This window comes from Anabas testudineus, chromosome 21, assembly GCF_900324465.2.
Source record: "Anabas testudineus chromosome 21, fAnaTes1.2, whole genome shotgun sequence".
Classification (NCBI taxonomy): Eukaryota; Metazoa; Chordata; class Actinopteri; order Anabantiformes; family Anabantidae; genus Anabas; species Anabas testudineus.
This window is the reverse complement of record NC_046629.1, coordinates 15554967-15699145: the sequence shown is the minus strand read 5'-3', so window position 1 is coordinate 15699145 and position 144179 is coordinate 15554967. Positions and strand designations below refer to the sequence as shown.

The 144179-nt window shown below is 40.7% G+C and overlaps 6 protein-coding genes across 15 annotated transcripts; 5 read left to right on the top strand and 1 right to left on the bottom strand.

The window, feature by feature from the left end:
* Positions 1-2237: 2237 nt before the first annotated feature.
* On the top strand, positions 2238-16547 carry asmt (acetylserotonin O-methyltransferase). Its single transcript, XM_026375854.1, has 10 exons — positions 2238-2321; positions 3262-3436; positions 3654-3783; positions 4507-4575; positions 8403-8521; positions 13528-13668; positions 14320-14442; positions 15261-15474; positions 15929-16035; positions 16483-16547. Exons 1-10 carry the CDS (start codon positions 2238-2240, stop codon positions 16545-16547), a joined length of 1227 nt encoding a protein of 408 aa, XP_026231639.1.
* A 27578-nt stretch (positions 16548-44125) lies between these two features.
* Positions 44126-69859, bottom strand: LOC113172637 (dehydrogenase/reductase SDR family member on chromosome X-like). Of its 4 annotated transcripts, XM_026375614.1 has the most exons (8): positions 69684-69859; positions 68796-68903; positions 61777-61845; positions 52897-52998; positions 52236-52443; positions 51183-51390; positions 48499-48716; positions 44126-47634 (listed from the first exon to the last, which is right to left on the bottom strand). In XM_026375614.1, the coding sequence occupies exons 1-7, from the start codon at positions 69790-69792 to the stop codon at positions 48537-48539; spliced, it is 984 nt and encodes a 327-aa protein (XP_026231399.1). In that variant the 5' UTR covers positions 69793-69859; the 3' UTR covers positions 44126-47634; positions 48499-48536. The 4 variants fall into 4 exon arrangements, with proteins under 4 accessions (XP_026231399.1, XP_026231398.1, XP_026231400.1 ...); XM_026375613.1 differs by having other exon boundaries at positions 44126-48716; XM_026375615.1 differs by having other exon boundaries at positions 44126-48716; positions 52897-52995.
* Positions 69860-83480: 13621 nt separating this feature from the next.
* znf148 (zinc finger protein 148) lies at positions 83481-92436 on the top strand. Of its 4 annotated transcripts, none has more exons than XM_026375611.1 (7): positions 83481-83593; positions 85655-85980; positions 86567-86692; positions 86813-86936; positions 87099-87182; positions 87330-87448; positions 87645-92436. In XM_026375611.1, the coding sequence occupies exons 2-7, from the start codon at positions 85687-85689 to the stop codon at positions 89277-89279; spliced, it is 2382 nt and encodes a 793-aa protein (XP_026231396.1). In that variant the 5' UTR covers positions 83481-83593; positions 85655-85686; the 3' UTR covers positions 89280-92436. The 4 variants fall into 4 exon arrangements, with proteins under 4 accessions (XP_026231396.1, XP_026231392.1, XP_026231395.1 ...); XM_026375607.1 differs by having other exon boundaries at positions 85655-86040; XM_026375610.1 differs by lacking the exon at positions 83481-83593 and adding an exon at positions 83605-84507 and having other exon boundaries at positions 85655-86040.
* Positions 92437-94066: 1630 nt separating this feature from the next.
* Positions 94067-108523, top strand: slc12a8 (solute carrier family 12 member 8). The gene is made up of 14 exons (XM_026375612.1): positions 94067-94470; positions 95255-95433; positions 95630-95776; positions 96520-96711; positions 96830-97061; positions 101455-101568; positions 101767-101854; positions 102358-102445; positions 103460-103606; positions 105252-105879; positions 105985-106082; positions 106206-106323; positions 107606-107666; positions 107884-108523. The coding sequence occupies exons 2-14, from the start codon at positions 95299-95301 to the stop codon at positions 108050-108052; spliced, it is 2217 nt and encodes a 738-aa protein (XP_026231397.1). The 5' UTR covers positions 94067-94470; positions 95255-95298; the 3' UTR covers positions 108053-108523.
* A 1139-nt stretch (positions 108524-109662) lies between these two features.
* Positions 109663-125274, top strand: heg1 (heart development protein with EGF-like domains 1). Of its 2 annotated transcripts, XM_026375603.1 has the most exons (15): positions 109663-110163; positions 114124-115075; positions 115351-115868; positions 116090-116203; positions 116294-116416; positions 116519-116610; positions 116702-116757; positions 117116-117294; positions 117599-117733; positions 117937-117979; positions 118072-118109; positions 118241-118328; positions 118418-118595; positions 118721-118910; positions 125232-125274. In XM_026375603.1, the coding sequence occupies exons 1-14, from the start codon at positions 109884-109886 to the stop codon at positions 118862-118864; spliced, it is 2940 nt and encodes a 979-aa protein (XP_026231388.1). In that variant the 5' UTR covers positions 109663-109883; the 3' UTR covers positions 118865-118910; positions 125232-125274. The 2 variants fall into 2 exon arrangements, with proteins under 2 accessions (XP_026231388.1, XP_026231387.1); XM_026375602.1 differs by lacking the exon at positions 125232-125274 and having other exon boundaries at positions 118721-120038.
* Positions 122540-138992, top strand: kansl1l (KAT8 regulatory NSL complex subunit 1-like). Of its 3 annotated transcripts, none has more exons than XM_026375605.1 (16): positions 122540-122713; positions 123226-124327; positions 127492-127630; positions 128364-128516; positions 129428-129531; positions 129957-130131; positions 131119-131287; positions 131468-131599; positions 133855-134001; positions 134809-134906; positions 135412-135524; positions 135813-135885; positions 135966-136078; positions 136809-136929; positions 137989-138218; positions 138614-138992. In XM_026375605.1, the coding sequence occupies exons 2-16, from the start codon at positions 123264-123266 to the stop codon at positions 138675-138677; spliced, it is 2895 nt and encodes a 964-aa protein (XP_026231390.1). In that variant the 5' UTR covers positions 122540-122713; positions 123226-123263; the 3' UTR covers positions 138678-138992. The 3 variants fall into 3 exon arrangements, with proteins under 3 accessions (XP_026231390.1, XP_026231391.1, XP_026231389.1); XM_026375606.1 differs by having other exon boundaries at positions 127489-127630; positions 137989-138213; XM_026375604.1 differs by having other exon boundaries at positions 127489-127630.
* The last annotated feature ends 5187 nt before the right edge of the window (positions 138993-144179 follow it).

The window sequence follows — 144179 nt, the reverse complement described above, 5'->3', positions numbered from 1 at the left end:
CATTGTGCTTGAAAAGAATAGTGCGCTTCAGAACGTGTACAAGATAGTAATTTGTATTGGTTATTGTGATGTGATCATACGCCTTTAGAGACTGATAGAAATAAAACGCAGCATCCTGTACTGACACGTTATTAGCATGAAGTTTTACACGTCTCCATCGTCTCACAAGCAGCTGAACCACTCATCACGGTTACTATAGCTGTGGAAAAAAACTTTTAAGTGTACTGTAATGTTGAGCTGTGATGAACGGCTGCTGCTCCATTACAAATGTGAAGGTACCACAGACACCTCTGTGTTTAAGCCTACTTGTTAGCTGCCTAAAATCCTTCTTGAAATACTGATTCACTGTTGACTGTGATGTTAAATAGCTCATAAAGACACGAGACGTAGTTGGACAACAGTGGACGTCTCGTCTAATGAACACAAAGTTATAAAACACTCTCTGTGTTTCTTTTACAGACATTTATTTTTGAGGCCTGAAGAAGGGTATTGGGTAGCATATATAGGTCCCAACGATCCCACAATGCAGTGCGCTGAAATGTAAAGATAAAGACAAAAATGATTAATTGTACAACTCAACAACTTTTAGTGTTGCTAGGTTTTTAGCAATTCTGGAACAAAGTGTAATAATCGTTTTAGCAAGGCAGCTTCAGGGATGCAAGTCAAGCCAGCATATTTAGGATGTAACTCCTGCATTCATGCTCATTGTGTAGTGCTGGACGCGCCTCTTCAGCCTTACTAGTTACTGTACAGACTGTACTGTAGTTCAATTTGAGTTTGGGTGACATCAGCTACAGTTTTGTTGACAATTGCTCATGATCTGCTAGAGCATGTCTCATGTAGATGTTAAAATAAAAATAAAGAATCTAAAGTTGATTGTTGAATTGTTGCATTTGTGATTATTTCAAAGTGTTTATGATATTATTCTTCTTTAGATTTTACTTGTGCTACATGTCGGGTTTAAAATAACCACAACACTTTTCATACGCTGAGAGACAAAAACAATAAAGCACAACAAGGACACTCTTTGGCCTTTTTACTTGCAAGGGGAGCCGGCCTGAGATCTTAGCATCATAAATGCTTCACCCAGGAATTTCTACCTCCGACTCCGTCCGTCTCCCCTTTCTACAAGCTTTTTATTAAAGATGAGACACACCCTGAAGTTACAGATGTGGGTGTATGGTGTGGTTAAATGGTGATCATATTACAAGAAAAAGAACCCCATATAAAGATAACACACTTGTAAGAAAAACAACTCCATACAAGGATAAAACACTGCTTATAAGCGTATAGCAACAATAAACTCATCAACTTCAAGGCCGCTGACCTTCTCTGACCTTTCCTGTTTCCCGTCTGTGTTCAAAGTGCAGCTTCAGCACAGTACAACATATTCTTGTTGCTTACAGGATTAAACATCACACACATGTGTCCTTCATAATGACAATAAGTAAAAAACAAGAAATTATCCTTATGAGTGAAGTAACATTGTAATAAGAAAATTATAAATCAGTGAGTAAATAATTTTTACTCTAACACTACACTATGATCAGTTTGCACAGGTTAAATCTCTGTAGATAAACGTAACAGGTTTTTCCACAAAACTTTGTGTGAAAGATCAAGGTGACAACTTCGCCATATCCATCCATCGTCTGTACACCACTGCTTTAATAAATAATTAATACCGATTAGCGTCTGTGTAATCTCATCAAGGCGTGTGACGTGACGGGCTGTATCATTAAAATTGATAGTATCATTTGTCTCTCAGCATAAATGCAGCCACGCCATATGGGTAGAAGGGAGCGCATCTCGGAGGTCCGGTCATCCCACGTTGTTGATCACATTTTGGGGTCACGAAAACTTTGAAAACAGCTCTTGTATGAGAATGTGCTGAATCAACATCTCCAGCTGAGTGCGAGTGGTAATGAACAAGGCGGCAGTGTATTGCTGCAGCATTGTTTCTTTGTCTAACAAAGACTGAGCCCCTGCTCTAATCTGGGTTATCTGGTTGTAATCAGCTTAGCCCACTGCTACCCCTACTGGTGTCGCTGCTGCTGGGTGGGCATTTATTCTGGCTTTAGTCTGCACCTGTCTTCACTGCTATTGGTACATAAACCTGTTGAAGCAGCTCAGGAACCTAAAAGACTTCACAGGTAGAGAGGAGCTTTGAAAACCTCTGTAATCTCCAAGTGTTTTCGAAGTGTGTCGTCTAAATCGTGGCTGCTGCTGAATGTCAAGAGATGGCATCAAGCGTGGGGACGCCAACTGCAGACACATATCCCAGGAAAATACTGGAATATATGGAAGGATTCCTTATCTCAAAGGTAACATGCACTTCAAGTCTATTCACAGGAGGGAATGGGTTATATACAGACATTTAGCCAATCAGTGCTCATTTTAAAGTGACTTTTCTCACAGCAGGCTTTTAACTTACAGTAGGAGAACACAGGTATTAATAGTAATTAGTGAATACTAGTAGTGAATACTCTGTGCTCCACGTCTCTGCTGCTAGTTATGAACTATGCTGTTTCAAATGTTTTTTTTATTTCACTGAAACTGTGAATCTGCACACGGCATCTGAAACATGCACCAACCCAATTCCAAGTTTTTGCAAAGGAGTTCTTGCCTGACATAGGATTCTAACTGCTCAACAGTCCTGGGTCCTCTTTGTTGTGTTTTGCATTTCAAGGTGCACTAAATATTTTCAAATCTATGCTGTTGTCATAGTTGAAGTTGAAGTGATCAGATCTTTTCCAGTTTTTTTGTTGCCTCTGTCCCAACTTTTTTAAATATGTTGCCATCAATTGCAAAATTCCAATAAAAAAAAAAAAAACATTTTACATTTTCTCTGTTCTATTGTAAAAAAAAATGTAGGTAAAACATAGATTTGAATATTATTGCATTATGCTTTCATGTAGATTTTACAGTGTCACAACATTTTTAGAGATAGGGTTGTATTTTGAATCCCTACACTGTCACTTTCACAAACTTTGTATGCATGATTAGCATGTTTTGCTTTATTATTGATTAGATAATATGATTAAGTTAAGTAGATAATGAGAAGCAGCATTATTCCTCTGTTCTAATGAATATAAATACATAGAACTATTCTACTGGTAGATTTTAGTAAGATCAAATAAATAAAAGTACAAGTAGATGAATTGACCAGTGAAGCAGTACATCAGATAGACTAATCTACTCTACTCTACTCTGCTCTGCTCTGCTCTGCTCTGCTCTGCTCTACTCTATGTTACTCTGACTCAGACTGTGTTCACAGCCTGTGAGCTGGGTGTGTTTGACGTGTTGTTGGGTGCAGAGCACCCCCTGTCTGCAGAGGAGATCAGTCAGGCAGTGGGAGCCAGTCTGGATGGCACACAGAGACTGCTGGCGGCCTGCACAGGCCTGCAGCTGCTCAACACACATCAGGATAATGGACAAGGTAAACACACCTCCATCAGTTGAACTCCGATAACATTTTTGCATCGCCTTGCAATGTTGATATGTTTTTGGTTTAATACACGTCAGAAAGTCGTCGCTGCACTTGCTGAACATTTCTCTGTTCTGTCTCCGTCTCTCTGTGGATCACTAAACTCTGCAGCCATTCATTTACATCCACACCCTTCACTCACCTGCCTCTCTTCCTCTCCCTGTTTCAGTGTTTTACAGTAACACAGAACAAGCCAGCGTCTACCTCAGCAGCTCCAGTCCTTTATCTCTCTTCCAGTCCATCCAGTACAGCTCCAGAACTATTTACCTCTGCTGGCATTACCTGACTGATGCTGTCAGGTCAGTAAACAGAGCACGGCCACATCCCTGCCTACTGTTATCTGTATATCTGTAGTTTATTTTTATTTATGGAATTTATGTTACTTCACATTTTCCGCGTAGGTGAGACTGCGAGATTGCATGCATTTTCTACCGATTTCAGTTTATTTGTATAGCAACAATTCAAATTTAAACATTAATAACTTACGTGGATTAAATTTAACTTTTATTTGAGCAAATATTGTGAAATCCAGATGATCTGATCAAATCTGTAACCTGATGTGACGTGTTTACTGTTGCAAAATCATAACAAATTGCTTGAAAAGTCAGGTTGGTTATGTATTTAAGTGAACCACTGGCAGTGATGAGCTGTGGGAACTGCAGGTTTGATTCATAGCCTAAGGATGCACCTTCTGTGCAACCGTTTCTGTTTGAACTGTGTCTCAAGATGGATTTGATTCTCATTTTCATTTCTAAAGGGAGACAGTCAGAAGCTCTTCCACAGACTGGATTCGCTATGACTGACAAGTGATGTCTACCTGTGAGAAAGAGTCATAGAGGCAGCTAATTTACAGATTTGTACAAGGCTGTGTAACAGAAACACAACTAATGCTGATAGGTCCCAGATTTTGCAGCCAGATTTTGCAGCCGAGTCACATATGATATAAATGTATTAATATGTGTGGTTGTCATACATGCACAGTATACATAGTAAATACAGTATATTTTCCTCCTGTGTCATAGAGAGGGAAGAAACCAGTATGAAAAGGCTTTTGGAGTCAGCTCTAAAGTCCTGTTTCAAGCTCTCTACAGGTAACACACACACACACACACACACACACACGCACACATGATGAAACACACATTCAGGCTTATTTACATTCTTTCCCCGTCTCACCATCTTAAGCCTATCTGTCACTCTTTTTTTTTTTTTTTTTTTTGTCTTTATCCCTACAAAAATTGATCTGAGGGATTAATTAGGAAGCAGAGAATGTATGAGGGAAAGAGAGAGAGTGGGTGTGCGTGTGTCTGTGCTCGAGGGCAGCGGTGTGATGAGGCTCGGGGGCAGAGAGAGCGAAAACAGAAGAGCGAATACATCCACCATTGTCCTTGGGACCTCATGTGTTTATGGTATTCGGCTCCCAGAATTTTAATGCTTGGCTGAACTGCTGGTCCAGCATTTTTCTGGAATTACATGCTTTCACACTTTGTTTGCTAATAGATTTTGATTGGCCTGCCTGAGGCCCTGCACTCGAGAACAATGCGGGTCCTTGAGCGAACAGAGCCCCTCAAAACCGAAACACCTTGCCTGCTTGTTAAAACTCCCTCACTTCTTATCTTCACTTAGGCATGATTAAAAAAAAAAAAAAAAAGGGAATAGGACATGAAAAAGATGTGTGTTAAATTCACATATCAATTATTATCTGTGTAGATGAGGTAATTTTCAGTATATCTGAGCATGTGCGCCAACATTAAGAGTGGTGTAATATGTTTTTTTTTTTTTTTTTTTTAGTATTTGGAGGTAGGTGTTGTTGGAGCTTGTGCACATATTTGCCATTTCTGATTCACTTTTGTTCTCGCATGCTTTTTGAAAAGCAGCTGCTGAACCCACAGAAGCCGCCTCATTAAAACAAGACGCTACATTCAACATACGAACCATGCGCACATAATGTAATAGACCCTTGTGCAGATGAATTTGCAATTCAGCTTTAATTGATTGAAATTGAAAATACCCCACAAGAAAAATGTTAACACCTGCGCACAATTCATTTAATGTGGGGGAGCAGTTGTTTGTCCCCGCTGATTTCCCCTGTGAATGCTGTGGGTAAATTAGCAAAGGGGGGAAACAACCACTGAAGTCATTCACTGCGTTCTTGGAGCACTGTGGCAGGAGCAGAATGATTCAAAGCTGGCTGCATGACTCAGACTCCTGTTTAGTCATTGCCATTTAACCAGCCGTGTACTGCACCTGAATAATTAAACAGCCAAGTCCCATCTACAGCTCGAATTCTCACACTCAAAAAAGCAGAAAAGATTTGGGGAGAAAGCTGGCAAGAGAGCGCGGATTTAAAAAAGGGGTTTGCATTTCAAACACGCCAAAGGCACAGTGAAACAGCTGAACCTGAAAAGGAGTGCTCATCTTTTCTTTTAATTTTGTATTTATTTTGTCCTCGTTTCAAAAGCGTTTTGGAGTATGACAAACACCTAGAAGTCACAACATTTTTAGATGTTAAAAGTGGCTGTTAAAGGTTTACTTGATAAAGCATACAGTGAAATTTATGGGCAGCGCATTCAAATACACTGCTCTAAACATTAAAGGAACACTTTAATCAAAATTCATGCTGAATTTTTTATACTAATATGGTCTGGATGATGTGTTAGAAATGAAAGCAAGTCACATTGTTTGATGGAAGTTAAAATGATCAACCTACAGAGGGCTCATTTCAAAGACACTCTGAAAATCAAAGTGGAAAAATGATGCAGCAGGTTAGTCCATTATACTGAAATTCAATTCCAGTAACTCAAAATGGTACTCAGTACTTTGTATGGCCCCCACGTGCTTATATGCATACCTGAAAATGTCAGGAAATGCTCCTAATGAGATGACAGATGATGCCCAGGAGTATCTCCTCCCAGATCTGTTCCAAGGCATCACTGAGCTCCTGGACAGTCTGAGGTGCAACCTGGCGACATTGGATGAACCAAAACATAATGTCCCAGAGGTGTTTTATTGGATTTAGGTCAGGAGAGTGGGGTGGTGGTGGTGGGGTATCAATTCCAGTCCTCCTTGCACAAAGGAGCAGATGCCGGTCCTGTTGATGGTTAAGGAACTTCTACGGCCCCGTCCAGCTCTCAGTAACTGTCTCCTGGAATCTTGTGACAATGGTACTTATTGATCCTGGAGGAATTGAACTGCCTGTTCAACCTCTGTAGTGTCGAGGTATCACCTCACGCTGCCAGTAGTGACACTGACCCTAGCTAAATGCAAAACCTGTGAAAAAACTATCAGAAAAGATGAGGAGGGAAAAACTGGACTCATTGTTGCCCCTTCAGTTCACCTGTTGTTACTTTCATTAACACTAAAGCAGCTGAAACTGATTAACAACCCCCTCTGCTACTTAACTGACCAGATCAACATCCCAGAACTTTAACTGACTTGATGCTTTGCTCTGATTAAAAAGTGCTCCTTTAATTTTTTGGAGCAGTTTAATTAAAACCAGAGCAGGAGATACAGAAGTTAACAATGTGTGAAAAATGAAGGCTGTTGGCAGCTTAAAGCCATGTTATGAAATGTTACGCTGTTATTGAAGTGCGATTACGATATCTTGAAGCCCAAAATGCTGCTCATCATAATATCTAATAGTTTTAGGATAGTTTTAGTATAGTTAACAAATCATCCAACAGCAAGTTTCCTGGCTTTTTTAAAGTACTTTATTTTTAAATAAAGTACTTAATATTTGCTTGTACAATAGGGCGTGGCTAGAGGGGCATCCAGGGGTAAAAGAGGACACCTCAAAATCTGATCTGGCCACATCTGGTGAGTCTCCTGCCAGAGTCAGAAAGTGGTACTTTGCTTATAAATTAATGTAGAACCTTAAGCGCGTGAAGAAATGATTACATATAAGACTAAAATAAATCATTACCATTGTAAATAATTAAAACTAATGATATTTATCATGTAGATTTAGGGTGTGTTCTTATCGTGTTGTATTTTGTGTCAGTCGCAAACAGGCAAGCTATCCCTGCAAGGATGGATATTCATCTTTCCTCTGTTGTTTAGCCTGCGATACAGCACCACTGATAAGGCGGAAAACACACACAAAAATAATGTGCAGTATAATAGTAGAAAGGTCCTAAACCATGATGACGTTACAATGATGTTTACAAGGACTGAGAAGACCTGCGTCTTTCCCCCAATATAAAGACAGGATGAGATGGCGTGCGTGTAAATGTACTTTATTATGGACGAAAAGGGCGGCAGATGTTGTTGTTACCGGGCATTCAATAACTTATGTCCAAAATGTTCTCAAATTAAAGCTGACATTCTGCTGTTTGGCCCTCACAGTCATCTCATCTTTTCACATCCAATGTAATCAGGGTACGGAGCGATAACAATGAGTCACTTTCAAAGTTCCTCTGGAGGTCACTGTGTCATCTGTTGTTGGCTCATCTATCACATGGCTGATCACATTACTACAGTGAAGTTTGGATAAATAAATTCTAGTGTTGCACAAGGGAGAGTGCTCTGTGTGTGTGTGTGTGTGTGTGTGTGTGCACATGTATGAGGGTGAGCCGTCATGGCAGGGCAGATTGCTGGTTGATGAAGTGGAGATTCTTCAGAGCAGCAGCAGTCACCACAGGCTCTTCTATTCTGCTACACCCTGTCTCTCTCTCTCTCGCTCTCTCTCTCTCTCTCTCTCCCACACACGCGTCACCACAGGGAGAAATGTAGTATATGAAGAGAGGCGCTGCGTGGGTGTGTATATGTGTGTTTACAGTGAACGGCCCCTTAGGTGACAGCTTACAGGAAAAGAGAAAGAGACTTTAGCATCGATACAGTGAAACATAAACTGAACGGGGGGGGGGGGGGGGATAAAATGACTTCCTGTTTATGGATGTGTGCATGTCTGTGCGCACAGGTCGGATGAGGAGATGGTGAAATTCATGCAGTTAATGAACTCCATTTGGAACATCTGTGGCAGAGACGTGGTCACGGCCTTTGACCTTTCACCTTTCAAGGTCATCTGCGACCTTGGCGGTAAGTCACTGTGTGTGTGTGTGTGTGTGTATGTGTTTATCGAGGCACTAAATCTAATTTCCATTAGGGTTGTGGGTTCACAGTCATTAACATTTAAAATTGGTGTTGTGTTAACTGAGTGACAGCTGGCTCAGCCACACACACACGTATTTACACTGTATGGTATTTGCACAGAAAAATGCACAACACACACACACACAGTCAACTGTGACCTTTATGAGATTGCCCCTCAGCCTCTCAGAGTTAATGACTCTTGGTAAATCAGTCAACCATCCCAACACACACAACTCAAAGTCACCTCCACCTGGAATTTCCCTTGTTATCCTGTCAGAGATCTGAACGGCCTGCGCAAAACCGATATATATATATAAATTACTAAAGCTTCATGTTGTTGTAATAGAACTGGAAACCTTTCCATACATGGACGTGTACTCCCCCTTTCTGATGTCCTTATCTCACATATTATAGGTTTTGTGAGGTGGTATTTTATTTTAACCTTCAATGATCCTGGAATTATAAGGAGATGTAGTTAACAGGTGACAAATCTAATGACACTAAAAACAAAATAAGGCTGTTAATACAAATAGTTTAATAGTTTGACTACTTCAATTTTCTGCTAATGTAGACTAATTTAGTTTCCATCTATTGTTTAAGACAGGTTGAACTGAACACCTCAGAGTGTAAAATGTATAAAGTGAAGCAGGATATTGCTGTTCAGTCTTCTGTGGGATACATAAAGGTAAAAAGTTAGCTTTTGTCACTGTGTGTTCTGCTTTGTCAAGTCAGGTTTATTTTTAAAAAGTCTTTGAACAGCACTTTCCTTTGCAAATTGAGAGCAAAGAGCACGACGACAAAAATGTAAAAGAAAAAAAGAAAGACTGAACGAACACAATACGATCTCTGTCAAAAACAGAGCAGGATCAAATAGAAGCGGTGGAAAGAAAAATGAAAAAGGTAAAAATTCACAGGAGTTTTTATCTTCTAGTGAAAACTATATGACATGAATAATGGGTGAGAAAAAGTTTTGTTATACTCGGTGATAATTACATTAAAAGGATTTAACACATAATTCAAAATCCAATTTATATGTTTTGGAGAAACCCCACTGACTTAAATAAGGTTGAAGGTTAAGATGTTTTTGTTTTTTTTAAGGTTGGTGCTCTGAACACTATGATGTAGGGGAAGTGGAACGTGTTTCAACATTTATCAAAAAATCTGACAGCTAAGAAACTATGTCTGTTTTATCTGCAGTTATTTTATATAGGGGAACCAGTCTTAATCCATCTCTGTTCTAATCATCTGGTCTCAATCAGGTTAGAAACAACAGGCAGTTCACTGTACCAACACTGGCGGACAGCCACCAGAGGCCACCTCCTGTGTGTGACGCCTCAGCTGACCACACAGGGGAGCTGTGAAGCCACTAAAAAGACGCAAGCGTGGCCCTATACACACATCCAAGATGTGTCCTCCCGTCTTCTCTTCCTTCCTCTCTGTGACTTTCTCAGCATGGGGTTATGTGTTCATGTTTATGCATGAAGATGCGCCACCAAAAAAAAAAAAAAAAAAAAAAGCGTGTGCATGTGGACAGCAGGAGTGTGAAGGGCATGACTGCAGTGTCCCATTAAGACTATGTCTCTCACATAGCATCTGCTGTGTCTGTACACACCTGCTGCTCAGGCGCTCAGTCTGTCTGTCCAAGTTTCTGCCAACTATCTGACTTTAATCCACAGGAGCTACAGTATCAGTCCACATTAAGTTGGCAGCCGATTAGTACACCCAGTTAAAACTAATGCAGTGTGATTCAAGGGTGAGTGTCGTTTATGCTACTGTTGAACTGTACTGCATGATACAGTTAAAGTGATGCACAAAACAGTAGATATAAATGGAAAAAAGTATTGGGCCTCTTAACCAAATATTTTCCCGTACATCCTTTTGAAGCATCACTGCAGTCACATGCTTCTTGCAGCTGTAGAGATGACATATTTCACCTGGTGTAGCCCCAACTCTTACTGAGAAAACCACTTCCAGCTCTTTGCATGAATGTTCATCCGAATTTCAATAACACTCACAGTGTGCACACCAGAACGGTCTAATCCATTGGCCACACTGGGCAGTATCCTTCTCTCCAGATGTTGAAAAATGTTCTGGTATCATTGTGTCCTGTGTCCTACACAGATTCAAGGTGCACTGTGCCACTGTAGCTAATTCGTTCAGTTTTTAATTTTTGTCTCTCAACTTGAATCTGTTTTGAGGCTTTCCTTGGTTCGGTTGTTTGTTTGTTTTTTTTTTTGTCTTAAAAACTTCTTTTCCTCTGGCGGTCACATCCAGGGAGGTGGTTTCGGTTCCATGGACCTCAAACTTTTAATAGTATAACCACAGGAGCATCATGCTGCTTAGAGACGGCCTTGTAGCCTTTACCTTGACCATGCTTGGCAATTATTTTCTTCCTTCTGAAAGACTGATTGGAGATGCCTGTGATAGTAATACTAAGACAATAGTCTGCTTAGAATAATATTTATTGCCACTTCTAGTATGTACAAATAATTTAATTGTAGTTGTGAAAGATCTTTGTCCTATAAGCATGAATTCACCTCTTTTCACAGCTTCTTTAGTTTGCCATGGCAAAAAAAAACAGAGACACACAAATGCATGTCAAAAAAAGCTTCATCACTCATTCCCACTGAAATGCAGTAAAATAAAACTATTCTGTTTCTCAGAATGGAAACACTGAAACACATGACTACAAGCAACTCAGTGAGTCAAACCTGAGGCAGATACAGCTCAGGAGGTAAAGCAGGTCATCCACTATTCGCAGGATCAGCACTTGCACTAGGACGAGGCAGAGCAAGACGTTGAACCCCAAGCTGCCCCTCCGCCTGAAATGACAGCTGCACCGCCATCAGTGTATCTTGAATCAATGACAACCACAGGAATAAATTACAGCTTTTATTTTTAAAAACACTGTGAATCTGTACTCAAGTACAACCAAACTAGTACATTTTACTAAACTCTGTTTTAATACAGACATGACTAATGTAACCCATTCAAAAAACGTTGCTAAGACAGACCAGATTTAGTCCTAATGTTGTAATACGCTGTGCATTTCATATTGGCCTGTATGACAATGAGAGCAGGTGGAAAGGTTACTCCAGTATTTTATATAATATTAACCATTTTCAGGGCAATTTAAGGACAGATGGTGTTGTTGTTGTTGTTGTTTCACAGACTGTGGAGCCAACTGAGGCAAACTGGTGTTTAGTGAAACTGGTTACATAAAACAAGAGGCTGACATTGCACTAGCTGGTTTCACAGGCCACCCCCACGAGTTAATCAGAGTTTCCACACAGCTGAACAAGGTGGATCCATCACCAGATGATGCCAGTGAATACCAATGGAAGTGTTATCAATGCATTTCGTTAACAAAGGGTCTTGCACAGTGAGTTTTGCTCCTCCTCGCTGCTCTTCAGTTCTTCTCCTCTGCTGACCCTGTTAGGTGTGAGAGCCAAAGAGTATCTGTGTGTTTGTTTGTGTGTGTAAAAAAAATAAAAAAAAAAAAACCTCATAAGGACGCAGACTGATACAGCAGCAGCAGGTCATGTCAGGAGGAAAGCACTACAGGGCAGTGCAGTTTGCTGTCTATACATAGGCACACACACGCACATCCGCCTTTGATCCTGTATTCCACTTCACTGCCTCTCTATCACTCCGGCCCATTCATACATTCTTCATCTAGTCCTCTCCTCCCCCTAGTCTATCTCTTTTTCTCTCTATCACTGTCAGTTTCTCTCTCACTCACTCTGTTTTAAATTCACTTTGCTTTATGAAGCATGAATAACGATAATAATGCTGCCAAAGCATCAAGTTGAAAAATTCATATATTCACATTAAATCCTTGTTTCTGCTCTTATTATACTGGCCATACTAGCTGCTATGTGAGGCTTAATGAAATGCAACAGCAGTGGCAGCGTGCTAACATGCACACAATGGTAGTGCTGAAATGTCGATGTTTACCATATTCACCATTTATATCTAGCATTCTGGCATGCTAGCTTTTGTTAAACCTTTTATTAATTTAAGTATAGTCTGCTGAAGCAGATGGGAATGTTATCGATTTTGCAGGTTATAAACCTGAAGAAGTATTGGACAGTACAACATTTTGATGTGATGACAGGTGCTCGAGTTAGATGGTCAGAGGATGCCTGCAATTTATTCTCCGGGGACCATAACTGTCTGCAACGTTTTTCAAAAAATGAATCTGATAGTAGCTGAAATATTTCAATAAAAAAACATTCTCAAAGGATGATGAAGGGCTGGACCAAATTACATTACTGTAGGTGTGAAGATGTTTGTGTCTGGACCAAAGTGTCACACCAATCCACCAATAGGCAGGCTGACAGTACCAGAGCTTGAGCCATGCTGCTACCCTGGCTGAAAACACTGCTTTTCAAATGCACTCAAAATAATCAGCTTTAGCCACCTAGCATTCAAATCAAATTGTGTCTTTTCTGTTCCTTAGATAAGGCTTCTTGGTAGGATTCGGAGACAGCAGCTTTGCTCCGTTTCTATATGGTCTCTGTCAGTCTAAAATCAATTCATTCTGGTTTATTGGCATGAATATTAAATGAATCATATTCCCAGAGATACCACTAAATAACAACGGAATACAAATCATGCAAATAAAAACACCATAAACAACAAAGCGTTGACACTGCTTATTGTTTCTTCACTACCAATGCTCAGGATGTATTATTATTATTATTATTATTATTGTCATTATTTATTTATTTGTTTACCTATTTATTTTATTCTTATAGAGTTCTTGATTTTCTCCTCCTTTACTTTATATAATATTATACTACCTCTTTCGTGTTCCTCATTTTGTTCTTATCCAGTGTGCTGTTTCAATTAAAAATGATAAAGCAATAATAATAATAATAGTTAAATTATAGGTGCATACCTGAAAGCATCTGTTCCATTATTAAAAATAATTCTCTGTCTCTGTCCAGGCTGCAGTGGCGCATTAGCGAGGCAGTGCACATCAGCCTACCCAGAATGCACTGTAACGATCTTTGACCTCCCCAAGGTGGTACATATGTCGATGAAACATTTTGACAGCGAGGCTGACCAGGGGATAAACTTCTGCCAAGGTAACGTCATTATGAGTGGGTGAAACGTCTTGACATTTATCATTGTATATGAACAGTTCAGTTCTCCCCACACACACAGTAACACTGTATACCAAAACAGAAATGCATGCCTCTGTGTGTAAGGTGTAAGGATTTTTGCTTTATTATAGGAAATTACACTACCAATTTTTAGGGTAATTTTATTTACAGGACTTCAAAATGAGCAAATGGACATGAAGTGCCACAGACAGGGTAGTTATGTTGTACAGGACTAAGAGATGATGATATTTTCTGTCTTGTAACAAGGTTTGTTGACAGTGAGAACAATGTAGAATATCTCTAGCTTTATCGTTTCCAAATGTGGCCAAGATTGCATTACATGGAGCTGCAATCACATCACAATGTGAGCCTCCAGATGTGGTCTGGCTGATCTGATCACGTTGCGATTGTGTCTTCTGCTCGCATTTTCTCCTGCAGTAATTCTTTTCTTTTTCTGAATAATATATCAAGATAAAAGTTGTTTATTTATGTTTATTAGCTGTATCTATAGCTAGATCACTACTGAAGGTAGTGTGCAGAATTAGTAAGTACATAAAAAACTGAGTCAAATACAATCTGCAGTGTTTTCAATTTTGTATCTATGTGTGTGTGTGTGTGTGTGTGTGTGTTTAGGGGACTTCTTCAAAGACCCCCTTCCAGAGGCCGACCTCTACATCCTTGCCAGAATCCTCCACGACTGGACAGATGATCGCTGTATAGAGCTACTCCGTCGAGTCTGCAAAGCCTGCAAACCAGGTGTGTGTGTGTGTGTATGTGTGTGTCTCTGAGTACGACGGCGATGAGTACTTTTTTTCTCATGCTTGAAATGAGATGGCAGATTGTATCCCACAATGCAGCTGATCCCAGAAAAATCTGTCCTTACGACTTTGATCAAAGACAGATGCTCATACACAAAAGCAGCAGACACTTGTCTGTGTGTCTGTGTGTGCACGCTGTAGGAAGAAGCAGGAAAAATATAAACAAAATGGCAGTGAATACAACATGATGCTCTGTGAAGTTTTTAGGAGGCTCAGAATTGGCTGTTTTCTAATGCATTAGTTATTCTTGCGTTTGAAAAATCGAAATGTCAGAATAATCCGTAACAGCCTTTATCAGTTTAGTGTAAGTGTAAATATGAACATTACTTGAATAATGATTCCTTTTTCAAGATAACTACATTAAATAATAAACAGTTGTTTGTTAAAATAAACCAATATTAGGGCTACTATGGAGAAAAGTCTCTAAACGCAGTGTTACCTCTGCAACAGCTCTGCAGTAAATCCTTCAATTCATAGAGATTCTAATGTTCAGTGTTGTGTTGCAGTCTCTTCTTTTGGAGAAGAAGAGGTATCTTACTCACGTCTCAAGGGTGACTCCTGTCTTGCTTATTTCATCTGCCACATTTTAGGAAGGTGAAATGAGAATCACAGCTTCGTCTCGTGAGCTGCAGAAGAGCAGAGTTTTTTTTTCCCTCTGAATAGGGATTGTCAGGACATCTGTCTAGTGAGACAGAGAAGGAGAGAAAGAAAGAAACAAACAAACAAACAAAGCTGACCTTTTGGATCTTTCTGTAGGAGGCGCGGTGTTGCTTGTGGAGGCATTGCTCCACGAGGATGGCTCTGGCCCGCTAACAGTGCAGCTGTACTCTCTGAACATGCTGGTGCAGACAGAAGGCCGAGAGAGGACAGCTGCTCAGTACGCTGCCCTGCTGGCTGCTGCCGGTTTCACCGGTATCCAGCACCGCCTCACTGGCAAGATCTATGATGCTGTGCTGGGACACAAAGAGAAGTGAGTCCTATCAATAAGGTTGTTTGTGTACCAGAAGTAAAAGATCACTCCATTTACCTTATCTTTATTCAATTTTTTATTGACCTACTTTAATTTTCAAAATAAAAGCAACACTTTTTCACACTGCATGGCAGTATCACATTGTGTGTCATCTTATTTAAGCTATATGTTGCTAAAACGTGTGTAAAATATTCAAACCAATTGTTGAACCTTAACATTCAGCACTCACTAGCATAGACTTACAGAGTGAGGCTGAGCAGTGTAAAACCCCAATAGTGGGGGCACACCTTCCGGCCCCTTTTTTTAAATATGGGAACCACCACCCTGGGAAATAAGTTAATACAAGCTGAGTCACCTGTTTGCCAGAACGTCCTGGAGGCCAGCTTAAAGTTCTTCTTCATAGCCTCTCTGAACTCCTCCTACACCCACGGTTTTGTGTATGTGGATATTGCAGCTTCAGGTTTTCTGGCCTGCAGGTAACCATGTGGTGTTTCAGTGGACTCCTGGGCCAACATGCCTGCACAGCCTTCACCTTGAGCATCATGGCTTCCTTCACCGCAGGTACTCATCAGAGGGTTCTCAGCTTACCACCACTAAAGGGACCAGTAACCCCCTGAGCACAACTCTGAGGAGCCACTTGCACATTGGAGGATTTAACCTACTTGGATTTCATGTCCCCAGCCTCCCTTAGGACATAAAAAAGTTTGGCACTAAGGTCATGTTCAGTCTAATAACAATGCATCTGTCAGGTATAGATTAGTCAGGCTATTCTTCTTAATTACCCCCTCCAATTACCTCTATCGATGTCCATGTGAGCGTTGAAGCCCCTCCAGCAATTTCCAGGACCCCAAAGTGTCCAAGAGGGCCAGAAAACTATGACTTATTATTCAGTCTAAGCCTTTTTCTTGGTAACTTTAAGCCACATGGAGGCGGCTGTCTTTCTTTTGAGAGAAGTCTAATACAGTAGCTCTCAGCCCAGGGCTGAAATGTGACATCACTTGTCCCTAGAATCAGCCTATGGAGCAAAGGGCCACTTGTACCGAATCCTGAATCCTGTCCTCGCAGGTGGCTAACCCACAGGTTGGCTGTTTGAACTCTCGCTGTTCATCGCCTGGCCACACGAGCCAGCCAATTCCCCTGTTGTTTTTGGCTGCAGTAGGATGACTCATTCTTAAATTAGAATTTCATCAGGGTTTTTTGAGTTGCTCTTAGTCTGATCCATCCCCAGGACCAATATGCCTTGACTCTATCAGGGGCTATGGCCCTTTGACCACATACTGCAGCTCCCAGAATCACTGGGACACACAAAAAAATGAAGGGAGTGTGTTCAAACTCTAGTGTTCACACACACACACAGCACCCTGTGTGAACACGCTAACGTGTTATTATCATTAAAATACTACAGCTTGCATATTTTAGGAATAATTTGTGACCTGACCTGTACCAAATCCAGACAATCATGTAATAGTTCAGTACAGTGTGACTCTGCTGTAAATGATTAGCTATTCACTACGAAGGTCAGCCTCTATAGTGTGAGCCTCCAGTCTTATTACTAAGAAGATGAACTTCCTTTGGCTATCTACTCTCATCACTCAATCCTAAGCTGTGTGTTGGAAGCTCTCCCATCCTAATGTCCTTAAAAGCACAGTAAAACTGTCTTTGTAGTCTCTTCTTTGTAATGATGGACGTGACTCAATAATTTGTCTTCACAATGGATAGGCACATCTTTTATTTCATCCCCATCTTCCTCTGCGTGTAGAATGTATTCAAAATGCGGATATCAGCCTTTTATTAGAAAGTCAGCCTGTCACTGAGCTCCACCTCTGATGTGATGCAGTTTGTTTGGAAATATTATTGAATTGATCAGCGCTACACTTGTCAGTAAGAAACTCGAGCAGAACATCTGACAGATTAGAATTTCACATTTAGGAATATAATTGATATGCCGTTACACTGTCATTTATTTTGGCATAAAAATTGGCTTGCCAAAAGATAATGGCGCAAAATATCAGTTGCTGAGATGAAAAGGATCATAATCAACTTTCAGAAACCAATATTATCTGAATCCTGGTCTGAATTCACAAGGTTCTACCACCACTGTTCATTTCTACATCTCATTCATAGACACCCGCTCATCCCTATCCTCCTTTCTCCTTCTTTTTCTCCCAGCAATTGTGAATTAATGAGACTTCAAAGTGCAACAAATTAGAATTGATATCAAATCCTTGTGGACAGCTTTACATAGAGTCGGCCTAATGAAGGGAAATGAAGTACTGAAGGCTGAAGACAGCTTGACCTGTGCAGAGACAGCACTCGTATCCATTGATGCTGTGCAGTTTTACCAGTGTCACTGTAATTGCGTATCTGGAATCTCTATGTTTTGGAGACCGAGGCCTTTAAGAAATATAACTTTTCTTGAGGATAATTTCTCCTCTTGGCATTCTATTTAAATACATAAGACTGAATTTGAAATAATCCAAAAAATGTAATTATCCGTATAACCTGCTTTAACTTTTTCCATAATTACTAATATTCCCCCTCACACTTAATCCTGTCACATTGAAACCAGATTAGATAAGACCGAGCTTTTTAAGTGTTTCTGCTTGGTGAAAATGATAAAAAAAAATTGAACTACTTGGTATTAAAGTTGAAGATTAAAATTGCTGCTTTTTTTACAAATTTTTTAATCAGAATAGACGTTTTCCTCATATAAAAAGAAAGTAAGTGGAGGACAAATACAGTATATGTATTAAAAGTTGTGTTGTTTGCTGTCTGCATTTGTACAAAGTGATTTTTTTTTAACCGCTATTATAAATCAGCAGTGAATTTCTAAACGTATCTTTTCAGGTACTTTTTCTTTGCTTTTCTGTCAATGAGTTAGACTTGGGTGAATATTTACTACTTGAGCGGAGAAAGGTGCCCACAGTACTGTCTCATCTCTACTTTTCAGTTCCATTTACAGCTCCGAGCACGTGAAGCTATTATTGTGCCGGCTCAAGGTTCAACCTCAGTGGGTTTTATGGATGGTTCTAGAAAGATAGAGCTATAAAAATAGGGAACTGTGACGGAGGAGAGCAGAGATAGGTGAAGTGAGGACACCAAGGTTTCTCTGTTCTCCCTGTTCTGGACATGTGACTAAAGTCTGACCAGAGAAAACACAGAATCCCAAAATAACGCAAAAGCATGGCTAGCCACAATAGCCCCGGTTTGATTTCAGCTGGTAACTTCTTACTCCTTGTGATTTTAACAACATGAAACCTGTTATATGCTGTATGCATATGGTTTTGTGATTTGATTCCTATATGTGTATTATACGTGTGAAAGCACATTCCCCTCCAGGAAATAGATGAAAAGTTGGAAATGATGAAAACAAGAACTCTCCTGAGTACTACTTAATTATTACAAACTAAGTAACATTTATAACTTTGGGGGATGTATGTATATATATTAATATGTGTATATTAATGTGTGATTTTCTGTGCTTGTTTCTACCAGTGTAGATTGGTATGTGGGTTCACTCTGTACTAGACTCTTTGGGGACACACTAAATCTGCTCCACAAGTCACGCACCCTCTCACCCTCAAGCGTCAGGATGCCACTTTAAAATAACAACTTCAGGGCATTTCAGGAAACACACTCCGTTTGTGCCCGGAGTGAGACTGTTTCTGTGTGTGCATGCGAGTGTGTATAGGGGGAGGGCGGGGGGGGGTGGGGAACCAACAGGGACTGGTAATCATGCACTTTGGGAATTTAGTTGTGTTTTTAATTTCTGTGTATCGGGATCTTTTCTTAACGATGAGTATATTGAAAATATTAGTTTTCAGTTTGTAAAGTAATAGTTTGAGTATTTGAGGCTCAACAAATACATGGATGTTATCTGTCAACTCTTCTGAACTGTCTAAAAAATGAACTTAGAAAACCTTTAATACCTTTAGGTTTATTAAAGTTAATGTTACGCTTACACTTACAATTCATATGCATATTTAAAAAGTCAGACTTGTCATGGTGGAAAGTACATTAGCTAGATGCAGACCTCCAGGTTCAGTTCATAACTAATGTTCTGTCTTTAATTAGGAAACCAACATTTCCTGACCTAAAGGTAACACTGGCAACAACCTATTGACATGGGACATTTTTCAAGGTTAATTTAATGTGATGAGCAGGAAAAATAAGATGAATTATTCTTCAGTTATAGAGAAATGTTCCCGTCATGATATTTTTTCCATATCATGTTATCAATATTTGGGAGTTTCTGCTCTGAGTTTCATCCACCTGTGTTGCTATAGAAACCTGATGTGGCATAGTTTCTCTGCAGAAAAGAAACAAACAGACTCCAAAAATGACATGACACAGTTTACCTTATGTGACACGACCTATTTAATTTGTATTTCAGTCACCTGGTCTTGAACAAGCAACGAGACCCAGATGCGCACTTTGGGGGCATGTTTATAATAGATAAGTAGCTACATGGCTGAGAAGAGTACACAAGTTTGCCATCAGTTTAGAGGAGAATTCTCTTGTTGTTGGGGTACAGATGGTGTCACCAGGATGACCGTGGTTACGACTTCTTGTTAGTCACTGAGAAAACCTCATTCAAACTGCGGCTGCTTTGTCTTGGCACAGCTGTGTGTTAGGAAAAGGCAAAAACAGACATGAGGAGGAAGCGTGTGGATGAGGAGAGAGAGGTAACGTGGGTCCTTTCATCAGAACCACAGTGAAGGTTACACACACAGGCACGCACACACACACACACGCACGCACGCCCATCACATCTCACAACTCAATAAAAGTGTCTCTTGGCTGTAAGCCGTGCTTTGTCACTTCCAAACACTTCCATAATTCATGGGCCGGTGACAGCAGTATTGAACGGAGGACAAAGATGCCTGCCCCGTAGGCTGCACACACACCTGAAACACACGCATGCACTCAAAAGGTGGTTGTAGATTTTCACGAGCTACAAATACAGAGGAGCACAGTATGTATGTTAATGGAGACCTCTGGAGATGTGATGAAGCTCTGCTGTATGTGTGTGTGTGTGTGTGTGTGTGTGTGTACAGTATGTACTTGAGCGGCCATACCTTACCATCATACATAAAAATGACTGATGGTTAGAATTAGATTAGGATTAAAGTAAAGGTCACGGTTAGTCATGGATGGGTGATGGCTAAAGCTAGGGTAGAGCAGAATACATGTGTTAATGAGTGTCCTCCCAAAGATGGAAGTGCAAATGTGTGTGTGTGTGTTACACTTCGCCACTTGATAATGACTAATCCCCCAATTTTTGCCCTTCCTCCTCTCTGTCACTTACTGTTGCTTCTGTTTTTTATATCTTTGTCCTGCCCCTTAGCATGACTAAATACAGTCTCTCTCACACACACACACACACACACACACACACACACGACAGGACGTTGTGGCTGTCTGGCAGACATATTTCAGCCACAAGGTTGTCACTTCTGCTCTTGGCATCATGTCCCCCCCCCCACATGCTCCCCTCCTACAAAAGGACCAGAGACAGAAATACATCCTTATCCTGGTTTTGACGTCATTAGATCCTCCCAGCCAGACAGGGATACGCGCACACACACACACACACACACCTTTTCTTTATTAAAGTGATTTTTCACAGCATTGATGCTTATCCTGCCAGAGTGGTGAGTAAGAGTGGACGGCATGACATGTGCAACATCCCCACATTTGTACCAGTGACACTGAAGGTGGCAGCTGAATTTGTTGACTAAGAGTCCTGAAATGGCTCCTGACACGGCAGCATCACGTGGAAGAGGGTTAACATTTTGGTATTGATAAAGAAGAGCCTTAAGGGGTTGAAATATGTGACGTAATATACATGTTTATTTTTAAAGAGATTAATAATTAACTGCAATAGGTGTAAATGTCAATTATATGCAACTATAGTGGATTGAGGTGCTTTCAATCAATATGGTTATAGTGATAAACAAACACCAGCAGAAAGAGTTCATCACAAGTTTGTCACTATCAACTTCTCACGCATGGTACCAAAAGTTCAGCAACCTGTGCAGTTGTTCAGTACAAACAAACATGTCGTATTATAGACGTCTGTCTAAATTCGACTTTTAAAAACAAAGATGTCAAATCTTATGGTGTTTTTCTAGCAGAATAATCTGAACTGAACCGTCTGCTGACCCCGTGACTTTAGATGTTTTTTTCTACTGTGTATTTTTACTTTGTAGACTTTATAGCAGCAGGAAGTCACTGTGACAGTGTGACATATCTGATGTCTCTGCCAGGCCGACACTGAAGTTCTCTGCTACTGTATGTTCAGATCTGGTTCGTCATAAGGGCACTGTTTCAGTAAATGTTCCTATGGGTCATATCAGAAGGAACGAACAAACAACCTGGTGACTTTTATGTTGTGGATTTGCTTTTAAGTTCTAATTTAATTTCGTAAAGACAACCTAAAACTCTCCTGTGGCTACATGAACACACGTCAGAGATCAGTTGACCTTGGGTGAAAAGCAAGCGAAAATATTACTCTCTACATTTTATTGTGCTGTGTTATCTCCCCATACACAGAGCACTGCTGGAGGCTGATTGTTCTTATTGAGTTTGGTGCAGTAACTTTAGTTTTGTCTTTTAAACTACCTCTCACAGAATTGTACCAAGCAATATGTCTCAGATAGAGCAGGCTAGGTTTCTAATCATCCAGCAGAGTTTTTTGTTTTGTATTGTTTTGTTTCTTTGTCTGCTTGAAATGTATTGAACAACTCACTGTGTACGCTTTGGAGAAAAAGACAAATATTCTTAATTGAGCAAGATTTTAAGTTGGTAATGTCAGTTTACTTTCTCATTTTGTTGTAATATATACGTTTGTTTTTGTAAAGCTGTCCTACTTGAACTGAAATAGACTGTTACGTTAACTTAATACAGATTGGACCAGATTTACCTAAGGTTATTTAAGCGAGGAGGAGGCATGGGTGAAATGAAAAACTGTACCAAGAACGCATGTTTACCACAGTCACAGGAGGAAGCCACACAGTACAAACCACGCCAATAACATCTTGCATCTCTGCCTGCCCTGTTGTCCCTCCTCAGTCCTCACATCCTTGTTATGGAGAAGCTGCTACCTACAGTTTCCATGCACTCAGGATGCACTGGATGTGCTTTTATTTAGTTGCTATCTTCCCGAGAGTTATAGGATTGTATATATATGATATTATATTATAGGACTGGCTGTACACATGTGCAACTGGTGAGTCATAATGAGATTTGTATTATCACTAATTGCATTAAAGAGTAGATAAAGTGTATACAATATGTACAGTATCGTCTGTCTTGAAACTCTCTATGGTGGGCACCATTTGAGCAAAATGCACAAATTTTTAAGATTTAGTAGTCACTATTTGGGATTTTTGTATATCAGACCCACAGTCTATATTCTTATTTTTCAAGGGAAACCGGCATATACTAGATTGCTAATTGTTAACTGAGATACAACAATCATTATTAGCATTCTGTCTTGTTGTCTCCACAAGCAAGTGGCAAATGATACTTTTCCCCTTTGGTTGTTAATGAGTATAAGTAATTGAAAATACTGTTTTGAGACATTCATGGATAATCTTAATTAAGTGACCCAGTGGCAGAAAAAAACAAAACTAACATTTAAATAATATTAATCTCTCTAATACACGTATTAAGTATGTCGCATGTTTGAGTCATATACAGAGCCATAATGGTTATGGTTAAATGGATTCAGTTGCCATAGGTGATTAGTCACAGGAGCATCTGGCCTTTTTGAAAGAGCACAGTTTGTTTAGGCCAACCACAGTCGGGCAGATTAACATATTTCTCATGATTGTTTTCATTAGTGTGTAAATGCCAGGGTCATCCCAGTCCCTGTCCCTGAGGGAATCAGAACATGCGAAGCACGCTGCCTTTTTGATGCACAGGAGGGCACAGGGATAGTTAATTAAAATTCATGCTACACAGGTATATGAGCCTAACCACACAGGGAAAAAACATGCAACTACTCTTCTACATGTTAGCTCACTGCAGAGTACCACTTATCTGCATCACACTGTGAAGTTAGACCATCCACAAGGAGGAATTACTCCAATTCATTAAATTCCACGGATGATTAGCTGCTTCCACTCATGTTGATTCAGCGTGTCAGTCCGAGCAGCAGGGATGGAGGTTAGGCTCAGCTCTGTTGCAGTGCTCTTTCAACTTCCTGTCTTGTGGCAAGAAAAAGTATGTGAACCTTTGGGAATTTCATGGTTTTCGGTATTCGTTTGTCATAAAATGTGATCTGATCTTCATCTAAGTCAAGAGTATTAACAAATATGATGTGCCTTAAAGAATAACACAAAGAAATTCTGATCTTTCGTGTCTTTATTGAGAACAACCAAAAAAAAAAATTTTTGCAAAATGTTTTGTGGACTGAAAAAAATAAGATGCATATCATCACGAAAGCATCATCCCAATCCTAAAGTAGGAAGCATCATGATCACGATTCCAAGGGTTCTCTTTTTCAGTTCAGACTTTTTCCACTAGCACAATGAGGTTTTTGTGTTATTATTTTATTCACATTATATTTGTTAATAGTCTTGACTTAGATGAAAATCAGATCACACTTTCTGACATATTAATGCAGAAAAAGGATGCACATACCTTTTCTTGCCACTGTATTTACTTTCCAGGGAGGCATGGGAGGACTGCTAAATACTGAGTCCGTTGAAACCTGCAGCAACAAGCGAGCCTTTGCATTCTGTGTGTAATAGGAGAGATAGCGGCAGTGCTGTATGTCTGACAGTGGCACAGCAGGGGAACTGACATTTTTGGCACAATCCAAACAAAATGGTGGGGTTTTTTTTTTTCAGCTTTTCATTTGAGAGGGAAAACCTCTCTCGCATGCAATCCTACAAGCGCCTGTCAACATGCTAAGACAACCACAAATGTATTCATACGGCAGACTGTGATGCAACCCTGAATGAAACTGAATGTCACTTTCTAGAGCAGCAGTTTGTTGAAAGCTCTTCCATATATTTTATCCCCACAGTAACATCACATATCAACCCTGTCTCCTAATGTCTGATGTAACTATTATATTTATTAATGGAAAGCAAGTTGCATGTAAATGGTTTTGGTGAATAATGATTGTGGAGAGTGCACTACTGTCACACCACAGACCTGAGTTTGACTCCAGACTCCCAAACTGTTGTCGACCAGACGTTCTGTGTAAAAAAAAGAAAAGATGCCATAAGTGACAATATAGGAAATTTGAAGTTGTGACTGTAAAGGTTAACCGCTAATAAAAAACAAACGGCAGCAGCATGCATTGGTGCAATCATAAAGGCACATTGTGGACAGTAGGTATGAACACTAGCACGGTGTGTCCTCATCAAGATGCAGACAAAGGTCACATGAAATTCGGCCTCGCTCCATCTTTTCCATTTCTCGCTTTGCACATCCCCATTCTTATCATCAATCCAAACCTCCGCCATCCTGCAGTTATCCATAGCTGTGGATGTATATAGCCGCATCACCCCCCTCCTCCCATCTCTAACACCAAAATGACCTTCAGCAGCTCAACATGCAGGAAGATGGCAACAACACAAGCAGAGTAGTGTGGAGAGAAAACAGGTGGAAAGACAGGAGCGTGGTAGGAAATGGGGGATAGGTGGTGGGAGAATGATGACAGAAAAAATTGTTTTGGAGCGAAGAAGGAACACAACAGCAGGATGTGTAAGATAGGGAAGAAACAGGAGCAGAAGTGAGATGAAGAATAGGAAGAAGATGAGAGAGATAGTGCGAGGATTGATAGCACACTTACTAAAATAAATCCTCACTCTGCACTTGTGCTGAGAGGTTTGTCAGCTCTGTTGATCTGGGTTCAGTGAGATAGCATCATCTCAATTTAACCCACATAAAGCATTTGAAAGTAAAACCTCACCTGTCCACGCAGGAATATCAAGCTGTGATGCAGGAGAGAGTACTCAGTAGCATAGTTAGTTCTGCAAACAAAGATAATCAAGACTCTCCTGGAAAAGCTATGTCTCATACGGCTGAGGTGACAAGAGGGAAACAAAATGAGTCCATGTGTGTTTGACCTTCTGTTTAACCTTGTTTAGCTCTTTTGCTGCACTGGGGATGAACACAGGCAGGACTACATGAGAGAGAGCGTGTGGAGAATAAAAGTAAGAAGAGAAGAGCGTTCTCACAGTGCTGCAGGCTTTGCTGCCTAAACTCTCCCCCTTTCTCTCTTTTCCTTCTCTGACTCATTGCAAAGTCATGAAATACTAAAGCGGGTAAAGAGAGATTATTTAAAAACTATCTTACACATTGAGGAGGAAACCGTGACTGTCAGCTCCGGCAAAAGACCCGCCGAGATGTGGAGAATCTCTCCCTCTGTCTTACTGTCTCTATCTCACTCTTCCTTGCTCTATCTCGCTCTTCCACTCTGTATAATCTTCACCTCATTAGCATTTCAAAAAATCATATCTTTATGAGTCATGCTTTGCAGGCACTCTGGTGAGTTTGTCATTACTTGGTTATGAAACCGGGGCAACTCAGCCTCCCCATGCAAGAGCCAGTTCAGGGTTGTCGGAAGACATTTCACATACCACAAATTCACAAAACATACTCTGTCACAGTCGTGCGGAGGAATGAATGAAGCAGGATGTATGCAAGGACATAAAGGATCAGATGAAGGTTTACTGATTTCTGTAGAGAAACTGGGTCATTGCAGCAGGAGTTAATACGACCCCCACCCACCCAAAAAAAGTAATAAGAATAGAACAGATAGGATATTTTAAAGTGACAAGCGACATGTCAACATGTCACGGAGATGTCACACAAACAGGTCACAAAGATGTCTGTGCAGAATGAGACACAAACAAACAAAAGATTATTTGAAAGGAGAATTTCTAAGGTTTTATTTAGACTTTTTAAAAGTAAGATATGTAAAAATATACACTTTCTATGTTTTCAAATAGACACAATCCAACAGAAAGCTGTAAAACAAGACTTTTCTGAACCTACCAAACATCACAGTTCGAAGCCAGCCTGTGTTATGTATCCTGTTAACCCACAAAATAAAACACAGTCACTGAAATGTCTACTTACATCTCCTAGATTCAACAAAGTGTGTTTGACCTTTTGCAGCCTTTATGAATTCTGTTTTGGTTCCTCTCCCTGTATTAAAAATATTTCCGCTTTATCATCTTATGCCATCGGTGTCACATCACCAAACCACACTATACTAATTTCCAGATAGGTTTCAGCTACTGTCTTTTGCATATTATAAACATTTTTCAGGGTTAGTGTATCACTGACGTGTACAACGTGAACCGCTAACAATAGCTCTGAAAGTGAGCTAACACAAATTTCACTTTATCCTGACGCACCCAGTACTACAATGATATCTTTGAACTTAATCAATGAACTTATTGTAACATGGTTAAATGAAATATGATGGTTGAAATAACCAGGGATGGCTAGGATGGTGAATCAGTAGCAGCGATTCTACAAAAGAGAGCCAGGTGAGCGATGTTGCCAAGGATGAGTGAATGATTATTTGAATGAACTTACTCACAATTGGTGTCAAGAAGAAGGTGTCAGGGGAAACCAGAGGATTCTGGGAGTTGGGATGTAGGACAAGATCGCGGGTTGCAAGTCGGCGTTCTCGGTTTGGAGTTGGGCAGGTTGCAGAGTGAAAGACAACATGTACAATATACACAATAAACAAGGTAACAAATAAAATCACACTATGTAGGGTTTTAGTTCAAAAGGTGAGTAACAAAAAACGAGGTGATAAACGGATAACAAACAACAAAAAATCACTGCAAGTGAGGCAGAAAAAAGGTTCCATAAAACTCACGAGATCGACACACAGGGTCCAAAGTCCAAATCAATGGAGCAAAACTCATGGTCTTTCAATGAGGGCAAGGCAGAGGCGAGGTCCAGATCAGTCAGAACACAGGGCATGAGTCACAATGAATAGGGCTGGAAATTAACATGAAAGTGGGATACATCTGTTCTGTCAGAGACATTAAGGATGAGATGGTGATTTTAAAGGAGAGAGCAGGTCCAAGATGAAAACAATTAAGGTAATTAGTTAACCTGGATGAAGGCGGTGAAGACAGGGAAGAAAACAGAAAAGGAAAAAATAAAAAGCAAGAAACTGGAAGTCAGAGTGAACCTATTAGTCGACTGGTGAGGACCCGTTTAGTCTGGATATGTGGAATGTGTGGTGTATTTGCAGTGGCCTGCAAAGACGTAAATGGATTGCCACAGGGTTGATCACCTTGGAGACAGGGAAGGCCCCGTGAATCACAGGGCCAACTTGCGACTCAGTGTTTTCAGGGAGATCCCGAGTGGAGAGCCAGACTTTTTGGCTGGGTTGATACACTCGGGCAGCAAAGCATCAGAGTTTAGACCACCGGCAACAGCCCCCAACTGACCCGAGTAGGGTGCACTCCCTATGGCACCTTCAAACTAAGTGGGCAGAAAGGACATTGACTTCTAGATCGAGGCTGGGAAACAGGTGAGGCAGGTAACCACGAGTTGGTTGACAACGTCGTGGGGCAGAGCACGCAGCCTTTATTATTATTAACAAAGAAAAACCATGTCCCTGCAAGGAAAGATTGACCAGACCTACTCTGAGGGCCTCTTGAGGTCAATCCCACAGTCAGAGGGACAGTGTGGGGGTAAAGGAAGTGACTTTCTTGTTATTAAAGATTTCCTATAGATCAAGGCAGACTGCAGGCACCTTAGAGAGGTCTGGGAATACTTCAGGGTCGCACGTCTTATTGTTCTTGGCGGGTGGAACTGATTTTAAGCACTCAGTCCTGGAGAGTTCAGCACTGAAAACCTTGAAACTGGAACAGCACTCTGCTCGGCTGTGGGCCAGTTAACAGGGAGATTACATAGGCAACCTGAGGAAAGACAGGAAAAAATAAAAGCACAAAACAAGGCCAGACATTCAGTGCAGCTAGTAAATGTTTTTAGCATCTTTGTTGTTGTTGTTTGTGGATAGATAGCAGATAGAGAACTGTAAGCCAAATATGATCTGTTTTCCCTCTATTCTATTATTTAGAAATGTAGTTTTTATACTCACAATTAATTAAATTTACATAAGTAAAATCTGGAGAAAAATGTTTGATATTGCACACACACACACGCACACACACACACACGGAAACAGGAACAAGGTGCCACCAAGGGTTAAACCACTGAACAACTGCCTGCATTAATGATCGGATTAACTGTCAACATTCAGACGATTAAATTCCCGGTGGAGTATGTGCTCACACAAAAATACATAGTTCAACATTAGCTCACAGTTCGTCTCCATCATAGCAAAACTAACAGTGCGGAGAACATGCAGCACACAGCATTGACAGAGTGCACTGGGTGCTGTGTATAATTACACCGAAGAAGGTGAAGGTGAAGCAGCTTTCAGTTCTATGAAAGAAGAAACTAGAAAACTCTTGTCATATGCATCTTTGGTGGAAACATATTCATCCCTCACACATGAAAACCGCCCAAAAAACAGAACATGGAAATAAGCAGAGCAGTTCATCAACAAAATACAGAAATGGAATCTGTTGCTGAGAGAGCAGAATCAGACAGATATCAGACATTTGCACAGACAATAAAATGAAAAGCATTATTTTGCATTCAGCTTCGTTTCAAGTTCTTTGTTAGTGCATCCTGAATAATGACCAATAGATAATGTGATGTAAAAGTAATGCATTTCCAGTGCAACATATGTAGTGTTTTACAGCAGTAATCATATTGCAACATCAACATCAATGTTGCATGTAAGATGTCAAAAATAACAATAATAATAATAATAATAATAATAAAAAGAGTTGAAAGGTTTAGTTCGAAAAACAAAACCTGCTCATGTCCCCTCTTGTGCACAATATGTCCCAGGATATCAGGTCAACGCTTTGTTCCTGTGCTCATTAGCTGATTCGGCGCATAAAGAGAGAGGCCAAATCAAGCGTGACAAACGCGAAGTTCAATTAGTGAGTGTAAACTGGAATGGAACATTTCAGGACGCGGCGCAGTAGCAATATTTTAACTATCCACTTAATGTGCTGCTGTGCGCCGGACAGAATAGGACTTTTAAACAGATCACTGTGACACGGAAAGACACAGCAGATAAGGCACAATTACTGGATTCAATAATTAATTGGACACTTTAAGAGAGCTATGAGTCTGGTCGTCTTATGGTCATCTTATACAGTAACTAATTGGGATGAACAGCCAACAGAGAGGACGTGAACTGCACAACCTCTTCTCCATCATAGAGACTATGATACTAATACGAGCAAGATTGTGACTCCTGGAGGATCAAACTCCAGATTCAAACCACCTGGAAACAGGCAATGAAAGACAGAACAGGGATAAAGGTCTCAGGATGGACGGTTGTCCAGCATGTGGCTGACAAAAGCACCAAGAGGAACAGAGACAGATGCAGGATTAGAGGTTTGCAGGACAACATGAACATGAGATGTGTGCAGATCCTTCCACAGACACACAGACAGGTAAGCTGCAGGCTCTCGTGTGCACATCTTGTTTTTCAGGAGTTGAAAAATAATACAAGAAGGAGATTTTGCTCATCATTTAAGCCCAAACTCCTGAACTGTGTCGCCAAAAACTCAAGCGGCAATCTGAGGTGAAACTTGCACACGTGTCATGTTCCTCACTGTAACACCACAGCTAATTCAGTTCTTGGCAGAAATGTGTCTCTCTACACAACATAAATCATCATGGTTATGTCCTCCTCCACAACACCTCAGCAAGGTTTTCTTGGTAAAAAAAATAAAATAACAAGGTAATCTAATAGAGCGGCAAATCACCCTCCTCCTCATGTACACTTATAGCTGCTATCACAGCATGTGCCTCGAGGCTTCTTCGCAAAAATGAAGAAGGAGGTTTTAAACCTGCAGAATCTCACACTGAAAGTGCATATTCAAGCCCGTCTCCTAAAAATACGTTAAATTGACTTTGAAGTGTTTCCAGAGATGTTGTCCTTTTGTACACATTTCCCTGTAATTTACCATGACACCTTTCTGATGTGTGGAAACCTTGAGATATTGAGTTAAATTTAAAATGCACTTTTTATGGTGATGAAGAAAGGCATCTATGCAGGACAATTTTGGACTGATGGTATGTAGAAAAAGAGGTTTAGCAGGGATGAATATGTCCATTTTTTTTCTCCTGTGTACTGCTTCTTTCGTCACACTGTAATTCTTTTCACCTACATAGCCCACATTTTGTGGGGTTAAATCAATATTCTTGTTTAACTAATAATGTTTGTTATTGTCTCTCTGTGTTCTGCATAGTTCATTTGCAATGTGCCTTTATAGGAAACATATAGAAACATACTTACTGTACTTTTTCTTTCTTTTTGACGTTGCATTTTCATCTTTTTATCTCCTATTTATTATCCATAATATTTTTTCTCAGAATGAGTAAGTGGGTGTAAATAAACAAACACACAAGGGGACGTCAATGAAGCATGTTGAGAATAAATCAAGGAATGTTTTCAGTATCACAGCTGTGATTATCTCGGAGAGGATTTTTTTTTTTTTTTTTAAAGCATATTGTGTGGAAAGTGTTTGATATGACTAGAATGAAAACAAATGCTTTGGCTTATTAAAACTGACAATCACACATGAATTATGAATGCAAAGTGGTCTATTACATTAAATGTAAAAGAGAAGCTCAATGAACTCATAATGAGAACACTGCATTGTCTCTGCCTTAGGGAGTTGCAGCAGATACTAACCTTAATCATATTGTTCTTGGTTTATTGAAATCACTCAGTGGAATATTATAAAATAACATCACCCGGGCATTATTTCTTCTTACCCTTGAAATGAGTGTCACTCTATAGACACGCTGGCATTCTGTATATAGTTGTAGATTCTCGTAAAATGTTTATTACTTTTGTATTTTTGCACACCCTCTCATTCTTTTTGCACATTGCTGTTGTTCTTTTTGCACTGACCTGCTGTAGCAATTGAATTTCCCCAATGTGGGATCAATAAAGAATATCTTATCTTATCTTATCTTATCTTCTTCCTGCACGGTTCAAGCTGGTTTTTGAAGAGCAGTGAGTTCGTGGATTTCAGGGTAAACAAAGGTAAAGCCTTGAGATTTGCAGAAAATCGTCAAGAGGATTCGGAAGCCTCGAGTCCTGCATCCAAACGAGCCTGGATCCTGCAGCCCACAGGCTGCAAAAGCATGGACACCAGCATGTGGACATTTATAAAAAGGTAAGCGAATGTAACACTATCAAGATGGATCAGTGACAGACAGGTATTAATGTTGTAAGTGGACCATCCTCTGGTCACTTTATCGCTAGATGTCTTAATAAGTATTAATGTGTTGTTGATACGTGACGTTTTGTAGACTATACTTAAAGTAAAGAACAACCATCTGTTAGGCAGTGAAAACAGTTTTGACTAAGAGTGAACGTACAGAACACGTGCACACAAATCTAATTTAACAATACGCTTCCTAAAATTGGCCTTAATGTCATTTTAATCGCTGAGAATTTAAACACACTTGATGAGTGACATTACACAGAGAGGCTGAGGAGATTAAACAGGAGCGAGATGAAGCGAATGACCTTGGAAACATGGCCGTTATCTCATCCGTCTCCTGTGACCGATTTCTGTCACAAGCCCTGACACCCTTTAACAATTCGGGAATTTATGTCCGACGTGTTGAAGGGAACGTGTTTTTGACGGGCGGAGAAGAGCAGTTTGCTATACATTTCATCCATAAAGGCTTAATTCAGCCAGGGAAGGTGACAAAACTCAATTCTGCACATGGACAAACTCTCCATGCTGCTTTGTGCTGCCGTCTCTCTTTTCTCCCCAAACACACACACACACACACACACACACTCACACACAGAGCGATGTATGTGAAAAATGAAAAGCTTATTCCAGGGAAACCCATCTGATATCTGTTTCAGTCATTACCATAATAATTGGCACTCCACTGCACAGAGAAAGAGCCTGGCGGACTGGGATAGAATAATAACCAGGGACGGGAGAGGAGGGGACACACTGCAAAAAATATCAGACGTGGCAAGTCTCATATTCAGATTCAGCCTTTTCCCTCGTAGAACAGGGAAATAGTTTCAGAGAAGGGGTGATTTAAGATCTTTATATTACTTGCAGTGTGACAGAGAGATGAACAGGTGATACCAGGAAGCATCTGTTGAGCACAGCCCATGATGCTCAGTTTCACGCTGTACGTGCTCCTGCTTCTCTGGCTGACAGCCACACGAATCTCTGCTCCTCAGAGTTTTTCAGCTGCCGTGTTTTATGACACATGGCGCTGCTGAATTTTCATGTGAGGATATGTATGCTGCATATTCAATAGGCACAAACACACACACACACACACACACACACACACACACGTTTAAATTCTGATTTGCTTTAAAAGAGATCAAATGTTGGTCTCGTGTCCATGTTTTGTTAATCCACTTTAGTTTTAATGGGGAAAAAAACAATTAAAACATTATTACCCATGAAGTATCCTCATTTTCTACAGCTGCACGTTGCTGTTTTGTGTTAAGTCGCATAATTGTTTTACCTGCTCTCACACAATTATCTCCTAATCTCATTGTTAAAGGAACAAAGGTGAACACTTGGCTGGGCCACAGGGAGTTTGGTTTGCATTAATCACCCCCCGCCCGGCAGCACAGATCCTCTTGTTCTTTTACAACCAACTGCCCTCAACGGGGACTTGAGTTGTGGATTTACCAGGCTGCCGAGCGACAGCTGCGGTATGTGCCGTCGATTCAGCAGCTGTAAAGAGACTTACAGTATCATGCTGCCGTGGTTGTCTTGCAAATAATTTCATCATGTCCGGAGAAATCCCCACAGATGGAATTCCAGTCGCACAGCGAGGGAACTTCAAAGGTGATGCATGTTGAAACGAACGTCTACACAGACCAGGCCTTTCCCAACCAGCCAGACATTTGTGTTTGTGTTATTTTAAGTCTTACGCTTATTTACATCATTTCATAAATCCATACAGTCATGGAGCAGTTGGAGCGTCAAGAACCACACTGCTTCAAGGTTGAAGAAGAGGCCTCACTCATTCTGGACTCCAAGATCAGAGCGGAGGTGGTGTGTGACTCGTAGAATCAGTTCATAAATCACTGAGTGGATGAAGAGATAAAAAACCAATACCTGGAAACAGGTTTACGGCTGTCCACACACTGCACAGGCAACAAATGCATTTGTAAACAACTAAATTGCTTTGCTAGATAGAGCTCTGAGGAAACATAATTGCGGCGTTGATTACTTGCACAGTCGTAGGGAGGAGACGGTGGAGGTGGAGTGATGGAGATCAGGGTTCGCGTTCTGCATCTGCTGTTAGATTTAGGTTACCAAAAAGCTTAATTTAGAATGGGGAGTGATTTAAATACATTTATCTAAACTAGTGTCTGCAGCTGAAGAGGACTATTAAGCCCTGCTGTGACTTCATCGCTTTACTAGGGTAGTGATGCTACACTCCGGTGCCCTAGATTTACATGTACGTAGAGCACTGAGTCCCACATCTTGTCTTTCACAACACGTTTGACTTAAATTAAACCAAGAACACAATATTTCCTTAATATTTAACGTTTGAGATTCAAGCTTCCGGTCTAATGAGATTTAAAATCAATGCACCGTGCCTCGTCCCTCTGCCTGCTCTGCTACACTCTGCCCAATGCTTATGAATTACACTTAACAAGCATATTACAAGAATGTAATCCGGGCAGCATTTGATTTGCTTGAACATATTTGTTAATATGTTTTTGTTTGTTTGTTTTTGTCATGGGTTTTGTTATTTTTAGGCGACAGAAATGTCACACACAAGACTGTCAGTCCAGTCCGTGAAGGATTTAGGCCAGAAGGTCCTGGAAAACTGCCAGTGCGCCATTTATTCACTCATTATTCAAATTCATCTGACAGCTGAATCATGATTTGTGTCATCACATTCACGTTAGCTCAAAAAAACAAAAACAAAACTTTACAGAACAGTACTTCTGGTTTCCTTCATTACCAACTATCCCAGTCTGGAGAAACAGATGCTAGAGGTGTTTATGACAGATTCAATTGTGTTATCTTTTTCTGTCTTCTAATGGGTTTTCTCTTATATTCACTCCATCTTTGTCTCGTCTCTCCTCCTCGGGTCATTACAGGATGATTTTCGCCTGCTAATTTAGCGCAGGTTTATTCTGATTCGTCATTAGTCACACCTTCCCTTCTTCCTCCTCAATGCCTCAATTTAGCATGACCTTCCCAAAGCTCTGTCTAGCCAGCATGTCTCATTACTACATCACGGGGGGGCTGAGACACACACACACACACCCAGTGAAATGTATGCACACAAAAATCCCAGATAATTAAAGAAAACAGAGGAATACTGGCAGGCAAAGAGACAAACAAACAGCAAATCAAATTCACACACACATGCACACACACACACACACAGTAACAGCAGAGCATCAATGACTGACAGAGAAACTCCAGAGAGGAAAAAGAAATAGGTCTTAGAAGTGAGGCGGCAGGAAGGTTTGACAGACACACATGCACATTTGCTTGCACACACACTCACACACACACACATGCAGGACAGGAAACCTGCAGCAAAACTAAAGTAACAGAAGACAGTGGAATAAACAGAGTGTTACTGAGATGTGAGATGAGGGTGTTTATGTGTGTGTGTGTGTGTGTGTGTGTGTGTGTGTGTGTGTGTGGCCATAAACCTCTTTATCATGTCTCCATTTCTGCAGGTGTCACGAGATGAAATAACTTCAGAGGCTCTTTTTCAGCGCAGGCTCACAGGTACATGGAGGGATTTTTCAAATCACAGGATGCTTTTATTTTTTTCTATTCAGCTTTTTTAGTTTACCAGCGAAACAGCTCGTGTATTTACATAAACACTGAAATGAAAGATTATTTCTATTTTCTTGTAATCCAACTATTATTATTGAGTGTTTGTACTGTATATTATGGAAGTAACCAGAAGAAAAAGTTTAAGACTTGCAGACTAAGACTAAGACTTGTAAGACTCGTCAAACATATCTGTTAAACAACCCAACAAGAGGCTCTGCTCTATATTACAGTGTTTATCTGGCATCCTGCAGGAAATTAGACCAGGACCTTTTGTCACAGCAACAATCTCCAGTTGGTTGGGCAACACATATTTTTCCCTCAATGCAGAATGGAAAATCTTTTTTCTTACTTATGAGGAGAAATACTCATATGACACTAGAAATATTAGATAAAAAAGTAGTCACACAGCAATGTGGCTCTTTGATGGTTGTACATTATCATTCGAGTATTATTATATAATTAGTAGGATTGCTGATTTTCATTAAGGATCAATGAGATGATTACTTTCCTATTTAATCAATTTATTGTTTGGTTGGTCAAAATTCAATACATTTAGATTTTTGTAAGTTTTATCCAAGCAACAGTCTTTTGTAGGAGCTCAACTTCAATAAATTCTCAACCCATTCAATATATAACAAAGTATCACAGTTTATAAGACTTTCATATCTTATCTAGTCGTATACTGTAGAACAGAAAATTGAAATGCTCCTTCAAATAGGTTACACCCTGGACGTGAAGGCCCCAGCTGACTGGTGGGGTTGAACCCCAAACCTATGACTTCCTTTCTTTCTCACAGATGTTTCGCTGATAAATGTGTTAAACTTCTCTCTCTCACTCGCTCAGTGACTCAAGTTAATTGAACCAGTGAGGCCCGTCCTTTAATTGCTTTGTTCCAATGAAGAATAGTGTATGTCACTGAACTTGGCGACTATTAATTCATAAAATGTAGAATAAGAACTAGAATAGGATATTTTCACAACTAGGAAAATAGAGACTGAGTGTGTGTGTGTGTGTGTGTGTGTGTGTGTGTGTGTGTGTGTGTGTGTGTGTGTGTGTGTGTGTGTGTGTGTGTGTGTGTGCGTGTCTGTCAGAGGTAGAGCTCAGGTTCACATGATGACAAATTGTCTCTGTAGTAGGCTGCGTGTTCATGCGGTGTCACTCATTTGTCACCTGAACACAGCCTACGCTCAGTTAGGTCTCTGGACAGCCTTGAAAGAGAGAGAGGGAGAGAGAGCATGTGTCATGAGAGGGAGGGAGAGAACATGTGTGATTATAATGTAATGGTTTTATTGACCCGAGGTATCAAGGACACCGCAGCGCTCTTTAATTAAACCAGATTGCTTAGTGGACCCCTCCTCCTCCTGCTTATTTCATCCAGAGTTTTCATTTCTCTCCTTTTGTGAGGTTTGACCATCAGAAACAGATGTCACTTTTTAATAGTTTCTGAACTTAGGATATGATGTTTTCCTTTGAAATAAGTGTCAGAATGGACCACCTCTGCGAGCCACAAGCTCCATCTACAGCACAGGAGTTCGCTGGAGATACAGTAGCTTCATAAGCATATTCTCTTGCAGAAATAGCACGATGGCTAAAGCTACTGTAGGATTGGTACCCATGTCTTCCAAAAAACCCTTTTCTGTTACTATGAACATCGCTTTGCTTTTTTTCATCCAAATTATGCCACAGAAAATTATTTGGGGCACCGGGAACCCAATTTTAAACTGCTGTAAGCTGCATTTCATAGAGCCTTTAAATATCAGAAACTCTCATTTCTAAATGTTGATCGGAGTCCAACTATGTCAGGTTCAAGTTCACACTGCATATAAGGACAAAAATAAGTCCAGGGGCATCTCTGTAGACCTCTGTATTGTGACAAGGTGCAGGTCAGGGCAGGCTTACAAAACAATCTCTATTCCTTGAATGTACTTGAGTGGCTCAATCAAAGTCAGACTGAAACCCCATTAAACATCTGTGGAGCGATGACAGAGACGGCAGTTCAGACACTTCACACCCAATCTAATGGATCTTGAGAGGATCTGCAAAAGAAATGGGATAAACTGACTGAATCCAGGTGTGAGAGGCCCGTGGAGACTTACCTAAGATTCCAAGCTGTGAGTTCTGCAGTATTGAATTAAAAGTCTGTTTTAGTTTCACAAATTAGCCAGAATTTACAAAACTATGTTTTCACATTGTCCTTATGGATTATTGTGTGTGAATTGATTTTGCCAGGTGTGAGTGTGTGCACATTTTCCACGTACTGCGTTGCAGCTGTGAATGTGCTGTACCACATAAGGTAGCTACGTCACCAGGGGAAAAACGATCATCTGCTGTCTTCACAGGCTGTTAATTAATTTCACAACAGGGTCTAATCTCTAAAGTCTCTAATTTGAATTCTTTACTCTATTGCAATTTTTGTCACACAGTCAAAACTTTAAAGGGTGACACCTTTCTGGAGCTTTAGTGCCAAAAAAAACAAAAAACACACGGGTTTACCCTCTCTGCTATATCCAGTGTAACTCGTCGATACACGTTGGGACGCACCGATCAATGAGTGCTGAAATTTTAATCATGTTTTTTGCGACACTGTGAGAAATGTGGGCGATTGCGGTGATTTACAAAGTGACAGTCCGGAGCAGTAACAGTGAAGCGGAAAATGTCTTTGTTCTGATAAATAACCTTTAGGCAATAACCTACAAGGAGCTTACACAATTGTTCTGTCAAAAATCAATGACATACAAGCAGAAGCAGAATTGTTGGAATGGATTTCACTTAACAAGCTCCTTTTATGAGCAGACTGCAAATCCAGCAAGAGGAACCACCTGAGCGCCTTAAACACCGACTCCTGTCCACAAGTTTCACAAGACGTCACTGCAAGAGCGTCGCGTCATCGCCCGCTCTGGTTAATTAACAGTGATGAGCCTCAAATAAACGTGGCCGCGTGCAAGCCCAGACGCAGGGCATGACAGCTATGGAAATGAAGAGGAGGCTGCGCTGTCAACATTGCAGACGGTGTTGGTAATAAAACTTCAGCTCCTTGAACTGTTTTCAATGAAGTTGCTGTTTGGCAGTCAGCTGAGCTTCCACTCTTTCTCCAGGTTTTCTACTTAATGTGCTCCTCCGCAGCTCTCCTTGAGAATTTGTCAGACGTCTGGCATGTTGATTGAAACAGTCTGGAGCGAGGTGGAGAACAAGCGACCCAACGGGACTAATGCTAATAGTTGCTACGTTGCTCATGCACAGTATTTATATGAAGGTTAACGTCTAGGTCAGGAGGTGTGACTTGTTATCTTTGGATGCATGTATCACATCTGTGGCATCAGCATACTGTCGTGCGTGTCAGCACTAACATTCACCATCCTTAGGGGTCTTTATGTTTTATTTCTCATTGCAGATGCTCCTCAACTTTTTTTGCACTCAGTCAGTATAATGAACAGAACACTTGTGCATGATCTCGCTTTCTTTCAGCGTGCTCTCTGAAAACACAAACTTCGAAAACCACACCGGGGAAAAAGACAGAAAAGAGAGCGAGTGAGGGGAAACACAAACGGTAACACAAAGAGCAGGGGATAAGCACAGAAATGGAACCCAAACGGATCTTTTTCTGCACTTGTTAAATGGACTGAATACTGTAAAACAGCCGACTCAGAATGCGATGAAGGAACAGTGCAGCACAGATACCTCTTAGCTCAAGGTAAAAAAAAAAAAAAAAAAAAAACAGCCTGTAAGAACACATATCAAGCTGTTTGGCTTTATATGTGCACGTGAACACAGGAGTAAAGTGACTAAATGTTTGCATTAGCACATGTATGACACATGTCACATTCAAAATGTCAACTTAGACATCTTCTATCTAGTCACTTATCAGTGAGTGTGTATCTGCTGCTGCCTCTTTCTTTCTTTCTTATTTTTATTGTTGACTAACTATTCCCCCCCCCCCCCCCCCTCCCCCCCCCCCAGCATCCAATCTCAGCGGTAAAGGCTAAACACATCCTGGACCAAATAGAGTTTTAATTGATATTGATTTTCTCACCAGACTGGTGGACTGACGTCGAACAAGCGTTTTTATTTTCCAACGTGTCACACTCTTGCTTTAATGACACCTGTCATCCCGTTACTATCAATTAATGCCTATTTACCCAACGATGCCTATTTACAGCTGCACGTACAGCTTGTTGGGAAGCTCTACACAAATGCACTCACATAGCGGCGGCCATAACCTGTTACTTCAACACCTGATGCCTGCAAACGACGCCACGTGGACCATGACTGTATTCAACTCTTGTTTCACTCTGAGCATTGATTCGTCTGTAATAGTTTATTGACCAGCGATGATGTGGTATTGTCTTGGCGCACCAGCTCCAGGAGCTCACAACGCCCTCCGAATAGATGGATTGCCAGGTGTGAAATCGCCCCGGCAGTGTAAAAGCAGTGCATCGCAAGTTTCAAGGACATTGTGGGGCGAGGGAGGTAAAGTGGTTTTCTTCTCAAGAAAGAGAGAAAAGCAAAGCAAAGGGAGGACAAAGCAGCCACCTGAGAGAGCGGAGGAGATTGTCATTCAGCGGGCGTCTGATGGCTGTCAGACAGTTCTCCTCCACTGCAGATGTGACGCAAACATCCACTCCTCTTCCTCCTATCTCTCTCTCTCTCTGCTGTGCCATCCCTCCTCGCCCTCTTCCCTCCTCTCCTGTCCACTTTCCTATCCCTCATCTTCCATTTCTCCTCTTCTCCTCTCGTCTTTCCTGCTGTTTCCTCTCTCCGTGTGCCTCTCTGTTCTCTTTTTCTCCACTTTCTCCTTCTCATTCCTCTTTTTTTTCTCTCTCTCTCTCTCTCTTCTTTTAGCTCTCTGTCCTCCCACTTCTCTGGTTTTTCCACCCCCCCCCCATCTTTCTTTCATTCTTTCTTCTTCCCTCTATCCTCTCAGCGGAGATGAGTGGGTGGAGTGAAGCATTGTGCCCTGGAGATTGTTGAGCCATCCGCTTTTTCAGACGGGCTAGATCTTGTGTGCGTGCCGTGTCTGTTCATGCATGTGTGTGTGTATGTGTGTGTGTCTGTGTGCACTTGCAGACCCCTAACACAACAAGAAAAATGGACATCGCCTTTTACTTGGGCTTAAATAAATGATCTGAGTTATTGGTTCACTGTCGTCGTCCTACAAATATATAAATCTTACTCAGTACATGACAGCTTATTTTCTGTTTCTCCAGCTTTTTTCACATTTATCACACAGCTGTTTTTCTTCCTCTTTTGTTTTTTTATGTATTTTTTTTTTTTTAGATTAAGTTTCTGTTTCCTCGTTTCGCTCTTCCTCCTGACTTGTCCTATTCTCCAGTTATTCCTTTCCAGCTCAGGGAGAGCTATATTTTTCTCTTCTCCTCTACATTTTCCTCGTATCTTCTCACATATTCTGTCTTCGTCTCCTCCCCTCCTCCTCTTCCTCCTCCTCTCTGGCCATTTTTAGACAGTAAATCCCATCCTCTCCTACAGTACATCTCTGTGAGTGCCTGAATGTCTGCGTAAGTGTGTGCGTGCTTTAAGAGAGAGTATGGGATGAACACACACACACACACACACACACACACACACATGCTGAGCCACAAGAGCTGAGCAATATGCCACCACTCAGCATCTCAATGGTCATATTATAAATTCCAGAGACAGTTCTCCACCACATGAATGGTTTTTATAGAGTGACGGCTCTTGACTAATATTAACAAACCATTTTAATTGTTTAATTAATTGTTACTGCTCTTTTGTTTTTGTGTTCAAACGGTCAACAATGATACTATTGATCTACTAACTCATCTCAACCAATAATATTACGTGTCTGTATCAGTCAACAGTTTCATAAATCACTGAGATGCTGAGTCATGTTTTCCATCAACAAATCTTTGGAGTTCACTGCCTCAGGTACTAAAAGTCAGTAAAATGCAATAAGATGATGATATAAAACTTTAGAGGATGGTTTCACATTTTTGTGAGACTGTCTTTACTAACATAAGTACATTAACAGAGTTAGTAGAGTCACTCTAAGAACTGTAAGTTTTGGGTAAAAAGTATGAAGTATATACAGTATATGCAGTATTGTTGTTGAGAGTAATGTCATATTTGAGTAATTAGCTTCGCCCAGTTTTATATGGATAGAAAATATCTAATTTTGTATTATTGTCATCAAGCCAATAAAACATCAGCAAATCATACACACATTTGCAATGAGACGCGTGTCAATATACAGTGTGAACACGGAACAAGCAAACACCCCCCCCAAAAAAAAGAACCCGCTAATGCAAACAAATGGGATTTCATTTGAAATATAGAGCAAAGATCACCATCAGTATTTCAGCTGGCCTCACTCCAGCCTCTGCCAACACGCAGACAGAGTCCAAACTCTATCTGGCCGCACAATTAGAGAGCCCAGGCTGGTCCATAATTAGAAATAGATTAACTGAGATGCATGGCAAACAAAGTGGGACTGCACCGAACGAAAAAATGTGAGCTCTATGTCCTACGACGTGATACGTGTTTAAGGAATTGCAGAAAATAATAGTGTTTAACTTCACATGCTTAAAATGACTGATATAAAATCTTCAAACCTGCAGAAATCAGTGTTTTAATATTTGTAACTATTTCCATGCACACCTTAATGGCCAAGCAAGGTGGGCTTGTGTGTGTATGTACTGTATATATCCTTTCACTCACACATCCATCCCTCCATCAGGAGTCTTGACAGGGTCCATGTATCACTTAGCCCTGGTTGTCAGGCCCTTCCCATAAGCCACGGCAGCCCGGAAGATTAATGGTTGTCTTAAACGCACACTTAGCGAGTGCTAATAGGTGGACCTACAGACCTCTCTCCCACTGCAGAGGCAAAGAAATTCTTTGTTCATTTGTTAACTGTCTGGAAAGCAGCACGTAGAGTTTCTGGGTTTCTTCTCACCTGTTCATTTCATCACAGCAGATTTAGTCATTTTCATTTTCTTTAGATTAAACATGATCTAAATAGAAATGAAGTCCACATTCAACACCACAAAACACATTGTAACACACAATAATAGTAGCTATACCTGCTAAAAACAATTTAAAAAGAAGCTTTAGTGTTTTCTCCTCTTCTGTATATCAGGTTATTAATCAGTTCTACATAAACTATAATAAACTCTCATGTCCTCATCCAACTTTTCAGCGTTGCTAGCGGTTACTGTGGTCACTTTGGTGATGCCTTTTCTGAAGCATCTGGACATTTTACATGGACTGTGTTAAAAATAGTTGGTGCTACCATCAACCCAAAACTTTGGCTTATTACTAAATGAACCAACAGGAAAACAGATAAAAAAATAAATAAAAAGATGAGTGGCTGTGTGCAGCTTTAAAAGTGCTATGAATAATCATTTGGCAGTGATTACGTAAATGAATGCTTATTAGCCACTTCCTACTTCAGAAGTGTTTGTGATATAAGTTCATTAAAATGTCCATAAGGAATTTACTGAGGGAAAACTGCCACTTAATGGTTGAATTAGGACCCATTAGGCGCGTTTATGCTTTATAACAATGAATATAATCCACAGAGCAGTATAATCTGCCGCGAGTATATGAGCACCAATTAGCTATACATAAATGAGGATGATCATTTTGTCATTTCAGGTGACTCTCTCTCTCTCTCTGTGTGTGTTTTCTGCCTGAACGAGCTGAGGCGACAGTCAATTAAAGTGCAGACACATATTGAGTGTGTGTGTGTGTGTGTGCACAATCATGCAACAAAGAGCTGATGAGACAGCGCTTCATTCTCATTGTGTCACATACTTAGTCTAACGAGAAGGTCTATACATGATACAGCTCAAACGCAAACGCACCTTGATGAGTCGTCTTACCAGCATTTTGATTTTCCATTGTGATTCCTCGTGGCTTTGGAGCGCCCCTCCGTCGTGTTGGCTCAGCTGCCTAATCAGCTGTCTCAGTAGCTCTTTTCTTTAAGACGCGACGACAGCTCTTTTCTGCCTCTTCTAATACTAACTCTATTGTGACATTTTTCTGGGCGCAGTGTTATGAATATATTTACCGAGAAGCAGAGCAGGGGAATTTGTTTTATGATTGTGTATTTTCATTTCCCCACATTCAATCATACTTCCTGCAGTTAAAAGTATGTAACCCTCCACCCTCTATTAATCACCATGAATGCAAACAGTGAGAAGCAAAAGAGAAACATATCCTCAGTACTATCCTCAGGTTTAGTGCACGAACTGCAGTACATTTAGCACAATACTGACTTGATATCTGTGACATCTGTGGAAAGTTGGTAGTCAAATAAAGCCAAAGTAGAAAACTGCTGATCGACTATCATCCCCATGTCGCTCATTGACGACATGGGGATGACTTTGGCTGCCCATCTAACATCTCGTCTAAATGATCAGTTACACGGTGGAAACATCCACGACCAACTTACTGCACAAAAACTAATAATGTTTAGCATTTCCCCAGCATGAGGATGTCTCCAATGTTTATGCTCACACAGCTGTTCTGTTCTCACAGTTGCAGATTAGACCTCGGCCTTTGTCTGAAATCAAGAACACACTGAATCAATTTAATCCTAGAGACCCAGTCAACGCGCGTTTCTTTGTATGTGTGCGCATTTCACTGATGGATCTGAGAAATACCTCAAAAGTTCAGACTGTGCCAGAGGCTTACTGTCTCATGCGCAGCGTCATCAGCCCGACACTTACTCACTCAAACAGTGTAAAGGACGGAGAGCAAGAGTGGCACAATGATATGTTTATTGAGAGGCTTTGGATAATATAAAAGGTGGTGGCTGCTGGAATGTCACAACCATCGACAAAAAACATGGAATTGAACTTCGTTATCTAGACACACACGCACTTAAACGCACTCAGTCACACACACCCACACACACACACACACACACACTCCTCAACTTCACTTTCATCAATCCAAAGAAGAAGAAGAAAAACCTCACAACAACTCACGGGACAAGACAGTATCACAGTTTGTACAAGCTTATTTCTACATGAAAAATTCACAGTAACACATATATGAAGGAGATTTTCTTTGTAGGCACAGCAAAAGCAATAACATGTGTATCTCAACAACAACAAAATAATGGTAAAAAATAAAGCATTCTGCACATTTCAATAATCCTCAGGGGCCAGATGGACTGAATGTTTACACTGGATTTGAGGTTGGAACAACTTTTACTTGCAACCTGCAGGGACCGAGTGAAAGGTCGTAGTCACGTTGAAGGAGAAAATGGTATATCGGTATATGTATTAAAGGTGAGGACAGAAAATGTCATGGCATTTGTTTTCTCTTTACTGCCACCGGAGTAAGGACTCAGTTCATCTGGCTGCCCCCCCATTTACATCTTTATATTATCTCTTCCTATACATATACACAGTTAGGATTTGCAAAAGTTGGGACCGGAACATTTAATATAAATGCAATCCCAGGTCAATCAGAAGAATGGCTATTAGAGCATTTTCATGTCTACATAGAGCTTCCACTGGTCTATGTCCAGCGGTAACAACGCTTTGAAATGACCATATACGAGTAAGTCACATACAGACACTATCACGCACAGTAACTTGAGCCATTTTCTCTCTTTTTCTATATTTGCAATTCAAGTTGCTAAAATTCACTGTGTTGTCATGTCTGTGTGGTCCACTTCAAGAGTAAGCTAAATATATAACAAGGTAATCATTGATAATTTAGCAGCCCTCTCTGCACGCCGACACTTCAAGAACACCGAGACAGACCCTCACACTGCTCCTGTCACCTTGTCTTTGGAAAACCTTGTGCTCCAATAAAGTGAAGTCAGTGATGTTCTTCCTCTTAGGTTTTAATACATCTACTGCCGCATCCGCACTATGAAAAACACAACTTCTTTGACAGAGTGTAGCTCACCCCGTAGCCTTTTAAACGAGCGCTGCCGAGCTGGTGTTTTCATTTGTGGGAAGGGGAAACGAGTGCATTTGTTTCACCGGGACTGGGTTTGGTTATTTGTTATTTTGTTATGTAGTCGGTACCTTACAGCAGCCTCAGGGAACCACACAGTCAAATAAAGAAGTACCGAGGCAATAAACAGTTTGTTTCTAAGCAGCTTGAAAACACTGAAAAGGAAAACTGAGAAAAAAAAAACTTCAAAAACGAGGAGTATTGCTGGCATTTAGAGTCAAATCCACACACAACTGCTACGCTGGAAAAAATCACACTAAAGAGATGTTTGTGTTGAGTTGGACATTTAAATTTCTTTCAGTTTTCTAATATGAATTCAATTTGTTTAACTGAATTAGGTAAACCTGCTGGTGAAGTTCAAGAACTGAAACTTGACCTGATTAAACAGATTTTAGCCTATCAGGATCACATGAGTCTTTGATAAATTATCTTGGACTTATGGTGCATTCACATCATTTCAGAGTTATTGTAATTATCAGGTTCCAACTTGAGGAGAATGACATCTAATAAATTCAGCATGTACCTGATTCAGACTAATTCAACACAATTTTAGTGGCTATAACTAACAACTAATTCTATTTCACAGTATTCGTAAAACACATAGGATCAGATGGTGCTGCGTTGTCAAGCACTCACAAGCTCCCATCCATCCCATACAGTATGAAATGAATGCAGCATTAGTTTAAAATGTGACCACCAGTGTCTGCATTTCATCATAATGAGGCAGCAAGGCCTGTCCCGATTCAAAGCCTCCCCCACGTACGGCTTAGAACCCTACATACCCACCATGTGGATCCCACAGTGCATTATGTCCCGGCTGGTTGTTTCATGGAACGTTCAGGCAATCTTTGTAACTCATACATCACATGATTACGTCATATTCACCAGTTCCATGTGCTACGCTGAACTCACTATCAACGATCTTATTAAATGGACCGAACCATCAACAGATTGTAAATAAAATATCAACTTCACGATCTGCACCATGGACATATTAATCACAGGTTATTACAAATAAATAGAAGCAATATGGATATATTTACCAATACCCTGCTCCAGTTATTCGCCTGCTGTTCACTGCGTTTCTAAGCGTCACTTTACACTGCAAGATGAGATGACTGTTCGATGACACCATGTTGTCACAGACTTCCACATATTTGACAGTCAGACAGTGAATTCAATTAGTTCCTAACAATGTACATGGACATTGTCTTCATTTTAGGTTGTAAACTGATGTGAGGGTCACCGGAAGATGATACTGTTTTCCCATTTTGACACTCTTGGGCTTTTTTCCTAATGTCTGGCTCTGTGCTACTGTCTCAATTAGCTACTACAGTGATACTATTGCTTCACATACATATAGATAATAACAAATGCTGAATGCTCAGTGGCAGTAGTCAAAGGAACAATAGAGAGATATAGCAGTGGGATGGCATATTGGGAAGGATTGTTATTCAAAACCTGTTAATTTAAGATAAAACTTTTCAGCTTCACAGCAAAAATGGTTAATCACAGTGAAGGTGGTATTATGGTGCACTGTGTATGTGTGTGAGAGAGTTTTTTTTCCTGCATGAGAGCCAGACGTGTTTGTTTGTTGTGTGCTTGTTTAGATAAGCCTGTGCCTGGATGCACTGCTTCCAATGTTTCTGAGTGAATGTGTGTGTGTGTGTGTGTGTGTGTGTCAGCTCAGCAGATGGAGTTTGATTCCTACCACTGGGAAATCTCAATCCCACAATGCACTGGGATCAACGCCAAATGAGGAAGAAGCAGCAGCGGCAACAATGAGGAACCAATCACAGCTTGAATACTGAAACAAAAAAAAGTGCTTTCCCTCTCATTCCTGTCGCGGCTCCTCCAGGACCTGCCATTATTGTGCTATCCATCAACATGAATTGGGTCTATAGCATGAGTTAATTTCCAACTCACGGGGCAGAAAACACGCACGTTATCACAGGCACAGTAAAAACAATACAGATCACAAAAGGAAAATCGGAACAGACTGATAAGGAGGGTTTGGGTCCCGATCCAATGTTTCTGAGCAGACAAAAGCAAACGGAAATGTCTGGAAATCCTGGCATCAAAAAATGACAAAAGCAAGGAAACGCCTCAGAACAAAACCAAATGTCTGACTCATCTACTGCAGGAATAAATCCAAATGTAGGCTCACTTTGACATGGATTTGCTTCCTCTTCTCAGTGTCTTCCCTAACCTCCTCCTGTTCATAGAAATGTTGCTGAGTAGTGGAGAGAAAGAGGAGCTGATGTTCTCCCAGCACCTTCGTTTAAACAGCAAAACTGACCTTTACAAAAAAAAAAAGAAACACAGCTCATCATACATCTACAACAAGCAGTCAACACAACTATTCAGCAGTAACCAGTAAAAGCACAAGAAGGTACCAAAACAATAAAGTGCTCCCAGTAAAACTGGCGGGACGGCAAGATGATCTGAGAAATCATTGTGACGTGTCAGAGCACATGGATGACATCACATTCTCCTGCCACAGCAAGGCAGGTTCGAATCGGAAAAATCTGATCTTCGCCATGTGTGTACGTGCGCACGTGTGTGTTTGCCAGGGTTGGACCAATGTGATTTTGCAGTCAATATGCTACGGCGAGATTCAGCTTCTGAACTGAACTATGTTTGTGCCCAAAAAACATTTTGGTGTTTGCCAACAATTGTACTTTAGTGCGGATAAGCTTCAGAAACAGCACTGAGTTTGTTGCACAATGAAACTCTGAAAGCCAGACTACTGACATTAAGGCAGAGCGGAGCACGTGTCATAGCAAGTTTTTTTTAACACAACACTATGTAACAATTTGTTTCACCAGACAGCTATGATTGGGAAATTAACTAGATTTGATTTCAGTAACTCTAGATTCAGTAAAATCCTTTTTCGACATAACCCTAGAGTGTGTTTGTATGCGTGTATATTTTTGCTTGCTCACAGTGGGAAAACAAATGAACACACAAAAAAATTGTCTTCCATCCCATTTCTTTGGCGGGTCCAGAACAAAAAGGTCTTCACTTTCCAAATAACCGATCACAGTCCAGCGGTGAATTGCGAGATTGTCAACATAAATCGCTACAAAATATAAGGTACGGACGAAGGAAAAAAATGAGTAGATGGAGAAGTTGGCTGGTTGGCCGAGTTAAGGGTCTGCACCTGATCTTTACGTAAGGATTTAGTCCTTTAGTCACATGCTACGGCAGGCCCAGTAACTGCAGGCTGCTCTCCCATAGGCTCAGCTTCAGCGTGGGGTCAAAGGTTGGTGGTGTTGTCATCTCCCTGCACCCATTGGCCCAGTAGCCTCCTTCAGACTGCCCCTCCAGTGCCGGTGACAGAGCAGTGTAGAGCACAGTGGCAGCGCCCTCTGCAGGAGTCTGGAGAAAACGTAAAAACACGCAAACACCGACAGTATGTCTAGATCTAATATGCACAGCAGATCCATATAAAAATTAAAAAAAAAGAATTGGAGGGACAGCATGACAGCAAGTTAAACAACAAGTTATCAGTGCAAAGACAAAGGACGTGTGTGTGTGTGTGTGTGTGTGTGTGTGTTAAATGTGTGTGTGAATGCCAGAGGAGGGCTGATGTCATTGTGTGTTAGTATCAGTGAAAAGAGGGCTCAGGGTACATGTTTGTGTGTGTGTGTGTGTGTGTGTGTCTGCATGCGCGAGTGTTAGTGTTAATGCATTTTAACAATGATCTTAGTGTCAGCTGAAAGACCAGGAGCAGGTTTCAGAGCAGAGAGGGGATGGCATCCTGTGAGCATCAACGGTACACTTGTATACTCTCTGTGAAATAATACATGTATTTATTGTGTGCGTTTGGCAGGTTGTGCCGTAGTAGTGTTCCCAAACATGAATTTTAATTGTGCTTCTGAATGAATTACTGTTTTACTTACAGGGCTAAATTTTTCAGTATGTGCAACAATACAGGCGAAAACAAGTACAACTTGTTTTCGCCTGTATCTCCATTTGTCAGCTGCTGTACATTATTCATTTTGCTTTCATTGCTGCACATAAATGGGGGAGTTACAGCTCAGAAAAACACTTCCTCAAATGCTCTTTGTGAAGACAAAAAGAAAAATTGTTTCTATAACAACAGGTGCTTATTGAGCTTACCTGTTGCTCTGTGGTATCTCAAGATTGTCTCCATGTTTTTCTCTTGTGGATGCAACTTTTTAAACACTATTCACCAATAACATAGACTATTTCCTCTGAGTAATAATCATGGCACACCTCCAAAAGGTGCTGCTGGTTGGATTCATCATAATAGTCAGTGGCAAGTATTTTTGTCTAAAACCACTGTTAATGTGTGATCAGACAAAACACATTTAGATAAAATGAAATGAAAGATTTTCTTCAACACGAAACGTGAAGTCTGCAGAATCATGTTTTGATGATTAACTTTTGGTTGATTTATTTGTCAGAACAGAAATTATTCTGACCCCTTCACTTCTTGCTCACCTTCTTACATTATATATTAAACATTTGTAATGGATACTACTTCACAGTACTTTGCAGCAGCAAATAACAAATTCGAGTCTTCTTGGCTAAGTATCTACATACCTGGGTTTCTGCGGGGTTTCAAATTCATCCCGACAGATTCTCTCAAGCTCCATCAGATTGGATGGGAATTGTCTGTGAGCTGCTATCCTGAGGGCTCTCCACAGATGTTCTATTTATGGGGTTTATGCCTGAGTGTTGGCTAGGCACATCAAGGACAGTCAGAGACTGCTGACAGGTGAATCATCAACACAGTTGCAGGTCTCATTACTGCGGAGCAGGTTTTCTTCGAGGATCTCTCTGCATTTGGTTGCTTTGATCCTTCTCTCAACTGACCAGTCTCTCTGCCTGAGGCTGAGAAGCACTACCACAGCATGATACTGCTGTTACCATGCTATACTATAGGGACGGTATTAACCAGGTGTTACCGGACATAATGCTTGGACTTCTGCCCAAAGTTCAAGTTTTTGTCGGTTATCAGTTCAAAGTCTATTTTCCCTCATGCTCTCAGCTTCCCAAATGTTGTTTGGCAAACCCTAAGCACATATGCCTGCACAGTACGTATGTCATTTTATTTGTACTATTTGTATATGTTCATACATACAGTCCATACAGTCTCATCCTAATTTTGGTTTAGTTCCGTTTCTAATAAGATTTTTATTCATTTTTATTTGTCCTATTTTAAATTTGGTTTCTTTGTTCTGTGATGAAATAAAGTGCTTCCCACTTCTTTTCATCTTCTAGCCTTTGGCTCAGCGCACATTTACATACAGTATAACGGCCTGAGTGAAAAAGGTGTTGGAACAGTTTGTATATTTGTGTGTGGGGGCGTGCTTGTTAATGACTCTGAGACAAAATCATCCCAAAGGTTGTGCTCAAAGGCAAATGCCCGTGACAACTGCAGTTTGGGCTTTATACACATACACACGTCTTCTTCCATTAAATCCCAGGGACATTAACAGCAGCCTGCGGCCAGCACCTTAAGCTATGCAAGAAATGTTTTAAAATATAACGCAGAGTGATGTCTTGAATTTTAGCAGCACTTCCATTTTTTAGCCATGGACAGACTTTATATACTGTATGCATGCTTGACTGTCCGTGTTTAATTTTGTATAATAAAATCTTGAGCAATATTTGCAGTTCAGTGTGTTGTTTCAGGCCATAGTGTAGAAGCAATTCATTTCCAGGAAAGCAGATCACGTAGGCAGCAAGCTTACTGACAATGTTTATATAAAAGTGAATCAGACTTATTTGATCATCCGGATACGTCGATAGAGTAGATCAAAATCAGAATAGTTTTATTTAATAATAATAATGAAAAGTGAATAATAGTTTTACCTTGAAAAGCAGGCGAGCAATGGTGCTCTGCAGCAGATGAAAGGGCATCCAAAGGTGACGGTACAGAGCAGTATCCACCATCCCAGGATCCACAGCACATGAACTCACTGGGAAACCTCTGCGTTGTAGCTCCTGGTCGAGGTGGGAGCTGAATAACAGCTGGGCCAGCTTACTGTTGCAATAAGCAGCATGGGCTGAATAACACTTGCTGATGAGGGAGAAAGCAAAAACGAATGTCAATTGTACTTGACATTGAAACTTAACAAGACCTCACTGAAGTCAGTTCAACAGGCAAACAAGTCAATGATATTAACATCAAGGCCCAGACAAGATCATTTGATGGCAGGCCTGCAGTGCTAACAAATTACTAAAATATGCAGCTTACGACCTTCTCTGGTAAAAGCAAACTTCTCATCTTGTTCAAATGTAGACAGCCTTTGAAAAATTGTGCTCAGACAGGGTTCAAGTGGCAGCTATGGCAATGTTTGGCTACAAACATCAGTCTAAAATAGCAGGTGATGTCTTCCTTCCACCATGTCTGTCAAATCCTGCTTAATTTCCTTTCATGCTAGTCGTGCCGTCTTGTCTCGTCATAATTTAGTCAATTCTGTCCTCATTCAGCTACATTTTGGCAATTCTGGAGAATCAGTGCAGCCATGGGAGTATTTGGAGCTGGAAGAATTTATATGAAGTGGGATAATAAAGACTACTTAAGACTTTATATGAGAGTCCAAGCACACTACAAGAAAACACTAGAAATAAAAAAAAACACAGTGGAGATGTGAAGGACATCTAACAGTTAAGCTACTGAGCCAACTGGAACCAACATTTACTGGCTAATGCCAGCAGAAGCTGAGACTCTTGTGTTGGTGATGCCAGAACAGCGAGTGTGCAGGTGAGTGTGACAAATTTGGTTCTACGATGTTCTTCCAAATGAAGCTACATAGTAAATTACTGAATAAGCATTTACCATATTTTTGTTCTGTAAATGATCAGATATGTGACACATATTAGATTTTGTTGTGACTGCTCAATAAAACTAGAAAAACTTACCAGCTATTTAAAGCATTTATGCTTATTTTGCCGATGCGGTGGGCAGAGGAGGAGATGTTGACCACGCGGGAGAAGTGACCACATTTCCCAGAATTCTTCAGCGTATCTAGGAGAAGCCAGGTCAATAAGAAGTGGCCCAGGTAATTTACTCCAAAGTGCTGCTCAAATCCATCTTCAGTACGGCCCTCAGGAACCAGCATGACACCAGCTTGATGCACAAACACACACAGAAACATTTCATGCACACAAAAGTATATTTAAGCATTTGATGTGTGAGTGTATTACAAACACTGTGCAGAATGACTCCCTGGCCGGCCTAATATACCTTAATATGATATCATAAAAAGATAATGATTTGTTAAAAAACAAAAAACAGAACAATATATCAGTACTATAGGTGTCACTACTGCATTTGAGCTGTTGAAATGACATCCATTTCAAAATTTAATTCAGATTTGAAACATGGGTTGTGTGAGTGGAAAGGTACTTTACTTTTCAATATACTAGGATTGGATATAGAACATGCAAAACACAATGCATGCAATTCAGATCTTTTTAGATTTATTCAGAGGACAGTATCTACAGTAAATTGCAGTTCTGTATAGAAGATTTTTTACTTTTCTCACTGGATGCTTGATAGATTATTTTACACATCACTCACCATTATTGACCAGGATGTTTAGAGGCAGGCCCCGCTGCTTGAAGCTCTGGACAAAGTGACGGACAGACTGCGAAGAGGCTAGGTCCAGTTTCATGAACTCTACTAGAATGGACACACGCACACATACACACAGACACAAAAAAGAGCACACACACACCAGAGTCATTGTAAGCAGATTATTACTGCGAGCCATTTTAGCGGTGAGACATCAAAGAGTGTATTAATCATCTCTGAGGGTTCTCATACTACAACACTAGCAGCAATATGCTTCTGTTGTTCCAGCATATTATATCAAACCCAATACATCTTCCTCCATCAAAGCTTAACACACCGTTATATCAGGTCTAATGTATGATAAGACACAGTTGGAAAAGCAAAGCCCAGCAGCTGTATCGTCAGAGCGTGAAAGTGACTCTGTGTGCTTAAGCCTGTGTAGACACATGCAGAAAATTTCTTTAGATATGCTAAACACTAACCATACTTTTAAAAGCTTGACAGATTTCTTGTGATGACATCTAGTAAGCACACTATATAGTGTTAACATCAAACCTACCCGCTGACAGGTGCAGAACTCTCAATGAGAGAAAAACTGCTTGTTTGCAAAGATTATCTCTGAAGGTTGTGCAGTTAAGGGTACCAACATTTTTGTCCATGCTATTTTTATTTGTTGTATTATTTATAATATTCAGTTGAGTCATAAGCAAAAGTCTGATTTTTATTATAAGTACTGTGAGCCAAGGAGCGCAGCAGAATGAGAAAAACATCCTGCCGCTCTGCAATACAATGTTTAATCATTTTTACACCATCTACATGGATCATTAACTGGCTAGTTTGCTGACTTTTTCCTTAAGACATGCAGCATTAACCCCTGCTCTACACTATCATGACTGGTACCAGAGGCGACTTCAAACATTCCAAATAGATGGATACTGCATTTTCAACCCCCTCATGAGGCTGTTGTTAACTTACAATAGTTTTTAAAATAAGCTTGGGACAAACTCATTACAACTGTATCTGATTGACAGCAGAATTGTGACATTCAAATTCTCTCCATGTTCCCGATGGTTCTAGCCTTGTGCTTCGTCTAGTTTTTACTCTTTCCTTGTTTTGCTTTGCCTTCTCCTTTATTTATGGTTGTGATAAATAGCAGCAAGAATCCTAATTTCTTTTTTCTTTATTGGCTCTCCGTTGATGGAACGACCTTCCCAATCCACACAGGACTGCAGAGTCACTTCTAATCTTAAGCAGTAAATTGAAATCTCATCTCTTGAAGAAATGTTTTAAATTGAACCTCCACCTTCCTTGGTATGCACATTGAGGGCTATAATTTCAATCCACTGACTTCTAGACAGAAAATATTCTAGGAAAATAAAAGTACCAATTATATTATTAATTATAATTGTAATTGTATAATTGTTTAGGTTATGTCAAAATGTTAAAACTAAATCACTTTGTTCCATACCGTATTGTTATTTCTCTGCTGTTTTAGAATGTTTTTCTATGGTCGACAGAGATATATCACCAAAGAGTGCTGGTATGATTTTCTCCTGCAGTAATACATGCTACAGGAACACGGGTATATCCTGAGCACTAAGCCTGAGATCAGAAGGTTAGCCAGCAAGAATGTAAATGATGGCAATGTTAAATAAGAACTGGGAGGTTCTTTATTAGAGCTGACACAAATGCTTCAAGCTAGATGCAGCCTTAAGATCATATAAGACACACCTGTTTTTCAGCAGCTTGACAAATAAGTACCCAACGCTGCTTTACTTGAAAGCTGTTAATTACATGAAGTCTTAAACTACTTTATTTGAAAATTACTTGCATGAAATATCAAACTCTTTAAGCAAAGCAACTGAACTAGCAACAGGCAGTCATGTACTCCGTCTATCAATTGTCAACAGCACATTTCTATTTGAAATGTTCAAATGTTGCTATTGTTTACATTATTTACAGTAATTAGGTTCAACTAACTTAATGCAGAACAGAATCAAATTAATAGCAGAAACACATTTGGGTGTTCAAAGTCAGTTTCTCCTTCAAGAAAATATTGTAATATATTGTTCTACCCTAGAACCCAAGTAACTCTGTAGAGGGTCAAATATAGTGGACAAAGACAGGGAAAGGACTGAGAGCTGGAGAAAAAGCCAGCTGTGACAGGTGAGAGTGCAGCCGTCTGCGATGAAGGTCTGATAACAGTTTTATCTCCAAGCCATGCCACTGCTCCTGCTGACTGAGTGCGTGCGGGCAAATGTCTTTATTACACTGAATGCACCAATCCCAGTTCAACACTATCATTGTGAGGACATTTTGGTCATTCTTCACAAACTCAAAGGACTATTTGAAGGTTGGAGCATTTAGTTGTGATGGTGAAAGGTAGGGAAAACATTTAATGTCCACATGACTACAGAAAGACACTGTGTGTGAGTGTGTCAAAGACTCATGGAGGAATGAAAAGACAGAAGCAAAGAGATTAGGTGTATGCATTTAAATGACCACAACCGCAAGTGTGCGTAGGTCTCAGTGTGTCTATGTGCATTCAGACTCTATATGTACCAGTAAGCAAGCGTGTGTGCACATGTGCATTAGCCTGAAAAGAGGTCCTGCTGTGTATGTCATGCATGTCAGTCGTCTCCTGTCCTCTTAAGTGGACTCCCCTGAGGCAGAGCCTTTTCAGACAGGCCCCTGGTATCGCCACTCATATCAAGAAATCCCACTGATAATGAAATACCAATGACTTGGCCTGGGCCTACTGCTGCCCAACTTCAATTAAGACCCCAGGATATTCTGTAAAGCTCTGCTTCTCTGACTCAATATCAAAACATACCGACTGTGTTTTTGTCACAGAGAAACATTTTGAAACTGATGGTAGAAAAATGTCTTTGGAGACACACGCACACACCCTGTTTAAGATCCACAGGATCCGTTCATTGGCTCTGAAGAACAGCGAATTAAATTAAATTAAATACTTAAAATAACAGTTTTGACTTAATGTACTGAAATAGTAAAGTGGATGTGTGTCTTTTTTTCGAATGAGTAGGAAAAGGTAATCACACAAAGGTGGTGGTTTTCTAAGACACTTACTGGGAAACTAGAACAAAACACTGTTCATGTCTTTTAGTAACATCTGTGTTTTCCCACTATGACAACTAAAAAGGCCTAGTTCATGTGAAAGGTTACAGTGCCATATTTGTTTGCCCATACTACTTTACTAATGCGAACAAAACAAAACATTTTTGGTACAGTGTGCTTTTTGCTATTACTTCCAAACAAAACACTCGAATGCACCATGTCACATTTATGACTTGTGAATTCTTGAAGAGGGCAAAAGTCAAAAGATGGTTTCATGGAAGAGTAGAGATTTCTAACTGTGCTTCAGAGCTTGCACACCATCACCTTTCTTTTCCCTTTTCCATTTCCTCTGTTACAAAAACAGCTCCGTCTTCGCATCTCAACTGGCTGCTCTTTTTATCCCATGCGAACGGAAAAGCAAACACAAGCACAAGAGTGTTACACAACTGCATCTGTAATTTTGAACACTAAGTGAAATTACAAATGGTTTCCGCAATGTCTAGTGCACATCCAGCATAGTGCCAAAAGAGCCCTAAAAATCACAAAATACTCAAAATCCATTAGTAACTCTCTATACTGGGCTCTTGTAGAGTTTGTCTACTAGACATAATTTCACCAAACTTCATTATAAAACTCAAGCTCAGAAAATAAGTAAGAAATTGAAGATATTTTAGTATATACAGCATTTACAATTACAAATTAAAGTATAGAAACAAGCAGAATCTGTATCCTAAACAAAAGGCAAATAGCATGTAGGTATGCTGATGCCCATCCCTTCTCTCAACTAATAAAACAAGAGTTCAGTTTCTTGTCTTTATGCTGGAGTATCTGCTGCTCTTTGCAGTCTCTCTTTCTAATAACAAATTTAAACAAAGCAATATAAAACTATAAGGATAATTAAAGGATACCATAGATGTGCTTTTGCCACCTGACTATAAAATGCACCTTGCATCGTGGTTGTGACTAGAGCAGATATGATAAGGATATCATACTTAAATTTGTTATTAAAATGCATCACTGGTAGATGCACTGATGTTTTTGCATCAGGCCACAGATCTTTTATTAAACTTCATATACAACCCTAATTTAAACAAGTTGTGATGCTGAATAACATCTATATAAAACTAAATACAATGATTTGCAAATTTCAGATTACTACAGTGTAGCATCCCTACTTCTGGTTGGGTTCAGTCTGCAAATGTCTGGGACCTGAGGACACCAGTTGCTGGAGAGTAATGTCCCATTATTGCCTAAGACTGTAACTGCACAACAGTCCTGGGTTTTTTTTTTTTGATGTACTTTGCATTTCAAGACAGACAGGGCTTTCAGGCAGACTGTGTCCAAATGGAGAACACTTCCCCTCTTAGCCCCTGACCTTAATCATACAGAATGTTGTGGAAGGATCTTAAGCAGGCAGTTCATGCAGGGATGCCAACCAACCAACATCTCTAAGCTGAAGCTGTTCTGTAAGGAATGTGCTAAAATAACTAGCTAATGTGCAGGACTGATAAACAGTTATTAAGTTGTAATGTAATGAGACAACAACAACTATCTGAACTAGAAAAAAGTGTTTTTACTGTGATTAAGCCATTTTAGTAAAGGGTGTTAAGTTTAATTATTTTTAAGTTTATTTTGAATTCCTCTTACATCTTGCACCACATCCAACTACAGTGTCTCAGGTCCCGTCTCTCCACCTCAACCTCAACAACACTTTCTGAATAAAGAGTAAAAATATGAAAGGATGAATGGACTGTCTTCTCTGAAACCACCTTTTATGAGACCCAGACAGGACAGTATAAATAGTTTCACTTTCAGCTGTCTGATAAACAACACAGTGATATCCAAGAATATTAGGTCTGGGCATCATGCCAGCATGAGCTCTTCCACAGCCGTCTTTTTTTTTTTTTTTTTCCCATCTGATGTGGGAGAGAGGAGGTTGGCTGGTGACCCAGTCAACTCCAGCTTGTAGTGTCAATGGGATGATACTCTCTCAAGTCAAGACAGCTCCAAATCTGCGTATAATGTAGGGCTCCCTTAGACAAATAATACAGCACAAACAAACACTCGCATCCACACAAGAACATGCTTGTAGTTGCTTGTTTACTCAAACAAGGCCAATTTATGGCAGTTTTCAACTTTGAAGTGGCTGGTGTGATTACTTTCGTGACGGATTTAAATGAAAACAAATGGGACCAAAAAATTATGTTAATTGGAGTGAAAGTACATTAGTAAAACAGCAGCAGTCATTGTGAGAGGGGAGCAGCTGGGTTACCTAAACTGAAAAATTCCAGTGTGTGTGTTAAGCAGACAAACACAAACACACACTCACAGGTTCGCTTGCTTCACACTGTTAATCTAGGCCTATGGTTTGAGGCAGAAAATGTTACTTTCAAGTGCACCATGACTAAAGTTAGTAGACAGACAGCAGTGCCTGTGGCAGAAATACAGAAATATCCTGTATCTGCTTGTGTGTATTTATAATTTAAAGTAAAATTCTGTAAGCCTCATTTACTAAAGCCCACTTGCAGTCTAAAGTCATTAGCATATTTCCACTGGATTGTATTTAGGGTTTTCTGGGGACAGTACTTTTTTAATACTGGGAAATAGGTTGTTGCATGATACCAAATGGGATTAAACACAGCTTTACATATAAGATGTATTTATATAGGCATGCATATCAAATGTCCTCCGAGTCTTCCTAAATACACACCAATTAAGTCTTGGGCACTCACCTCACAGGTTATGGAGTTTGAACTTGAGCTGGGCACCGAACTCAATACTTTTTTGGTATCAGATGGTCTGTCTGTAGAGCATAGACAATGGAAAATACCCGAAGTTGGCACAGAGAGGACAGATTTATAATCTCATTCAGTTAATCTTTGGATGGAAGAATAACTGAATGAGAACTAAATTCACTGTCCTAAAGGACCTCTACTAAAGTCCCCAGTACAACAACCATTATGAACTGTCTTCCTCAGAGAAGACAAATGTACAAACACTAGGAAGGATGCCAAAGGGCGTTTGGACAGAGATGTTTAAAGCTCCTGCCTTACATGCTAATGAGAATCCATTAGCGTTTTGTTTCATTCAAACACGCTCAAACACACACATCAACACATTCACATTCAGTGCATAAGCATCTGGCTACAGACAGCCCTGTTGTCGCCTATGCCTCAGTGCCTGCCAATTACAAAAGAAGTAATCAATTCCGCCATGGCCCCGTCCAGGGAAATCGACTTCAATGACACCAGCTACATGGCCGATGTCTTTGTACCTGACAGCCACTTACACACAGGCAGAGACCGAGCCAGCTGGCTTTCTCCTGCTCTCCACTGCAAGGCCAAGCAACACAAAGCGCAGCCTGTTTCCCAATTGGCAATGCAACATTTAATATCATACAAAACCAGAATTTGAAGTATTAACAAACAAATTCAGGGTTTAGCTAATGAAAAACCAACACTTTCTTCTAGCAACAATCTAATATCATAATTAATATTCTACCATAACTATTATATTATTTGTACTTTTCAGCTGTTTAAAGTAATAATTGCTAATGATATAATTAATTACAGTGGCAGGAAAAGTATGTGAACCTTTTAGAATTTTATGGTTTTCTGCATTAGTAAGTCAAGAGTATTAACAATTCTGATTTTCCTAACATAATAACACAAAAGCAATCAGCTCTTTCATTTCTTTATTGAGAACAACCATTTAGTTTGGAAGTGTGGACTAGAGCTACTTCGACTGACAAAAACAAGTGAAATGTTTTGAGTTTGCTCCGCAAAAGAAGAATACACCTATGTGAGCCGTGCTTCGCCAAAAGGAGTTTTCATAGGATCTATGAGCAAGAATTGTTAATTTGCATAAAGCTGGAAAGGGTTACAAAGTGATGTCAAAGACTTTAGAAATTCAGTCTACAGTCAGGCAAACAATCTATAAATGGAGACACTTTGAGACTGTGGCTACTCTACCAAGAAGTGGGCAGCCAGTCAAAATGACCCAAAGAGCACAACAAACACTCATTACCACACATTAATGAGGTAAGGAAACAACCCAGAGTGATAGCCAAAGATCTGAAGGGATCATTAGAACTGGCTAACGTGTGTTGAACAAGCAGGGAGCTATATAGCTAAAAAGAACATTGCTGCATGCCTGGTATAATGCTTTGTGGACTGATTAAACTATATGGAACTATTTGGAAAAAGCACACACCACATCTGCCATACAAAGGGCACTGCATATTATCATGACAACATCATGCAATTCGTATGTAAGTATGGTGGAGGAAACATCATGATTTGGGTCTGCTTTGCTGCATCAGGACCTGGCCAGTTTGCAGTGATTGAGGGAAAGATCAGTATAATCAGTATAATGTGAGAATGTCTGTACGTCAGCTGAAACTTTGTCAAAGCCGGGTGATGCTACAGGACAATGACCCAAAACACAGGCCACAACAAGTCCACAACAGAATGGCTATATGATATATGAATATAACAGATCTAAAGCTGTTTTTATCCACAGCTACAGGAAGGCCCTAGTTGAGTTTTTTGCTGCCAAGGGGCAATTTTCCACTAGCACTATGATATTTTTATGGTTGTTCTCAATACAGACATGAATAATCAATTTTTTGTGTGTTTTTTTAGGCACATTTTATTTGATAAGATCAGATCACATTTAATTACAAATTAATGCAGAAAACCATCAAATTCCAAAGGGTTCACATACTTTCTGGATAAGTCAAATGCATTATATATAAAAATACATTTGCCATTTAAAATTGAATGAATTGAATTATTATGAATTACATTATGTTAACTGGCTAAAATTGTCAATTGCCCTTTATAAGTCAATGAGCATCATAGCCAATGTAGCAGACGTTGTATTGCTTCCCAAAGGTCTGATGGTGCTGACTGAAAGGTCTCTCATCTCGTCCCCACAACCTGCAATTCATAACTAGTTTAATAACTAATTAGTTTCCAAAGTAGGCATGATAAAATATTACATGACTTTTGACTACTAACACCATCAGATACCCTGTGTAATCTCTATTTTCATAGAGTCATTAAAGTCTGATTCACCAATTATTAAATTAACATTAATTTTTGCAATAGTACAAATTCCTGAACATCCTTTGAAGTAAACAGCTACTGACGCAACAAGGTGTTTAAGTCTCAAGGCCAGTGAGAACAGAAAGGATAACTTATGAGGCTTCTTAGTCATGAGTCTATGGTGGAATTTATGTTTCTGTGAAGGTCAGCCGAAACTATTTCTCAACATGGGAGTTGTAAGCTTTAGTCAATGGCTTAATAAATCTCTTTGCTATTATCATTTATCTCCTCTCATCTTCATCAACTCCTCTGCACCTACACTTTCTTTTTCCTTTATTATGTTTTATTTTTCTATAGTTGCCCATTCGTCATGTTTGCCTAGCTCCTCTGCTTCCTTTATATAGCCCCCCAACGACACCCCCGCATTTTAGTTGACTCATCTCCCCTCGTCGACTTCTCATAGTCCTTTCCCTTGTATCCTCCTCTTCCCCATTGCGCTTCAACAACTCTCCCAACATTGTATAACCAGCATGGAAGCTCTGTCTGTGTTTGTGTGTATACCTGCAAGTGTGCGATTACGTGTGTGTGCCTGGTAAAGACTGTAAAAACAATCCTGAGGGAACCGCGCTGCTGCAGCTCTGCTCTTTATCTTCAAATATTGGCATGCTGACACAAGTGCATGCGTGCACTCAACCCTTTGTATGCTTGTATGTGTGTGTGTGGTTGTGCATGTGTGCATAGACATGTTTTGCAAAGTTACCTTTGGCCTCTTTGTACTCTTCACAGATCCTCCTGACGGCCGCCAGACCCTCCTGTTCATCCCTCCCACCTCAAGCAGAAGGAGACACACACATACAGATTAACACAATGTCTGACAAGGCCTTAGAGGCTTGTATAAAATAAGACTGTTTCTCTGTTGTTGTCAGTCCTTTATTGTTTCATCTTATAAAAACATATTTACAAGGAGTGTGCTTCGAATGAAGAGTTCCTCAGACAAACATTTAGTCTTTGATGAACATTCATAAATATTTACAAAGATTTTAATTTAGGTTTACATAAGAGTAAATATATCTACTTCAGTGAAGAGCTTGTTCACATTTTAAATTATTTCAAGTACTTTTAAAATGCAATTAATTATACTATATATCACATGTAAGTGCACAGTTTTGGTATAAATTAACTAGTGGTCATAGACAAGCAAGTAAATCAACCTCACAATGGCTGACTTGTATTGATAAAACACGTCTTCCAAAATGAATTGCTAATCTGTGCTCACTTTATACTCAGATGCATTATGAACATTACATATTTTAATATTTTTAACGTGCACAGACACCCTGAAGAAACATACAGTCATTGACTCTCTGACTCAGGAAGGACGTTTTGTTTACAAAAGTGTCTGCATACCAATGAACTCTGCTTCAATGAAAGAGAGATTACACTAAAAACATTCACATAAAAAGGAAAAAGAGCTAGTGTCTACTTTATAGATCGTTGTGCATGCATACACATACACAGGAGAAAGACAGTTAAGAGATACAGTAGAGTGGCACACATCAGCTGGTCCTCACTTCCCAAATGTGAGGATTTCCTGCACATACACTGAATAAATATACACACACACACACACACACACACACCTATACTACCTTTTTAAACTCTCACACACAAATAGCCTCCACCAGCCACACTCATATTCCCTCCACACACACACACACACACACAGACACACTAATCTTGGATTATCATACAGGCCTTTTCAAGGGCACAGCATCATTTACCCTGATGCACTGTGGTTCAGGCTGGGCAGAAGGATACAGCACTACAGCATAATGTGTCAGAATGGTTACACAAACACACACTTGGAGGGCAGACACACACTAATCCCACACAAACATCATTTCCTTTGTACAAACAGATGCTCTTCAACAGGCTTCTGCTGTATACTTCCAAGTGCAGCCACTGAGAACGCTGCATATCATTAAATACACATTTCTTCCAACCACTTGTGGTCAAAGCTCTGTATTAAAATAGTCGCAGATTAAAAATATGGCCTGAGGAAATAATTTGCCTACTAAATATTTTGGGCTAGGGGTGGAAAATGTAACCTAATTAATTCATTAAAATAATCTTGCTGCAGCTGAACAAATGAAGAAACCGACGGTGATACGGAGTCAGAAAGTTCCAAGATGCATACATTAGCAAAATGATGCTTATTTTACCATGCTCTTTGCAAGAGTGAGCTGAGATAAGACCAACCAAACCTGGCATCTTTACTGTGACAACATGATATGATGTGCACAGTCACCGCGTTTGCCTGTAACTGGAGGAATCCTTCGCCAAGCTCTGTGCTTTGCTAAACAGCAAGTGTATGATCAGGCTAAGAAGATAATCTGTATGCAACGTAAGGCTGACGGCTACTTACAATTCAGGTGTGCTCAACCAGACTGGATGTAAAATATAATATTTTGTTCCGATGGATGTGTAGCACAGACTTATAGTGTTCTGTAATGTCTAACCACCAATCACACCTAATTGTACTGATTAAATCATCAGCCTGATGAGGGTCTTGATGTCTAGTTTTATTAGATTTTGTACCTGACATGTATCTTGTGGCACCAAATACTGGGGATTCATATTACTTTGGTCTCTACAGTCAGTGGCCTGCTGCCCATTCTTAGTGTTGGTTAGTGTATGAAGAATGCAATTCCTCACCACTTACAAGAGCTGGCTGATTTGTGCAAATGGATAAGAACATGTCCCATGGTACATCTGGTAAACTCTAACACCATTTTGGTTAAGGAGAACAGAAAACAATCATCACAGCAGCATGACTGAGAATTTTCCGTCCGCTGTAGCCAATAAAATAATGCAGGACAAAGATGATTTCTTTTTTGGCATTTGATTGATCAATTCCCCGAATTACAACGTGTTATTTAACAGGTACCTAATTTAATAACACTTTTCAGAATAAAATAATGAAGCAATGTATTCAGCTATTTTTTGCATATTTGAAGAGACAATAAACTGTTGTTGTCATTGACATCTGCTTCCATTCATGTTTAATTACATGCAGTAGGTTGGTACTGATTAGAAAGTAGAATGGGGACGCCTATCTGATTTCTTTCTGCAATCTCTGGTAATCTGAATAACACAGACACATATGTACACATCCTCTCTTGCATTGAGGGAATTACACATGGCTTTACTTTAAGAGACGCAGATGAAACCGCTTAAAAACTGTGAATGATACGTCGCTTGTAGCTTAATCGATCATCTCAGGTCCTATAAGTCTTTGTTTAATATTTGGGTAAGCCTTTTTTTAAATAATAGAAAAGATGATGTATTAAGATTCCTTCACGGTCATGTTCTTCATGATACCTCAGGCATATTAAAAGTCACAATGACTGCTATGCCTATGTCAAAAATAAAATAAAAACTAAAGTATTAAATCAATTTATTCAAGAAAGAAGCCACTAATAGTACATATGTTTGCTATTTGAGTACACATATTTTATTCATTGTTATGTTTCCTTCCCAGCCATTCCAGTCAAATTAATGCATGTTACCATTTAGCACCAATAATAATAATAATTTTTTTGTGAACAGGCTGCCCTCTTGAGGTGCCATGGGTTTGGCGTTTAGTGTCTCTTCTCTCGACAAGACAAGACTTGACACTTCGACATGTGGCCACGACCGCGACTTGTCTTTTTAAATTTGACTTTAAGTCTAAAATATAATTGCATCTGCAAAGTCTACATTTTCCAGCAAAGACTAATTTAAGTTTCACCATCATATCTTAAAAATATACTTCAACACTCCGAAAGTCATCATTTTAAATCCAAACCTGCTCACAAACACTTCAATAGCAATTCCACACTGGTTAATATTCAACTCTTGTATTAGACGGTGCAGCGGCTCAAACCATAAACTCTTCTCACACAAGCACTATGCTACCACTCCACCTGAAATATGTATCCACTCCAATGCCAGAGACGAATCCACTTTACTATAAATATTCTCACTTCAGGAATTATCTCAAGCGATGGGGATATGTGAAATTGAGACACATTGAGAGTCCTGTGGAATCAGCTCCAATACACATAGGATTATCTGGGTGTACAAATGACACTTAAAAGTTCTTCGTGTATTGATCTTGTGTGTGTAATCATACGTGGTGTGTTCAAGACTCATTTATGTTATGCTGAAATCATCGCCAAGAATACTCCAACACTCTGGCTTTGCGTGATGCGCACTGAATGTATAAAGCAGAGTGCTCTTCAAAGTATTGATGTTCGTGAACTGAATGGAAAATGCAGTCTTGCCCTGGGAGCCAGGCACATGAAAATACATATACTGCTGTTCTGTGCAACTTAGAGCTATAAGCACATGAAGTGCGGTTTTATGAAAAAACAATTGTACTAAAAATATTCACTATTGCCACTAAATGGTTTATTCATTATATAAAACTAGTTCAATTTTGTGGTCAAAATCTTAATAATGTGAATACAGAAAAATAATGAAAATGACGCTTAAGTGTACAAGAACGTGAGGAGGGAACACATCAATTATCACATCCAGTTCACATTCAGTTCTCTCTATGTCTTCTACAGTAACTTATCAACATTTACTGTCATTTACAAACTGCTTGACAAAAAAAATGTGATGAGACATTGGTATAAAAAGGTTTCTCCTCACTACAGAAAACTGCGTGTTAGTAGGTGGGTGGGACCATGCTCTCTCCATGGTGCTTAATCTAGAGATCAAACCGCTGACAGAATTTTTGTACATGTATATAAACTCTGTCATTTCTTTCCCCCTCATCTGACATCAGTCTGAAGGATTTAATTGCTTAAGTCGGTCTTTTCACATACGGAAATCAGCAGCAGCTAATTTTGCAATAGTGTTTTTATTACATACCATGAAATCAATTTCTTTGAAGGTAAGTGAGAATAATGTGAAGGAAGAAATTGTTTTAAACTAGAATAACACTAAGTGAGTTTCCTACTTTCCACGGATGTCTTGAATTTAATTTGAAATGATTGGTTTTCTGCAACTATTTGTCCAAGATGCACTAATTTTCTGTGAAGGTGTTGCATGAATTTGATTTAGGTTATTCATGCAGTATTCTCCTCCTCCTATGTTAATAATTCACGTCCAAACAACTGCTGCTTTGTTCTTGGAAAAGAGAAAATACAATAAAGAGCTAGAGTTTATTTCACACGAACAATATAATAATGAAAAATATGTTTATTTGACCAATTAGGAGCTGCAGCAACAGCAAATATACTTTAGACTTTGATGTTTCACCTGCACATCTTAACCTACAACTTTTTTCAGCTGAATGTTTCATTTCTGAGGAACATGTACAATGAAAAACATCTTTACTTTAAATTGAATTTGCAAGTAATTTGTGTAAATACATCAACCATTTCAGGTGTATTTATACTGAATATAAATGGCAAAAAATCTCTCTATAGCCATTTTACGCAGTCAACAGGTGAAACACTACTCGTGGCAGACACCACAAACCATTTAAGAGGTGTGTGGTTTATTCAGATGACCTTGTAACTCAGTTCAAATGAAATCCATTAACAGTGGACTACAAATAGAGAGTCAAGAGTTAAACTTGATCCAGTTAGTTTAATGGGAAATGCACAACCCCCCCACGGGAGTGTACATATGAGAAGATGCTAATGGCAGTTAGCTCAGCTGCCAGTTTTTGACTGTCGCTGGGAGAAATGCTGGATAAAAAAGAAAATGCAGATCCTCAAAAATACAAATCCCAAACAGACCCCTCCAGACAAAAGAACAAAGCTCAACAATACAAACAATGAAACAGGATGCTATTTCACCACTCCTGTGTCTCCACCACAGGAAAAAACACTGATGCAATGGGAGAGGATTTAAACAGTATTTCTGATATAGCTGGCAAGAATTAGAATTAGCAGACCAATTGAATTGTTGTTTTGATGTTTTTCCAAGCCTTGTTTGACAAATAACAGCGACAGAGTTAATTCATAGGGAGAAAAATTTAGGTATCTGTAGGTTAAGCAGGATTGAAAATATACATATGCCAAGCGGTCATGATATGTGTCAAACGAGCTGACTGGTTCACTCAGTTCCTGTCAAGAGACAGCTTCAAGATACAGGAAGCAAAAACGTGAATGTATATGTACAATTATATTTAAATAGTTTATATTTGTCTTTAGTCATTTGGCAGACACTTTTATCCAAAGCGACTTGCAATACGTTACTCATAGTTAGTCAGGCAGTGTAAGTGTAAAGAGGTTCTGTCTACGGACCCCTACTGAAGATAGAGCACAGCCGGGATTTAAACCTCGGTCTCCCACTTAGAGGGCAGGAATTTAACCACTACATCATCCAGTATGAAGAAAAAAACACACTCTGTCTCTCGCTGTCTGTGTAAAAGGGAAATATACAGTACCTGACCACTTCATTAGGTACACCTGTACAACCTAATGCAATCCAATACAGCAGCTCTGTCATTAATTCTACCCTTAGTAGCTGATAATTTTAGGAAGGTTATAATTGTACTATATGTTTTTTATTGCATCATTAGTTCATTGTTTTAATTTCTTATGTTTTGTTTAAACATAAGAAATTAATAAAACTCAGTGGTAAAAAGCGTTTTACATGTGTCATACAGTAGTAAATATTGTAAAATAATCCCTGAAAAAATGTGAGACTTTGTTTTACACAAAAAGTCTCTTGTGATCTAAGATTTGCTTTTAACACATTGTTTGATAACAGCCTTTTAATTCAAACACAGTCCTTTACATCATCTCACAGTAGAGCAATGATGGAAACTGTTGTGATGTTATTCCGGATCAACGGGGTGTCAAGAGGCATCTGAACGCGCTGTTGACCGGTTGATACTAGCAAAGGATCTCTGACAGCGACGGGCTTTCAAGTAGGCACACACAGAGGATGCCTTCAGTTTGATTGGCAGTGCTGCTACACATTTTTGTTCACTGTACAATACAAATCACTTCATCATTAGAAGATGTATCTGTAGCATCCTATTTTCTCCGTATCCCAACCAAGAAACCCCCTCATATCCTTTCACCCACTCCCAGTGCTTTAACACTTAGTAGTGTAATTGGTGAAAGAGATATACACACAGATTTGTCTGTCAATAACAAGGTTATCTTGTAATATGCAAATGTATAGTAATGGAGTTTAACCATCCTCAAGAGACAAGGTGGCATCCGTTTTTGTATATGCTTGAATTTTGTTGTAAGTTTGATGCTTTGGGCACATGGCTCTGACACATACACAAAACTAACTTGTTATGGCGATAAGTCAAAATTATCTGATGAGCATATTCTGACAGCAGGGAAAGAAGCTCTCTCAACAGATAATGACAGGACTGAATCAAATGCAGCATGGCATAAATCTGTTAAGCTTTTGTAATTCTGTAACACAATGTTCATCTTGCCAGTGAGTGCAATGCAATAAAAACAGAGAAGATAAGGAGAAAAGGCTATTCAAGATGATTAGAATCAAACAACAACAGAGAAAGAGAGCACAAAGTTTCAAAAAGGCTCGATGAGTCAGAAAGCTAAATGGGTCTGTAGTCTGAAAAACAATTCTCACCACCTACAGAGGCTAACTTGTCTTCTAAATCTTTAATATTAAACTAACATTTATACTTGCTTTTAACTTTGAGAATCGCACCAATAAATCTGAGACAACCTCTGTGCACATGTGGATTGGTGCTGCTGCGTGTCAGCTGTGTGGTGCTTGATACTGTACCTATGATAACATGCACCCCGAGTCTGGCCATGTGGAGGACTACCTCATAGCCAATTCCCCTGCCTCCTCCTGTCACTATGGCAACCTTGCCATCTTGTCTGGGCATCACTGGCAGAGGCAGAAGAGGGCAGATATCAGGACGGATGTCATTTGATAAGGAAGCTGCTTTAAGACTGCCACTTTTTGTAAGACAGACGTCCTTGTAGCTGGAGCAGTAGGTGAAACTTAACACGGCTTTATTCAAGTTTATAAATTCCTGCGTTGTCCTTCACAGATGTCCTTTTATTAACGTGGTGTTTAGGATAATTAATGGTATCATGCATTTTGTTATACACCGCTTTGTTTTGCATGTGTGTACCGTTATTTGCTATCCACAAATGCTCATTTGAAATCCATACGTTAACAAATTAATCAAACTTTTATCTGGTTGGTTTGTATTTTTACTGTCACTCTTAAATGACCTGTTGCCTACAGTTCACATAGTACTGCGATATGAAAAGTGGACATTTAATATTTAACGTTATCCACGTCGCTCGGCATAAACAGGGGATAACACATTTTCAGTATCAAGGAACCTTTAAAGTCTTCTGATGAATTCGGCAAATATAAGGCATTAGGCAGCACTTTATTTCAGTCATGTTTCAACTTTTACTCTCAAACTAGCTACCGAACAGCTAACATTAGCTTAGCTACTGTGCCGCGGTGACAGCCCACACAGAGATGAATAGATAATAACAATAGCTCATATGTATAGGGTACTAATTAACGTTAAATCAAACAACACTGTAGCGTTTATTGCTCACAACACGAACAGACAGGTAAACAACCGCTGACTAACATGCAACTTGTCATTGCGGATACGGTAATGTCTCAGGGTGCTGAACTGACCTGGCAACCTGAAGGGTCTGCTGAACAGCTGAGCCAGGAGCACCTTAAACCCGAGCAGGTACAGCTGGAACACCGGTTGGAGAAAACGACACCGAACAGTGGACAACATCTCTGTGAGGCTGTGTTTAGCTGCAGTACACTGATCAGTCGGTAGCACTAAGAAAGGAGCGAGCAACTCCGGGTAAAAGGTGAAGTTCCGTTTATGGGTCAAGTTCCAATATGAAGTCGTCCAACCTCACTTGCTTCCTAGTCGTAGCTACCGTTTGATTAATCTTTAACGTGTTAGTCGAAATACAGGGTGGAGAGTCGTATTAAAGTCTGATTTAAACGCGATCTTTTCTTGAAATGACCAAACTAGCTACTTTCTTTCTGAAAACGGACCATTTAGCTGGGTGATCGCTCGCAGCCATCCATCACTTGGCTGTAGAGGTGGATTTACAGTAGTGGGTTATGAAGGCGTCCAGCATATCGCTCCCTTCAGCTCACTGACTGTCTCCTTAACCGCTGCCACAGAGGTCACACACACAACAGAAGCTACAGAGGGATGACACTGGTTTGATCCATAGTTCCCCAGGATAGGCGGTGTGTTTCTGGACCAGTACAGCTTCTGTCTGCAGCATTAAGCTGCTCCTACTTCCTCCTAGGAGAAACTGAGTTCTGCCTGACTGCTGTTAGATATTCCTCCCCTGAGATCACTTGAGTCCAGCACTCCCTGTCTACTCACATTAGGGGTTAGTCATGCTGCTGTGATAATTAGTCAAATAGGACCTCTGCTGTGACCACGGTGACTTTTTTCTGCCATCTAAACACTCATTAAATCAGCACAAAGTTTTTAAATTGTGTATTTCACACAGGTTAAAGTCAAAATTAGATGACAAAATAAATATTAATTAATTGTTACACATCTACTGGTAGACATCTATTTAGATTTAGTATATAGCATCATTTTAAATATAAATATTTAACAAATCATGACATGGCAGATCATAACTAAACTAATGGTGAAATAATTTTCATCACGACATTCAATGTGCCCTGAGTACAATAGACACCGAACGTCTTCCACCATTTCACTTGGCTTAAAGAATCAAATATCAAGATGATTTTAGCATCTAGGGTTTATCCCATTCACTGCAACAGAGTTCATCACTGCCTTCAAACAGCGAATGTCAAATTATTCAGCGTTTGAGTGAGAAAGTTTTGACAAGATGGTGACAGACTTCGTAAAAATGAAATTCTTTGACCTATTGTTGAGAAAGTCGTGTCCCACAAAAGCCCAGCTGGAACATGCTGCCGATGATGATGATGATGATGTCTAACTAATGACTGTGAGGCTATGAGGGGGTTTCATACAAATGCAAAGACACAGACATCTGCATGTTTTTGTCATTGACATGATGTCAAAATGAATGAAAGTTAATGTTTATGATGGTTAATAAAATAAAGGGTAGGACCAGTGTCAAAGTATAGAAATCACCAAATAATAACCACCGGTGTTTAGTATAATAAACCAATTCAGCAACAAGAAAGCTGATTAAAGTGGATGTGCACAGCCAAACAACAAACATCCAATTGTGTACATAGATCTCAAAATGCTGCAGAAAATCCAAGGGGGGGAAAAAAAACATCACATGAAAGCGCGCAAACTTTGATTGACGGGTGATATGACATGCACAAACAAACAAACAAACAAAGAAAAAGTTTTAAGAAAAACGTGGACTCTGTGTTCCAGTCTGCACGGCACAAATCTGACCCGACAGCCCGCTGCAGCAATGGATTGAGTTTGGCTACAGCTGCATCCAGCTGGATCATCAATGGCACTCAAAGTAGGCCAGTCAAACTCTTCAAGTCATTCATTTCAACAAAATTACAATCATTTCTGTTAAAGACAGGTTTGGGGCATTCACAATAACTCTGCCCTTTTTCTCTTGGCAGGGAAATCATTAGTATTAGTCTGTGTCTTCCCGACTATCCAACAGTTAAGGTCGAGAGAGAACAGCAGCACTGACAAGCAGTTGGCCCTGGTTATTAAAGTCTGTTTAAGAGGCAGTTAAATAAGCAGCAACATAAAGAGACTGTGTCACTGCCACTGCCCTGATGGAGGCTGAGCTGCAGAGGCTGTATGTGTATTTAAATGCGCATGTGTTGCTATTAATGTGAACTGAGAATGTGTGTGTGTGTGTGTGTGTGTGTGTGTGTGTGTGTGTGTTTGTAGGGGTCAGCGAGGCGAACTGGCCCGCTATTGTTTAAAGGAAATCACATCTCACGGAGGATTTTTGGATGATTATTTGGGATGATGGAACATCAGGGAGACAGACGCACGTATAAACACACAGCCAGGCACGCGCGCACAAATGAAAACATATGTACGTGTGCACGTCTGACATACTGGGAACGTGACATGGCAGCAGGGTTTGTGATGTAAATAATATGTGAACGGCATCAAAATAGCTTCAACAAACAATCACCTAGCCTTATATGACAGTCACTGGATGGCTGCAAAGCCCTACTAGTCTTGCTCTATAAATCCAGGTGATGTGTGTATGTGTATGTGTGTGTGTGTGTAAAAGCTAATGTTTATTTTATGTCACACGTAGAAATATTCCTAGAGGAGGAGAATGATATTAGATATTTTTAGCAATGAGCAGCACTAAGAGTTTTCAGAAAGTACAGGCTGTACCTTAACACTTTACCCCAGTTTGTTTTTGTTACTGATCAACTACCACCCAGGGGAGGTGACAGGAGAATGTGTCATGTTGTGAAGAAAGGGAATTTTCCGTGTGTGTCATGGGTAATTTGGCAAAGTGCAACGGCTCGTGTGAATTGATGTCGTTTTTCTTTTCTTTCTTTCTAGGTTTAAGCTGCATCGTTCGGAGCTTCAGAGGCAGACAATCAAGGATGGACTCAAAGTTCAGAGGCAGAGCCCGAGCTGCAGGCTACACAGTGTTCAGCCAAAAGGAGGGAAACAAACACTGTACATGCTCAAAAGCAAGTGTTCCAAGCAAGCCATATTGCTGGTGTTATATGAGTACCCTGTGTGCCTTGTTTGAAAGAAAGGAGGAAATCAGCTACAACAAATATAACTTTAGGTTAAGGACAACTTTTTATACATATACTTTATTAATTAATACTTTTACTAAAGTTGATATCAGCGGGAAATATAAGAGTTTCACTTCTACATGTGTGTGACAGCTGTCAGCACTGGCTCTTATATTGGAAGGTTTTATATTTAAAACCTTCCAATGTGTTGGTAACTTATCATTCTGCACAGGACCATACGCAGGATGAGTTCTTTTTTTTAAAAGACCTCGTATACTTCTTTGGTCCCACAACGGCACATTTCCAACCCCAAGAGACGGGGGGAAAAAAACTACTCTGAAAACAATCATTAACACCTAAATTGTGAGTGTAAAAAGAAAAAAAAATGGAAGAAACCCCAGGAGAGGCAATTCAGAGAGATCCCCCTCCTCCAGGGATGGCCGGATGTGCACTAAGAGCTGTGTGTGGGTAAAACCAGTGAACTGTACGTGGGCAGATTTAGTAATTGTTGTGTCGCCTCAGCTGCAGCCCCCACAGGCTTTCCATGGGGAAAGAAGCCAAAGGCCAGCTTGTAAACATGAAAGCGAAACCTGAGATTTTTGCATGTGTTTACAGTAGGTGACTGCACACACTATATAACCGCATCCTGGATAAACCATTCAGCCTGAGTCACAAATGCCCCTAAAGTAATAATCTACACTTTTAATTTTGGGGCTGTGTAAAAGACACTAAGAAAGTAACCACGGAGCTATGATGTCGTAATTATCCCCTGATTGATTGTTGTTTATTAACCCTTGAGGTCGGTGAGACCCATTATTAATGTGTTTATTAAAATTTAAAAGGGGTAAATGAATCCTTTCTTCAGCTTGAGACTCATTGTGCTTGGTTGATTTTACTTGAAGAAAATGTAAAACATATTAGGTTTAAGTGCATGTGTACCTCCCTACACAGACCCAAAGCCGAGAGCAGCGGGAAAAACAGCAAAACTTGGTAAAAAGAGGTGTTAAATGCATAAATAAATGAATATGTGAATAAATTAAGGGATTATAGTGTTTGCACAATAGACAGGGAACGAGTTGCAACAATGTTCCTGTACTTTTTGTTTGTTGTTGTTTCGTCTCTGTGTCCCGCAGGAACCTGTACAATATGGTTTCTCACTGTAGATTAAATGAGGAACACTACAGATTATTACGGTTGGCCGAATGGCTCCTCATCACAATTGATGATTAAGGTAACAGGAATGTTAAAAAGATTTTATGTTTAAGAGACCATAGAACTGAATGTGCACAACAAGCTGTTTTTATCAAGGGAACAAAATATTTTGTTTAATACAGATATGTCAGTTGCATCTTAATTGTGTGTGTTTGAAACGCACACACAAAGTCAAAGTCCGTCACTCATGTAGGCTGTAGAGGGACATAGTGTTTATTCTGTGGGGTGGAGTCATACAGCGCATCCAGAAAGTATTAACTTTGTTCACATTTTGTTATGTTACAGCCTTCTCCAAAAATAGATTAAATCATTATTTGTCCTCAGAATTCTGCAAACAATTCCCCATATTGACAACATGAAAGACGCTTGTTTGAAATCTTTGCAAATTTCTTAAAAATAAAAAGTGAAAACACATCAATACCTTCTGAATGCATGTATTAGCAGCACATCTTTCCATTTTCTGATAAAGGTTCAAGAACAAAAATATAACATATATCTTTCTTTAACAAATATTACATTTTCTTCCAAAAAACAAATGGAACTTCTGTTTCAGTACATGTGACCTAGAGAAGGTAAATGTCAAACCTTATCCCCACATGTTCTCTGCATTACACCCACAACATTATGGGTGTATCTGCAACCTAAGTAAGAACATGACACAACTGTTAAGAATAAATAAATAAATGTAACACACAACTCAACAATAATTACATCCATCTACATGCCTACTGTATGTGGACCAATGGTGCCCCCAAGGCAGGACCATCATACTCATTTCATACAAACCATGCAGTCTCCAACCAAGACATTAATGCAAAACCTAATAAATAAATAACACAATCATGGGTAAACAGATAAATCACGAGTAAACTAAATATCCACCCCTGGTGTCCACTAATTTAAACTGGCCGAGGCGCTCGTTCACAACGAGGAACGGCAATTCCAACCTCCACCGGTGGGAGCAATAATGTGCCAAAAAAAAAAAGTGAGCCGAAACGTAGGAAGAAGACGCAGAAGAAGAAAAAAATGCGGACATAAGTTTAATTAAATTGACAGAAGCCACTTTTTGTAAGCTTTAATCATTAACTCAGTCACAGTTTGGCTTTAATTTACCCTCCGGCTTCTCTGTTGCCGTCTCTGTCTCTTTCTCTGTCAGCTTGATAGCCTGTAGAACATAGGTTCTGTCCTTTGCGTCACCTCGGCCGCCATGTTGGATCGGGGAATCCGCGCCTCTTAATTCCTAAATGGGTTCATCCACAATTCAAGTTGAAATTATTAAAGTTATTAAAGTCGATTTTACAGCAGTTGAGCTTGTTACATATATGCCACAAATATATTTATGACACGGGATAGTTCGTTAAATGTTTTCGTATTATTTAACCAAAACATGAATCTTTACTATGTGTGACACTAATATACTGTCATATTTAAGGTGAACTCCGCGTATATAATTCAGATTTTAGTGTAATGTTAAAAGATAAGATGAGAAAAGACTTTTATTAATCCAACAGTAAGGGAAAAATAAATATTTACATTTGTACTGTGATTTTGAGTATTGAATATTGCACCTCCCATGACTATTGTATGGATTTGAATACTGCATATTGCGTAACACCTTTAGTTACACTTAATTGTATTATTATTATTATTGTTGGTATTGTTATTTTCTGACTGTATTGATCTCTTCCTTCCTTTACACACGTTGTCTGTTCAGTTCTGTCTACTAACGATTTCCTGCGCCACCCTTAGATTTTCACTGGCCCCATCCGTTCACCCCTATGAAGATTTTCTGGGGGTGCCACTGACTTGAACACACACCTTTCCCTGAAATGTAATTGGTCTAGCTTCCAATTTGAAGAACAGAAAAGACATGACACCCGCTCTGGAAATGCCAGGTATGTCCAAAACTGTGGAACTCAGTTATACTTAAGGCAAGGACTAGACCATGCAAATGCAAAGCTCTGCTTCATTAATAACAGCCCGTTTAAAGGCAGAACAAGGGAGTGTGTCACACCATCATTTAAATACTATGTACGTATGCAACGTATGCATTCACAGGATATGTATGTAATGCATAATGTGCATTTCTGCATGTCTGAGTCTGCATGTACTCTGGAGTTGCTTAGCATAACATGTTTTTAATGATTGTGCAGTGCGTACAGCATGCATGTGTAGCGGTATTAAACATGCAAGTCGTGTGTGTCCAAATGTGAGCATGAGCGAGCATTTGTGCATGCACGCTCGTGTTCATCAAATACATCCCAACACAGTTTCTCCAAATTGTCTTCAGGGAGTGGATGCCTTTCCATTAGTGGGAGAATGAGAAGCAGTGGGAGGGATATTTGCTTGCACCAATTAAGACTGTCATTAACTCTGTGCAATACACTCACGCATAAAGAGACAAACATACACACACAGTATTTAACACATTTAATTCAACAGCCAGTGAATCAGTGCATGTGTGTGTGTGTGTGTGTGTGTGTTTCTGTGAGCTGAAACCTGGACAGTCAGGACTGTGAGGAGAGTCTTTCATCTCTTGCTCTCTCACATTCTGTCTCTCACTCCAGGGCTGCATGAACACAGCGAGCCTGTGTGAGAAGTGGTGCGTGTGTGTGTGTGTGTTTGTGTGTGTTTTCTTCTTTGGCTTCAAGCCCTTCACCTACCCCTCTGTTTAACCCAACAACACAGATGTCTCAGCACAGTCATGAAGTCGCATAAACACCCACACAATCGCACACTTGGATATGCGATTGTGTCAAAGAGAATTAAATCGTGGTGTATACCACCCATCTGAATATGATGCCAGCTCTGATTATTTGTGGCATGACAACAACATTGTTACAGCTCCACTAATATTTTCTTTATTCACCTCAAACCACACTGGCTGAGGGTTTTTTTTTACCAGTCTGCACATTAGAGTTTCCTCATGAGTTTCACTCAGACCACCATGAGACAATAAAAGCCTTGATTTAAACTCAGGTTAATAAGGAAGAAATGCATATTTGCATCAAGAATGATTAAAGTGCCTCATTAGGTTAAGGATGCAGGTTAAGGTTTTCCCATAGGAAACCAGTACAGCTGATAAATATATAATCAAACACCCTGCATCACATCTGTTAGTGGGAAGTGAATGATACAGACACAAGCCGAACTGGTTTTTAATAAAAACATCAGCAAGCTAATTTATTGGTCCTGCTCTAGATTCAAGTTACTCATGTTTACCAGTATTGATTGACCTGTGCACCTACAGTCATAGGGATGGCAACTGTCATTCATGTCTAATGTGGTGTGTCTGTCCTAGTCTACACAGACATTCTAATAATGTACACTTTGTGGGCTGGAAGGAGTCCATTACGTTGACAGTATCAAGCGTTGTCCATCGGGGGACACCCACTTGGGAATGTAGACTTAAAAAAGAAGGAAGAGGGACAGAGGCTCACATGCATATTCTGGAAGTGTGTGTGTGTGTGTGTGTGTGTGTGTGTGTGTGTTTGTGTGTGCGTGCGTGTGTCTCTATATTGAAGCTCGGACACAGCAGACACGTGTCACCTCAGCTCCAGTGCCGTCAAGCTAAACTGACATAAACAGCCCCAGGCGGCCCTATCAGAGATGGACTTTACATAACGGCTGAGTCACTCACAATCTATTTTTATGGCTTTGAGGTGTGTGTATGTGTTTGTGTGTGTGTGTGTGTGTGGGGGGGGGGGTGTGTGCGCGCGCGTGTGTGTGCATGGGTGTGTGTTCCTGTGCTTCTATCATTCTGAGAGCCAATATGAGTTTCAGACTTTTAGAATGAGGACATGATGTCGGGTCATCCTGACCGGGCTTCACTGCTTTAAGGAACAGTTTGAGGGCCAGGGCTTTGTTTTCAGGTTAGGAATTGAACAGGCACTAGGTTATGGGAGGCTAGGGATGTAGTACTTTTTAACTATTTTGGGGCACTAGATTGTCTCTACTCAGAGAGAACAGCAGAGGACCGATAGGGAAGGAAGAGAGATGACGGGGATTGTGTGCAATAGGATGCTCAGAAATGATGCTGCTGATGGCAGTGGATGAGTTTAGATGAATAAACCCAAGGACACAATGTGTTTGTTCTAGAAAACCTGGATGTTCAAACTCTAAAATAATGTAATGGGTTTCTATCATGCTGCTATGGAAGGTAAATTTTAATCTGCTTCTTGATCTGCATTGAAATATTAATTTTTAATGCAAAAACCCTGCAAAAGGGTAAAACTAATGAAACATGCCAAATGGCTAAATAAAAAAATTAAAAAAGCCTAATATGTACCAATAAATAAACAAACAAAGGGGATTCATGTTTTCTCTAAGGAAGCAAAGCTAAAAACACGTACATATCCTTGTGGCAAAACATCAACCACCAAAAGTTGGATATTTCAGGATTACGTACGAGCCATTTTTGAGCCTCTGCTCCGCCACGTATGAACTCCCACTGAAGTGTCCTTGAGCAAATCACTGATCAGCCAGTCCCACTCTGCTGTAGCTGACCCTAACATCTGACGCACAGCAAGTAGAGAGCTTAGACACTGTAATAAGATATTGTAAGAAAAAGAAACTATGTTTCACTGCTGTTCCTATTGCACTGAGTAAAATTACTGAAGTTTGGACTGAACCCATCAATTGATTTATAGGCATATTTGAGTGTCCTTGTCAATCAGAGTCAGTGCTTTTGTTTAATACATCAATGAACAGAAGGACATTTTTATCTGATATGCAATTAATATTTGATCTATTTTAACTGGTAGAATCTGTATTTTTATTCTTGTCGTTGACAGAGTAAGGACCGAGGTCATAATTACATCGTTTGTAGCCATATTAATCAACAGTTAAATCAGCAGCTAAACAGTATCTGCCGCTGTTCAACGCTAAAACGGCAAATATTGAAAAAGGGACTTTCCAAAAGTTTGAATTATTCACTAAAGCCTTATTAAATGTCCTTCTTATATCATCAGTCCTTGATGCAGCAACTGTGCTCTGTTCTGTGTCCTTAAACGCCACATATCAGCAACCCAAATAGAAAAATCCTGACCTTTACAGTTGCATTTATAGTTTGATGATGGAAACCTCCCCGATCACTGCTACATTTATAAAGAAACTATTATGTAGAACTTCAGCATTAATCAGCACGGGGGTCCGGCGTGCTGTAAGTTACTGTATGTGAGCAACACACATCCATATCCACTGCGCTCTATACAGTAGTTGCACCTTCTGATGCCAGAATAGGTTAACAAATCCCCTCACAACAGCTATCAGCTTCAATAATTTACATTTATCCCTACATATTTTATGACTTCAGTCTCAACTGAACTTGATTTATCAAGGTGTATTAACATTCAAGCAATTCTGAAAGACAACCTTCTGTCCGTCACAGCATCAAACCGAGTTTTAATCTCCTTTGTTAGTGGGATAATTTCACCGTTATCACACTTCTACGTAAATCATAACCATAAATATAACATAAAAACCAGTAGCAACGGTTGGAGACAGCAAGATAAAATACATTTGCCTTCATTTTGATGCACTCACTCTTCAGTGAGTGTACGATCAGGACTGTTGTTGAAATTTTTTTTTTTAGGTCGCACACTACACAACCCTGCGCTCGTGCCGTTACACAGTTAGTACACTGCAGACCTACAGTTTACATGTTTAATATGGAAAACATTTGCAATAAACTTGAGTGTCATGCTGATGTATACACGCACCGGTGCACACACACACCTGTCTCCCATGCTGCGCCCTGCTGAGCCTTCCCTGCTCCACTTTTTTTTTTTTTTTTTTTTTTTCATCTGTCATTCTGGAGCATGTCAGTGTTTAACCCCCTCCCACGCTGGCACACACACACACACACACACACACACACACACACACACACACACACACACACAAACTGCTTTTCGCTTTTAGTTTTGTTATTGCAAATTGAGCAAACATTCAGAGTCGCTCAAACAGATTTTTTTTTTAGCCTTCTTTCCATCTTAACACACACACTTGTGCGCAGACACACACACACATAGACAATCCAGGGCACAGGTTTAAACACACAGACACCAACAGTTGGAGCAGCTGTCATGTAGCCTACCTTTTTGCTCTCTCTCGCTCTTATTACTGGGGCTAATAAAGTCGGACCTTTATCATTTACAGCCCAGTGTTTATGTGTGTCTCTGTGTTTTAAGCGGTGACACGGGCAGTGTTGCATATCTCCTCATGGCTGACAGGAATCATTTAGTTGTCTGGACAAAGAGGGCATCTGCCATCCCACCAGACTCCCTCTCGCTCTCCTTTCCTCTGCAGGAGTACTCAGAACAGTTTAGGAGGCTGCAGGGTTTTAGGCTGCTTATGGAATTTTTAAATACTGGAGCGCGGCGCCTGTAGCGCAATATAAGTTTAACCTTTTTTTAAGCTTAAATTTGCACTTTGGTGGCGAGTTAGGGTCGGTGTGTGTTGTTGTTTGAATCCCTGCATTTGTGTTTGGAGGAAAATAATGGATGTGGTGTTCCATGAAAAGATATGAGCAGCACTCATTGGTCAACCAGGTAGCTTACATTACAGTATATGAGGGGAACTGAGTCTCCAGTCCCCTGTAAAAAATCCATTCTCATGTTCCATCAAAACAGCTTTGTTGTATATATAAATATAAATCCTAAAATATGAATAAACTCTATTCTGAAATATAGAAATAAATTATGCATTCACCTCACTACATTCTTACTTAAAAGTCCCATAAAAGCAACATGTCCTTGGTGTGTCCTTCACGTTCTCCACTTTAGAACCTGCACACTTATTTTCCCGGTTATGGGTTGCTGGAGATTAGAACAAAATGTATTGGAGCCAGATGAAAATGGCAATCATATTTCACATGTTTAATAGCTTTATAGGCCATGTGACAGCATTGGGGGCCAACGTGTCTGCAATATTGAGAAGTCCTTCATTAAGCGTGCCCAATATGCTCTCTCTCTCTCTCTCTCTCTCTCTCTCTCTCTCTCTCTCTCTCTCTCACACACACACACACACACACCCACACGCACACATAGTCTGTGTGTAAAAGTAGGAACATCCTCCTGTACTGAGATGGGGCATAGCATGTTCAAACAAGCTCACAAATGTCAAGGGGAATAGAAATGCGCTATGCGTAAAATCATTAGTGAACTATTGCTGATAAGCGGTCAAACATGGCACAAGACAGATTAGGAATAAGACGCGCTGGAGCCAGTGGAGGTAATCCTGTTATCTCTCTGGATGTTAAATTCCGATGTGAAAGCATCCTAGGAGAGCAAGATGAACTGAACATGAACTAACGCTGCAGATATCAGGGAGGAGGAGGAGGATGCGGGGAGGACAAGACAATATTGGCAACCACGAGTAAACAGTGTTGTTCTTGACCTTAAGGGACACCCACGCCGTTTACCGCAATGTCACTGGCGGTACTATTAATTGAGAGCCCACACACGCGCCCGCGCTGTTTCCCTTTTGACAGCAGTTCGATATCCTCCTGATGACATTGGATCACCTTTGAGAAATCGCTGTCAGCGGCAACGTCGGGATTTTAATAAAAAAAAAAAGCCAGAACTGATACACGAACGCTGTTAAATGAAGCAGGTAGGAATGTGGGGCTCTGCTCGTGAACCGTTTTTGGGATACCGGGACGCCGGTGGAGACGCACGCTGGTCATCACCTTGTAACCAGAGCGCATTAAACATTACGCACGACCAGAGTGCGCGCGTGTACACATACACAGAGACACACTGTCACAAAATAACCCCAGAAACACGCACGTAGAACAAATAAGACAAGACAAAAAGAAGACATGCAGACTTACGGGATGACCCTGGTCTCTGCGGGGGCCCCCCCCCCCCACCACCACTTCTATGTGCCCCGCTGTGAAATTCCCGTTATTCCCGTTTCTAACCGAATCTTCAGATGCCGTGGTCGCAGTCAACGTCTCTGCAAATGTACCAAAGGATCACATAGAGAATGAGGAGGATGGCGAAAATGAAGAGCGCTACTAGGATGGCCTTGGTCACCGGAGAGATGAGCGACTGCATGTCAGGAGCAGAGCCGGGCAGAGCGGCGTGGGGCTCCGCGTCCGTCCGTCCTCAGTCTGCTATCTCTCTCGCTCTCCTCCTCTCCTCTCCTCCGCTCCGGTGGCAACTGTTGAGGACGGAGCCCGGGGCTTTGTCGTGCGTGGACACACACATTTAGAGCCTGACGCACATGCACACGCACTCCGAGACTCCAATATATATATATATATATATATATATATATATATATATATATATATTAACCGGCGATCCAGGCGCGCAAAAGCGTGGGGGCTTCCCCTTGCTAGAAGCGGCTCAGGAGTGGGCTGCCTGTCCCCAGTTTCACTCTCTCTGGCTGCCAGACGCACGCCAGAGGAGACGGAGACGGTGAAGACAGAGAGTGATAACCGCAGCTCATTCACGGGTGACTGTGCCACGAAAAACTATGAAATTCAGCAGGTGGATGTTCGGAGTGGATCCGGCAGAGACGATCCAAGACACAGGATGGAGAAAGTCCTAAGTTGCGTGTCGAGCTGATGCACTTGTCGGCAAACAGGTTGATTAGTATTCCTCACGGCGGTGTGCGTGGATGTGTGTGTCATGACAGGCTATCGTCTTATCACGACCCTCAGCGTCGCTTTTCTTCTGGCACACCTGTCAGTCTGAGCACCAACACATGCCCGCATGATGATTCAAACCCAGACGACCAAACCGGATTCCACTTGATGCGCTTTTTTATTGGCATTATATTCAAAGGCAGCCTGGCGGTCTTCACAGACCCTAGTGTTGCCTCAACGGATCCATTAAAAGAGAAATCACCCCATAACAAATGACAGACGCTCTAATAAGAATGGCAAACTATTCAGTCACAGCAACACTGCAGCTGGAGATGCAGGAGATACGCAGTAGCCTCATAAACATCACAAGGTCATAACTGGAAAGGCAGTTAGAGGGCTTTTTGTTTGTTTTTGGGAAGGAGGGGTGTTTTTCACATGCCAAACCTGCCCTGGCTCTGTTTTTTATTTATTTATTTATTTTTTTAACTGGAACAGTGCCAGCAAAATTAGGAAGTCACCTTTGTTTTAGTAGTTTCACTTAGGCAAGAAAATATGTCACATGTGCTGCTGCAGCCCACTTGATTGCAAACGACATCGGACATTACTGCACGAAACTGATTTTTCTTCATGTGGCTTCTAACCCAGTTACCCAGAGTCGTCCTTAATTTCCGCACGGATTCAATCAGATGACAAATCAGATTTAACCACAGTGAAGGGCGCTATTAATAGAAATAAAGCACAGGATGGATCAAACCTGAATTTACAAAATGACTAACTTAAAAAGGGTCACAAAATACACACAAATAGTAAAAAAAAAAAAATCACAACTAATAGGACATTATTAAGGCCGATTTCTAGAAGTAGGTCGTATTAGGACATTTATCAGCAGCAGGGATCGGGAGCCCTCTGTTCCCCACTTACCCAAGCGAACCACTAGGTGGCGACAGATTAATAACTTCATGCCTCGGTGAAGTGTGATGGTGTGATTATTCCGCACACCATCATTACACTGTAGTCTTGCATAACAATCATGACAGCTAAACGGATTTAAGACGCGCAGCAGGTAAGGAGAAAAACAATGCAGCTTTAATGGTTGACATGTGATTCGTGTGCGACTGAGACGTTTGATACCGTTGGTCCTAACAGCGAGCAGGCTAGTTAGCGTCACTAGCAGCCAATTACACTGTGGCCTATTGGGCAAAGCGGCTGAGGAAGCTTGAGGTGCTAGCGCCGAAGCGAACTACCTCTGCTAACAAGTTTGGGGAAACGGGCTAAACAAAGTTGTGTTCTGTGCCATGTTTGGCAGCTGCGATTCATTTTTGGAAAAGCGCACGCGAGAAGACACGCCTGTGCCTTTGAATATGCGGTGTCAAGAGACGACTGCAGCGACAGAGACTGGTCAGGGTTTGCAGTGACCTGCTAGCAGAGAGCTAACTACAAACAGGCCGGAGACGTCTGTCAAGCGCGCGTAGCTAAGGGACAGCTTCCGGTCGCTGCCGCCAAAGTAAAGCTACTGACAAGCGCTTGTAATGGGTTAAGAGGTAGGTCGTAATGTAGCGTTAGATCTGAGGTGACTGGTTGGCGTTGGCTCGAGTTAAACTAATTTTGTTTTTTGCTTTTTGAAAATATATGCTTCTGAGATGGTCTGAAACTGACTTACAATGCAACCGAAATATTGCCAGAGGGAGTGGTAAGTGCATACGAGTCAGTGGTGTGACGACAGTAGCACTGTCCAAATATTGGCTTTTAAGATGCAATTTGTGTTATTAATAGTGAAGGTTGGAGTTTGACGTTGATGTCATTGACCCTACAGCGTCCCAATTGACGTAATGGACGTGCTTTCATTTTGAAGGTCTAGTGGCCTCTATTTCCGCACTTCCTCGGCGGTTGTGGTTAATATGATGTAGTTTAACGTTAGCAGCTGCGACCAGCTAACTGGCTAGCAAGAGACTTAACCCAGTGCGTCTAAATGGCACAGTGAGTGGGTTTGTGAGTGGGTGGTTGTTCGTGTGTGTGTGCGTGTGTGTTCAAACCGTAACCTTTCCTTGCTGTCTCTCGGGTCAGTCTAACGTCATAGTGGCTGATTCAGGACAAACTCCTCTGACCACAAGTGCTAACTTCAGGTTAGCTTGTTCAGATCAAGCGCAGGCTAAGTAACGTGACGGTAACTGATTAACGTTGGTGCTGTGAAGTGTAACGTCAGTGATAACTCCAGTGTAAAGTGTCGGTCTGTTACGTGGGGCCGAAAATATCCTGATGTCAGTGTAGACTGACATTTAGCCGCCCGTGAAAGAAATATTTGTTTAAAGATCTGTGTTACAGTGTAACTTTGTTTTGTCAGGACATAAAAGCACCGAATAATTTCTATACGTTGATTAACAATCACTGCGGCTTTACACTCTGTAATACGTTTTTAAGATAAGATCACAGAAAGAACAGCTGACCCAGTTAAATGAAGGGTTGTTTGGGAGAAACATGTCAAACTAAGTGGAAGAACAACTTGTGTAAGTCATTTGTAAAACTATTCCTAACTAGTGAATACATTAATGAATCCCACTGGGGGCTGGACCATGACACATATGACATATTATATTGTCCATTGGGAAATATCCCACTCTGTTATTTTTGATGAGTGATGCTGTTTACTTCACTTTTAAGAATGTGTAGTGATATGACTTGGGGTTAAAACAGTGTTATTGAAGTGTACTCTTGTATTAACACATGTGTCATTACTGCACAAGTAAATACTATGATGCAGTTTTAAATCTATATCACCCACCCTTAGGGATTCATAATATTTATAGCAAAAGACCTGTGTCTGCCATGCAAGCTAGGCTTGTACTGTACTTCCCATCGTTAACAGCACAGGTGTCTGAACGTGTTCTTTACATGCAGGACCTACAGTAAACATCACAGTTTTAAGAGGAAAATAATGCAGTCAGTTGTAGAATGATGCTGTCCCCAGTCACCCGGGGTGCTGTTTGAAAAAAATGTTTGTAGTTGTGTTTGCTCTTCTTTCTGATTGTTTTCAATCTCGGTAACAAATACTCAAAACCTAAAAAGAAACCTATATAGTTTGAGATGTAGCCTGCAAACCCTGTCTACTCATCTCTCTCACTGTTAGTTTTTACAGATTTAAGAATTACTCTATGTAAGATGAACACTGAGGACAAGTTGGAGGGCATGCTGCTGAAATGCAGCAGTGGAGGAATGGATGGAGGAGGGAGAGTCAGGCTGGGCAGTGGAGGAGGACTGGTGGTGATGACCCTGGCGGAACGATCATTGGCGAGCCACCCTCTGTTGGCTGAGGACGATGATGATGAGGACGACGATGAGGACTTGACTGGGAGCTCGCTGGTTACTCATGATTTGGTCCCTCCAGAGCAGCTGATGATGCAGGAAGAAGCGACAAAGAATGGTGCAGGAGGAGAAGAAGAGGGAGGAGGCGAGGTGGGAGTGCATTCCCCCCTAAAACTCACCAATAAGTTGCCCTTCTTGCTTCATATGCCAGTAAGACGTAGTCCATGTATTGGTGAGATTATTTGTGTGGATACTTATACATACGGTCTCCATGTAGAGTGATTTTCCATTGTCATTACATGGAGTCTCTGTTACAGGTAATGAACAGTTTAACAGTGAAAACGCACGTGGGTTTTGACCCACACAAAACACATACTTGAGCCAGTTGGCAGTCATGAGTATTTTTGAAATGCAGTCTTAAATCTGAGACCATGCTTAACATTTTAGTTGATGTTATTGTTTCTAAAATTTCAGAAAGGTGAAAACTTAATAACATGATCACAAAGTTGCCAGATGTAATCTCTCAGCAAGTCATAGGTTTACTAGGGGTGAGAGTTAAAGGATGAACCACATCAACTGGCTTCTTAAATGTTAGAGGAGTAGCTACCTCCCACATTGGTTGATTGTCCTCCGTTTGCCCTGTTGCCCTTTCTTGACCTGGATAAACCGCTGGATGGGTGGGGTTTAAAGTAGGTCATGTGATGTATTAAATGTCTTTATGGTTCTTGTTTCACAGTTGAGCATCAAGCAGGAACTAAAGCTGTCTGAGCCAGCAATGCAGATAAAGAAGGACAAAAAAGCAGTTAAGGACCTGATGGTGTGTCCCAAAAAGAAGAAAAGGAAGCAGCGTTCACCAGCAAAGGTCTGAAAAAGTCAACAAAGACATTTTATTGTGCCGCAGAATAGAGGAAGTTGTTTTATAGGAAACAATTGAAACAAATACTATTTAAATATGTTGTCTTTGTTCTCTTTGCTGTTGTAGATACTCAGCGTCAATGATGATGGATCACTGGGGATACAAAACCCCAAGTGTCACGTCTGTGCTCACTGTAATGCTGCATTCAGAACCAACTATCATCTGCAGAGACATGTCTTCATTCACACTGGTATGAATTGCTATACGATATACAATTTCATTTTATTATTATTTTATTTGTTGTTATCTTTCACTCATGACCTGTCTTAAGTAAGGAGCAGCAATGCTAAAAAAATATTTAGCAGTGTATCCTTCATTTTACTGTGTTTCTGTGTATTTATGTTTACTTCAGGTGAGAAACCATTTCAGTGCAGCCAGTGTGACATGCGCTTTATTCAGAAGTATCTTCTCCAGAGGCATGAGAAGATCCATACCGGTGAGAACGCCATCACTCTATCACCACGATATCACTGTGATTTTCTTTTAGTTTTCGTGAGTGAGTGAGTGAGTGAGTGAGTAGAAGTGTTAGTGAGTCATCATGTGTTTTTCCTTTTTTCTTTTATTATTTTTTGTCTGTGTTTAGGTGAAAAACCTTTTCGCTGTGATGAGTGTGGAATGAGGTTCATTCAGAAGTATCACATGGAACGACACAAGAGGACTCACAGTGGAGAGAAGCCCTACCAATGTGACTACTGTCATCAGGTATGCTGTTGTATGTCTGTTTGTTTGTAAATTTTCTGGATCTGGGAGCGTCAAGACTGAACGTGGTGGTAAATCAGATTGAAAACAGCATAAAATCTGAGCTGGTTCTTTGTACAGGACAGGATAACAGTATTACACAGATATACACTGTGTGTGTTTACTATAAAATAAAATGTATTTTGTCTTCTATCCACAGTACTTCTCCAGAACAGACCGCGTTTTAAAGCACAGACGAATGTGTCATGAGAACAGAGAGAGAAAGACCAACAAGGGTGCTGGTAAAGTTGGACCTTTATGCGAAGCGGACTCCTTAAGCCTCCCTTTTCTTGCCAAAGAGTGCTCACTGCCCAAGAAAAAGCGCCAGAAGTGTGTGGACAAGAGTTCAGGCACGTTCACAGCTGCCCAGACAGAGGGGCACGCCGTCACCGTTGTGGAAAAGAAGGAGAAGGAGGAACAGAAACAGAACAAAATAGAAGGTCTACCTCTCTATGCCATGACCTCCAAAGTCAAACATGAATATGTGATCACTGACTACTCTGTGGAACTTCCTGAAGAAACAACCGGCCAACACCAAGAAGGCGAAGTGTCGCCAGAGGAGACAACTCCTCCCAAGCTAGTCCTGAAGAAGGTCCCCAAAAGGAGTCTCAAACAGTCGAGTGAACAGACTCCTCCCTGCCTGTCCACTCTGTCTTCCTTTGAGGAAAATAGTAAAGTCACACAGTACACTTTTGAAATTGTGGACAAACAAGGCCTGTTAGACGTAGAAAGCAACACTGAACTCGAGTCTGTTGAAACTCTTCAAGGAGGGCCAACAAAGCCAGCAGCCAGCAGCACAAACTATGATGACGCCATGCAGTTTCTCAAGAAGAAACGCTACCTTCATGCCGCGGTGACCAACAATAGTCGGGATTATGGCCTGAACACAAGTAACATCTCTTCTCAGCCGCCTGTTACACAAACTGTGGTGTCAGCCGTCATTGATGAAACTGTCCCAGCCACCATTCTGGAGCCCCAGCCAATCAGCACAGAGATTAAGGCAACTCACGACAAGAGTGTGCTGCCAGATGAGGTTCTTCAGACACTGTTGGACCACTACTCCAATAAAGCCAACGGGCAATCAGACATTTCTTTCAGCGTGGCCGACACCGAGGTGACATCAAGCATATCCATTAATTCCTCGGATGTTTCAGACAGCAGCCCCGTGGAGAGTCTCGGAGCCGGAAGTGCCCAGGCTCAGCCAGCGGCTGAGAAGGTCAGCCTTTTGCAGGAGTACTCCAAGTTCCTCCAGCAAGCTCTGGAGAGGACCAGCCAGAACGACAGCTACCTGACCAGCCAGAGCCTCAGCTTGGTGTCCGAAAACCCAACGTTAGCTGGACAGCCTCTGTTCTCCACGGAGAAACAGTTTCCTTCCCCCAGCAGGTTCAAATCAGGGATGAGCTCTCCGCTAAGATCCACTTTAGAGAAACCTCACTTTGGATTGCTGGTCGGGGACTCCCAGCACTCGTTTTCATTTTCAGGTGATGAGACCACCCCTCCCTCTGCAGTGTCCCCAGCTGAGGACTTTCTGGAGCAGGTCTCACCCTCCAAAAAGACAGACTCTACACAGGGAATACTGCAGACTTTTCAAATAAGCTCCTTTGATCAGAACTTCAAATCTCATTTCCAGACAACAAGATCTGGATCCTCGTCACAGTTTACTGTTGCCAACGGACAAGTAAGTCTTCGAGGACACAGCACAGACTTCTCAGAGTTCCCCCTAGTGAGAGTAACTGAGACTAGGTCTCAACTGAACTCCTCCCCGGACGTTTCATCAAGTGAAACCTTTGGCTGAAGGGAAGGGAGGAGGGGGGGGGGATCATTTCTGTTAATAATTTCAGCTGCACTTTATCTCATGTCTCCTGTTTTGCCAAAATAAGCCCCGTTACGTACTATGTACTGTTTCTGAAAGCATTTTGTTAGAAAACATAAGTCGTGTTTTGTTTAGTTTTTCCAGCCTCACATTGTAGGTATACTGAAAATGGATAAATCACATTAGCATTTCCCCCTTTTAAAAAAAACAAAAACAAAAAACAATTTGCATTATTATTGTTGTTATTACGTGTATATTTGTTGCTCCAGAATGTACATCAAGAGATTACGTGACCAAAGTGTAAAGCAAGAGACATTGAACTACATAGTCACATACCATTGCCATAGAGCTTATTGTGAATGTTTCTGTCAATCAGTTTGCCTTGCACAAACAGCGTCTCAGCTCTTGCTGCTCAATGCAATATTTCCACCTAGTAAACTGTAGGCTCTATTTATGTATGCTTTTCTCGCTCTTACTCTAGCTACCTCCCCTTAACTCGATCTGGTTAAATTTAAGTTCACTCCTAGACCCTTTTGTATTTCTGACAGGTACCTCCTGTGAAATTACCTACTGAAACGAAACCATGGTTCGATCACGACTAATTCTTCGCTCTACGTCGTAGTCGCTTTAATCTCAGCTGAAGTGGGTGTTGGGACAAGATATATGTGTAATGGATGCCACAGGAAAGATTGAACTGATTGCGCTTGTCTCATCTGGAATCTAGTTCATTTTTCCAAGCACTGATTTTTACAAATGTGATATTATGGCAGGATGAGCTGTAGATTTCAAAGTTGTAAAGGTTTCGTCCCCTACCCTCCCCTAAAATAGGATTTGGGTATCAAATAGCTGCACACATGTGATGACTGCAGGATAATTTTTAATTTTCTTTGGTAGCATGAGAGACATGTAATGAAATCACTTAACAGGATTGTGCTTAACGTTTGCACAATTTGCACAATCTTCACTACAGGAACTGTAGTACTTACTTTCACAGTGGAGGAATTGCGCAGCACCTTCACTTAAAAAGACAACAGTTTTGTTTAATGAGATTTCTGACACTGACCACTTAGTGGAAACTGTCAGATTTGAGTTACCGACGATGCTCTTCGCTTTAGACGCCTGCGATGAGGTGGCTCTCGTGGCTGCGGTTTTACAGTACCTTGTTGTTGGTCTTGGAGAAATGCGCAGGCTCTGAGGGAACGACGACGCGACAAGGACACCACGGTTTTATTATAAGGCTATATTGTAAAATATACAGCACACGTGGAAATGCTCAGTTCCCCAGTTTCATTTATTGTTTTGCGCCTGTGCCTTTCTTTCTTTTCTTTCCTTTTTCTTTTTAATATTCCAGCCTTTCCTATACTCATTCCTTGACACACGTCTCTTTTCACACAGTCAATGCTCTAAGGCTACTAATTCAACTTGCACAGTAAGAACAAACACATAAGCTATCAACCTATTCGATCTGTAATACGTTGACATCTGGGAGCTTCATTTGATTTTTTTTTTTTTTTTTGCCCATTATGTTTTATTATTTTAGAACTTTAGCAAGAAATAACTGTTATGAAGTTGGAAGAAGGAAATGACATTGTCGTGTACTGTGCTGCAGTATGTCTAGATGAGTACAGAATCATGCGTTAGATATCTGTAGTTTCGATACTTGATTACCGCCTTGTTTGCTAGAATTCAGTAGGACACCGTGCTGTTTTATCACACTGTTGATTGTTTTTCCACGTGTCCATGTATGTATGTCCTCTTATCTCGTTGTTTTTGTATTAAACACTGTTTTTTTTTTTTGTTTGTTTGTTTGTTTGTTTTGTCGCCGCCATCAAATTAAGATTTGCATGCATAAAGCTCCCTCTTGTTAAACTTCTACCGACAATCAGGGACAGCACAGCACTCACGGTAATCATCAGATACTTTATTTTTCCTCATTGAACATTCCCTCTAGAATGTATAGACAGTACCCTGCTGTAAATACTTGTGTATATTTTTCATGTTCTGAGAAGTACTGTTAGATCTTTGTGTCAATAGAGAGACGAGGCCTGTGCAAGAGACACTTTTTTTGTCAACAGACAGCACATGGATTAGATTCCCAGCATTTATTAGATTCAGCAGCGAATGCTTTTCAATTGCCGCCAAGATGTGAGGTTTGTATATATATCTCACTGCTGTTGTCGGAACAAAATGGACATGTTTTATACCGTTTTATTACCGATTGGTAAAAGGACATTTTTTGTAAGTAAGTGCAGATTGTGCATTATGATGGGTTTTACTATATAACAATTGTTGGTAATGAAAAGCCTCCAGACAACATTAATTTGGGTTTAAAGTAATACTCTGATATCAACGTTTTTTGTATTTCACAGCTTTGAGCAGGTTCACGTAGATTGTGGATGGCAGAAATATTACTCATTTCATTGTAAGCATTTTTTTTTAAAAGCACAGTGTGTATGAATAATTCTGCTTTGGAAAATTGTATCCCATGAATTGTCCACAGAGAGTTTTGAACTCAGTTGAGCATTTTAAAATGCATTACTGTTGATGGGAATTTGTTAGTTATATGAGCAGTACTATGGTATTTTTTCCTTTTTTTTTTTTTAATTAAACTGTCACCATTAACCTGGCCATAAGTGTCCTTGTGTAAGCTAGAGAGAAAAAAAATATTTGTTTTGTGTAAAAAGACCAGAATTATGAATTTTTTGATAAAACTATTTTTGAAACATGTCATTTAAGGCACTGATATGTACAGTATATCATATGCAGTTGCTATCGCTACCTTCATTTATCTCTGTATAAGTTGTTTGTGTCAAGATCTCTCAAATACAAATAGAAATCTCGTGCTCCAGAGTGAACTTTGGCATTTTCCTACTTTTAATGAACTTGACAAGGAAGCCTTAGGGCTTCACCCTATGGTTGATCTTAAGTTAGATGGTAAGGTGTATTTGCATGGTCTCTAACTTGTTGGGTCGAGTGAACGTGTTATAAGAATAATGTGCAGCTTTAATTGTAGCTGATTAATTTCGGTCAAGTAACCCTTATGATTAGATTTTTGCAATATGTTATGATTTGTACAATCGGATTAAATTGTTTTGATTGTTGTGTGTCACGTCCTTATAAATAAACAACATTCACAGTATGTGACCTTGAATTCTTTTTGATATGCTTATGTTATCTAACTGCTGGTGCCACTCGCTGTATAGTAGGATTTACTGAGGAAAGCAAACACTGAATTTCCATATGATATCTTAATTACATCTGGAATTAAAGAGGATCTGTTGGAAAAATTGGTTAAACACTAAAAAAAAAAGCTGCTTTCTGGATCTTCTTTAAAAGGCTGTAACAGCTAACAGGTGAGCTGCTCTCGCTGCTTTGTGTGTAGTGCCCATAGAACAATGCTCTGCTGTACATCCTGTTGTAAAATAGCTGAAAGGACAATGACAGAGCAAATGACGAAAGTATAACAATTAGGTTTGTATGTGTAAGGTCAATATGATCATAATATTCACTTTAGGCAATTTAGAGTTTGACGTTATGGTCACCTGAGTTTCACAGAGAACTTCGTTGTTGAAAAAGCCACACAGAGACTGCACCGTATTTTTGAGGAGATTATTTTATTTTAATAATTTAATAGAAATGCTGGAACAGATTTTTAAATACATAAGTATGCCTGTAGTAAATATTACTGATTAAAAACTGCAGTGTGGAAGTTGCAGATAGAATCAAGTGAGTAGATATTCAACACAAACTCTTCAATCCACTTTCCCCTGAATCATCTCCAAGAATGACTTCTTACGTCTTCCACCTACAGCCTCCTCCGGCCACTTTCCGATGCCCCTGCCCTCCATCAGCGAACCCAGCATCCACCCACAGATCTGACAGACACCAACAGACACAAAACCTTGAGCCTCTGTGCAACCCTGCTCTGTGAGCTGATTAAAGTGCGCCCGTTTCCAGCTAATACCTCCCCCCAGCCACCATCAGATCTCAATTCTAGCCTCCACCTGCACACACCTCTAAACACATGCTCCAACCACAAGTGATTGCAGCTACAATCTGAAGCCACCATCACGCACCGACAGCTCTGTATTGTATCATGCAGCCTGAGCCTCCACCCTCCTTCCAGCAACCTGCAGTTTTCTCCAACTGCAGATTCATGGCAGGGGGTTCTTCTGTGTGGTCGTCATGTGAAGATGTCCATACAAAGTAAAAAAAACAAAGGGGGGTTCAGTAGAAATTTGATTTATTTTTATTGTGCTGTGATAACTGAGGGTCACAACGAATCCAAGTGCAAACAATGAGTGAAACTGTCAAATGAAGTTTCCAAACTGAATGTAAAAATAAATAAAATACATAACAATACATAGATTTAAATTATTAAATCTCAGGAAATAAAAATATATTAAAAAACAGCATGATAAATAGCTGAATAGCTTTTCACTGTGCAGCACTTTAAGGGAGGCTTCACTGAGAATGGGTCTTTAAGCATGGACAGGTCACAATTTAGTACAAGCCATTTATTTAGCAGTTGTTTTATAGGAGTTTGTTTTAGTTTTGCATTTTCTTTTTTTTTTTTTACCTGAGTCCCACTGAGTCACAGCAGCAGCACAGATGGGCCACCTACTGGTAAATGTAGCACTGAGAGAGGGATCAGGCTCAGGTTTTATTAGGAGTTCTATAAATTAGTTTTCCTCCAAAATCTGAATCAACCTAAATCACCTGAGGTGTCAACCAAATATTACCTGCCCACCTGGAGGGAGGGGGTCCGGTCACCCACTCCCACATCCTCAGCACGTGTGTGCCTTCATCATGTAGCCCTGCAGAAATAAAACCCAGTCATCCTCTGCTATAATAAACGTCCCGATGGTCCAACAGCTGGTTTCCCCATGGCCTTGATGTTTGGGAAAGAAGTGCACTAATAAAAGATAAGGATGTTGGGCACTTTTGCTGTAATCATTAGTCAGACTTACCTTCTGCGGGGCTTTGCCAAAACCAACACCTGGATCCTTGAGCAAACGAGCAGCAACACACCCTGGAAGATAACCAACGAAGTAACAAGCCGGGGACAGCAGCAGGAGCTGGACTCACCTCTGAAGATCTGGAATAATGAACTGAGGGATTTTTATTTTATTTTTATTTTTTTTGGACAGTTTTACGCATGGATTAAGTTGAGGTAAGATTTAGCTAGCGCTCCGAGGCAACCTCACACCAGACGCCGTTCAAAAATCTGTTCATTTAACTATTTTCCTGCTTAAAGACAAAACAAACCAAAAACAGAAGAAGCATCCACACATACACGTGTTTGTCCTTAAATCTGCGCAATATGGCGAAGACTCCAACGAGACAGCACTATGCTATGATTGTGTTTTAATAGCATTGCTACACGTATTTGTTGAAATTCATTCAGAAAAAAAAAAAAACGAGGTTAATATGTGAATACAGTTCTATTCAATGAAGTTTTACTTATTTAAAAAGTTACCGTGTTGGCTATTGTCTAGAAGAAGACAGAGAAATAGTCGATAATAGAAAGCTGCATGTTTTACATAGAGACCTTAAATTGACACTTTTGTCGATGAGGTTTTGTATTGACCCAGCGTGACCTTCGGAGTTTAGTTAGTGAGCTGGACTTTAGGTATTCACAGAGATACGGAAGCCCGTTAGTACGGCTAAATAATCCTAATTTATAGCTAAACAGTAAAGTTTGCCCCTGTTTGGTGTCTGATTTCTGTCAGTGTGCTCCCACCGCCCTTTTGTTGACGTGTGTTCAGCTGCACACATCCTGCTGCACCTGTTTCTGTTGAACCTGCATAGGCTGGACCAGTTTCAAGGCAAACTCAAGTCAACTTCCTGCACAGGACAAACTCAAGCGGGCACTTGATTAATGGATTCGATTCCCTCAGCTGTTTCTTTTGTCCCTGTGTGAGAAATATGAGTAACTTTTGGCAAAAACCAAACAGGGAAACCTGATCCGGAGGCCGGCTGTTCACACCTGTGCGGTGAGATGGAGACTCTTCCAGCAGGCTGGACTGTGCACAGAGGTGACAAGGAAGGTGATGGGACGGGACTGTTGAAGGAGGAGGTTACCGATGCCAACACAAACACACACGTCCATGATCTGTTTCATGAAGACGCACAGGTGAGATGCGTGACGTGTGTGTGTGTGTGTGTGTGTGGTCTTAGTTCTGGTTTGGATGTTAAATGTTGAGGCTGTGTTGTTTGTCTTTGTGCTGTCATTGCTTCTCTACTAAATGTAAAATGTGAAGCACTTGGGGTCTGCTAAAATAAATCACTTTAAAACAACCCAGCGCTGGATTAGTTGTTTCTTTCTGCAGGGCTTGCAGCACTCCAGCCGACCGTGGTGGAGGATCAAACTGTTCGTGTGGGAGCCCGTGCTCTTCGGCACCTGGGATGGAGTTTTCACCACCTGCATGATCAACATTTTCGGTGTGGTTCTGTTCCTGCGTACCGGCTACCTGGTGGTAAGTCACACAGTGTTTTGCATAAAACAAATTGGTGAAAATAAATCCTACAGCTCTGTCAGAAACACATGTTTGAGGTTAAGTGTAGACCAGGAGCAGAATCCACATGGTCACAATCCTTTTTATATCTGCAAACATCGATTTAACTGTGATTGCAGGGGTAAGAAAATGTGTGCAACTGATAAAAGGATTGCACTTTGAAGCATTTTCACTTCTACACAATATTAAGCCTCATGTTTAGGAGCAGCGTGCCCTTTTCGCATCTCTGTTCGGCGCTGTTCAAGCTTCAGATCTGTATTTTTAGCAGCAACCATCATTAAGCATGTGTCACCCTGTCAGTGAAAACAAAACACTGTAATGTGCATGTGTCATCGCAGAACATAGGCCACCATACAAAGACGCTGTGATCCTAATTACTACATCCTAACTAAAACCCTGTGTGGGTTTAGTTTGACAAATAAAAGAAAAACTAGTTTGCCATGTGGGGAACATGCTGCAAAGAACAGTGGGATTGAGTTGAATCTTTTAAATATTGGTTTCAATGCAGTGTGTGTACAGACTAACAGCAGGATAAGATTCAAAGAAAGAATACATAGAAAAAAGCTGTTCCATGTATAAAGTGCAATATGTGCAAAGCTAATTCAGCTACATTATTATAAATCAACCCATGGAGGGATGTATACAAAATCACACTCCGCTGGATTTATATCAGTGACTATTATCTGTCCCCTGACATCATGCAGGGAAACACGGGCGTGCTGCTTGGGATGCTCCTGGTCTCCATGGTGGTACTGGTTGCTTTAGTGACGGTAATGTCTGGGATCGGCTTGTGTGAGCACTGTGGTGCTGGAAGTGGAGGAATCTACTCCATGATATCCACTGTCTTGGGTGGCAGGGTTGGAGGTACAGTGGGCCTCCTTTATGTGTTTGGACAAGTGAGTAACAGTTTGGACTGAGATTAAATATTTAAATGTAATAGATTTTATGGAGGGCCATATTTTTCATTAAAGTACCCCTGTATTGTCTCTGGTGCCATGTTCACTCCCCCTGCAGTGCGTAGCTGGGGCCATGTACATCACAGGTTTCTCTGAGTCGGTGGCGGAGCTGCTGAGTCTGCAGAGTCAGTGGGCGGTGCGCGGCATGTCGGCGGCCGTGCTGCTGGCCCTGCTTGGAATCAACCTGGCCGGGGTCAAGTGGATTGTCCGACTTCAACTGCTGCTGCTGGCTGTGCTGGCAGTCTCCACACTAGACTTTGTCATTGGCACCTTCACTCACCTTGACCCAGGTATGGTTGCATTGGGATAGTGTGCATCTGCTAAGCCGAGATGGGATTGGGTTAAGGTGGAAAGGATTGAGGTTATCATGGATGTTTTGTGTCAGCTGTCAGTGTCTACTGATGCTATGTTATGCTATATGTTTTTTCAATTGTAAATAATCCTCAAATTCAGGTTTCTCTTCACGTATAATCCTGTTGATGCAATAATATTCACTGCTCATGGTGTTTATATTGAGTGTGTGTGTGAGATTTTAGTGGACAGGTGCAGGTCGGGGGGAGAGTTCGGTGTGGAAAATTACAGCATACATTATGACATGTCAAACAAAGTTAATTGCTACATGGCATTACAGTGACTGCTAGGATCCGTGTTAATGTTATTAGCGCCCCCTGTGCTTTCTCTGCTACAACTGTCTAAAGCAACACAAACAACAGGACTGTGGTGATAACCGAGCTGTGAACACCGAGGTTACCCAAGATTTATTCACAAGGTCAAACGTTGTGTCTGTGTAAAAACTCTGAGCAAAGTGAAAGTGCTTCATATCAGTAACGAAACATCAACCTGTGAAGAAAAATATGATGCATGATGCAAGTTTCCACAGTCTTGTTGTCAAATGACTGTGTTCTGTATGTGATTCACTGATCTCAGCCCCCTCCCATTCTCGTGTCTCTGGGAGGGGGCTGAGATTTTGTTGTTCCATGTCAGAAAACTATTTAGCATGGACGAGAATGGTGAATGTCTGTGACCCGATGAGACCAGTAGGTGGCGCTGTGGGGTCACATTTCACTTCTTCTGTTTGACACCTTCAGATTCAACACATGGTTTTGTTAGACAGTTGTGTAAAGTGCAGTTACTCCGATGTTGAAGGTGTTTTTTCTATTTTTAATGTTTTGTTTTTTTCCCTCTTGTTATTTTGTGCTTGTGTGTGCGATGGGGATTTTTTTTTTTTCGAGTAGGTGGTATTCTTTTGCCCGCCTTCAGGAAGTCCTTCACCACATTTCCTGTCCTCACTGATTATCGACATCCTGTCAGTGGGAAGAGAAAAGTGTTCCAGAGGTCAAGCCAGTCTTTGTGTGACACTCACTTCACTCTCTTTTTAGAACCTGTTGTGTACACACACAATAAAACATGCATATAAAGTCTCTGGATGCTTGATCAGGAATGTGTTTGTCGCTGAGGTTAGGGTGAGGTTCTTCTCAAATTATAACAGTGTAAAAGTAGAATTCATAGAGCTGCTTCTGGTTGCATTAGATTGTACAGGTGTGCCTAATAAAGTGGTCAGTGAGAATAGCTACATATATCTCGATTCCTGTGCAGTGGTTAGTTTTTGCAACATTTAGCTTTACTCCTACCACACTCCCCTGTGCCACTAAGACCAGGCTCATAACCTGCACGGCCCCACCCGCTCCCAGCCTCCAGCTATCTTTAAAGCGCAGCCGGACGAGGCAAGTTTGCCGTCGACGAGCTGCGGGCTTCTCCAGGTTTTTCCAGTTAAGAGCTGCTGTGTGTTTGATGGTGACCTAATGGTTGGCAGTCGACCAGCAGGTCCCCTCGCTATCTGACACAGCCCTGATTAGCACTGCATTGCACATCCTGAAGGGGAAAAAGAGCCACCACCAAAATCAAGTGGTCGTGGTTTGATTTGATTACATGTTCCCTGTGTGTATTTGGCGAGACTATCTCCATGACAGGTTTCAGACACCAAAAGTATGTCATGTCTGTGGTGTATTATTATGTATTATAAAAACGTAATTGATATATCGACTCGTGTGTGTGTGTGTGTGTGTGTGTGTGTGTTGTATTAACTCTCACTTGTAGACTAACCTGGCGTCCTCTTTTCTCCAGCCAGAAGAATCTGTTGAATGACTTAAGATGACAAGTCTGGAACAGTTCTTCAGAACAGGTGCATTTACATAAAGTTCAATGTGTGAGACGGCTCGGAGTGGTGCTTTATCATCCCAGACAGGAGGAACCTTAAATTCCCACTTGATTTCCACAAGTGTAGTAAATTATCCCGTCGAGTCAGTAACACTGCCAACGTATTGTCTGTGCCCAAACAGTTCAGCCACAAACCCTTCTGATAGTGGTACTTAGATGAAATACAATCTGACATGCCTTCCCCTGTCCCTGTAGTTGAAGTCTATTCCCCACACAACAGGAAGCCACAATGTTCTCCTTGGGCCTGGGGTTTAGGGTGTTAACCAGTCTCACCCACATATTTGGAAAATGACAAAGAGAAAAGGCCGGAACTGAGATCTGAGGCCTGCTGCTACTCCAGACGCCACCACATCATTTCCCCACTGTGATCCTGCTTTAATATATAGTTGTCATTCATCCCAGTGGGACCCGGCTCCACCTCTGGAACACCACAGCCTTACCCTGTTTCCCCCATGCACGAGCCTTTATACTGGTTAGTGTGGGAAAATGGAGGTCTGTCAGACAGAGGGAGAGGCCTCAGATGCTCATGTAATCTGACTACACATTCCTGCCTGTATCAGGAATGCTGAGTTCAGAAAAGGAGCCCCTCTCTGCCTATACACTTGCTTTACAGACAACATGCGTTCTCACCACAACATGCTCTCAGCACAGCTTAGTCCTGAAACCTGCTTGGTCGCCATGTCTGTGAAGCAACATTTAGTTTGTTGTTGTTGTTGTTGTTGTTATTGTTGTTGTTGTTGTTGTGAGCTTCTCGTGCTTTATTGCACTATATAATATACACATCGCGAGATACAAAATGCTGAAAAAAATCAGCTAAATAAACTGGAAGTCTGTATGATGGCTGGTTTTTGCTCATTACGACATTAAGAATCGAAGGTTGGATCAGCATCTCTGTGAGGCTGCGCAGATCTTCGTCCAATTCATCAGTGAATTCTTAGAAAATTCCAAACTTGAAACTACTTAAAAGCTCATTTAATTTCTGTTCACACAGTAGACACAGTTAGTCTTATTAATATGTGAACGCCCCAACTGAGAGTTAGGTATGATGTTGTAATATGGGTGGGGAGCCCGTTCTGCAGACATAGACACTGACTGGCCTGGATTTGTTAGATTTGGATTGTTTGGACAGTGGGCAGTCGCACCGGGTCACAGAGTGAACATGACTTTGCTCTCACGCTCTTATTTGATGTCAGTTTTTACAGACTCCTTGAATTCTTAGCCTTGAAAATGTGCCAATTTGGAATAGCTACTATGTCCAACCTTTTCTGGCTTTTGGCTTTTGTCTAAAACAAAAGAGTAAAAAAAAAAAAAAAAAAAAGGGGGGGAGCATGCGCATTCAGACTTTTCTCTCTCTCTCGCTCTCATTCTTTCTCTCAAACTTGGAAGCCGCTAAGCTTCTGTAAAGGGTGGTGACTTCCTCTTGGATAAACATGTCATTAATCTGAGAGAACACATTCTTTCCCATCGCAAGATAACCAAGGGGGAAATGTCCTGTGTTGTAACGTAGGAAGGCCGTCCAGATTGTGGAGTTCAAATGGCCCCCATCGAGGCAGAACAGTCTCCACTCACACATGAGACTGGTGTTACCTGTGCTGTCTTCTTTTGCATATTTTATATATATTTGGCATTTATTAGATTGCAATGTATGTATCAATACATTTCTCTGAGGGGTTTCCTATTGCTGTATTTTGATATAACTGGCAAATATCAGTAGTACTATGCATGATATGTTTTTGGATTTCTGGTTAAAGCCGAACACGGATAATGCTGTGAATTGTTTTTAATCTGCATGTGGACTGTAATAGTAGCTATAAAATCACTGGATGTACCTTTTTTAACTTTAGGGCTAAAAAATGGCGCCCTGCAGGGCCTTATGCCCCTCTTTTGGGCCACAGGATGGGTCAAAACATCATTTGACATGAATATTAAGCTTCCGTAGGCCTGTTCACCCATGTTAACTGTTAACTGAGCATCATATTTACAGCATACTGTACATATGAAGATGTAAAACTATGCAGAATAATTTTTGAACCAGTAACATTCTGGTAGTCAGCCACAGCTGTTGGCCTTCAATAAGAATTTAAGTTTCCACATGTTTCCGGTTACCCCTAGTGGTGTATTTTATTACAAAGGTTGTATTTATTGTTGTATTTATTTAGGGCTCAAAACATAATAGAATAGTTTGTCGTGGACTTAAGAGTGCTGAGTAACATTGAAACTGTTTTCCGAGCGTTTGTAAATAATGTTGTGGATTGAGCTTTATCATCAAGACCTCACAGTATGAGATGGACCTTGCAGCGAGATTATTCCTGCAGTTATTTAAAATATTGGTGCAAGTCATTCAATGTGACATTGCGTATCATATTCTGTCGGATAACAGGTTGATATTGTGCGTGGTGAAGACGCGTAAGGAATCCTGACCCAAGGTTCGGTGCTGATGAGCTTTGTCGCCTCCTTTTTTTTCAGAACACGGTTTCATCGGTTATTCAGCTGAGCTGCTCAGAAGCAACACGATGCCAGATTACAGCGCAGGAGAAACATTCTTCACAGTGTTCGGGGTCTTCTTCCCTGCTGCCACAGGTTTCTCCTTTTGCTGTCACATTACATAAAAAAAAAAAAAACCTAATCGCTCAAGCCCTGCTTTCATTTGTCGCAGCTGCATATGCAGTGTAAAAATAGGTTTCGTATTGTACAACATGTTGTGAACATTTTTGTGGTTTTTGTTTGTTTGTGTGTGTGTGCGTGCGTGTGTGTGTGTGTGTGTGTTTGTGTGTCTAGGGGTAATGGCAGGCTTCAACATGAGCTCAGATCTTCAGCGGCCTGAACACAACATCCCTGTGGGAACTCTGGCAGCTGTCTTCACCTCGTACGACAACACCCCAAACACACACAACTGCACAACTGTTTTAGAAAAATACTAAAGCGCCACAGCGAAACACCACACAATCCACTACACAGGGCTGCGTTCACGGTGAAAGTGCACAGACAGACCTATGTACATGTAGTTCCACAGTAAGACACTGACTTATGATCTTATCTCAAAAGCGCCTTTTATCTGTTTAACTGCGTGTCCTTGTACGAGGACTGTTTTCAGATACAATATCCTGGAGTTCCTCCCTCAAGGTATGATTCATCCAAGAGGGTACTTTCCAGAGTTTAGATCTTACTTTTGTGGTGGTGCACAGACTACTTTGAGGTATTTTTGAAAAGGGCGACCTTTTCCACTTTGATTGGAGAAACCAAACAAACCTGCATTTCCATCTTGGCCCAATTAGTCACTTGTAGAACTGTTGAAACTCTTTTTCTATTAATAGCAAGAAAGGAGCGGTTCATAATAAATCTGTGTGGTGTACTGTTGGTGACCTGCAGGTGGTTCCTGTATCTGGTCTTTGTCTTCCTTCTGGGAGCCATCTGCACCAGAGAAGCTCTGCGCTATGACTTCTTGATAGCAGAAAAGGTAACTCCTCTCTGTTTCCATCCTAGCTTGTAAGACAGGAGTTGACTTGATGTCCCCACTATGGCTCACTTTTTCTGACTGTAGGTACAGTTTAAATGTTTTGAGATGATGGACCCCTCCCCTGGTCTTTTTTACTCATATGGAAATTTACACCAGTCAGGCACATTATTAAATCCACACCTTGTTTTTAGTGTTGTGGTGAACATGTGTCAGATCTAAATGTAATGCTGCAACTGTGTCGCACCTTGGTGCATATGGAACCGCACAGCTGCAGACTTGTCGGAGTGCCCATGCTGACCCCTGCTGACCCCCCAACAACTAAAAGATCACCAGGTGGCTTTAATGTAGTGCCTGATTGGTGTACCACAGGTTCAAGTAGATGTGAATACTCTGCGTGCATGCAGTTTAGTAAATATTTATCATACTTTGGTGGGGAATTCTTGGCTTCATTGACCTTGGATTTGGTGCCATTTGGGAAGTCCAGGCATGTTAACTTTAGCCAGACCAGAGTTGAGCTAAGGGGAGATTCATGCACATGCAATAATTCCCTTTCACAGTGTAGTTATGTGCCGTAACACGTGGGAGTGCTGTAACGGATCAGACTGTGGTGAAGCGCAGATCAGTGAGACTGCTGAAGTATTTGCCAGTTTGTGTGTTAGTTGATCTGTGTCATGGCTTAAACTGGAGATGAATTAGTGATTGTTCTTGCGTCGATTAATTTAACGACCAGCAATAGAGCAGCAATAATGTCCAGGTCCAAGTTACTGACCAATGTCACCATATGATCTACTAATACTAACCCATTATACTAGCACTCATTGAAAACAAAATATTGGATTTAGCTTTAATCAGTCACTGAATGATTTCAGTCGCTGACTGCTCCATCAGTGGGTAGTTCTCATTGTTTTCATAATGGGTTGGCTGCAGCGGAACTGAACTGGGTGTTGCTGTTGTGAGCTCCCCAGCCCCACCCCATCCTCTTCCACCCTCTGTTTGTTTTCCTTCTTCCTCCAGGTCTCCTTGGTGGGTTTCCTCTTTCTGCTGGGCCTCTACATCTCCTCCCTGGCTTCCTGCATGGGTGGCTTGTATGGAGCACCCAGGATCCTCCAATGCATCGCCGAGGAGAGGGTCATCCCCGCTCTGGCCTTCCTGGGAAAAGGGGTGGGTGGGTGAATGGATGGATGGATGGATTCAAGGCATGGGAGGGACATCTGGACTTGCGCTGACAGCATGCAGAAAAAAATATTAGCTATTCACTGTGATGTAAAATGTAGATGATTTAGTAAGGGTGTGTGTTAATGCAGCAGTGAGTTCACTTTCATGCACAGTCATTACTGGCTCTTAAATTGTCACATTAACAGAACCGGGCAGTTAACCCCTTTAGACACTGACAATTTGTTGCTCCTGTTAACACGTCAGCGCTCATAAGACTTACTCTTTGTGGCCAGTATAAACACGAGGAATGATTACATCAAGTAACACCTCTTTCAGTGTTCACGTGAGCATCTGACCATCGACTTAAGACAGACCTGAAAAATTGTGAACCTATATTTTAGAACTAATTTATCGATGTCTTTTAAATGGTTCCTAAGATTAGCTCAGTTATTGAGTTGCGGTCAGCAAGTGTAGGGATCTTGATTTTTTTGGCTGAGCCTTAAAAGAAAATCGGTAAACCAGAAGTGAAATAATTTACTTCCCTGCTTTAGAGAGTAGCTGCTAATTGATCACATTAATAATTGATTGCTCTCATAATTCAGCAGACCTTCAAACTAAACATACTCTTAGGCATTTTAGGATTTGTCTGACTGTTTACTGTTTTATTTTAGGTGAATCATATTAGCATGATTAGATAAAGTTTGTGCTGGTAATGTTTTCACTGATTACCAGCAGTAGACATCATGTTTTAACTGAATGTATAAGGGTTTGTGATGTGTGGTCTGTACAGGAAACAGTTCAAGGCAGCCTAATTATAGTGTGTGGACTCCAGTCTGTGGAACCGAGTGGACTGACAGCAAAGCGGCTCACTGCTGCTACAAACACACACACACGTTGTCACATTGACGTCCTGACCCTGTCCAACTTAGTTTTCCTCAGACTTCCCTGGATGGCAGCAGTTGCTGACCTCTCTCAGTGGGTTGGAATGAGGCTCTAGACATCTTGGCCCAAATCAAAGCTTCAGAACAAACGCAGGAAGGGCGACGGGCAGGACTCTGCTCCGCTGTGTGCTCTGGAGGCCTGCCAGGCACACAGCAGTGCTCCTTAAACTGTGTGACATGGGACCTGGGAAGTGAAAGCAAAGTTACCCAACTATGTGTTTAAAGCTATTTTTTCCATTTTGAGAAAGATGTTGGGGCATCATTTTGTCCTACATGATTTTTCAGAAACATCAATGTCATTCAATTCTTAAACTCACCTAGTTATGTAAACCCTGTAGTAGAACATACATGCCAAAATTTACTAGATGTAATAAGAACAAACACTTTTAATTGGGGGGAAAAAGGCATACTGGAAAGAGGACTTAGTTTCTCATGAGCCATGCAGATGTCCAGTGACAGGCTGTGAGGAATGACTGAGCGTGGCTCCTGACCAACGAAAGGCCTGATGAAGTCATGGGAAGATTCTGCGGAATGGTTTATCTAGCAGAATTGTAGTGGAAAAAATATGAGCTTTGGGATGTATTGAACTTTTGATAGCCATGGTGACAACTGCATAGTAAGACCCAAATTGTAACTGTTCCTGTTTTTCATCAAGAGACATCATAGTCATGTGAGAAATCTAACTGTGCTGCTCTGTCCTTCGGTAACAGAAAGGCCCAAACAGGACGCCGGTGGCTGCTATCTGTCTCACCAGCCTGCTGACGATGGCCTTCATTTTCATTGGCCAGGTTAATGTACTAGCTCCCATCGTTACCATTAACTTCATGCTCACCTACAGCTTCATCGACTACTCCTACTTCAGTGTAGCCATGACCTTCCAGTTGCAGAGTAAAGAGAAGGACACCCCCATCCTGGCCAAAGGAAACCAACGGAGATCCACCAGGCAGAGCTCCAGGCCACTCATTGAAACGGCTCTCCAGAACTATGGGAGTGGAGGCGAGAGTTTGCAGAGTAAAGGCACCTTACTGGAGTTCACCAAGGACATGGATCAGATCTTTCCACCTCTCTCAAATGTTGATGCTGGGGCTGAGAAGACCTCTTCCATGCAAGAGCTGAGTAGCAGACGCAAGAGCCAAAAGGCCACCGCTAAGCAGAAGCTGATGAACAGCTTCGGTTTGGACTTGAACAGCAACATGTTTTCAGAACAGAAAGGAGAGGAGATAAGTTCAGAACCACTATATGAGGAAGCTGACATGCAGTGTGGAAGCGGAGAGCTAGAGGCTAGAGAAACGAACGCGTGCCATGTTGAACAGGACTCGCCTGCAGAGCCTCGCACAGGTGATGACCTTTACCCTTGAAACCTTAGAGTAGAAGACTAGAACAGGAGTAGAGCTCGTTGAATTTAGTTGTACATGTTTTTAGTAAACTCATTTAATCTGTCAGGTGCTGACGGTAAAGCAGAACACCAGACCTTCGAAATCCAACCCATGCAGGATTCATGCTATGCAAAGTTCTGCAACCACTGGATTGCTCTTATTGGAGTAGGTTCCACAAGCTGGACGTCGTTTCTTTTTGTTGTCACTGATTATTTTCAGGAAATATTTACTAAATTCAATAAATAATGCTAATCTATCAATTTCTTCTTTCTTTTTTTTTTTTTTCAGGCTTTGTGCTCCATAGTGATCATGTTTGTTATTCAGTGGCTTTATGCCTCAGCAAACATACTTGTTGCCTTGCTGCTCTTCTTCTACATTGGGAAAACAAGTCCTGGGCTTCCTCTAGGTGATTGCCTCACTTATTTTTTACTGTTGAGTTAACCCAAACACCGCAAGAAGTAAGAAATGAGAAGCTCCTCACTGCATCTGTTAGTGTTAAATAACTTGTTGCCAGCTGAAACAAAATTATCCATGCAGTAATAATTGGCTCTTACCTATTTGCTTAAATCCAGGTGGTGACTTTGTATCAATTAATTTTTTTTAGGATGGGCTCTGAAGTATTTGGACAGACTAACACACTGATGGTGTGTGTGTTAGTGGTGGCTGTGACTGTAAGTGTTTGAGGTCTGTCTGGAACCCACGGACATCACCAGATGCTAGGTTTCTTACCCAGTGACGCTCTGCCAGGTCCTTTACTGTAGTCCTCTTCGGCCCCTGCTTCCCTTTGGTGCGTTTTGCATTCAGCAAGTAAAAAATGCACGCTCAGCTGGATTCAGGTCAGATTTGGCCCCTTTAGTGCAGTCAACGTCTTTGCCTTAAAACATCTCTGCTGAATCTCAGCAGATAATAAAACAACTCAGAATACATGCTGATGTTTTTGTTAGCAGTCACAACATGAGTAAATGCATACAGGGGAACGTCTGGCAGCTGTACATGCCCACGCCACAATAACACTTCCACCATGCTTTAGATCATGAGCTGATCTGTCTCCTCGCCAGACCTTTCGCTTTCTACCATTGTGATGCAAGTCCATCTCTCTCGTGTCTCCATATTGTGTTGTCTCAGAACTGTACAGTATTTCTACATGTGTTTTTGCTAACTCTTATCTGATCTTCCTGATTTTGAAATGTGTCTGTTGCGTACGTCTTGTGGTAAATCTGTATTTAACAGCTGAGCATTAAATCATCCCATTACTTTTAGACTGGTGCATTATGTCTAACTAAAAACATCCTCATGAACAGTTCCTAATTGAACATTTGGGCCACATGCTGTTGTTATGTGACCTAGTGACATATTTGGTCACATTTCTTGGACTTTAACTTGCGGTTTCTGTTCCTGGCAGGCTGGCAGCTGTTGTGGCTTTGGATTTCTAGAATAGCTCACTGGGACAGCATCTGTGCGCGCTGCTTTAGCCTTCAAGGTCTTAGCATTTCAGAGCTTAAGCTCTGCACCACTTGTCCAACAGGTGACAAGAGGCACACAGAAGAGATGCTGTGCGCCTCTCTCACTGTTGCCAAGGTTTCAGTTAAAAATACTGACTCACTGACAAACGGATTTGAATCTTTTGGGTGCTGAATTCATTAAAATCATAAGCTAAAATTACAATTTGGATTTGGCTTTATCTGCAGGTATGGCAGCTCGTTTCAACTTTTTCACATGGCTCAAATCAACAGTGAATAGCATGTGCAGGTACAGTATTTGTGTTTGTTTGTTATTTTGTGAAATGGTCGGTCTGCAGTCAGTTTGTGAGAATGAGTAACACATAAATTACATCTTTAAATGTCATTACTTGTCCAGATGTACTGGAATATTAGAAATATTACCTGTATTTTTTGAAAATGTTTTACTTATGTGCCAGTTTCCTGTGTCATACTGTCATCTTTTTTTTATTCATATTATCTTTCAGAAGCAAGAGGTCGCCGCGGGATGAGATCGTAGTGACACCCTCTCTGTCCGGGGTCGGTCTGAAAACCAAACAGCTGACGGAAGAAAATGCTGACTTCGCCTCTCGTCACCGCTATCACCAGTCCTCCTTTATCGGGACCGACAAGATGGTGCAGCCGCCTCTCCACTGACTGAACTTAAACACTGCCTCAGCCACGTCTTAACACAGAGCCTGAAACCACACTTTCTGCCTCATGCTGTGTCTCATGTTGCCCTGTGAGCCACGTTCTGCACAAATATCCTTTTTAACAGAAACTTTAAGCAATGAGATGATTTTTTTTTTTCTTGTGGTGAGGAAATCTGAATGTTTTCTGAAGTTGCACAAAGTGCGTGTGTTTGTGACAGAATGAGAGAAATAGTAATGAAATGAATGTAACTATGTCATTTCAATAATCTAAAGTAAAAGTAAAGATAATTTATTTTGTGTAAAAAGTCTTTGTGGCTTAATCTGTGAAAACTCCACATTTAGAAGTTGTCAGATTATTGTACTGCTGTGTCACTTTAAAGAGCTCCATCCACCATGGTGCCTACATGGTAGAAATACTGTATCCTGTGCACATGTGACACAAGGTTTAAATAAAAAATTTGAAATGCCTCTTTGCCTGGAGATGAGTGCTTCCATGTTTCATCCAAGACGGGGTGATAGCAAATGATTTTTAAATGCTTAAGTGCTGGATTTATGTTAGGGGTGTCTCTTGACCATTCCAAACAAATTGCAATAATAATAATTATTATTATTTGTTTTAAATAAAAGAACATCTCATTATTTTTGTACCTTGAAGATGGTTAATATCTCTCAGTTTTATCAGGCAGAATTAGATTTGTGCAATTAGTGACACCAATTTGTTTTGAAACGGCCAGTTTGCATCAAGGTTAAAACTGATGGGCTGTGACTGATTTGCACATTTCAGTACTACAGATAAGCAAGAGTGTGATGTTATTTGGGCGAACTACATTTTTCACACCGTTTGGAGGAGTTACAGTTCCTGCAGCATAACAGCAAAGCAGTGAAAACCACATCCTTTAGCTCACCCCAGTTTAGGGTTTTGTTGTCGGATCAGCAAACCAACTAAAAGACGCGTGATAAGATGATGATGATGATGATTTGAGTATCAGATGGTTCTCGGGAGTGAAGCTGTTAATATGTGCATTTCTTTCTATTGTTCCCTCTGACACAAGCTTGGGCTCAGGGAACTCGGCAGCTTCTCTGTATAGAGTGGATGTCTGGCTTTCTCCTTGCATAATTTTTTGTATTCCTCAGCTCATGTCGTTATATTCATCGACGCTGCCTGCAGGTCCAGCATATTCAGCAGTGATTTCCACCATTGGCCTTCATGAGATTTCTGTAGAGGCCTTGAATCTTTTGAAAATATTTTGCACTCTAATGACAATCCAAAAACATATTTCTGTATAAAGGTTTGGTGCATCATTTTTTTTTTTTTTTTTAGCAAATAAGTTCTGCATTGTGGTATTGATCTGAGTACATACTCAATGTGAAATAACTCATTTAGCCTATACTAATTTGATCTTTGACATGTTGACGTCATTCAATTAATTAATAGTAATTAAATAATTAATAGTCCTCTGAAGCAGCTTCAAGTCAAAAGCAGAAAAAAAGGAAAAGGTAGCAGTAGGTATTTGGTTGAATAACGGGACTGCGTGTGTGTGTGTGTGTGTGTGTGTGTGCAGGAGCAGGAGGAGGAGCCCGGACTCCTCCACTGTGATAACAGGCTGCCGCCTCGCCTGCGTAATCTTCCGTTCCCCGCCGTCCGAGCAGCAGCAGCGGCGGCGGATCTCCTCCGGACCCGCTCCAGGGATTTATCCAACTCTTCCGAAACTTCCCCGAGAGCTGAAGAAGCGCTCGACCCATGGTGTCCCCCGGGAGACTCCCCGGCACATTCTCTCGACTTCACGGAAACGATCGGCGACCGTTTTGTGTGTGTGGGGGGTGTCTTGGAAATCATGGAAACGTGGGTTTTGAATCACGTTGTCGGGCTGTCTCTGTCCGTCCTCCTGCTGGGTCTGCCGGGGCCCCTCGGAGCAGGGACCCCTAGGAACAACAGCACGGATCCCGCGACGGCGGGATTTGATTACAAAGCTGCTGATGAACTCGGCATAACTGAAAGAAGTGCAACTTCATCTGCATACTCCAGCGAGAGTTTGTCCCCATCACAGAGGAACCTCCTGCTCACACACACTGCTGCTGCTGCTGAAACACAGACTGCAACTGCTGGGAACTTGGGTAAGATCAGGCTGTAGAGAAGAAGAGGTAGTTTAATCTGAGAGTCCCTTTATCAGTACCTTGTGAAATAAAGGCTGTAAAAACGTCCCCCCAAAGGGGTGTAGGTAAATACAGAGTTACAATTAAAAAGGAAGGATGAGGAACACCTGTAGATGTTACACGTTTCCTAATTAAACATGTATTTAGTCTGTGCAGATTTCACCACACAGTCTGGCATTTTATTCAGTATGATTTTCTCTCTCGCCTCTTCTGATTTAGCAGTGTGCACTTTGAAAATGATTTTAAAGAATAACCACTTATCAAAAATAGTTGATTTAATGATAATCAAGCAGCTGTCCAGGTCCACTCTTGAAATGCAACATTCCCACTGCTTTAGACGGACAGAAGGTAGTTACACATGTAGTTGTGTCGTCGTTATCTCGCTCCATAAATATAATTCACCAGAGTAACAATAGACCACTTCCACAATTCACCATTACACTATAAACCAGCCACATATCACTCCTATCACATCCAGTCACTCGCCTCTTCATTACACACACGTTGCAAGTCCCCGGTGGGACCCTCAGAACTGCACTCATCCTTCATATCATAGATTGAACAAGGTGCTAGAAACATTCCTTTGAGGTTGTGGTCTATGTTGGCACGTTGACATCACACAGATATGTCTATTGCATACCCATGATGCAACTCTCCCGTTTCACCTCAACCTGGCGGTGCTCTATTGCATTGAGATCTAGTGACTGTGCAGATCATTTGAAGTACAAGAGGTACACCCACATCACTACACTACTTGCATCAGCCTTAACCAACAAGTGGATCCGCACATTTCAGGTTGTTTACACCAAATTCTGTCCATTCTGTTGGTGCAGGAAAGACCAGGCACGGTTTTTCCAGTCTCCTATTATTCAAATTGGAAGTGAAGCGTCAGTTTCCTGTTCTTAGCCCGGTGTGTTCTTAAATCAACATAGTATTTTTTGCTTAGACAACTGCTCCTCACCGGATGTCTTCTCTCTTTCAGACCGTTCTCTGTAAACTGTAGAGGTGGTTGTGTGTGTAAATACCAGTAGAACAGCAGTTTCCGAAATACAACCGCCGTGTTCGAAGTCACATAAATCACCTTTGTTCCCCATTCTGATGCTCAGTTCGAACTCCAGCACATTGTCCTGAACGCGTCAATGCACTGAGCTGCTGCCGTGTGACTGGCTGATGAGACATTTGTAAAGTCTTAAGATGTTTTAAGCGGCATAGAGCTGTTGTATCCTTCTGGTTAAACCTTTAGAGCGTCTTTCTTAATGGGCAGCACATGGGACAACAGAGTTCTAATTTTACCATGTACTACATTACATTCAAATAAACTGCAGCTAAACTACAGCGTACGAGAAAGATGGAAATCCCATTTACACACCTGCACACCAGGCTCTGTGCAGCGTGGAGACCAAAGACATCTGCAGGAGGGGTTGCATTTCACATTTCGAGTCTGTGCATGAAGAACTTTCTCAACATTTATTTTCAGCATCAGGATGCATTATGCAATCGTTGGCAAGCGTAACACTATAAAAGTACCATAAAACGTCTAACAATAGCCGAAATGTTTAAGTCATCAACACAGAGCAAGACTGTGATTTAATCCAGCAGGTCCACATGTACACGTTTCTGAGACACTTTATTTTTAGAGGCTCAAAACTGTGATTGTTATCAGTTTCTCCTCTTATTGTAAACAAGAGGCTAGAGCCTCTTCTGTATGCTTCACCACAGAATTAAACTTATTGACATTGAGTTAACTTGTTGTCCATCAGATAAAATATTTTTTACTTTTGTTTACTCTATTTCCTTATTTCACTCCTAAACTGAATTCACCTTGCTCCACGAACACCTGCTGTTTTTCAATGTGGTCTGAAAATAAATTTGGTTTAAAAAGCTCAGCAAGTACAGTAGATCTGTAATTAAACATTTTGGATGTTACTTGTCTCCAAGGCAACGCAATAAGCTCAGTACATGTGCTGCTGTATCTAATTTATTTGAAGGATATTTTAGACGCAGTACATTTTGTATTTGTTTGAAGAATCTAGTACCTGTTGCATCTGTGTTTTCTAACCGTAATCTCAGTTGCAACTTGTCTTCTTTGTAGCAGGCTTGTGGACATTATGCAGATGTCTTTTTACATCTTATTTCACCTCTGGAGGTTTTGACTCGATTCCAGACAGCTTCAATCAAACAGTCATACACAGTCATACTGAGAGCTGCTCAACACATTTCCACTGAAACAATCTCTGTATACATAAAACTAAATCTATATAAACCTCTGACAACACAGATGCTGCTGAGAAATACGTGTAAATGATAAACTTTCCTCATTCAGATCTCACCTTATTCCCCTTTCCTCTCCTGAGGCAAGTCACAGTCATCCGGTGACAAACTTTCAAACAATGCTGTGACTCTCAAACACAGCTCAACGTTTTGTATGTGACCACACTAAAAGTAACCCCTAACAAACTACCTATTTGGCCTATTCTCACTAAAATATAAAGTACTTTGTGTATGACCATGCTCAGTGATAATCTGAACACTGAAGTACTGCATTTCTGAAGTATAGTAATGGTGAAAAGACGTCAGTGACGACTGTGGTCACAGAGATAAACAGCAGATAATCTGGGAGCGTCCCTCACTTGTTGCCAACATCACATTCCAATCTGAGTTTTGTTGCTTGTATTGGATCCAGAGTGACAAAATGAAATGAAGCGAGACGCACATGCAGAGGAAGCGGGCCCAGTGGCCCCATTCTGCCTATAGACTCCCAGCGGACAGGCTGCTCTGCCGCTGACCTCTCCCCTGCACTGGTTTTGGATGGTACCTGCTGGTCACTGTGTTGGCTGTCAGGATGCTGTTCAGCACCAACGCTCTCCCTCAGGGTGCAGTTGTTCCAGTCCTGGACTGCTGGAGAAAGGCCAGATAGCAGGCTGTCAGACAGCACGGTGTCAGGGACAGGCTGAGAACCGCCTTTAGGTCAGAGAGAGACCTCGTACACACAACTGGCACATGCGTGACTTTCTTTTCTCGTCGTCTCTGTCAGCTCAATGTTTTGTTTTACGACAAAATCTTTACTGTTCAAGACGCAGCATTGCAGCTATCAGCAACAAAAAGTTAGATAAACCCTATATACTGCAAACAGACAACGTTGGGAGCAAGGTTATAAACATAGTGCAGCAATTATCAGCCTGAAAAGACAAGCAAAGCGAAAAGGAGAGTAAATATTGGACTTAAATTAATCATATAGCCATAAACACAGCTTCACTGAACCTGAATGCACGCCCTGATCCATGGCAACAGTTTTCTGCCAGTGCCTTGTGCTCACTCAGCTTTAGGAAGGAAGTGGCTGATTCCCAGCAGAGACAGTCACAGCCATATTTAGGCTTAAAGCCTTTGTTAGAGCAGGCATGCCTGACTGCCAGTCGTTCTCCACCTAAAATCGTCGCCCCTGCAGCAAGCTACAGCACCCCTGACAGTATCTTCCCAGTTTCTGCAGGTTGAACAGAGCCGAACTCCACCTGCTGAGCACCCTCTGGTGGTCAGAGCGTAGTGGAAGTGAAGTACAGTGCAGCGTGCTGAAGATTCAACTAAGCTGGGAAAGAAAGAAACACTTAAGAGATTTTGAATGTTGGTATAAATGTGTGTTTTGGGAGAGCTGTATGCCAACATAGACGCTGAGGTATTGATATGATGTCCGGGTTTATTATCACCCATCATATAAAGCAAGCAAAGCAAACAGGGCCCATCAGCTCATGTCAAATCAGTGAGGGACATTTTTACCTGATATATAGCAGATATAAAGAGAATAGTTCCACAATTTACCGGGCTAATCACTTTATCATTTCAGCTCTACCGGTGTCACACAGAAATAACAGCGGCTCGCCTGAAGCAAGGGATTAAAATGTTGCCTGTTGCTTTGTTCTTCCACAGATACCGAGCAGACGCAAACCTTCACAGAAACAAGCAGCACATCATTAGAGACCACAAGTCTATCTACTGAACCTCTCGCCTCCACCCTTATTATTGTAGCCACCACTGAGGCCAGCAGCACCAGCAGCAGCAGTAGCAGTAGCAGTAGCAGTCTGCCCCAGGACAGCCCAGGCACCACCCTGCGATTGGAAGATGCTTCATCCTTGGCGTCACAGACAGCTGTCCTCAGTGACAGCACCTATGCTTCCACCACCATCAGCCGGGCTGGGGAGAGGACCCTGCTGTCTGTCACATCCTCTTCCAACAACAGCACTTCTTCTGCTTTTACAGAAGACTCTAATTCCCAGCAGCCCCCCTCCACCTTGAATAGTTCTGCTAGGGCAACGGAGACTGAGCATTACACGCACAGTGCCCCATCAACCATTACTGACAGCAGGCAAACAACAAACCAGCAAACAACCTATTCCTTGAAGGGGACGTCTCGTGAGACTGGGAGCCCAGGGTGGTCCCAGGGAACCCAGAGTTTAACTGGACCACCTAATTCCACCGAGCCTCAACACACCTCAACATCCGAGGAGCCCTCTGACTCCACACCATCTCTGAAAGTGACAGAGCCCAGTACTGAACAATCCGAAGTGTCGGCTTCCTCCACACCTCCCGTCACCTCACCTGCAGGAGGTGCTACCAACACCTCGGGGACAGATCAGGATTGGGACTCTAATGTTGGGACCTCTACTGAGTCCTCTACAGCAGGCCACAGATCCAGCACTCAAAACCAAGATGGAACAGAGGGGCTTTCATTTCAAACCAGAGGAGAAAATGTGAGCTTGGGTCTGACCACAGTGTCCCCTATAGTCAGCAGCAGCACATCTGAGATGAGCCCCTTGACAGACGTGCCAGTGCTGGTTACCGAGGTCTTCCTCACCACCGCACCTGTTACGGTTACAGAAAGGTACATCAACTAATTAACTAACTAACAATCAATGAGGAAATAAAATGAATAAATAATATAATGTTATAATAATAATAATAATAATAATAATAATAATAATAATAATAATAATAATAATAATAATAATAATAATAATAATAATAATAATAACATAATTCAAGAAATGTTCCATATAAAAACAAACTGTGTCGCTGTCTCCAGTGCCCCCTGCTGACTTTAGCTGTCACTACGTTGTCAGGAGTCTGTTGGAGACTTTTTTTTATTTTCTCTTTAAGGTCACAGACTACAGAGGAAGACACTATCTCCACCACCAGCGCCACCACCAGCACCACTACCACCACCACCACCAGCACCAGTACCACTATTCCTCCTTTACCTGCATCCTTGTCCCCAAAGTTCAGCAGCACGACTAGCAACTCTACTTCAGAGTCACATACTGAGGCCTCAGTCATCCCAACCACTACACCGTCCACCACAGCGTCCACCGTGACCCTACAGACCCCTACAGTGTACTCAACTGACACCGTCCCACCCAGCCCAACCCAGGGGCCGACAACTAGAGTTGCTGAGCCCACGGTTGTTACCACCCTGCAGACGGAAAAAAGTACAGGCAGTCTGGGAGTAACCACATCTCAGAGCCACTACATCACCACCACCTACACCCACAGCCCTACGACCAGGAGTACGGAGGCTGTGCGCACAACTGGGAAACTGACAGACAGAGGAACCACAGAGGAGGTGGTGACAACATCATCTACTGAGATCCAAACTCCCAAAGCTCCACCACTACCAAGTGAGATCACACTCTTTTTGCACTATAATGGAGAACTCAACCTGTCACAAAAACAGAAAAACACTTGGGCACAAATGGGCGTGAAAAACAATACACATTTTAAGATTGTTCAAATATAACTAAAGTTAAAAGGTCGCACAATTTTTAATGAGTTATTTTTTGGACAGTTCAGTTCCATCTATTTTTATTGTAAAATGTCTGCTCCCCTCTCTGAAATCTAGCAAACCCCTGTGTGTCGAACCCTTGTATGAACGGCGGCGTGTGCGCGAGCTATGACGGACGGGAATTCACCTGTAAATGCGAGCAGGCATGGACGGGGCCAACCTGCAACAATGGTGAGCTTCTTTTCTCTTATGCCTGACAGGTGAACAACATGCGTGCTATGTCAAGTCAACTGTCAATTAATGCATGTTCTGTGTTTCCAGATATAAATGAATGTGAAAAGAATCCCTGCCCGGCTGGCTCCAAATGTGTGAACACACACGGTTCCTTCAGCTGTGAATGTCCGCTTGGTTTCGACCTTGAGGATGGACGCACCTGCACTTTAGGTAAGAGCCTCTATATATATAAAGATTTTATTATTATTAGCCAAATCCAAGTTATTGCCCAAATTAAATTCACTCAAAGTGATTTATTATTTCCCTCTTTAGCAAAGACTTTTCTAGGAACCTTTAGTGTCACCAGGCTGCCACATGACCTTGTAACGTTCAAGACCGAGAGTCAGAGAGAGATTATGCAGCTGGTAAGAGTCAGTCCACATCACTGCATTGTGCACGTCTGGGTTTATGTGTACTATATTTGATATACGCCCTCTCTTCTTGTCCTCGTTGCAGCTCAATGCGTCGTTGTCAGCCCTCCCAGGTTACAGACGCTCCACCCTGAGCAGGACGTAAGTTGCTCCAATCACTGAACATTCGATCGCTGTAACTTTAAGCAATTTATCGATATATTTTATATTGACAAAAGGAAAAAATAGGTACATTTGTCTTTAGTATATTTGGCTGTTTTATCAAATAAATCTAGTCCTTTCTGAAATGCACATATGCTAACTAGTAGTTTCATAGAAACAAGCTACAGTGTCACATTGTCTAATGTAGAGTGTAAAAGTCTTTGCTCCTGTTTTTTTAAGATACTGACAGCATATACTGCTGAAACTAAAACAGCAGTATGTTGCAGTATAAATTATGAAATATGGACAACTTGGTCACTGTAGACCTCTGTACTAACCTCTGATCTCCTCCCCACAGAGAGGAAGATGGGGTCCGTATCTTAGCTGTCAACATGTTTTCCATGTCCACTAATGTGACGAGTGATGAAGTCCACAACAGCATCAAGATGTCTCTCAGCAACTGCAGCTCGTCGCCCCGCTGCCATAAAGCCTTCCATGGTTCTGCACCTATTTACCTTGATAAGCTCAGTTATCAAGGTAAATATAATAACCATGGACACATCCTTGTGGTTATTATTTAAACCAAATCTTAATACTGTTTTCCACTAAAGTTACTGTGAACATGAGAGCCCACTAGTGAAGGTAATTACATGTTTATAGCCACTAGAGGGTAGATTGCAACTGTGAAAGTGTCCTGTGAAAAATACACAAGGTATTTGGGAGAAGACGATACCGTTAATAACTTCAAACAGCAGTGCTTTTGGACTTCATAGACTTCTCCTGTTGTATCCTGATGATCAGATTCCCATTTTGTTACAATAATACCAACTTTCCGTCCTAGTGGAGAGTCTGTGTGCGGCCAGGAAGACTCAGTGTGATAAAGATCGCTCCAACTGTACAGACACCAGCGGCACAGCCTACTGCCAGTGTCATGAAGGATACTACAAACACAACCCTAGTGACTTGACCTGTCTAGGTAAGTTCTTTCTCTATCTTGAAGTTATGAATAACTAAATATAGCACTGCTCAAAGGTATTCAAATAGCAGTCTACCTTGATTCAAACCTTAAAACTAAATGATAAATAAGATTTTCCCTGCTAAAAACAATATGTGATACTTCTGAGGACACTAAATATAAATACATAGATTTTGTTTGTTAAATAAAATGTCTTGCTTCAGAATGCGGGGATGGCTACAAGCTGGAAAACGGAACCTGTGTCCCGTACGTTCAATTTCATTTTTGTTCTTACATTATTTATGATATAGTATATGGTTATATTGTAAGATTTCTCACTGTAGATGTTGACTCTTCAGGTGCATGTTTGGATTCGGAGGATTCAACTGTGGAAATTGTAAGTGGCAATAAAAAAGCCTCTTAACAGGCCAGTATGAATCAGCTTTAACATAAGATTCAGCATTTTCCTGTTGTGATATTTAAATGCATTAGTGGAGTATTCATTTATTTTGTTATGTTATGTTGCAGTTTACAAGCTCATTGCAGTTGTAGTGTCCAGTGCTGGGGGTGCCCTGCTGCTCATCCTCATCATTGCTCTTGTTGTCACCTGCTGCAAGTAAGACTGCTTATATTATTAGCATAAATACCAGAGCTGAGTAAGGTAACATGACAAGAAAATAATTAAAATAATAAAATCCATCCCAGGAAAGATAAGAATGACATCAACAAGATTATCTTCAAGAGCGGAGACCTGCAGATGTCCCCATATGCAGACTTCCCCAAAAATAACCGCATATCCATGGAGTGGGGCAGAGAGACTATAGAGATGCAAGAGAACGGCAGCACCAAGAACCTGCTGCAGATGACTGACATTTACTACTCTGTAAGGAGACTTATAATGCACCTATTTTTTCTCACAGTTGTAGATCTGCCTTTGTGTTGTTTCTGTGTGTTTGGGTACAGCTGAGAAATAATTTTCTCTCTCTCTCTCTGTCCCTATAACCTCAGCCTGCACTGCGAAACTCAGACCTGGATAGAAATGGGTTATACCCGTTCACAGGTCTGCCGGGATCTCGCCACTCATGCATCTACCCCGCCCAGTGGAACCCCTCCTTCATTAGTGACGATTCACGAAGAAGAGACTACTTCTAACTGGCCCTATCTTGAACATTCTTGCAGACACACACACACACACACAGACCCATCTTATACTGACAACTCTAATGTGTCATGGTGGTTTTCTGTCGCAGTGACAATGCTAATGTGGAAGCTGTACTGTTTTTGAAAACCCATCTGACCATCTGCATTCAGGGCTGCACACTAATTATGTAAATGTTTGCGTGTATGCGTGTGTCTGGATTTTATGCAAGTGCACATTTTAGTAAGTAAAATGTGTTCTTGTGTGACCATTTTAGTGTTTTTGCATGTTTCAGCTCCTTAACACACCTGTCACACGTCTGCTTTTTCCAGTCTTCTATCAGACACGGTGTCTCCTTTACATCCTTCTATGGTGAAAACCTATTTGCAGTCACTTGAACTGTGCTTAAGATGGATATTTATTGTGTCTACCCACAGAAATTAATAAGACTTGAATGAATGATTGGCTACCATGCATGTGGAAGTACTCTCTTACATATATTTTCTTAAAGCAATAATGTAAACAAATCATGAAGTGTACCAAATAGACTACAACATGCAAAAACACTGATCCTGTATGGTCCCTTTGAGTTCTGAAATAGGAATATGTGCGTACCACTGCTGTGATTTGAAAATAATCAGTTTCTTCTTAGACGGTAGTCTTGAGAATAAAGTATTGAAGGAATAAGATAATATCCAACCACTGATGGATACACAAAGTTTTGTTTTGTGCCTACAGAAACTGAAGAACCACTTCCTGATAATAACTTTTATTTATTCCTTTACATGTAGCATAGTGAGCAACTCATACATACACACTGACAGATTTGAGAGGGACAAACAAAATGTGGTTTTATGCTGTGTGTATGTATGTGTGTCAGTGTGTGTGTCTCTGCGTGTGTGTGTGTGTGTGTGATAGAGAGAGAGGCTCCAGTGTGTAAGTATTTTCTCTGAAGTATGGTGTTTATGAGTTATGTATGTGTGTGTATGTGAGGAATAATTTTGTATACCAGAAGGAAGGGTCATAACTGTCAATGAGTGTTTGAATGTAAAGATGTATTATAATTGGTTTGCCATTTCTGATATGGAGTATTATTTTAATGGGACTATTTTATTCTGTATGTCTCTCTGTTGATTCTGGCGTTTTAGTCAGATGGGCTTATTTAAATAAAAAGATTGCACACCTGTTGCCCTTGATTCCATTATATTTTAGCTTCCATTTACATATAAACTGTTTCAAACTAAATGTTACTGAATAAATAGTGTTAATTCGTAAATCAGTTTTTTAGATCACTCAATACATCAAGCAATACAAATATTTAAAATCTATGTTATTTACTGTCCCATGCATCACTATGAGAAAACAAAAATGTATGACTTTCACGTTTTGCATCTCTCATCTCTTTCATATGAAATATGCTTGATGCATATTCATCTTTACCAAAAGCATAAGAAGAAAAAGGATTGTATTAAGGAGGACTGGTGTTTGATTTGGAAAATCGTGTTCTTTTATAATTGTACACCTGGCTGTGCAACAGAAAATAAAAATCAGGTTAGTTTATTATTCAGCATATTCTATGTTTTTAAATGTAGCATATCTAAATAATGGAATATGCAAATGAATGACATATGAAAATTTGAGTTCAAAACCTCCATTGAGTATCCATGCCAGAATAAAATGTTTTATATTATAAAAGCACTACATAAATATGCTGTTGTACTGGTGAAAACATGAATCATGCAGAAGTTCTGTTGTGATGCTTTATCTGGATTTTTCCAGTTTCATGGCAGACATGTTATTGTGGCATTTGTTAATGTTTTAGCATCTTAAATGAATAGTTCACCATTTTGTTAAATCTGTTAAATTTACATTTAGTCAATTGGCAAAAGCAACTTACAAGTGAGGTACAAGGCCAAGGCATGGTAAGTGTAATAAGGTCTTGCCTAGGACCCCTACTGGAGGTAGGCCACACCTGGGATTCAAACTGCAGTCTCCAGCATGGAGGGGCAGCAAACTTCCCACTACACTATACAGCTGCTACTAATGGACCTGCCCACAAATAAGTAGTCATGTGGATCAAGGCAGCTCAGTGGTGCAAATCACCTAATATGACATTTAACATTCAGTGAGGACTCTGAAGCTTAAGCCAGAAAACAGTTGGCCAATGGTGTTCCTCAAGAATCAATAGTAGGCTCATTGCTGTTCTACTCCTTACATAAAATATATTGATTTCCCAACTCACCCATGTAAATTCACATTTGTATGTTGATATTATCTTGTATGCCTTTGCTGCCAGTGCAAACAGACCTTCTCCAGATTACACGATGCTGTCATTGATCTACAGACATCCCTGTTTAATGAAAGCTTGTTTCAAAGTCTTAAAGAAGATCTAGAGCAGTGTGGCATTATGCATACAAACAAGAATTTGGTTAGACAGGAAAGACTTTCCAAAACACAAGTACATCAGAAATCATAATCTCATGTAAGTCTTAATTATAAAAGAACAACAGGGGTCTTTTTATGCACATTCATGTTTTTATTTTTTATGCTTCATATAGTTAGTATGAATACACCAGCTGTCAAAAAAAAGTCATCTTGGAGAAAAAATAAACATAATCGAAAGGTGGTCCAATGAAATATTAGTGTGTGTGACTTTTTTTGGACAGGCAGTGCAGTGTATAGTGTCTGTTTGGATTAACTCATTAGTGAAAATTAGGTGATGCAAATGCAGTTGCAAAGATTGAGAATTCAGTATCAAAACATCAACAATGACACCGATTCTGTCAGCTGCTTTGACCTTTGCTGCTCATAGAGGTTGAGGCTCTTAGATGCTACCTTCATCAAATGTTGGAAACATGGCCACCCAGGAAAAAATCAAAAGGGCAACTTATAAAATTAATCAAAACAAAAAATTTGATGCACTGTGGCAACTGATTTAAATATCAGCCTCACATTTCTCCACCTAAGTTTTTTTATGAGCCTACACTGTTACTACTCAATACTTAATTAACCCATGACTAAAATTCTAACTTTTCTTGGTAGTCTACATTTTTTGTTATTTTGTAATCCAAGTAACATCTGACTGTAGATGAGCCATTTGGACTAAAATTCAGATGGTAGGAAAAGGAGATCTTAGCCAGTAATTTCCACTTGGTATATGGTATCTGATCAGTAGTAATTATGGTGACTCATGATCGTGAGATAATCTGACATTTCATTTAACTATAAGATATCTCATGGATTGTGAAAAAGCATGAATGTAAAATAGCCCTCCATTTCTTAATTAAGAGCTCAATATTTTGGACCAAGTAAGAATGTTAAAAAACAACTTTTTGTATGTCTTGCTGTCTAATTATGTAGAGTAATTTTATTCTAATTGTAAAAGTCAGATAACATTTTGATAGGATTTTGAGAATGAATTGTTCAGTTAAAGTTACAAAATCAAAAAGGTAAGATATAGATTTTTTTTTTTTCTAATTTAGCAACATATAAACTACTTAGTGTATTCGTAAAAGTAGAACATTTGCTCTTGTGGGTACAGTGAAGCCATCATGCTCGTGATGTTTGTGATGTAATAAACACCATTTTCGACTGTGGGTGCTCATACGTCTGAGCTTCTGACTCGACCTTTGAAGGCACCGTGAGTCCTCCCGTCAGATGCGCTCCGGACACTCGGCAGTTGACGAGCGGCGGAGCTCGCGTCAGGGAGACGGACTGAAGAGCTGTGGACGGCCGGGCGCAGTCACGCTGGTTGTTTGACTGGTTAAGGATAAGCAGAGAAAAAAAAACATTTCGGGCTCATTTTCAATCATATATCTTACTGGAATAAGCAATGTTAAGTCAACCGTTTACCTCCTGACCAGGTGAGTGACGTTAAAACGGGGCTAGTTAGTTGGACTTTACGGAGAGTTGTCGTTAGTTAACGTCCGTTACCAGCTAACGCTAGCTGTCCGTGTTAAATGTAGCATAAAGTCGCTTCACCTGTGATTAACGAGCAGCGCTAGTTACCCAAACCGTTTGGTAGCGTTACTTGGCTCCTGACATGATTAGTTACTTTAACATTTGCTGTTGTGTTGGTGTCTTAATGTCACTTTTCTACTGCTTTTCTGCGTTAGTTACTTAGTCAACGCTCATTGAGGCGGTAATGTGCGTTAAAACAAGTGCCACTAGTCAATTATCCGGAAGTTTGGTCATCGTTACGGTTGCAGATGGGAAACCAGGGTTAATCCAAGGAGGAGGAACAAAATGAGGAGTTTTCTCCCAGTAAAGAGTGAACAGGACTTATCTGTGTAGAATTACAAATGTATTTTAGGGCTTATTTTCTTCCTTTTTCTTTTACCAGCATATGTCGTCTGCTCTTGTTATCAAATTTAAGGTGCAGCCTGTCCTGGTCTTCTAGAGCATCAGAGGGTTATGGCCCCAGCCCTGACCAAAATCCTGAAAGACGGCCATGGCATCCACCTGTCCTCGCCTCCTGCCTCTGTTAGAATGGACTCGAATGGGAGAGCCGCTCACACTACGGAGCTGGATCCTGATCTGAGGTTGACAGAGGACGGTGACCCTGAGAGGATGTGGCTAAACCTTTCTTCGTTTACCTCTCTGGAATCCAGCCTGGCCACAAGCCCGCTGGACGTCTCTGACAACCCTGTTCTCCCCCCATGTTTGCACGCGTCTGCCTCCGAGTGTGAGACAGTGTTCCTTCCCAGCCCTACTTCCCTCTTCAACCTTCTGTCTTTCAATAAAGGCCTGAGAGAATCTCATCAGGTGGGATCTGTCTTACCAGGTGCACCAGACATGTTTTTAGGCCTTAACCCTGAGCACAATAGCCAAGAGGCTTGTCTACTGCATGGATGTGATGATGCTCCTGTGTGTGGGCCAGATGGTCTTGATGTGTATCACTCCTCTTTCACCAATGTCAGTCTTTCTACTTCATATATCCTTGGGGAGTCCCAGGGCTACACTCACTTCTTTGCACCGTTACCTACAGTAACACAGAAGAAGGAAACTGGAATGGGCTGTCTTCTACCAGCTTCAGGGCAGTGTTGCAGTGGCAGGGTGAACTTTGACCTGCTGACACCCAGAGCTGTGCTGGAAAAGGCTCTGAAGGAGCAGCTATCCAGGCAGGCCGGTCTGCATAACCGAGCTTGGAGGCTAAAGAAAAGACTGCAAGCCCTACTGGCAGAGCACACTTTGCTACACTGCAACCAGCAGCTGGAGGGGCTGAAAAGGCAGCTTGGAGCTGCATCTCTTGACAGCCCAGACTTCATACTACCTGGTATACTACTTCCACAAGCTGGTAGTAAGTTGACCACAACCTCATCTTCCTTGACAGAACTCAGGGAATTTAGTTGCTCCAGCCAGGCGGTGCTAAGAAGCTTGCAGGAGACCTTGGACTCTGAGGCCACAGCCAGCAGCAGCTCAGATGAGGAGTTAGAGGAGCCCAAGAATCATGGAAAAACAAAAAGGACTTCACCTGGGTAAGTATCCAGCAAATAGAAGTAGTTTATATACTGTCAAATATGCACAATAATCAGCAAAACTAAATAAATGTTTAAATCCCTTTTGGTTTTAGAAGCATCCGGTTTATTACTTTCCACACTACAAAGGTGCTGCATAGTGCCACACAAAATTTTATGCACATGATTGTCATCCTTATTACAGTTTTACAACAAATAGAATACTACTTACTATATCTGCAAAATTAATTTGGAATTATATATTTTTTTACTTGAGTTGTGGTCTACTTTGAGATTGACGTGGGTTTCATATTTTCAACATATGTATACCTGGTAATTACCATAGGATAAAAAAGCTATAAATTATATTTTGCGTGTTTAAGTCAAGGTCCACAAATTGTGTCAAATATGAAGTCACCTGCTGTTGCTTTAGTGAAAAAATAATAAAACCAACTGGAAGGCATATTTGCTATTGTCTCACTGCCAAGAGATTTGTTGTGCTGTTCCAGGATTGGATTTCCAGACCCAGCTGTGATTCACGCTGGAGTCAGTGGCCTTGTTTTAACTCACAAAAGCAGAGACACTAAGCAGTATTTCAGTTTGGTACAATGAAAGCAGCATGGCGAGGTCAGTACAGATCCACAGATGGCGTACGTTTTAGGAGCATGAGCATTTTCAGTCCATTTGAGATAAGAAGGAATCACATACATATGTACAAATGTTGGTTTAATGCAATAAATGCTTCAAGAGGACATTGTAAGTTATGGAAAGTCAGCTGTCCATGTATATGATGTCCACTGTGCCTCTGCAGAGTAACACACATATTTTTCTTGGCCCTTAGTAGCGCTTATAGTGTGCTTGTCATGAGAACAAGTTTTGTCTTCCCAGCTGTGGAGGGTGTTATGACATTTTTTAGCTATGCGCGCACACACACACACACACACACACACACACACACACACACACACACACACACACTTTCTCTCTCTCTTTCCATGCTGTAATCATAACCCATTCAACAGACTAGCTGTCTCTCTTTACCCACAGGGTAGGAAACAAACACACACATGCCTGCAACCCTGCAGCATGCCAACCCATTCTGTGCCACTGTGCCTCAGCTCCTCCTCTTTCTGGTCAAAAATACTTTAGAAGTGTTTCTGTTTATGTGTGGTTTGGTGGGCGGTGCTGCTGTGTTTGTGTCCTTGCTCAAAGAGTCATATTGCCCCAAACAAGTATTAAAGATGTAAATCTAGTAGCAGTAGCAGCTTTGTATTTAAAGGGACAGGCATTAAAAAAAAGTAAATTCTATTAATAAGACTAAGACTACTAGAGTATTTGTTCTGAGACTCTCCTGATTGCATATGTAGATGGTATCTTGAATTTTAGTCATGTTTCCAAAATAAATAGCCTACCTTTAAATGTTTGTCTCCTGTCAGTGTTTAGACAGAATGGGAAATGTTCTGGTTCTGTCTAAAATGCCTGTGAAACATTTTAGTTTGAGTGTGGTGCTGTTTAGTTTTTCACTAAGATAATGTTCTTGAGTTGTTTTTTATGGTTAATTTAATTTTTGTACCTGGGCGTCTTTATATGGTATGAGAACTAGAATGAGAATGGGTGTTTTAGAAATCCTTTGATATGGCCAGCTTTTAAGTTCAGCTTGCCCTTTCAGCAAGTCTGCTTTCCTGTCTTGTCTGTTTTGTGTCAGTAAATCTCCACCTGGGATTTTTTAGGACAGGTTCCTCTTTGAAGGGAATACCTCCTTGCTGGAAAGAGGACAGGTCTTCGCCCTCCTTTAGAAAATGTGGGCACTTTAAGTATGAACTTGTCATATTTTGACTTTGAAACCACATGTCCACATTACTCATTTCTGCATTGGCAGCAGTCCTCAACACCTCCAGCTGTTACTCGTTTCGAGTGTTCAGTATGTTTAAATACACTGTATGGGAGTCTTTTGAAAGTTTGGAAGTTTTAACTGCAGGACACACCCAAAAACCCTAATGCCTCTGAAAGAGCCAAGAAACACTGTTCAAATAAGGGAATTTTTGAACTACTTGCTGGGGCTGGTCTTTGATTCAGCCAGGATTTATCCATGAAAACTCACTTTCCCAATATGGAGGGTACATTTTATTTATTAGTGTCAATGTCTTCATGATAAACAGTATGTAAATATGAAATCTGTGCACTACAACATCTACAAAGCAACCTCTCCTCTCTTACTGAGTCACCTGATGCTTTGCAAATATTCCTGGAATTTCTTGGGTATGAACTTAGTTCTGAGGCCTTAACCAATTACAGTTCTTCAGTTGTACCTCAAACTGGATGTAATTTTAAATAGACAGGCAAATGAGATTTGGGGTATTTCACGTAGCAGACTAAAATTGAAATAGCTACCTTGTAATACCAACCAAGGGTCTTGAAAAGTACTTTGTGTGCAGCTGCTTACTCAGTGACCTAACCTTTCTCTGTCCTGCATTAGTCCTGAGTGTTTGAAGTGCGGTGGGTCCCTCCCTGTCCTAGCCAAGGTCCAAGAGCACTGCCATAGCAACTACTGCCCTGCTGAAGTCAGCCAGCCACACACACACACACACACACACACACACACACACACAGACACACACACAGAGGCGATAAATGCTAACTGAACAGACTAGTGCCATGGAAACATACAGTAGACACACCACACAAATCAACCGTGTTTTATTCTGTGGCCTAGATAAGCTTTTGTGCTGAAACAAAATTTACCCATGCTGTTAGGATGTTAAACAGTTTACACGTTACAGGGCAGTGTAAAATAGGTCACATGTTGATGTTGCTGCAGTACAAATATGTGAAGTTACTTATTGTTTTATCTATCACTGCTCTCTGTATCTTTCAATCTCTCTTCCCTTTTTATGTGTTAATATTCTCTCTGCTGACAAGCAGATTCCTGCTATCATTCTCTAAAGCTTACCTTTTCATGCTCGTCCTGTGGTGGAATATAAATTAGAAATTAATTATAAATTTACTGCATTCTTTGACCAAATTCCAAAGTGCTATAAGGATTTAGAATACTCTTCTTGTGAGGTTGGAACTGTGTCTGATGTGTTTTTTTTTTATGAAAATGATTATAGTATTATAATACTGTTACATCAGTGTAACTGTCCTGCTCTTTCATCTATCATTCATCCTAACCCTCATGGTAGCAGCAGCAGCTGTGAGAGGCAGTGGCTGGAAGAGAGAGCGGAGCTAGGCAGCAGATGGAATTGGTTGCAGCTGCGTCTGGCTGAGCTGAACGGGAGGATACAACAACTGGTGGAACTTCACAACCACATCCGCTCTTCCAAGGTAAAATACTACTACATTATGGCAAGTGATGAACTGCTTTACCTCTGTCATATTCTTAGGATGTCTCATGTGTGGCTTTCTTTACATTGTTCCATAGCATCTCTATTGGGTTGTTTTCATGATGATATGCTGTGACCTTTTTACGCCGAATGTAGCTCTGTGTGTTGTTTCCAAATAGTTCAAGAGAGTTTCATCAGTCCACAACACGTTTTGCCAGTACTGCTATGGAGTGTCCATGTGCTCTTTCACAAACTTTAGACACACAGCAATGTTTTTTTAATAAGCAACGCCTTCCTTCATGGTGTCCTGCCATAAACACCCTGCTTGTTCAATGTTTTACCTACTGTAGATGCATAAACACAGATGTTAGCACCCTTAGAGATAGGGTGAAGAGCTCAGAGTAGAGTCGCTGCTCCTCCACATAGAGAGGAGTCAGCTGGGGTCTCTTGGGTGTCTGTCATGGATGCCCCGGGACACCTTCCTGGGGAGGTGTTCCAAACATGTTCCTTCGGGAGAAGCCCCATAGGAAAGACCCAAGACACGCTGGAGGTAAGAAGAAGAGCTGTAGTAGGTGTCTTGGGAGAGGGAGGTCTGGCCCAAGATAAGCAGAAGAAAAATGGATGGATGGATGATCCAAAAGTTTCAATTTATCTTAATTATATTACATTACCTCAAAATGGGGAGTCAGTTTTAAAGAGTCAACTTAGGTAAATTGTGTTTGTTTGTATCTAAGGGTGGTGTGGTGCTTGCAGAATCTCAGCCGTTGAAGGAACGAGCGATCCAGCAGAACCCACTGAGGGAAATGGGAGGGTTTTCCTGCACAGCCACAGATACTGACATTGAACCCTGCAGCCCCACGCGCCTTCTGCACAACATAGAGCGACAGGTAGGAGAGAGGAAGTAGTACACACCTAAAATGTAGGTGTAAAGTCTGGATTCAGGAGGAATACAAATGTATGTAATGCGTGTAATGTAATTTTATACACAGCAGGAGATTGCCCTTTTATACCATCTCATCATATGAAAAATGACAGGAGTGTATATATGCACAATGTTATGCTACAGTATATCCTAGTGCTAGAAGCTTAGACTAATTTATTAAGGTATGCATGTCTGACCTTTTTATTATGCTACCAAATTCGAGATTGCAGTTAAAATAGATCCTCTGTTACTTGTAATAAAATCATAGGGAAACATGCCTATTCTTTGAGCTACAGAGTTTGAAATAATTGCTGGGAAATGCAGTAAATACTGTTTACATAAATTCAAAGATTCCAGGAAAACATTTTGTCAGGTTAAAGAGCTGTATCTGAATATCTCCTTCATTTAAATGATTTGTCCAAAATAGTATAAACACCCTCACCATCATTGCCTTCATCTGCATGGATTATACTGTGTTAGCTTTTACTACTGTAGGGGTCCCTAAATATGTCCCTCAATTGTGTGTATTGCTGCTATGAAGCAACTGCATAAATTTAAAACAACCAAGAATAATTCTTTTGAGCGGCAAAGTGACACCTAGAAAACCTGAATAGATGTAACATTAGCATTTTGTTTGGGAATTCTGTGCTTTGTGCCACAATCTTTTCAAACGGCACACAGCATGTTTATCAGTTTGATGTATTAAACTATGTGAAGGAGCCAAGGCATTTTAAACACCGTCAGTGAGTCCATCTTTCGTCTGACGGAGTGCTTATTCAGTCTTTTCAGTTTTGTCTAGGAGATTCATTGGATTTCACACCTTAGTTCCACTTTGTCGGTTGTGAAATGTATTACTGGTTCATGTCTTCATTGCAGAGTGCCCAGCTTAGTCAGATCGTCAACAGTCTGATGCCCCCTCTCAGCTTTTCACCTCTCTCAAAACAAGCACAGACCTGGAAAGAAAAGAGTATCTTCAAAAGGTAGAGAAGACACACAGTCACAGTGTATAACGGCTCTCTGGGTTCTGAATCTTTCTGACATTATCTAATGATATTATCTGTCATTATCATGAACTCTCCAAAAGTCTTTACAAGTTGACATTCTTCCAAAGTTTAACTATTAAGTTCCCCACTATCTGGCCCAGTTTTAATCGTCCCCACATGTCTTTTTTTCCTGCTAACTTTCTGACTAGCCGTGAAGCCACACAACAAATACAATACATTCTGTTTGTTTGGGCATGTACAGTAACAAAGGTTTACAAGTAGGCATTATTTTTTTCTGGTTGTCATTCATGAATAAGATATAAGAAACACCTTGAAAATGTGTTATTTTAGTATGTGTAATATTATCATGAATTATATCTGACATTTGCGATGCATGACCTCATCTGATCTCATCCCTGCAGTGGTCAGACAGCAAACAATGTTTTTGTACCTTGGAGCACCAAGAGGAGGAAACTGGGGAGCAGGAGGCTCTTTAAAGCTGATCTATCATGCGTTTGTGCCCGAACCCGACCTTTGGTCACCTACCACAAGCCCAGATTGTTCACTTTCAACACTCATAAGCCAGGCAATCCACAGGTAGCCTACGTGCATTCTCAGCTGTTACTCTGAAGTTGATGTGGGTTTATTTCTGGATTTATTTGCATTAGTGTCACTTGCATCCATGTGCAGTGTAAGCGAGTGTCTACAGTGGGCAGATGCTAAAATACAGGCGTTTGCATCCACTCTCCCTCTAAACGTTTTATTAAACAATAGAATCTCTTGGATTTACTTCAAACAAAATAATGCATGGGATGATTTTATAGCTCTAGCCTTTATTTAGCTAGGGGACATAGGTTCTTACTGCTAGTAAATTCACAGTGTATGATAGTTTTATGTGCAAAGTAGCAAAGGCAGCTGCTTTGTTGTATTCATTAAATTACAGTGGGCAAATAATCAGTGTGGATTACATATAAAATACAGATGAGCACTATCACTTGGGAATCTTATATCTGTATAAGTATCAGATAAACCCAGAACCTCATTTCTATTTCACTGCAACTTGGGCAGGCAGAGAGGAATCAGTGGTACACAACTAAACACAAATCATCAGAACCTATGATGGAAACATGAGACATGAGCTGTGTTTCATAATGTTTATAGTGATTAAAAATAAATAAATAAATTATAAAAAATGTATGAACAAGATGTAGGTGTCACTCATGTACAAATTCAGCATTTTGAAATATCAGCATAGCACTGGATACCTACTACTAGAGTATTTAAGGACTTTCAACATGTCCTCTCTTCTATTCTGGATGGCACAGAAGCCAGGCCAATTGCAGCTTCTATAATAAGCATCAAGCTGCCAGTATTGTGATATTGCCAGATGACAAAGAAAGCCTTTAACGGTTTAATTACTTTAATCAAGAAGAGAGCAGCTTCTTTAAACCCTTATGACTCATACCCCAACAAAACACAAAGAGTGAGTCAAGTTAATACTGTAGTTATAGAAACTTTGTGTCCTGACAATGCTTTTTCAAACATTCAGTGAATAAGTGTTGTTCTTTCTGTCTTGTTCTTCAGGAGTCTGGGCAATCCACATCCAGTTCCTCCCATTCACTCTCATCATCTTCCTGTTCATGTTGCTCCTCTTTTGATCCTGTAGTCCTGTGTTCTGATCCTGAGTGCAGCTCCAGCTGGGCCCCATCCTCCAGAAATCCCAGACCTCACCCTGCCTCATCTCTTTCATTTGGTAGAAGAATAATTAACCTAGGAAGACATAGGATGATGGTGCCACTATCTGGGCTTACATATAAACTATGTGCATTTTCTAGAGTTTGTTTGTAAAAATGGCCCGTGATTGCATGCTTGAATTAATGCTAAAGCTGTTGTATCATTTGGACCAACTAAACATTGTGACCTCTCCACCCAGATACGCCTCTGTCCCACCACTTACAGAGATCCTTGGCCAGAGAAGAATGGTCCCAAAAGCCTTTAGTTATCAACATGGAGTCACCTGCTCCAGCAAACTACAACAGATGCAGCTCCACGCCACTGCACAAGAGTAAGATCATGTTCTTTACTAACATTGATTACATACCCATTTATTTCAATGTACCTTTCCCCCTTTGTCCAGTTGTGCCCTGGTCTGTTCCATCTTCTTTTTCATTGTCATGGTAGAGGACATTAGTATGACTGTAACCCCATGTATTGACATTATTGTCAACTTATGAGTAATATGACCGGGAGACAGAGGTGCAATTTAAAAGACGGCTCTTGTTTTTGCTTGTGTTGTTCATATGCACAGAACAGATAGCAGCCTTGCAGGCTTTTGATCAACTTGGCTTTGTTGTAGTTGAGCTGCAGTGAAGTCTCTCTCTGAAGTCAGAATTAATTGTAATGGTAATGCATAGTCAGCTTACTTGCATCATCTTCAACATCTCCTAGTGGTCCCTTTTTATTGAAATTAATGTACACTACAGTTGCAAAGTTTGCCGTCACTTTCTCTTTCTCTTGTCCATTAGAATAACCAGCTTGATCAGAAATGTTGTAAATCACTATCTCTGCTGTTTTGTAACGGGATATCTACTTAGACATACCTAAGCCCATTATCAGTCAATGTTAGTCCTGTGATCTAATGATGTGGTGTGTTTGCTATTGCAAGTTTAACATTTTAAAAGGCTAATGTCATCATTAGAAAAGCATTTTGTGTTTTGAATAACTGAAAATCTTTGTGCTGGTTAAAGAAACAAAAATGGAGCTTATTTAAACTAGTTGAGTATCAGACAAACATAAGTATGAGGTATTTGTATCACAAAAAAAAAACATACAAGCAGACTCGGGCTCAAGCATAGTGTAGGCATGGGGGTGGGGGGGCTGCTTTGGTGGTTAAGTGGGAGATTTGTTGTTGTAGTTCATTTATTATTATTTCAGTTGAGTTTAATATATATCTACTTAAATCACTAGTTAACAGTGTTTCTAAATAACAATACATGTAGTCATAAGAAACTGACAATATACCTTGTTTACACAATTGTACTTTTTGGTTGTGTTTTGCAAAAAGACACAAAACCACTGTGAATAAAATGGCTGCTTCAAATTTTACTGCTGTGTTTGCTTGTTATCTCCCCCGTGGACCATCATAATTACTTGCTAGCATGTCAGATGTCCCACTGGGTCCATATGAGGCTTTCTGCTGTGCAATAGATAGAAATAAAATATTTTGGCATTTCAACAAAAGCAGTATGTGTACTTTATATATTAGTCTGAAGCTAATGAATCTTAATTTACCTCTGCGATTGCTCACAGAGTAGACTGTTGATTCAAAATGATCATGATCATCAATTGGTCGATGTTAGAATTGTCCTTGTTTATCCAGGTTAGGTCGACTAAATACAATGTTTGAGATAGGCCTTTTAAAAACGTTTTAAATACAAACGTGAGTGAGTGGAAAAAGAGACATGAAATAAAATAGTACTGGTAGAGGAGGCAGAAATGAGCCGGATTGGAAATCGTTGAAGACATCACTCACCCATCACTTTGTTGATTTTCTGTCAGTTTGAATGATGTCATTCTCTTTTGCCAATGCATGGGAAGAAAAAAGTAAATGCCACTTAAAATAATAGCATCACAAATGGCAACAACCCTCTTATCATAACTGATTGTGGTTAAAATAGAATGAGATTATGTAAACAGTCAAAGCTAGCAGGAGATGGAAATATGGGCAAATGACACAGAGAGTAATGACCGAATTTAATTCATAGTTAACTATGGTAGCTGTTTGGATAATGTAAAAATAGAGGGCACAGACACAGCAACGCAGTTAATGTACTGTGTTATTGATATAGGGTGGAGCCCAGGCATTAATTCATTTGATTCATTATATTTTCCTCTCTCCTACTTTTCTCCTGAAATTAAATCTGTTGGAGTTCTGTGATATTTTGTATGTGTCTGTGTCTGTGTCTGTGTTTCTTTTGTAGCCCTGTCAATACTGCAAGTTAGTATTTGAAGTCTTTAGAAGTATTATAATTTCTTCTTTTGTTAATAAAAAAAGAACAGATTAAATAAATACATTTGGCTGGAAAGTTATCTGCACTATGATGAGTGTAAATTAAGCTGTTGGTGTGAAAACTGAGATCAGTCACCTGCCAACAGACTAATGGTTAAGGACTGACTTTTGTATACTTGAACAAAAGTGTCCAAAGGCCAGCCTTTTTGAAAATGAGTATCCTTTCATTCCAACCTACCAATAAAAGTAGTTTGGAATGAAAAGAAATTCCTGTGGTGTCCTCACTCAGTTTTACGTGTGTGTCATCATAGGTCACAAATACAAGCAGCATGCAAGGCATCATAAAAGCAAAGTAATGGGTCTGTCACCTATCAGAAGAGCAGGCTCTGCTCAGAGTCAACACACGAGAACAAAACAAAGGAAAAGGAAGAGAAGACACGTCCACAGGCTGCTAGAAGGTGTGTGTACAGAGAATGCTCACGCCGCATTGCAGGCGTACAGTAAATAGCTCAGTGTCTAGAAGACTAGAGAAGCTTGCATTTATCAAAAGTGCAACTGTTGTAAAAACTGTCTAAAACCTATACTAAAGATTACTAACAACTAAGTATGTTGGAATCATTTAGTAACATTTTCCACTGAAGTTATGTGCTAACATATCAATAACTGCAAACTGTTTTGAGTGACAGATGTGCAGCTATGATTCCCTGTGTTAGTTGATCAGGCAGCTGAAATGATGTGTTGTAGGCACTGTTAGTGTGCAATGTACTGTGGGTTTCAGAGTTAGATGGAACACTAAGTAGAATTTACCAGGTATGTAGATGATAGTTTTGTTACATGTGACTTGCTTCAATGTCTTGGTGGTAAGTAAATTATCAACAACATTTTATACCATCAGATTTTTAGTTGAGCATGAACATTGTACTGTGTTCCACAGGATAACTATACCCTAAATGATTTTAATAGTATACAAACTATTACAAAGAGTTACAAAGCGTGGCCATGCCTTAATTGCAGGGTCCAGGTTGTTATGTATTTCTTGACATTTATAGCAACAGCAGTCAGGGGAGTTAAAATGGCTGTAAGTTCTTTAAATCACCCTGTTAAATCAAAGAGAACTTAAGACATTAAGGTTTGTTAAATTAATTGGGAATTGCCATCTTTAGGACTTTCCTCAGATGTCCTATGGGTTTAAGTCTCAATACAATATACTGTAGACAATAATACTTAGTACTTTCTGAAGCCACTGTATGTGTGTGTACACATAGATGACGATAGCCTGTACCAGTGGTGTGAACCACAGGAAAGTTCAGATGAACTGTTGGAGGAGAGTTATACACAGGTTTCACGCAAGCAGGCCTCACAGGTAACAAACACACTTACATAACATGTTTTACTTCTATATAACGCTGTATTTTTTTAATACTCACCTGTTTCTGTTTTGGTGTTAACTGTCTAAGGAAATGTTCAATCTCAATATATTAGTGCATGCATGATGTGTTATGTTGTAATAAAGGCTAATTGCACATAATTATCAGGTTTTTGTGTCAAACTTTGTATGTTTGCTTATCAATGACAAATGGGCTGCCAGATCAAATTTGGAGTTGAATGCATATGACTATTACTAAACTTCTAATGTGATAATACTGATGTTTACCTATTAATCATGAAGATTATCAGAGCTCACAGGGTTTTAGGTTGTATGATATTTACTACAAACAAAACATGCCGTACAATAGGTCTCTTGTGTTAAATGTGGAAAAGCTGGCAACCTGATGATGTAGAATGACTTTGAATGTGTGAACGCTTGTGAATCATTGGTGTGAACTGTCACTCTGCTCTTCCTTCACCTTGACCATGTTTCCTTTTAGAGCTTTGTTCGCAAACGGCAAGGAGAGAGTGTATACAACATCAACAATGTTGTTATCCCCGTGTCTGTGGCTAAAGTAGAGAAGCTCCAGTACAAAGACATACTAACACCCAGGTATAAAACAAAACTGCCATGGCTGTGAACCCTGTGACTTGCTGTCATTTTTACAGTTTTACAATTTCTTTACAATTTCTTTATGTATTTACAACTCTACAGATCTTGCAGTTTTTTTTTTATCCTAATGCAGTCATTTCAAATAAACTTGATCTTCCAGATTTTTAATTCTGCTCTTTGTTTTGTTACTATAAGTAAAAAGTCTAAAAGATATGAAAAAATATATCATTAATTTAATATCATTTTGCCTAAAAAAATGAAAAGAAAAAAAGTTTTTCTCTCTTGCAGTTGGCGGATGGTTGACACCAGTTCTCTGATTGAGAACAAGGCACGAAAAGGAGGGGGCAGTGAGGATGGACAGGTCTCATTCCTTCTCATAAGAATCCTACAATTTAATTGGTAAAGAAAATATCTTCATACTTCTGTGAATGTTCTGTGCAGGAGGAGGATCTCACTGATGAGGGCTTTGTGCAGAGACATCTTGCTTTGGAGCAGAGAGAGAAGTTGCGCTGGCTATCCTGGGCAAAGAGAAAAGGCTTCAGGCGTCCGACAAGGTTGAAACACGCACTCAGGCTTACAAATAAAAAAACTGTTTGTTTTTTTATAATGTTATATAATATGGCACCAAAAAATAAACTAATAATCCTTTTTCAGAACAAATCTAACTAAAATCTGTGACTGGCCAGTTCTCTTGAACCTTTGTTTATCTGACAAAAGTGCAAAAAAGTTCTGCTGAGTTCTCTGTATGTGTAAAGGTGCCATCAACATGGGAGGATATAGTAAAATTAAAGACATTAAAGCCTTTAAGCCAATGTCTTTTGTTTTGTTGAATATTTCATTAGGCCTGTGAAAGCTTATTCTGCTTATGCTACCACAGTGCGGTTTTGTAGACACAGGGCATGTGTGCTGTACCTGCACACAATGGTGACCGTGAGCAGTTGGTGAGCTCTTGAATGCATTAAGGGGTCAGGAGAATAGTATGGTCAGTTCTCAAACCATTAAAACATGCAACATTGTGGTATATGGTGGTAACATAGTGATAAACATGTCTCTGTCTCCACTTTTTTGAGTGTGTTGCAGGCAAACTCTAAATTTGTACTTCTGTCAGATAAATGCATTTGATAGTTTAGGATTCAATTCTGAACTCACCAAGACTGCGCAGTGCAGCTGTTGCAGACTTGGTTTATTCATTACTGGGCATAAAACTATAACCAATGTGAAAGTGCAACATTGTGAAATGTCTTCAGTGAAGCTTCATGGGGTATGCTTATTTTTTCACTCCAGATCTGGCAGCAGGTTGTCAGGCAGTGGGAGCGCTTTGTGCACATCAGGAGAGGAGAGCTCTGTGGAGTGGAGTAGTGCTCAGCTGGATACTGACGAACAACCATGCTCAGAGGACTGGCTGGTAGGATCAAAAGCAACACAGCTGAGACCTCAAATGCCTCAAACAAACTTTTAGAGTATGTTGATCAAGGTGCCACAGGCTATGCAGTTTTCTGATGGCTGTCATGTTTTGATGAAGGTATTGATATGTAAAAAAATCAACAAATACTGTATAAAGGTATAAAAAATGTACTGTATGTTGAAGGTGTCAGTCGGTTTTTTAATGTAGAGTAGGACTAGGTAAAGGTGTCAGTATATGCACAGTACAGCTGGGTCATTTTTCAGTTCAACGCTTGAACGGTGCTTGACAGATTTCTGCAAAATTGCAGTCAGAGATGAAGCTGTGTTGTATGCGCATCAGTAAAGCATAAAGTGGCCAAACGAGTTCCTATTTGTAAGTCGAAAGCTTAGATGGATCCTTAAGAAACTACAAAGACACTTCTCTACACTTTGTTCACTTGATGATGCTCTGATTGTAGTGCTCTATGCCACTTCACTTTGATTAGAGAAGGAATGATTCACTACTAAACCAGACTGTTCTAATCAACATTCTCCACAGAGAATCCACAAACATTCCCTCCTTCACTGCTGTGCACTTGTTACACACTCCATCAACCATATGAACCCTGATTAAAGCACAACCTTTGGCTGACAGACATCTGAGCCATGCACAGCTATGATACCAACTTCAAAGTCTAAATTCAGCGAAGGGACTGATGTGTAAACAGCAGAAATCAGGGTTTAGATTGTAATAAGTTACCTATTCTGTATTTACTTTGTGATATATTGTTGTTGTTGTTTGTTGTTATGTATATCCATCCATGAGGTATAACTTTTTATCCTTATAGTGGTGCACCCTGGACAGTTCGCCAGTCTATCACAGGCAACCACTCAAGCTCACATTCACACATTCTTGCTGCGAGGCAACGTGCTAAACATTACACTGATGTTCACATAGTGTACTGGAACTGTTCTCCTTTATCTGTCTGTAGAAAGTCATACATACAGTACATACACCTGTTGTGAAAAACAACCCACCTTGCAAATACAACTGCCATTTGTTGTCTCTGTCCTCTGGCAGCCCCTAGCACCCTGGCAGCCACGGGTGTTTCCTTTAAATGAGGATTTGGAAGAAGTCCTGCCATCTTCTAATTTGGAAAAAATCCAACTGGGATTGTCAGAGTCAAGTGCTGCCTCTTCCACATCAAACAGCTCAAGCTCTCCGGTGGTGCACCGCCCTCTGGTGAGCAAAGCTGCTGCATTACACCCAGTGGCAGCGGAGGGATTAGTGGCTTCACTTCTTCATGTAAGGTGGGACGTAATTTGAATTTCCTTTGTCATAGTTGTTTAAATGTTAACACATTTTATTGTTTATTAATTTGCTAAGTTTTAGTATCTTTTAGTAAATAATGTATTGAACAGTAATGTGTTGTTCTTTTACTTATTTTTATATTACTTATTTTCCTAAATTTATACAAACAATGTATTAACTTATAAGGCAATTACCAGACATCTCATCATGTGTTCCTTTAGTTCACTAATTATTTTTGTATATAATTTAGTCATTCAGTCATCCATGTATTCAGTCATTTATCCGATATAGTTATTTCTGGAACAGAACAGAAATTATTTACTAATTTATTAATGGATTGTCACATTTCACACATTTGTCAGTTAAGTTAATAATCATATTGTTTCTTCTCCAGATCTCCTCATAGCTGGGACCATGAGGAGAAACTGTGCCCTGGGAACCTTAACTGGCCTAATTAATACATTACATGGTGTAGTGGTTTGATGTTATTAACCTACTTTAAAGCAAAAGTGTCTTATTTTGTCAGTATTTTAACATGTATTTTTATCAGACTACCATAGCTCCTGCTACACTTTCAGGTTTTTAATGTACAGGATATAGTGTATCTAAAGAAATGTATACCAGCACACCTCCACTGTAGTCTCAGGTTTGTGTCATTTGTAGTTGTCACATGCTATTTATTTTTAGTATTCACAGTTGTCTGTAGTCTCTTATAGTTTTCATGAGAGAACGATGTTGGAGTGTAAATATATAAATATGTATGTACACTTTTACCTGATGTATGTGTTTATTGTCATATATTTCCTTTTTTTATGAAAAAAGCAAAGTTATTAGTAAACATAAATGATAGGAAACATAGTGGGGTTTTTTTTGTATTTTGAATATATTCAGACTGAAAGGTTGCATGGGGTCAGAAGAGAACTTCTGAAAAACTGTAGGAAAAAAACTGTAGGTCTCATTGTGCTGGAGGAGAAATGTAAAAAGAAAAGAGGGCTTAGCAGAATTACAGCATGCATGCATCAACATGCAGATTTAAGAAAACATTATCCACAGGAAGCAAAGCATCTGGTCTTTGAGTGGCGCTATAGTATTTACAGTATTTTAGTGATGTGAAATGTGTGTGGTACATCAGTCAGGTGCAGTTGGTACAAAAACTCATACTGAAAGGACAAACTGATGTGAGGTCATTTCACTCATTTGGATGATGAGCAGTTATCGAGGACATAGCTTTCGAAGACCACAGTCCCAGTGACATCATTTCCCAAAGGCATAACCTCTTGTTATACTATCAATCATGGCTACCAGGAGGCCTAATGGGCAGATGGTGATCAAGGTTATCCTCGTCATCTACATGTATGCGTTGGTGCCTGTGTAGATGATTGGACTGGATGCTCAGAAACCCAATCCGACGAAATGTACTGATTGTAAACATCTGCGTTCTTGTTTCTTTATGTATCTGCGTAGTGAATTCATGATTAAACAATGAAGGAACATGTGACGCATGCTCTAGATACATAATCAGTACGCGATCGAAAGAACTGCCAACATGTTATGTGAACAGGTGGTTTCTTGTACACAAAGCTGTCAACCATCAAGGTCACTTCCACCATCAGTTGTGTCTTTCCTCCTAAGGGAGATCTAGCCCTCCCACCTTAACTTTGCCCAGCCACAGTGGTGTGATGCTCCAGATTTTCTCTCTCTCTGATCCTGATGGCTAAAAAAACCCTGCAGTGGCCTCATGGGGGCTGTATTGATCCTTTGAGAAGCCAGCTTCAGTATACAGCACACTGCCATGCAACCTTTTAATTAATAAAAACGTGAATCCATGCAACTGGTAATAGACAGTTGGTCAGATTTAACAGTCCTGTAACAAATGATATAATGTTTTTGATTCATGTGTACAATCAGAGCTGTAGCGTTTCTAGTTCTTGTCCATTCCCACTTAGATCTGAATGAAATACTTATACAATGCAGTACTTCGTACATTTGGTGAGTAAGAAAAACAATCTGTGGTTTGTGTTGTATAATAGTTCTTGCTCACAACATGAAAAGTTAAGCTCTTCATTGTCAGTAGTTAATTGTAGTTAGGCGAATTAGCTACAGGTGGTTCCCTCACGTTTGCATCTCCTGTAAACCATTTAAAGGTCAGAGTTAGCAGCAAACCCTTTAAAAATTGTTGTTGTTAATACATTATAATCGTGGTTACTTAGTTTAAATAGTCGCTAACATCATCATGGTATCATGTTTAGTTTCATGGTTAAATATTAAACTCGGCGTGTTAATGGACAACACGGTTTGTTTAGTTTAATTGACAGACGCCGTATAAATAGTCAACACATGTTTAATCATTTAGTTTCACGTTAATTGAACTGAGGAAAGTTGACTTTGATGACGGAGAATGTGAGCAACAGATAAAAAAAAAACAAAACACTGCATTTAACTCTCCCAGTTAGGGGTAATACATATATATATATATATATATTTTTAAAAATAATTATGTCTCTGTGGTATTTTCTAGCAAGTGGGTGTACCACAATACCGTAATTACCGGGCTACAATGCAGCGGGGTGACTACTACCGTCATTACGGTAGGAGCAGGCTACGGAGCCGCTCTGTGTCCAACAGACCCGGAGTTGCGCTGGAAGACGCTGCGCCGGACAGGTAAAAAAAACAACAACAACAACTCCCTTTCTACCTCTGTAACAGCGTTATGTGTACATAGCGGTGAGTCAAACGCAGCAGATGTTGGCGGTGGGAGTGGGTCTTTTGCATCCGACGGTGGATGGACGTTTGAGCGAGCTACTGAGGCTGAAACGATGAGGTGCCCCTCTCCGTGCGCACGGAGAAAAGGACGCATTGTTCGTCTGCGGGAGGAGCGGGTCTGGGTCTGGTCTGTGTTGTCAGCCAGGTGTGCCGTGGCGCAAGTCTGATAGGAAATCGCAGCCGAGCAACAGATAGGCTCTAGCGTACAAAAATCAGATCTCTGCAAATGGGTAAGACCCGGTGATTGATCTAATTGCCTAAGTGCGCTGCTGGTCCGGTTTTTGCTTTTGAAAATGCTTTGCACGGCTTCAAGGGATCGTGTCTGCATCGTGCCACAATTGGAGGCTTTCAACCTATTGCGGTCACTGCGGGAACTTGCCTTGCTGCGGTGGCTGTGCACGGCCATCAGGCTGTAGTGAGCTTGTAACACCTTCTAGAAAGCTTCAATAATAATGATATTGTGGGGCAAAAAAAAATAAAAAAAAAAAATCATATAAACGAAGCCCCTCTAGAAAGATAACGGTGATTACTAATGTGCTCAATGAGGGAGAAAGAGGAGGGGTGCACAAATAGGTGCTGAGTCATATTGACTAGCTGTTGTCTGATTGATCACAAGAAAATACCTTAATTTGTGAATTTGTGCAGATTTGTTATTGTAATGCTACCAACAGGGCATATATGTAAAATCAGATTCTGACTGTTGGGTTGTTCAGTCCATTTTAAAATGTGTCTGATCTCTCTATTGTACCCCTGGCCCATCAAATGCAGCCAAAGAAAGTCGGGTCTGCTACACCTCAGAGATCCTTTACCTCCTCCTGAGTGGGTATTAAACGGTGAGCTCATACATGTTAGTTGTCTTAAACCGTACTGTAAGCTGTGGGCCTCAGTCGAATCTCATTTCCATACAGGGGCGTGCTATCGATTCCCCTCCTGTCCAGTCCACTTGCTGCGCTGGTGTGTGCAGAAACATTTCAATGTCTTGTGCATTCAGGGTTGCATTGAGTCATGAATGGTCAGGCAGGGCCGCTGGGAGCTCCTCCCTGCTAAAGGAGTGGGTGCATGTTTTTTGGAGGACTAAGCTTGTTGTCTATCAGTTTCTGTTATTCCACCTAAGGCTGATTTTTGTCCTGCTGTAAGTGTTTAGCACAGGAGCTGACTCAGCTGTATCCTGACGCTTCTGGCCCGAAGGACTGAGGTGAGGCTATGAGCAAACACTTGAGAGATTTACAACAGTTTGGACTTACAGTTGTGTGTCTTGGTTGCAACATGGACATTTATTTTCTGCTTGGCGTTGAGGTAAAATTTCTCTGTAATCAACACATTGTCAAAGTCTTTGTTTCACACAGAGCTTTTCATTTAGAAATAACAAGTTGGTTTCACCGTGTTTGCACAATGCTTCGGTCATGTGTACAGAAACTAGACGTAATTTCATTTGAAGTATTTATTAAGAAGAGAAAGGAGAAGAGACTGATTCATGGGTGGTCTACACAGTACCTGAGATAATGAACCACTGCCTGTATTGTGTGTAGTCGATAGAGAAGATGGTCAGATTGAAAACCTGTCAGTCGGTCAGATATCAGATGAACCTGATCTGATAAAGGAGGTTCTTCTTTCGAAGTCCCAAATTAACATACAGGAATGGGGTGAATTACTACAGATGGACAGATGCTGAACACACACAGCTGAGTGTCTAGCAGAGTCTGAATTTGAGATTAAATTAGTTGAAATACCTTTTACCTCCACTCCCTTAAGTGGAAGCAAAGTGAAATGAAGTGAGGGCCAAACAGAAAATGGAAGGCAGTCCCAAAACACTCAGTACCTCAGACACCTTATAACCAATTGTTTATTTGACTGGCAAAGCAAAGGGAGGCTGCTACTGAGGAATTAATGGACAATATGTTAGACCACCAGCAGGGCTGCCTTCCACAGAACCTAGGTACAGAAACCCCACACACAAAGGAGATCAAAGCTTTGGGTGTGACAGTTTCTAGATTGATGCAAGTCCTCAGAGAAAGTATTATCATATTAAGGGTTAGGTAGACCGAAGACACATCTGCTACCCAAAACAAGTTAAATATAGTTGTTTTTAAAGCTCTTCTAGAAAATTCTGTGTTTATTCTACCATACATTTATGTTTCCAGCATCTAATATAATTAGGTTGAACTGGGGATTGGATTAGTTGTCTGAACACATTCGTTGCTTGTCTTACTGGACTGTGCTGCATTAGTGCTGTGTCACTGCATTTGTATCCCAGTCAAAGATGCTAAAATTTGGTAGGACTGAATGGACAAAACTCAAAAAAGAGTCAAGACTTTGTTAATCTCAGATGAAAACTGTGTGAAAAAAGGTGTAATTTTAAGGCCAAAGGTCAAAATGGACATTAACATTGACTCAGTAGATTTCAGTAGATTATTGTCATTGTGTCCACGACTGTTGGCTGTCAGAGCTCTGCAGGCTGAGGTGCCAGCTCTGTTACTGTAGGTAGCACTGCAGAAAGGCCAGATCACGCTCATGTGTGGTGGCTTGTACTGTAGGTCAGCTTTACATAAGCCCTGTGTGTCAGTGAGACGACCTAATCCTGATTCCTACAAAGATACTTAGTCAGCTGGCCATCCACACACACACACACACACACACACACACACAGTGTGCAGTCATCACTCGTCACATTCAAAGGTTGATGTAATGCTGTGTGTGTGTGTGTGTGTGAGAGAGCGAGAGAGACAGAGAGAGGGAGAGGTAAAGGCTCTTTGTTTGAAAGAAGAGAGACACTTGGCTGTGGCAGCAGCATCAACACACTCAGCCACCATGTCTGCCAGCGAGCTGCCAGTCTTTCTCCCTCTGTCTGCCCCTCTGGTTAAGTGATGCACTCCAGGCTTATAAAGTACCGAGAAGATGGTCTAAGATGGTCCTAAGCCTCTTTCTACACTTAGGTAACAACTAGGGCTGCTATGAATGAATTGATTACGTCTACAAGAAATGAAACTGCCAATTCTAATTTCGTGAAGCCGACTATGACGTCTAGAAATGTTAAAGTAAAAGTACCCCACTAAGAAAACAATGTATTTTTAAAAAATGTTGAATTTGATGGTGGTGATAACATCAATGTAGAAGTTTAATCCAGATTTGTTTGATACATTCTGAAAGGTGAAAATGTCGACTAAAATGTGTTGTTACGCACAGACTGAGGAACAAAA

Coding starts and splice junctions, on each gene's coding strand:
- asmt (XM_026375854.1), top strand. CDS start 2,238: ATGGCATCAAGCGTGGGGACGCCAACTGCAGACACATATCCCAGGAAA. Junction 2,322..3,261: donor AAGGATTCCTTATCTCAAAG/GTAACATGCACT, acceptor ACTCTGACTCAG/ACTGTGTTCACAGCCTGTGA. Junction 4,576..8,402: donor CTGTTTCAAGCTCTCTACAG/GTAACACACACA, acceptor CTGTGCGCACAG/GTCGGATGAGGAGATGGTGA.
- LOC113172637 (XM_026375613.1), bottom strand. CDS start 69,792: ATGTTGTCCACTGTTCGGTGTCGTTTTCTCCAACCGGTGTTCCAGCTG. Junction 52,444..52,896: donor AAACATCCTGGTCAATAATG/GTGAGTGATGTG, acceptor TTGTGCATCAAG/CTGGTGTCATGCTGGTTCCT. Junction 51,391..52,235: donor ATAAATGCTTTAAATAGCTG/GTAAGTTTTTCT, acceptor CTCCCTCATCAG/CAAGTGTTATTCAGCCCATG.
- znf148 (XM_026375607.1), top strand. CDS start 85,687: ATGAACACTGAGGACAAGTTGGAGGGCATGCTGCTGAAATGCAGCAGT. Junction 87,183..87,329: donor GCATGAGAAGATCCATACCG/GTGAGAACGCCA, acceptor GTCTGTGTTTAG/GTGAAAAACCTTTTCGCTGT. Junction 87,449..87,644: donor AATGTGACTACTGTCATCAG/GTATGCTGTTGT, acceptor TTCTATCCACAG/TACTTCTCCAGAACAGACCG.
- slc12a8 (XM_026375612.1), top strand. CDS start 95,299: ATGGAGACTCTTCCAGCAGGCTGGACTGTGCACAGAGGTGACAAGGAA. Junction 95,777..96,519: donor TGCGTACCGGCTACCTGGTG/GTAAGTCACACA, acceptor GACATCATGCAG/GGAAACACGGGCGTGCTGCT. Junction 103,607..105,251: donor TGGCCTTCCTGGGAAAAGGG/GTGGGTGGGTGA, acceptor CTTCGGTAACAG/AAAGGCCCAAACAGGACGCC.
- heg1 (XM_026375603.1), top strand. CDS start 109,884: ATGGAAACGTGGGTTTTGAATCACGTTGTCGGGCTGTCTCTGTCCGTC. Junction 115,869..116,089: donor CAAAGCTCCACCACTACCAA/GTGAGATCACAC, acceptor TCTGAAATCTAG/CAAACCCCTGTGTGTCGAAC. Junction 117,980..118,071: donor GAAAACGGAACCTGTGTCCC/GTACGTTCAATT, acceptor TTGACTCTTCAG/GTGCATGTTTGGATTCGGAG.
- kansl1l (XM_026375604.1), top strand. CDS start 123,264: ATGGCCCCAGCCCTGACCAAAATCCTGAAAGACGGCCATGGCATCCAC. Junction 128,517..129,427: donor TGCACAACATAGAGCGACAG/GTAGGAGAGAGG, acceptor TCTTCATTGCAG/AGTGCCCAGCTTAGTCAGAT. Junction 134,907..135,411: donor CACGCAAGCAGGCCTCACAG/GTAACAAACACA, acceptor GTTTCCTTTTAG/AGCTTTGTTCGCAAACGGCA.